The following is a 137,281-nucleotide window of genomic DNA, read 5'->3' as shown; positions in this document are numbered from 1 at the left end:
CTCCCAGTCTGACGCGTAGAATGAGGAGGCCCCGGGCAGGTCCATGTCGGGCACGGAGCGAGAGGCCTCCCGTGGCCCCGTGGAGAAAAGCAGCTCATCGAAGGGCTCAGCCTTGAGCTCCAGCCCGCCGCCGCCGGTCTCCTTGGGCGGCACGGCCGGCGGCGCCTCAGCCATCAGCGGCAGGGCAAAGGCAGCTTCCTCGGTCACCGTGGGGCTGGGGGTGCCCAGGTCCAGCGCAGTGGCAGCCGCCAGCTCCTCGGAGAAGCGCAGCTCCTCGGGCATCTTGCAGGCAGGCCGGTGCGCCGCCAGGATGAACTCCAGCTTCTCCTTCTCCTTCAGCAGGTTTGCTATCTCTGCCTGCAGTGCAGACTTCTCCTCCTCCAGCTGGTCGGTCTCCTGCAGAGAGAGCGGGGCTGTCAGCCAGGGCCAGTATCACCCCCGGCTGGACTCCCCCTCCCCTCCTGCCACCCCCGCCCCCGGGTATCCCCCCCGCCTCCCGGGCAGCACTTACCGCCTGCAGGGTGTCAGTGAGCTCCCGCCGCCGGTTGCGGCACTTGGCCGCTGCCATCTTGTTCCTTTCCCGGCGGATCCTTCTCTTCTCCTCCTCCTCCGGGGACAGCTACGGGCAGAGAGAGGCTGCTCAGTCCCACCACCAGCCCGGTGTCCCCCCGGCCGGGGCAGCCCGCCGGCTGCACCCCCGCCAATTCCCGCCCCCCCCATTAACCCCGGTCCCCGCTCACCTGCTCGACTTTGCCCCTGCGGCCGATGCTCTGCCCGCGGCCGCCCGGCGCCTTCAGCACTGCGGGGCGGGAGTAGGCGGCGGGGGCGGGCGCCGACACGCCGTAGGGGTGCCCGCGGCTCTGGGAGGGGGCCACCGACGAGCTGAGGGTGGGCTGCACCAGCCACTGCAGGTCGGGGCTGGTGGAGATGGCCGTCACCGTGGGCACGAAGCTGGCGCTGGAGACGGCCAGGTCCGTGCAGAAGTCCTGCGGGACAGAGGAAGGGGGGGGCTGCCGTCAGCGGGGCGCCCGGACCGCTCCCCGCCGCCCCCGCGGCCGCGCCGGCCGCGGCGCCGCGCTGTCAGCGCCGGCTCCACACGAGAGCGGCCTGTTATAAATATCTCTGACGTCCGCGCTGACGCAGACGCTGCTCCGGAGTCTCCTCAATGAACTCGCGTTTTATCAATGAAGCCGCTTTACACACCCGCCGCAGAGCGCGGCCCGGGCCACGGCTCCCCCCTCCCGCCCCGCCGCGGCACCGGGGCCGCTCTCCCCGCCCAGCCCCCGGTCCGAGGGCAGCCCGCTACGGCCTGCCTGCTCCAGGGGCACCGCCGGGCCCCGCGCCACCCGCTACCGTCCCGCGGTCCCGTCCCGTCCCCCCCCGGGCGCTCCCGTCCACAGCGAGGGCGCAGCCGGCGTGCCCGGTGCCTCACCTGCGGGTTGACGGGCGAGCCCATGCTAGAGAAGGAGTCCGCCGGGGAGGGATAGTAGGTGAGGCTGTCCCCGGCCGGGGAAGCGCTGCTGCAGCGAGAGGAGGGCGCCTCGTACTCTCCGGCGAAGCCCTGGTACATCATGTCGGCTCGGTGCGCGAAAAGCCGGCGGTGCGGGGCGGTGGTAGCGGAGCGACCTCGGGGAGGAGTCGAGGAGGGGGCCGGCTGCGTGCGTCCCTCTGTCCGGTCCGCGCCGCGCGTCTCTCCGCTCCGCCGCCGGGGCTGTCTCTGCTGCTGGAGTACCGCGCCGCGCCTCCCTTTTATACCCTCCCGGGGACGTCACTAGGGACGCGCCACCCGCGCCCGCGGGGGGGTAGCCCGGCCTGCTCCGGCCCCGCACCGCCCCCGGGGCCGCCCCGCACGCCGCCCGCCGCCACCTCCCGCGGAAGAGAGACGTGATGACGGGCGGGAGGCGGCCGCCGGGAGCGGGGCGAGCCCCATGGGCTGCATGGGGGAGGCGGTGGCGGTGTTCCCCCCCCCCGCGCGGAGTGGTACGGCCGGGCTCGGGAACCCACTGACGCAGATATCCTTATATGGGATACATCCTGTGCGAGGGGGCGTGACTGACGGGAAGCGCTCCAGGCTGCAGCCAAGTGCGGCGGGACGGGGCGGACGGGACGGGAAGGGACGGGACGGGGCGGCCCCTCCCCGCCCCCCCCCACGCGTGGCGAGACCCCGCCGAGGGCCCCGGCGCACCAGCGTTACCCCCGCGGGCGCCGTCCCGCCGCAGGTGACCCCCTCCCCGGAGCAGGGGGGCGATGGCACGGATGCTCGGCGGGGCCCCCGCGCAGCCCCGCCGCGGAGCGAGGGGCTCCGAGTGAGGCGGCGAAGCAGGGCCGGGGGCCGCAGCGGGCCGGCTGGGGTGGCGTGCGGTTTGCGCTGCAAGTAAAACCCCGTCCCCGGCATGCAGCAGGGTCTGCCCGTAGCTGGGCAGGGGGACGCGGCGGGCCCTACGTGCTGAACGCTGGACGCACCCCGTTCCCTGCAGCGGGGAAGGCGTCACGTGGCACTGTTTACTTGTCTATTACACATGCAGAGTAACAGTGGAGAGCGGGGGTAATGGCACGGGGTGCTGGGAAGCCCTGCCAGGGAAGCCTGGGGGGCCGCAGCCCCCCAGGAAGGTTGGGAGAGCTTGGGAGCAGCGCCCAAGTGCTGGGACACCCGCCAAGGGCACGGGCAGGGGGCCACCGGGAAACCACCGGCGAGGAGCAAGGGGTGAGGCTCATCCTTTCCTCCAGTTTGGGTTTTGTTTTGATCCTCGTTGCAGCGAAGCCCGGAGACACCCACCCACGACGGGGATGTCAGGCAGCCCTGGCTCAGGTCAGGCGAAGCTGGGAGCCAGACCGCAGACTCGCCTTGCACGGGAGCCAAGAGATCGCGGCTATAGATAGTAACAGGGAAGCTGCAGCAGCGAGTGTGTTTACAGCAACAAACAGAGCCTGCAGCGCAGTCTCCAAGCAGGAGCGTCACCCAGCCAGGCTGGGATCCTGCTGGCAGCCTCTCCCGCTGTTTGAGCTCATGGGCTAAATGCAGCGCCTGATGCTGCTGCTGCTGCTGTTGCTGTCGCTGCGCGAGCAGCCTCCATTCTTAGAGATCTGGGCCACGGGGGCGGGAGAACTGGGCCAGATGCTATTTCTGAGCTGCCCGTCAGAGCGGAGGGGACAGCCAAGGACTGCCGCAGCTCACGGCCTCCACCGGTCCCTGGGAAAGGACCTGCAGGGGCCAGCACTGCCTCTTGCCAGCTCAGCACTGGCCTGTGGGCCAGCCCCTCTCGGGGCAGGCATCAGCCACCCCTGGTCCCTGTGCTGCCGGGGGCTCCTCGCCCCGGCCAGCATGCCCCCTATGCTGCTGCCGAAGCAGTGGGGCGAGCGTGGTCCCTTTGGCAGCCCCAGGCTGCAGGCAAGGAGGTCCCCCCTCAGCATTGTCCAGAGGAGGGATGTGCCAGCAAATCAGCAAAGCCACGACTCTGCCGTCCCTGCCAGCGGCCGAGTGGCAGGCCAAACCTCTGCGACACGTCCCCAGCAGGTCCTGGGTTGACGCACTGGTGCCCAGCATGGGCGAGAGCCTCCAACACAGTTTCAAGTCTCGGACATTTGCCAAGCACATTTCAGAAAATCCCTGCTTAGTCCTGCTGCTGTCTACAAACTGCCCCAGGGTTCCTCCAGCCAAACACCCCCCTGAAAGAAGCATCTGGAAATCAGGAAGGGGGACCCGCTTCACCGAAGCCCAAAATATTTTTGTGGCGCTCATGCAAACCGGCTGTTGCCATCTCCGCTCTGTTTGTACCAAATGGAAAGTGCACAGACGCTGCACATCTCTAACACGTGGAGGCAAGGAAACAGAGAAAGCGAAAACACATGACGTGGGTTTGTTGTTTGCTCCAAACGTGGGGTGCACACGGTTTTACCGCAGCGTGTGTGAGAAAAAAAAAAGGAAGCAAGCGGTACCACAGGGACAAAACAGAGTCAGAGCATGAACCCTCCTGCCCGGGTGACGGGGTTGCCCTCATGAGTGTGCCACCAGAGCTTGATGAAGGCTCCTCGCTCCCTCTCGCCAGCCAGGAACAGGCAGAAGCATTCAGCCCTTCCAAAACAACCCGATCTGAGGAACGGACCACGAGTCCATCAAGCACTACAACACTGTTAAACCTGTACAACCAGGGCCAGCAGGGTTTTGCCAGGCTCTGGCGGTGCTCAGCTGGGCCTCAGCTGTAGGTATGTAGGGACTGGGATTCTCCCCAGCCCAGGGGTAGGGGTCCCCCATCCCAGCACAACCCTTTTCCCCTGCTCTGGACAAGCCCACGGCATGGCTGGGCCCTGTGCAGGTGAGGAGGAGGTGGCTGCTGACCACCACCAGCAGAGAGGTGGCTCTACCCAGGTGCCTGGCCAGACAGAAGAAGCCACGGCCACTGCACTGCTTGGGCATCGCAACGGTGCTGGCAGGGCAGAAGGAGAGCACCCACCCAACGAGGATCTTGTCCTGGGTACCAAGGAGACCCCTCCACCTGCCTGGCCCCTGCTTTTCCTCCCGTGAAGCAGGGAGGTGGGAAAGCTTGCAGTTCCTGGGCTTACAAGGGAGCAGCGGGCTCCCCAGCCCCAGGGCGCAGCATGGGATCTTGGCCCTCCTTACACACCCCTCCTTCAGCTGAGCTTGCGACTGAGCCTGGGCTTGGAAAACCACAGCAGAGAAGTGCCTGAGCTGTGTGGGCCGGTGCAACCCGCACAGGCAAAACCCACTTTGGGGACAGGAGATGTCTGTGCCTAAATTTGGCCGCTCACCAGGGGAAAGTTCATGCCAGCAGCATGCCCCTTTGGCGGCTGCATGACAGCCCCAATGCACCCTCTGTCAGCAACACTGACCGCAGCGTGGTTCCACGTCTCCTCTCCGGATGCACACTGTGACGGACGTCTGCCTCCAGCTAACCAGGGACTGTTGGGGTGGGTAGGAAGGAGACCTGGGGGCCAGAGTCAAGCAGCAGGGCTGGCACGCAGGGGACACCACTGTGGGCACCAAAAAATAGCTCCTCGCTGTAAAATACCCCTCTGCACTGAGAAGCCACCACTGCCTGGCCAAGCGCCCTGCCCATACCATCAGAGGATCCATGCAATAGCCTGAATACCCGTTGCGGTACCCACTTCATGGGCAGGCTCCAGGGGCATCAGTGCAATTCCCCCTGCACACACTCGCACACCCACTGTTCCCTGCCGCATGCATGCCCAGCACGGCACGAGGGAACCCTCCCATCTGCCTGGGCCCAGGGAGACCCTCAGAGCCTGGCAGGGGCTGCAGGGCTCAGGAGCAAACAGGATGGAAAAGCAGGAAAGGGGGCTGATAAACCGGTGGTGGGGGCCTGCCCCCTCTCTTGATGTGGCCAGGGAGCAGGGGATAGAGGAAGGGCCCCCTTAGCACGTTATCCAGGGGGCCTGAGCTCCCTCCAAGACACACTGTCGCCCTCCCACCTAGCCTGGGAGCCTCCAGGAGGGCAGGGTTCCCACCTCTGCTGGTCTTTAAAATGCAGCGCATACCCAAAGCAAAGTATAAATAGTAATTAATAATCACAGCAGCTGGGTGTGTGACAGGGACATCCTAAAGAATAAACACTGTGAGCAGAGACATCCCGGCATCTCGTGGTCGCACAGCTGCATGCCACGGGCCACCAATTACTGCGGATGACGCCATCGAGCCCTCCCACCCGTTCCCACCGCTCTGCCTGCTGCTTTCACCTGCACCGTGGTGGATGCTAGCTCGCCAGGCACGGCTGGACCTTGCTCCACACGCTGATGAAACTGCGCGCCACTCACAGCTGGCAGGTCCGAAAGGCGGCTTCACCCATGGCGGTGCTTCCTCCACACCCCATTGCCCCAAGGCCGGGCTGGCAGCTGTCACCCCACGAGCGAGGGTTCATAACCCAGAGCAATTCAAGCACAAAGTTCTCCATCCGCAGCTCCTGCTGCTGCCAGCGCTGTCGCTTTGTGTGCCGTGGCAGTGCGACAGTGCCGGAGCACCATGGCCAAGCTGGCCTCTTATCTCCCCGCCGGCTCCGGCGCCATGGGCCCGTCCCAGGGTGTTGTGTGTGCTCATGGTTATAACCCCAGGGCAGTGACCAGCCAGGAGGAGAGGAAAAAACCTGAAACAAAATGACCTGCACATTTATGGAACCGCTGGATATTTAGAAGTGAAATCTCAGAAATGAAAGGCAATAAGCTCGCGCTCGGTGAGAGGCAGCACGTTCAAACCCAGCAACAGACAGGCTGATGCAGGTCTTTTCTGCTAATCAAACGAGATCCAAACGAGGCAAGCACAGCTGCGCTTTCCTCGCTGGAACCCCGCAAGGAGCCTGCAACAAAACCTCACACAATCGACAGAAAGCCTGGGCTTCTCGTTGCGTCCAAGAGCTTTCTGGAGGTGGTGGCTGGATGGTCCCGTCGCACAAGCTGCCTCTTCCCCCGTGGGGCTGGACAGCTGCAGTGATGCTTATGCCATGGGCTGGGGTCTGGGTAAAGGGGTACTGCTCCTCTGTCAGTGCAGTGGCCCTCGAAGAAAATGGGCCAAGGGTAGCAAAGGAGGAAGTGCTGAGACGAAGGAGGAAAAGGCCACTGTGCTTAGCTAAGGAGATTTTGTTGTGGGCGGAGAACAAAGCAGCCGAAGTGAAGGGAAGGGACAGGATGTTGAAGATTGTTTGGCTCAGGACAGAAAGAAACCCTCTAATTGTTGTGACTGGGGAGTGCTCTGGGGAAAGGCTCAAGGTGACTCAGGACAAACAAAGGATCACAAAGCTGAAGATAGCCTGGGAGGGAGGGGGACAGTCTGAGGCTTTGCCACTGCCTGAAGAAACAGCCCTGCTTCACTGGAGCTAGTCCCCAGATCACCTTCCTCCTGTGCCACTCGGTGTCAGAGACAAGCACACCAGGCAGGCTGCCCCGGAGGACAGCCATTAACACAAGCAAAGTCTTTCTTTTTGAGTCCTTGGCTCTTGTAGCGATGGGGCTGTTGCAGGGACTCACAGAGACTGAGCCTGCCTTGGCCCGTGGGGAGTCACATTTAGTTGCTGCTGCTGAAAGAAATGGTAAGATTTAAAAGCAAGGTGTTTGCTCCCAGCTCTGGCTGAGCTGTACCTCGGGCTGGACGGTCAGGCTGCACACGAGGCAGAGCCAAAGGACGCTGTCAGCTCTGTGGAAAGATGCTGCCACTGCAGGAATAGAGACCCCAGTAACACAGCAAGAGACTAAATGATGAGGCATGGCTACGTGGAGAGTTGGCCTTCTCTGCCCTAGGAACAAACATTGGGAATACCCCAGGAAACTGAGGTTCCCCAGATGGTATTTAAGAAATGTAATAAATATGAAATTCAATATTATTAAATGGTCTGGGATTAACAGTGCTATGAATATACATACATGTAAACAGCGTGGAGTGCTGCCAGCCCAGCCCCAAGGCTTTGATCCTCCCCAAAGATCCAGATCTGCCAAGCAATTTGGTTTGGCTGGGGGGAATTGCTGGGAGGGGGAAACATCTTTTGTGTTAACTCATCCCTAAGTATCTGCGCAACTGCAACAAGAGCTAAGCATGTGCTTGCGCAGGGAGCCCTGGGAGGAGTATGAGATTTGCACACCATCTGGGGTGCTCTGCTCCATCTCTGCACGGTGATCAGGCTCTGGAGGGCAGTCTCTGTTGCTCACTGCTACCAGCCCGCAACTCATCTCAAGTCGAGGAAAGCACTTGCCATTATCCAGGCCCATACCAGTACAGGAAGAGATCGGCCATTTCCTTCCCCATCGAGGCCAGAGAGAAAACATGTAGACGACACACAGGCCAGAGAGTACAGGCCTGGAAACTCCAGTACCTGCCCCCACAGAAAAGGCACAGCAATCCACTTTGGGACAGAGTTTGGCTGGTGATTCCACATGTCCTCTGTACTCCCCTCCCAGGAGCCTGGCTGCCAGGAGCACAACTGCCAGCCAGGGGGAACAGGTTAACTTGTTTTCTCCCTGCTTATTTTAGGATCTCAACACAGCTCAGTGGCCTGCAAAACTGGCACCTCTTGCCTGCGTGAGATACCCCTTGACCGTGCTGGCCTCCCTGGGCACCAACAGCGCCAGCGCGGGTGTGGGCAGGCACCGACGTGGAGAAAGGGCGCCCTGTGCTCCAGCACAAAGCCCCAGTCAGTCCGCCTGGAGAGCCTCCCGCTGCCACCCACCCCCGGTTCCTGTAAACAGGGATACCCTCCTGCCTTCCCCAGGCAAACCCTGCCTCTCCCAGGGGCCTGGAGGCAGCCTGGAGTGACCCAGCCCTGGTGAGGAAGTGGAGGACAAAGCACTGGGCACAAGGGTGACGCTCGGCCTCTCACAGCGTGGGCCAGCGGCCTACCCGCTTCCCTCCTGCCCAGCAGTGGGCCTGCCCGGGACCCCTCTGGCCCACCCACAGTGGCCACTGGAGTTTTGGGGTGCTCGCAGAGGCCAATACCCTGGCCAGGCCTCGGAGGTATTGGCCAGGCCTCTGACACCCCTCGCCCCAGCAGCCTGCACCGGGCTCCTGCCGGGCCCTGCTCGCCCCCTCAGGCCTGGGGTAGGGGCCAGCGTGGGGGCCGTGGGCCTGGCGGCCACCCAAGGACATAACCCCCTCGGCTGGGCGCTCCGTGGGGCCGCCACACGCCGTGCCCGAGGCGCGGGCCCGGACACCTCACGCACCGGTGACCCCGCACCGGCCGCCGGTGGGGCAGGGGGGGACCCGGGGCAGCCCCAGTCCCGCCGCCCCGAGCCGGCCGCGGGGAGGGGGAGGAGCCGGCGCGGCGCAGGCCCCGCCCCTCGCCCCTCCCGGCCAATCCCGGCGCTGTTGCTGGGGCCGGGCCGACCGCCTGACGTTGCCCGGGAGACGGCGGGACGTTGAAAACACACAAACCTGTTGACGTCGGTGCGTGGTTTCCGTAGAAACGGGCCGGCAACGTCATCGCACTCCCCCCTCCCCCTCCCTCCTCTGCCCGCCGGAGCTCGCTGGCGACGCAGGCGGCGGCGTCAGCCGCGGCGGGAGGGGCGGAGCCCCGTCGCCATGGCAGCGGCGGAGGGTGGGGCTCGGTCGCCACGGCAGCGGGAGCGGCTGTTGTTTGTTTGGGGGGCGGTGGCGGCGGCCGCGGTCGGACGGGAGCCCGCGGCGGCCCCGGCCCCGGCCCCCCTCGGGACGTCCTGCCCACGCGGCTGCCGGCACGGCACGGCAAGGCCCGGCCCCGCCGGCGGGACACCCCTGCCCGGCCTGCCCCTCCGCCGCCGCCCCTCCTGCCCGCCCGGCCGGGGGAGCCCCGAAGCCCGGGGGGAGCCCCCACGGGCAGAAGGCAGCGGTCCGGGACATGGGTTAGCCGAGGTGCCCACGGCCGGCAGACCCAGGCGAAGCGGCCACCCCTCAGGCCGGCGGCGGCTGTGGGACACCCCAGCCCGGCGCGCCTGGAGGGTGCGGGTTTGGCAACCTGAGGAGGGAAACAGGCCCGGGGTTAAAAATAATCCCGCTGAAAAGGAGCACTTATTTTTAACCCGGATCAGCTGTGCAGCTTGCTGCACTGGGGAGCCTGGCCGGTGGGGGCAACAGCCCAGCTGGAGGAAGAGCCCGGGGCTGGGATGGGACAGGGGGGACGGACAGACGGATGGATGGATGGACAGACGGATGGACAGCTGGATGGACAGCTGCAGAAGGCCACACTGCAGGCACCGCTCTGAAAGGTTCAGCATGAGCTCTTGCTCGCTGCAGGCGCAGGCTGAGCACCCACAGGCACATGCGCTGGGGTTTGCTGTGCTTGTCACCTGGGGTGCTGAGCGGGGTGCATGTGTGAAGTGGACATCCAGGCAAACCTCAGAAATGTGGCCTCAAAATAAAAAGAAAGAAACTGAAAAGTGAACCACAGCTGCTGCAGGGTTTTCTGGTCCATCTCTTGAAGAGTGGCCAGGTCCATCCCCTTCCATCCCAGCGCCATGCTCTGCAAACCCTGCTCTGCCAAAACCGCCGGCAGACTTTGCCCGGTGCCAGCGTGTGCTCCCGTGACCAGCGGCAGCAGTGCCCGGCGGAGGCCAGACAGACCAAACACTCCTCCCTGTGCGCCAGGGTGGCACGGGCTGCTCCGGAGAGCCCTGCTCCCGGTGCCCTGCCTCCTCCCCGGCTGCTGGCCTTTGGGTGTGCTTTGGGTGTCTTTCCGTCTGACATCAGCTTCCTCCCCTACAGCGCACAGTGGCCAAAACCCTTGTAGGTGAAACGCCTGGCGAGGAGAGCTGGCTGGCTGGCAGGGGAACCCACCCACAGGCATTTTCCCCAGCACTGGGGCTAGGCAGGTGGGTCATACCGGCTGGGGGCTCCTCTGACACCCCAAAGGCTGTCGTCGCATCGGGGGTTGCACAAGCGCCGCCGGCAGATGGGAGCGGAGGGAACCTTGGGGCCGCCCCGGCCTCGGACGCTGTCGGGCGCCTGCGGGGTGGGAACTCCCAGTGCCTGTTCCCGCCGCCGCTGCCATCTGCTGAGGCCAGCAAACTGGAAACCAGCTGCTTGCCCAACCCTCGCCAGCAGCCAGGCTGTTGTCATTGCTGTTTGCTTTACATCAGCTCTGTTTGGTTTGGCAGGCTGAGGGCAGCAGGTTCAACCCAGGCGATTTTACAAGGGCTGGTTCCTGTCCCACACCCCTCTTCGGTGAACACAGCATACATTGAGGATACCCTCGCCCCGCAGCCACGGGGCAGGAAAGGGTGCGGCTGAAATTAGTGTTTGCTTCTCAAGGGCAAGCCTGAAGTGCTGGTATTTAGGAAGGTAATCACCGGGCGTGAGAAAAGGCCTTCTGCATGGTCACGGCAGCTCCCCGCGTGCCACCAGTGCCCCGTCACCTGCACTCGGGGACCGCTGACCACGTGGGAAAGTGTGGGTAGGTGGCCAAAGGCAGGGATCGTGTCCGGGATCTGGCCGGCTGCAATGCAGAGCATGTCCAGAGTCACCTGCCAGGGCGACTGAGGCCACAGAAGGGATGTCCTACTGGGATGGGTACCCTGCCGCAGCTATTGCCCCAGGCAGCTCCTGCTATGGACGCCCGGCACACGGTGGGTGCTCCATCTCCAGCTGAGATGCATCTTGTCCAGGCAGCTGATACCTGTGTTAAGGGAGATGATTAAGGGAGTGGAACACCTCCCTTATGAGGAGGGGCCGAGGGAGCTGGGTCTCTTTAGCTTGGAGAAGAGGACACTGAGGGGTGACCTCGTTAATGTTTATAAATACATAAAGGGCAAGTGTCATGAGGATGGAGCCAGGCTCTTCTCAGTGACATCCATTGACAAGACAAGGGGCAACGGGTGCAAGCTGGAACACAGGAGATTCCACACAAATATGAGGAAAAACTTCTTTACAGTGAGGGTAACTGAACACTGGAACAGGCTGCCCGGAGAGGTAGTGAAGTCGTCTCTGGAGACATTCAAAACCTGCCTGGACGCATTCCTGTGTGACATGATCTAGGTAATCCTGCTCTGGCAGGGGGATTGGGCTAGATGATCTTTCAAGGTCCCTTCCAATCCCGAACATTCTGTGATTCTATGAGGTGGTTTCTCTTCCACATTTCACACTGAAGTGAGAAAGGAAAAACACCACTAGTTATGCCCACTCTCCCCGTTTCCCAGGACAGGCTGTCTGCCCTCTGGCCCCGGCTCATCCCAGGGCGCAGGCAACAGGGTTGCCGGCACCGGCGCTCACTGCTTCTGGGCTGCAGGAAGCCACAGAGGCAAATTAGCCCAGTGTCCTCCTCGTTAGTTCCTGTCTCATCTCATTTAGCCAGGCCACCCCATGCCCCATCCTGCTGGTCAGTGACCCTGCCAGGGCTGGGGTGCCTGCCCCATTTGCTGCAGGACCTCACCCACGGGGAAGGAGCAGTGAAGCAGAGGACGGGGAAGGAGAAGCGGGGCAGAGGACAAGAGTTCAACACGCAGCAGCAGTTCAAGTCACCTCTGCCCAGCCCTGCTGCGGCTGCTCCTTCCCAAACCCACCCTGCCCCACAGCGTGCCAGCTGAGCTGTGGTGTGGGGTGAGAGCAAGTGGCTGGAGATTTGGGGTGTGTGTGGGGGCACAACCACGCAGCCCTGTGTCACTCCTGGTCCCTTTCTGCCTGAGCCACATATTTCTTACCCTTGCGCTGGCCGTAGGGGCAGGCAGTCATGTGGCAAGCCAGTTCGGAGAGCTGACATGGCTGGAAATGGAGCACTTTATTTCAGCAGATTGGAGGTCAGCTTGGGCCACTAGCTGCTCAGGTTTGCCATGGGCTGAGCTGCTGCCAGGGTCCCCTCCCCACTGGGGGACCCCATTCCCACTCCTTGCCGGGTCCAGCTCTCGGCTGTGGGGTGAAGAGCCACCGTCTTGTGCTACCCCAGCAGAAACCCCTTTGCTGCCTTTTGTCAATCAGTCCTCCGCTGGTTTAGCAAGATGAAATGGCTGGGAGCAAAGTCAGGAGTCAGCAACTGGTGCAGGGAGAAGGCTGGATCCAGTGCCAGGAGGAGTTGGAAAAACCAGCCTACAGCAGCCAGGCTCAGACTGCTGCGGAGCTGCAACCTGGGCGGCCAGGTACTCGGCTGCGCGGGCATGACACAGGGTGCAGTGCCTGCAGCTGCCCCACATCAGCTGATCCAAATCTGGGAGGAACAGCTGGCACCTCCCAAGCTGAGCTGGGGTGCACGGCTCTGCTCTGGAGCCTTGCCGTGAGCTGTGCTGACAGATGACCCACCCCTGGTGAACAGAAGATGATGGTTTTTCTACCAGAGCAACTCCTGGATCTGGTTTGCCAAGGAGCTGCATATAGTGCTGCGCTCGCACAACAGAGAGGATGCGAGAGAGTGCAGAGGAGTTGGGATTGCTTAGACCACTTCAAACAGCCCTGGCACCAAAAAACTGTAACCATGGCCACACAGATGACCCCAAGCTAATAGGATGCCAGTTATCTGCAGAGTCTTTGTGAGTCTAAGCCTGGGACAAGTCTTCACTGAATTGCCTCACTAGGGCAAGCTTTAATGAGTGCTGGATCTGAGCTCTAGCAGGAGGGCTTGGGGGGGGGTCCGCCTGCCCTTTTGCATAATATTTTAATGCATTCACATGTCCCTGCAGAACTGAGGGGTGGGTGGTTGGCTGTTCTCCCATTCCAGTTTATCCCAAGTCCATAACATCATCACTCCCTGAAGCATTTTAGTTTCTTTGTGCATTTCTTGGTTGCTCTGGTGCCAGTTCTGGTGGTTTTAGTGGCCTCTGCCCGCCGGGGCAGCATTCACAGCAAGGTGCATCCGCAGCACTGTTCTAGGGGGCTGTGTAATAGCACCGCTCCTCTCCTCTCGCTTCACCCCAAGCGTGCGCTGCCTGGCCAGCGCTACAGAGGCTTACAGAGCTGCTGGGCTCTCCGTGCAAATCCTCTCCCTCCGCACTCACTGAATATGTCTGCGTAATCTTCAGGGTGCTCCCCTGTATCCCAGGCTGGGCTGCGCTCATTCTCTCGGTGCTGATTGTCCTCTCTCTCCCCAGCAAGCAGGATCACTCTGCAGCGAGCTGCGAGCTGCAATCGTGACTGTTGTGAAACAGTTTAACTTCCTACGGGAGCAGCAGCCCTCGCCCGTCAGCCCGCGCCTGGCGCTCACAACGCCTCCAGCACTCGCAGCCCTGCTTCCAGCTCCCTGACGTGCGCACATGCACGCTCCTGCACGCACGCCCGGCCCTCCTCTGGCATGCCTTCTGCGCCCGCTGGTTTCCCAAGGGCCAGGACCAGCCCTGGGGAGCGTGCTGGCAGAGGGGACACAGTGGCATGCTAAGGGGGACCATGGCTCCCAACACTGATTTGACTTGCCAGTGTTAGGTTAATGTTTGGACTCGATGATCTTAAAGGTCCTTTCCAACCAAGACGATTCTATGATTCTATGCATGAGGAAGATGGATACGGGTCCTGCCAGGAGGTCCCTGAGGAGGCAGCCCTATCACCCCAGCCAGCAGCTCTTGGGTGGGTGGGTGGTGGTTATGTGTGGACCACAGCCCCCTTGCCCTGCAGGTTATCTCGCGCCTAGCAGTGCCTCCTCAGGAGCGGCCGGGCGGCGGGCACGGGCATTCAGGCAGGCACACGGCTCGGGGGGACGTTGGATGCCGTGGCCACCGCAGAGGCTCGGCAGTGTTCCCAGGAGGTGACTCTTTAGGAAGTGGGTGCATCCTGCTGGTCCCGCCACGGGAGGCCCAGCAGGAACTGCGTGGGAGCAAGGAGAGCCATGGAGCAGGCTGGGCCCCAGCCTGACCCCCTGGTCATTAGGGAGAAGGCGGCTTTGACGTGAGTCAGCAGCAGAGCTGGGCGCAGGGCAAGCAGTGCTTGGCGAGCAGAGGAACAGGGAGGTGCCAGTCGGCATCGTGACACGTCCTAATTACTTTAGCTTCCAAATACACATTGCACTATTAAATTTGCTTGCTTGCATGAGAAACAAAAGCAAGAGGCATTCCCCAAAACTCCCTCCAGGCAGTGGACTCCAGCGCCTAACCCAGACGTTGGCAGACCCTGCCTATGCAAGACAGAGGAGGAGGGATTCCTGGTCACACCACCTCCTGCCAAAAATTCCTGAACCAGCAAGCCCAAGGCTTGCTGCCCTGCCTCACCAGCCTGGGACCAGGCACCAGAGCATCGCTGATGAAGCCACTGCCCAGGAGGGCCAGGCGCGGAGGAGCCACAGCCCTCGCGGGCGAGGAGCCCTGCGTAATGCCTCCGCTCCCCGCAGTTGGGAAATAGCTATTGCGTGGAGGCTGGGCGCTGTGGTCAGTTAGCACGGGACAGGATCACCGCCGACGGCTTTTACTACGTCGTGTTTTACGTGCGGGAGATCAGCCCAGGGAGCAGCCCCTGGGATTTCACAGGAGCTCAGCCATGGTGCCTGAGCACAGTACCTCAGAGCACCAGAAAGCACAGGCAGCAAGGGCAGCAGCCCCCCACATCCCCTCTGCCCCATGGGGTCCCCCAGCATGCTGCCCGTCTCCCAGCACCGGGTGTTGGTCTGGCCCTGCCAGGATCCTCCGTGGCCCCACGGGCTTCCTGCACACCCTCAGAGGTCCCACAGGGAGAGCAGCCTCCTGCTGCTGCTCCTCCTGCTGCTGCTGCTCCTGCTGTGGCTGCCGCTGCTGCTGTGGCTGCTGCTGCTGCTGCCACCTAACGGAGCCGCTCCTCGGCCCGGGTGAGATGAAAGCATCAGTACTCTGCACTGGCAGGCCACAGCTTGCACACCCCCGGCAGCCGGCCGCCCGGCTGTGCCCGTGCCCACGCTGGCAGAGAACATGTGTGACACATAGATGCTGGAACGGGTGAAACCCTTGAGCACACATCACATCACACGGCAAGGGTGCGCCCCGGTCTCCCCCTATAGATGGTCGCCCTTGAATCTTGCTGACATGCTCTCTCTTTGTACGCACGCACCTGCGGCACACCTGGCCCACGTGGCCGCCGCATGCATGGAGGTCTCGGCTGCCGGGAGCGAGCATCCGAGCCACCGTTTCGTGGTGGCTGAGAAGGGGAAAGCAAAGCAGCTCCCGAGCGATGCAGGTCATGGCAGGATGCTTTATATAACCCGTAGCCACAGAGAAAACCAAAATAGCTGCCTCCCTGCTGCTCAGTTCGTCTCTTCCATCAAACATGGATAAAATTAGAGCAGGCAGTGACGTGCACCTACGTCTGTGCAGGGACTCCAGGGAGACAGAGGGAGCCGGCTCAGGGCTCTGCCATTAGCGGCACAACCTGCCAGAGCTTTCAGGTAAAATCCGTCAGCGAGGCTGGTGTGTGGCTGCAGGGGATAGATGTGTGGAAGAGGAGGAGGTGGGGGGGGGCACAGTATCGAAGGCACTTGGGGACCCCTCCATGCCTCGTTGCTGCCTTTTGGGAACGCGGGAAGAGCACTCTCGTGCAAGCTGGGCTTCGGTGCTGCGCTGACCCTCGCCTTGCTGGCACAGACAGCGTGGGGGTCAGAGCAGGGCTCCTCCAAAGGCTGAGCCCTGGACTGATGCATCTGAGGGCCGAGACCCCGAGCGGGGGAGTGCCAGAGCAGGAATACTTCTGCCAGAGCTTTCGAGCACACGTGCCTCCATGGGCTGGGACCCAGAGCTGCTGCTGTCCCCTGGGAGCTGACCCGCAGAGCTGACCAGCCCCGCTCCACTCTGTCTCTGCTGACTTTGCAACCTGGTGGAGCCTCAGGCTATGTATACTGGAGGGTGGTGAAAAGCTGATTCAGAAAACACTGCGTGGAGACTCAAACCCCTTTAAGAAATAAATGAACAGGAAAAAAGAGCCAGGACAAAAGCCTAGGCTAAAAGCTGAAAAACAGTCACTTACATCCCTGCATAGACACCCAGATAAGGTCTGAGCCTTTTCCTGATGACATGAGAAACTGCAGTTGCTCAAAGCCTCTGAATACTAGGTAAAAATAATAGTGTCATTGTCCAAAGCACATGCAGATGGAGGTGTCTAACTTCAGCTCTCTCTTTTGGATGCATTGACTTTGATTTTTATTGTCTGGTTTACTGGTCTGAACAGAGGAGAGGGAGCCAGGAATTCAGTTATCTGCTATGCTCTGACATTTCTCCAGTCTGTGACCTTGGGTACATCTTTCCCTGGTGTCCACATGTCTACGTGGGTGCTTTGCTGTCCCGACCTCTTCTCTGGGGCTGGCATTCTCCATCCTCATTCAGCTGACAGGATAAGGATTCAGGAAGGTGAGTGAGTTAGTATTTGTCAAACACGGAAGATGACAAGAGCCCTTGAGAAAATCTCTATATTAATCTTTATTTATGGAAAAGCAACCAAAAAAAAAAAAAAGGACAAAAGGTTTAAAACTGCTTTCCTGACCTGAGAGACATGTGCCCACTCGTGAAGGTAATTTATGCCCTGTCCCCTGGAGCTCTGCCACCTTCCCCCTCTGCCTCTGTCACACAACAATGCTGGATACCTCTGCCCTTGGAGAGATGGCTCAGATCCCAGCCAGCTCCTGGAGGCAGGAATTGCAGATGCACATAGCAGCACGGCAAGAGGTGAGCTAGGCAGCCACAGCAGCCGCTTCTCACGCTGGGCTCGAAAAAAGCCCAAAACCACACACAGCAAATGAAATCTGTTCATCTCCCCCATGAGTTCCTGGAGTCGAATAGCTCATCAGGGGAGAAGTGTCCAGACAAGAGGAGGGATACTTGTGTCACGGCACGGGGTCCCACCTCACTCAGTCCTGCCCTCAGCCTGCCGAGTCTACCTGGAAGTTGCTCGCATTTCCTTGGGGACATTGTTTGCTGAGTATCCATCACTGCCTGTTATCTCACTGATTTCTGAGGAATTGCCCTGCAATCCAAATGTCAGCCATATGGTACAGAACAACCGGCGTGTCCCTGTGTCCCCTGTTTTCTTCTTCTCCTGTGGCCCATGACAATGCGGGACGTGTGCGCACACACAGCACAGCGGAGTGCCTGACGTGGCACAGGTTGGTTTTCCGTATTCAGTGAGGCAGTTCAGAAAGGGTGTTTGGGAATCAAAGGGCTTCATGTGACTGTACAGCAAAATCCAGCTTCTCTGCATTGGTACTGAAGTCCATGTGACTCCTCCCAGACACAAAGAGCTGCATCTGCATCCCCACGAGCCAGCGCAGCCTCGCGCCCCTGCAGTGCTGCTCCGAGCAGGCTCCTGCCTGGTGCTGCCCACGCCGCTGACTCCACGTGCAGACAGAACTCCAGGTGCTGCCTGCCACCTGGGCAGGGGGCATTCACCTCGTGGTTGCCCAGGTTACCAGGTTCCTTCATTTCACTGAAATCGCTGGTTTATTAGTAGCAGAAAGCCTCTGAGAGAGCAGAGAAGACAGAGGTGGAAAGGACCAGCAAGGATGGGACAGGCCAGAAGGGTCCACAAAACATGACCTTTCCCCACAAGCCACAAATCACTCCTCCTCAGACCATGCTGGCTGTTGCTGAAGAGTTACTAGACACCAAAGGCAGATGAGGCAGCCATGGGCCAGCTGCTGGGAAAGCAGAGAGAGGGTCACGCAGCTCAACGGCACAAAGTACAGGAAGACTTTGGTGCTTCCACTGCACTCATACCTCATCTGCGCCCTCTCCTGCGCACCAGCTCTCGAGGGATGAAAGAAGTAACACATGAACGTGGATTATCAGGCGTATTTGTTGCAGGCAAGGGCAGGAGAGCACTATGATACAGTCTGGGATTCCCTTGGGGCTGTTGGAGGACTGGATTTTACAAACGGGATCTCTGCCGGGATGTGATGAATGGGGAGCAGGATTAATTTGCAGTCCCTTTTACGTCACTTGATGGAAGATTTAATGACTGGGATTTCCCTCCAGTTATCCTGGGGGAATTGGAGCTCATTTTACAAGCTCTCGCCCAGTATCAGGCAAGGAGCCACTCACAGGCTGTTTGAGTCTCTTTAGAAAATGTCAGAAATAAAAATTGTTTCCCATGAGCAGTAGCAAGGAGCAGCTTGGCACAACAACTGTGTTCTGAAATGGATATTTAGAACAGGAGCATCTTTTTCCTCAAACCCTTAGCACATTGCTCTTTCATAACTGTTCTGTAGCCCAAAATAACCTGTCCTGGCAGCTGGTGTTACTCGCATAAAGAGGAAGCTGTGGCCCTCAGTGAGGTCAAAGGGAAGAGCACCCTGTCTAGACTAACATCCCTGGGGATTTCAGCCCCAGCCTCCTGGAAACCCCCTTGATCCAAAATTGCGCTGGTGAGTCAGAGCCACTTGCATAAAGCTAGCACCGAGACAAACTCCAGAGCTATCCCACCACTCTGACACCTCTCCTGTGACCTGCTCCTCTTGGGAAAGATTCTGCAGGACAAAGGAAATTTCCACATTGCTCTCACCCCTCAATCCTTATCAGCTCTTCCTAGCCATGCTGCAGGATGGATGCGAACCTGCGATTGCACATCCTATCCATCTTTCTTGCCTTGGTTTCCCTTCTTTCCAGCCCCTTCTCGTGCTACTCACCAAAAGGCCTCTCTGCTAACACTCTCCATATCAGATGTTGCATACAATGATCAGCTATGTCTTTGGTGCTCACTAAGCCCAGTGCACCGGCAAGGCTCGCAAGGCCCACTGGTCTTTGGTACGATGCTTGGGGGTGACTTCTTGCCTGTGGCCAGCAGTGAGAAATACAGTATCCCCAAGGTACCTCTTACCTGGGTTTTGGGGTGCCTCCTGCACCCCCACCCAGCCTGGCAGCTCTGTTTGCCCTTGCAGAAGGAACTCTGCAATGCAGAAGTTGCCCATCTGCACCGAGTGGCCACGAAGGCTGTGGTTTGGGTGAGCCATCCTGCTCCGCAGAAGTCTTGCTGTAGAGGAGTTATTAATATTCCTGTTGCCCACGTGCCATGCTGACTAGCTTCCAGGGATAAGTGCTCTCCTCATGTGCCTGTGGAGAGAGGGGACTTCCCAGGCCTAATTCAATGCTTCCCATTCCTGCTTTCTTACACACCAATCTCTGCCGAGGCTATGAATATGTCCTGCTGAATCAGTGTTCATCCAGCCAACTTCCCCTTTTCACAAGGGGAAATATTTATAATCTAACACTCAAACCACTTCAGAGTGCAGCTGGTGGAAGACATCCAATAAACATCCCATCTATCTTCTGCCTTTGCTGCCAAGCCTTCTCCCAAGAGTTGGCGACTTGAGTAGCATTCAACTGCGCTGTTGTTGATATATACGTGGTAATATCCATTAAGCCATTCGTTAGATGCTGACCACTCTGACGAGCTGCATGAAGGAATGTTCTTAATGTAAATCTTCAAATAATCAGCAAGGCTGTTCTGAGCTGAAAAAAAACTTGTCAATCTGGAAGAATTCATTAAAGGTTGTCTTCAGTGGAGAACCTGGCTTGGTACTCTCCATTGCATCTAGCTTGAAGATATCTTTAAAATATATAGTGTCCCTGTGCATAAATGTTCTCCGTTTATTATTATCAGGCAACATGAGGATAATATAATTCAGAAATAGTGGCTCCATAGCTACAGCTGAGATTAATTTTGTGTTTAAAATAGGGATTTGAGCTCTCACTTGTCTTGGTGTTCCCTCCCCAGTGTTCTTGCACTTACTTGCTATGTATAAGAAGGAAAGATCTGAGAAAACACAGATACAAATGTTAAATAGCTGAGAAGTTAAAAATAATTAAACTTAGCCCTTGAAGAAATACAGCCTCTGGTAACAAACCTTTTTGACGTTTAATCATCACCATAGTAGAATAATAAAGACTTCAGGCTTCCTACACAGTAAAAGCTTACTGCTATCATGTGCAAAGCCTACAGAAGAATATTAATTAATTCCTGGGTATTTTTCACATTACTTCTGACATGTGAAAGTCTCTCTGGATGGTTACGTTAAGAATTCAGTTCAGAATTTTTCTTTTAAAAATGTGACTGAAGTCACAACTTGTCTTAACTGGGGATCGTTTGGAAGAGTTGCTCTTAAAGACACTCATACACAAGCCTTTCCTCATACCTACTCATGTATTTCTCTCAGTTGGTGTCTCCCCACAGCTTGGGCAGCCATCTTCCTTGACAGCGGACTTGGCTACATTCCCATCAGGTACAAATGGAGGATGAGTTTTGTGACAGATAAGCTTTCAGTACCTTCACAGACATTGGACAGCGAGTCTGGAAAGCATTTAAGTCAGGAATTCAGCAATGTTAAAAAGCATTGAAATTTATATGGCTGGTAGAAACATCCCGATTTTTAAAAGTCAGTGTATGTTTTAAACAGGATAGTGAGTCTTCTTCTGAGGTCCTCTGACTAGCTCTAACTAGTAAAGATTTGATGCTGGAGTATGTCCTGTCTTTCTACTGTGAGCTTCTCCATTCTCCTATGTCGTGTCTATCACTCGCTGTTATCAGAGTCAGGACAGTGGAGGAGCTGGTCTGGGGGGTCTGGGAGCTGGTCTGGGCATCCCGAGCAGTTGACAGGTATGAAGTGAGTGAGGACTACACCTGATCTGCAGGGAGGTGGACCTAATATGGCCAACCACCTCTTATTTAAGGTGCTGTTCATTATAAATTGGCTTTATCTCTCTGTTTCACTCATTTGTTTTGTGGGTGAGGAGGTTGCTCAGACTTGTACAGAGCAGCAATACGTGCCGTAACTGCTGATTAGTCCTTGATTTCAGCATAAATCCAATTTGAAGAAACCTGAGGTGGGATTTCTCTCACCAGATTTAGGAGTCTGGTTCAGGACAAGATGGCCTTCTCTCTATTATAACCTCTTTCTCTCCATTGCTTGGAAAGGGGATGCAGCCCCTGCGCCCCATCAGATGCAGAGATGGGCGTTCGATCAGATGGATCTCAGCTCTCGTCTTTTAAGAAAAAGTAACCATGAAGTTATGCCCCAAACCTTGACACATACTTTCTTTTGTGTTGTCCTGAGCCTGCACTGCGTTTCACAACTGAAAGAAAAATAATGGTATGACTTAGCATCACAAAGTTTGCCTGTTAAGACATGACAATACCCCAAGCCTCTATTTTTTTTTTTTAGAGTTGTAGCTTAGGTAACAGAATTGCATGCAACCTTTTGTAGAGCTTCTTGAAAGCCTATGTAAACAGCAATTTCTTAACCTCCCCGAGTAGAGGCATGTTCATCACAGAGGTCAGGGGAGGACAGGACAGGGGCTGGAGGGTTGAGAGGAGGTATCAAGCCAGCTGCTTCTTGCAGAGGGTGGAGGTTACTAGGTGGACTCTTTATCGGTGTTTGCTGGGAAAGTTCATCCCGAAGGAGCTGCCGGTGAGCAGGCGAGGCCAGTGGGCTGTGCCAGCTGGGGAGCTTGTGTGGTGCACGCTGCCAGGACTGTGGGAGAAACAGGACTTCGGCTGGAGCCACCTATTGGGAATGGAAAGGGGAACTGGCTCCCATTGAGCTCCAGAAGGGCAGTAGGTGAAAGTTGCTGGGAAGTGAAGTGGGAGACTTCCTCAAAGAGCTAGGAGGGAGCCTTGCGAGCCTGCCAGGCTATTGCTTGAAAGCCAAAAACCTGCCTGGCAGCAGGCAAAGCGCTGGGGAGAGGTGAGAGAAGTATTGTGAGCGCTCGCTTCCTCATAGTAGTTTGTGTGTGATTGAACCTGGGCTATCTTTGATGAGGGATGTTTCATTTCCCCAAATGAACTCATGTTTTAGATCGAGCCCCCCACACTTGATTTCAAGCAAAACCAATTCATATTTATGCAGGATTTTTAACTACTTTAGGTAGAAATCACCTCAGTGACTGGGTGAAACGGAAACAGATATGTATAAATATATTGTAACAATAGTTTGTCTCCTCAAAGGAATTACCTCATATGCTTCTTGATGTCTAAAGGTTATTTTGTTCCATGCCTCTTATCCAAAAGCATGTATTTTTGCTGTATAGCCAGCTCACAGTACCTGGGGCCTATGGGACAGATTACAGGGGAGGCAGAGAAGCGCAATGTGTTTTATGGCTGTTCAGCCACTGATTTATTTTTAGTTGATTGAATAACATCCCTATCTGGATTGTGATCATGATGGTGACTGTGATGGTTATATCCCAGCAATGAGTTCAAATATAGCCCCTTAAAAGAAGAGGCCTTGCACTTTCCAGAAGAAGCGGATGAATAATTTTGCATGGTTAGTAAAAACAGCGATTAGCATCGTAAAGCACATGTAGTTTTTATAGAAGTTTCTCAGTAGCTTGTAGTTTTGGCAGGTGCAAAGCAGAATGCAAAAGGATTAGAGCATAAAAGTAAGTCTAGAATATTTTTAAGAAGAAAATTGTTTCAATGGTTTATTGTCTAAAAGAAGAAAATGCAGAAATGCCACAGCAGCTGATGCAGAAACAGAAAAAAAGAAGTCTAATTACATCATTCACACACATTCATACACGTTGTTTCATGGAGACAGCAAATTAGTGTTGTTTTCTGCCATTTACCACGGATAAAAGAGAAATTTTGGTATGGCAAAAATTGACTACTGCCAACACTCTGTGAACTTCTTTGTCAGTTGGGAAAAAATTATAAATTTGGTGGGAAAGGGCGTATGTTCCTCAGTGGCCATTGCACCCTCAAACTACAGAGACACCCAAAGGTTTCCAGTGCTCCATTGATGACACAGGGTCGTTGAAAGCTGAATAATTCATTGCTCTCTTCATTATTTTCAAGACAGCAGTGAAACGGCATTAGGGATATTTGGAAATATAAAAAGTGTAGATGATCAAAATGGTTTAAATTTTGACAATGTATCATGATTGGCAGATGACCAGTTAATATTTACTTTGCGGACACACCCATTTGCCCAGGGATTAGCAGCAGTGAGAATGAATACCTGCTCCCAGCTAATCGCCAAGCTGCCACAATGTGTAACACAGCAGATCAGGCTTTAATAGGTCATGGCTTCATCTCGAGGGTTGTGTAACAAGTTATCAATCTCTTCTTCTCCTCTGTTAAGTGTTTCAGAATTACAGGAAGCGTTTCATTTTGTCAGCCTCCACTATGTGCAAACGTTAAGGCATGTCCCTGCAAGACTGTTATTTCTAAACCTGCAGCTGAAAGGATCTTAAAATGCTTTCCCTCTGCTAGAAGTTACTTTGCACACTCGAGGAAGATTGCCCCATTGCATGTTTAAGTGCTTTAAGGAGTGAAAAGCTGGGGATTGCAAAGAGACTGGCAGCAGCTCCGTACTACTTTCTTTCGCAGCACGATGAAGCACTAATGCATCTCTGATGGGGTTTTATAATTAGATCTCAAGTTGCCTGCGCGGCAGTTTCTAGCATAATGCATCCACACGAGAGTGGCTACGACAGAAACAGCGGGATAAATTTGTTCATCATAAATGTAACTCATCTAAAAATGTACCGTGACAAAACGGCCGCACTAGGAAGGGATTGTAGTCAGTTATATATTTGCTCTTCGATGGTTGACTTCACACTTTGATTTTAGAAAATGAGGCTACCTTATAATGAATGAGCCACTTTCTCTGATATTTGCCCCAGAAAATAAGGCACTACTGAATGTTTTCAACGTGCTAGAAGGCTGGGTATATATCGTTGGTATTAGGAATGTTCTGCACAGAGAGATTTGTCGTGCTGTGCATGTTTCATCAGGAATTTTGTGGGACAACATTACAACATTTCATATCTTCAGATTCTAGGAATCTAGGTTTCTTAAAGCTTGTGAAATAATATCTATTTCTGCCTTAAGTGCTGCAATGGAAAGAAAGTTTTCATTGTGCAAATATACTTTGACATATTGCAGACAAAGCTAAATATTTATTTTTTTAAGGTTAAGCTTCCAAATAATTTCATTGTCCAAGTAAGGAAAGGTTTGTGAACCAATTAGAAAAATAAAGATGTATTGAAATGTGCAACAAGTGACCATAAATCCAATTTCAAACAATAAACTGGAGCTTTAAGTAAAGTTATTGACTGGATATTTGAGCACAGTCGACCTTCACTTTAAAGATACTTGCTCTGCTAAGGAAAATTGTGGTTCCCTAAAATGCCATTTAAATGAAGGGCAAAGGGCTAGTGTCAGGAGGTTTTTTCTGTGAGGGTTCTCTTTATTTCCCTCCAAGCAAGGAGGTCACTCCATCACTATACAGTTGGGCTTAGTTTCTGTTCCTTCATGCAGCGGGCTTCATCCTATTGTCTCGGTAAATACAAGCACAAGGATGTGAAAGCATGGAGCTGTTCTTTGAAATGCTCTGGCCATGGCGTGGCCTGTCTTGATCTCCACATGAACATCCAGGCATTCAGTTTGCTGGTATAAGTCTCTTAAGATTGGAGTTTGTACCGATCCCTGATTACTGCTTGTCATTAAAGACATGCTTTGCTCAACGAGAGAGGACCGGTGATGTTTAAGAAATAGAAGTGAAACAATGGTGTAATTTCTTTTTTTTTTTTAACTAAGCTAATAGAAATAAAAGAGCTTTTTTACTTTCTAGCAATGTTACTATGCATTTCTTTCTCCCCACCTTTCCTTACATCTCAACACACCCAAGCAAGTTGCTTCTCCCACTCATGCACATTCTCCCCAGCAGTGCCGCTCCCGGCAGTCCTGGCGGCAGGCTGAGAAGGGAGGGAAGCCGGTGGTGTGTTGCCAGGGGAAGCAACAGTCCAAAGCTGGTTGGTGGGTTATTTAATGGTATTTTCCTAAAGAGTAAAAAAAAGCAAGATGAAAAAAAGTAGATCTGAGCATATGCTGGAAAGGAAGAGGAAAAAATAATCATAGAATCACAAAATGGTTTGGGTTGGAAGGGACCTTAAAGATCATCTAGTTCCAACTCCCCTGCCATAGGCAGGGACACCTTCCACGAGACCAGGTTGCTCAGAGTCCCAGTCCTCCGAGTATCTTTAAAAATCATCATAATTTTATTTGCTGCCAAAACCACTCACATACCTCTGCCGCTATCGTATTTGCGGAATGCTGACCCACAGAAGTGAGACATCTGATAAAACTAAATTTTCTTGGCTGAAGACGACAGGAGGGAAATCACACAGAAATTTAAAAAATAATAATAATTAAACAGCAAGTGCATCCGCCAGAGAAGGGTGTGGGAGGCGCCCAGCTGTGCAGAAGGCTCCAGGAAATTCAGACTGCTTGTCGCCCTCAGTATGCTCCTCGGCATTGGAGCACGGTTTGATTTGGTTTTTAATTTTGGATGAAATTACTATTAACCATTATCACTCATTATTAATGAATTAACGTCGTTAATCATTTATTTAACATTTAAAGAGACGAGTGGAAGGGACAAGCCTCAGCACCTGAGCCCAGCGGATCTGCACCGCGAGAAGGATGCGGGCAGGGGGACACCGAACCCCCCGTGGATGCGAGGTCCCGGGGACGACGCTCCCGCCCGCCCCGCGTCCCCCCGCGCCCGCCGGGCGCCCCCGCCCCGCCCCCGGCCCCGCCCCCGCCGTGACGCAGGCGGTGGCGTTGGTCACGTGTGGCGGAGGCGGAGGCTCGGCCCGCCGCACCCGGAGCCGCCGCCATGCCGCTGCTGCTGCCCGGCCGCCCCCGCCTCGGGCCGGCCCCGCTCCTGGCGCTGCTGCTGTTGCTGCTGGTGAGCCCGGCGCGGCCCATCTCCTTCCAGCTGCCGGGCAAGGCGCGGAAGTGCTTGCGGGAGGAGATCCACCGCGACACGCTGGTCACGGGCGAGTACGAGATCGTCGCGCCGCAGGGCACCTCCGCCAAACCCTCCGCCAACCTCAAGGTGCGACCGCGGCGGCGGCACCCCCACAGGCCGGGGCCTGGGGCTGGGGGTTAGGCCGGGGCGGGCAGCGTGGCCCCGCCTCCCGGAGCGTGCGGGGGCGTGGCGTGGGGGATGGCAGGGGGTGGGGTGACGTTTTCCACGCGGGACGCCAGCCCACGCGTGGGTTTACAGCCAGCCGGTGGCTCATCGCGGGAGGGGCGGGGCAGGACTCGCTTAGCGTTCGGGGCGCTGCCAGCTGGCCCAGGGGCTTTGCCATCTGGGTATTGGGTAGCTAGGCAGCGGGGCAGGCGTTTGGCTTGAGCCAAATACGAGCTTTTTCACCCCAAAGATCTCATCGCAGCGGCCCGTCCCGTGTGGATTATACAGCGGTCAACGGGACGGGCCGCTGCGATAAGGCTGCCCTAAGCCTGCTGACACGGTGTAAGAAGGAAAGAGTTATGGTGACGTGGCTTTCCCAGGGCTCCCTCCCCACGTGTGGCCTGGCACGGCGGGATGGAGCACCAGGCCGCAGTGAAAGGGTGAAGTGAGGGCTTAGAAAGGTTTTGGTACACAAAACGGCTCTTCCCATCTTTCTGTGTCGTGGCTCGCGTGGGTTTTAAGGAGGCGGGTATTTGCTGCGGGGAAGAAAATGATCCTACAGGATATTTAGGGAGTCTAGGGGAAAGGTCAGCAGAATATATGTGACTAATACACCTATGTGACAAGCAGCTATTAAAACTTCAACAGCTTCACTTCAGTTCTGTCGACAGTCTGCCCTCCCTAGGCTTTCTTCAAATTTCCCACCTACCTGAGTAAGGTCTATTGCTACATAATCAGTTTGTAACAGCTTTCTGTCTGGTTTTTTTAATTTCTTTCTAAGCTCCCAAAGGCTTCAAAAGTAAGCACGCAAACAAGCAGGATGGTCTGCTCAGGAGTCTCTGAGCTCAGTGTTACTCAGTGAGTATTTGAGATCTCCTGAAATCAAGTTGCCCTTCCAGCATCTGCCAACAGATGCCAAAGGCCTTGGGTTATTTGCAGTTGTGCTTGGTTATGGCTAGAGAAGGCTGTTTCTGGGTCTTGCTTTTTAAAAAAATCTTATTCTGCTGTTCTTACATCATTTATAAGAGGAAACTTGCCCGGGTATAGGCAGACCCAAGCAGCTTTAGTGCTTTAAAATGTTGCTATCGTATTTGTCTGGCGAGGTGCACGTATTTCAGATCGAGTGCCTTGTTCCTGTCTGTCTGTTACCATGTGGTGATCAAGAGTCCTGGTTCTCTGGTTGCCCAGTCTTAGATCAACTGACCCCACAGTTCTTTCCAAAACTGACTCTTCTGACAGAGGACTTGCCTAGAGAAGCGGTGAAGCAATGAATCCCACACTTGGGTCTTAGTCTGGCTTTGCTGCTGAAGCTGGTATCCAGGTAGGCCTGCTCGTAGAAGCTCTATTTTACTGGAATTGTGAAATAAAAATAAAATAAACTCCTGTACTAGTTTGAAAAGCTACAAAGGAGAAACAATAATCTGTGTGGTTCTTGCTTTCCCTCTTATTGTTCAGGTGTGGCCTCACAACGTGCTGGGCCTGTTGTAAGTGCTGTCACCCCTCTGTTAGGTGTATACTTCTTTTTGTGTCTAAGTTTGTGTGGGAAAGGTTAGTTCAGGACATCACGTCTGCAGGTGGTCTCGCTCTTTCTGTGCTGGATGGCCTGCTTTGGTCCTCTGGATCAAGCCACTGAATGTAGGAGGTTGGTAGTTGATCCTGGCCGGGCTCAGCAGGGTTCCTGCCAGTGAGCTAAGTTGTGTGTGTTTGTGATAGCCCAGCACTAACAGTGGCACCCTCTGTTTTGGAGGAATCCACGGACTCTGCCAGCTGGCTGCCGAGGGGCGGCGTCGGGGCGGCTGAAGTCTTGCTTGGGCCCAGCCACGTGCCTCTGCCCCATTGTTGAGGCTGGGGTCTGGGGAGCCCTTGGGCTGTTCGTCAAGGGCGAACAATGCCCTGTCTGTAGGGGATTGCGTTACTGTTACCGTAAATAACGTTAGAATAGCGTGAAAAAACTCCTTCAGGTCAACTCCCCCACAAGTGTTCTGGCTGGGCTATTAGCAGCTCCTCCTGCCCCCGCACGCCCGGCTGAATGGGCAGTGTCTTTGGCCGGTTTGGGTAATTCTATTCAGTTTTTATGAAAGCGGATAGCAGAGCTTTCACTGTCCAGAATCCTGTTCATGAGCAGTCTATTGCTAGAGCTGCAAAGGGCAAAAATGGATCAAGCTGCATAATATCCTCCAGCTAAAGATTAGCTCCAGTGTCTACAAAGCCCTAAGGGAATAGTACTCAAAATAACAGGGACATTTGAGAGCTTTCTTTACTGTGTTCTTGTGACCGCTTCTTGGGATGGAGAACCCGGTGTGCAGATTATATGGTATCATGCTGATGGCTTCCAGGTAGCTTGTGTTTGGTGGCTTGTGGCAGGGGGATGATGACACGGCTGCCTGTGCCAGCCTGCGCAGGCGTGCTTTTATCTGCTCGTCGCTTGAATACAGGTAGAGCTAGAGCTCTGAGCAGGAACTGCAGCGCGGGAGGAGAGCGGTGCTCCTCAATGTTATCGGACGCTGACAAATACCATATGGTGCAGGGGCAGCTACAACAAATCCCGTAACACACAGTTACAGGATAATCTGTATGTAGAGGAAGCTTGTTCCTAAAGTCTTGCCTGCTATGGTTTATATCCTATGCGTGAGGATCTATATACTTTAATATTTTTCCTGCTTAATGCAGCACCTCTCGTTATCCATGTGAAGGTCCCCGCCTGTTCCGAGTCCAGCAGGCTGCTGGCATCAGTGGTATCCCGTGACAAGGAGTTGATTAGGTGTTCTAATAAGAATAAAGAAGAGTGTTTCCTTAGAATAGTTTTGAGTACATAGCCCTTCTGTATGGCCTTTGTACAGGGAAACGAGGCTGTTTTTCTGTTGTAAGATGGAGTAAAGGAGAATGTCTGACTTACCTTCTCCATACCACAAATTATTTTGTGTACTTCTGTCTTATATACCTTTAAAATTATGCCCAAGCTTTTTAGTCTCTTCACCTCTAAGAGTTTCAAAGACCCCTAGTAACTTTAGCACCCATCCTTTTCAGATGTACCTGTTGAAGGACAGAGTTGATGGAAACTGGGAAGTGTTCCAGTGGAACACACGCTGTTGATTTTCACGCAGTATTGTAACGCATTCAGGTTTTTACACCCCTCTCCATGGTCAGAGTATTTCAACTGGACGGAGCGTTTAATTGAGCACAATGATTCTCAAGTCTGCGTCATGAAATGTGCGGCCTTTTTTTTACTCTTTGTTGAAGCATTTTTGTAGACCTTCTACAGTTTTTGCCTGTTCTTAGTAATTTCATAGACTTAGCGCAAAGCAGTCATTATTGTCTGTGTATTCTGAATTGTCCTCTGAAGTGGCCACTTTTATGGATGTTGGCACCCAAACCTTGCATAACTCAGGGCCACACTGATGGCTCATGTCTAGAGGAATAGATGTGCCCTTCTCCATTCCGTCTTCTGGGGAACGAGCCTTTTTGTCCCGTAAGGCTTCTCCGTGTCTCTGTTGCTATGGGTATTTATGAATTTTGCTTGCAAAAAGAAGGCAATGAATAACACTTTGGTTCAGCTAGAGTTCCTAAAGGTAGTCTATATACAGAGGTTATAGGAGGAAGAGGAATCAGTGTGGTTTGGTGTTGGTTGGTTGGTTGTTTTTTGGTGGAGTTCTTTTTTGTTTAATCTCAGAGTCAATAATTACCTTAGAGGCACTCTGACTTTGTCAGCCCCTGGAGTAGGGATGAGGAGGAGAGGAATTGATATAGTTGCAAGGAAGGAGGGAAGCTGTTGAAAGGAGAAAGCAGCAGATCCGAAGGGAATGCTATGAGAGCTCTTCCTGCGTAGCACAGTCAGCATGAGCCTGTGGCAGCGAAACACTGTGTTCCTCACCCTTGTTGTCACTTTTACAGATAACTGACTCAGCTGGGAACATCCTGTATGCCAAGGAGGACGCCACTAAAGGCAAGTTTGCCTTCACCACTGAAGACTATGATATGTTTGAGGCCTGCTTTGAGAGCAAGCTTCCTGTGGGTAAGTGAAGTGAAAGGTCTGTTCTTCTATCTTCTGAACAAGCTCATGTAGGCATGTGGATTAGGGTAAGGGTAAAGTGATCTTGAGTGTAGTCCGCAGAACACTGTTTGACTTTTAAAGCCAATCTTCAGGAGGTTGTGGGCAGTCTCACTGCAGAATATCTGCTGTCGGTGTTGCATTTGAAGTTAAGTAATCCTCTGTGGCTATCGTGTAGAGCGCTTGGGTTTCCTCTGAAAGGGGAATCACATGTTCCTCCTGCAGAGGTCACCACAGTTGCAATGAGTGGCAGTACCAGGGAGCAAACCACACCCCTTTTACCCTTTTCATGCTTCTCCCCATCTTGCAGTCAAGCCAGGACAGAGCAGGATGCCATCATCTCCAGGACCCTGTCTTTCTCCCCAGCTGACCATCTCTCCCCATTTGGTGGAGTGTGATCTCTCCACGATGCGTACTTGGCAGCAATCCTGCGTTAGGTTAGCAGCCATTTTCTGGGGTTGGGGTGTGGATGTATAGAGAACGTGGCCTTGGTTTGCTCCTGCAACCACTCTCTAAGCGGTCAATAAAGGGAAGGGGAAATTAGCAGGACGTCAGCCTTGCATTTGTGCTGCAGGGGTGGTTGCCTAACGAGCGCTGAGGCTCGTTTCCTGTGAGCATGACGCATGTGCTGCTTTGAGTGGCGGGGCTCAAGTTCAGGACAAGCATACTGAAAACAGCCGACACGTGGGCTCCAGTCTCATTTGCGGTGGTGCGGGCGCGTGCAAGTTTGTAGGCGCTCACATGTTTTCACAGTCACTGTCAGAGTTCTGCTCACTGGACCTGAGTCTTCTTAGGTCTTGTCCTAAAAGATCCCAGAGCATTTCCCAGAGCAGTCGCTAGCAGCATTCCTCATATCTGTTGAAAGGCAGCCTCTGTTCTGCTCTTCTGCTCCATGTATAAGATACAAATAGTTTGCAAGTTGAAGAGAACTTTCCAGAAAGAGAAGGCTATCTTCTTTGCTGGGATTCGGAGGGATCTGGCTTGTAACACCTCTTCTATAGTATTTTGCAGATAAGACAGTGACCCAAAATGCTCAGGATTTTGCTTTTATTTCACTCCAAAAGTAGGGATTCCAAATGCTCCTTAACACATCGAGACATGCAGGCACTAGTGACTCATTTGGGAGTCACTCATGCTATTTACTGTCCAACACCTGAGTATTTGGGAGGTCTCCAGACAGTCCCACAAATCCTTTCATAACTTCCATGTGATCACACACTGAAGTGGGAAAAGCTTCTTTCTTTAATTGTGTCTAGACTCTTATTTCAGTGCTTGTGACCAGAGGTTTCTTGCCTCGACTGAGCCCCTTATAGCTCTTTTGATTGTAGCAAATGTTTGTTCCCTGGCTCCCTTGTATTGTTTTCAGTAATGATGAGAATAAAATATTTCAAAGTGCAGCTTCTACTTGGTGACCATTAGGGTGTTGAGGTGCCAAAATCTAGAGCTGTTCAATTGAGCAGCTGAATCCTCTTCTGGAGGCTTTCTCTTTGGGGACCTCCAAGCTGCCATTTTCTTTTTGGACCCAGACACCCCAAATTCCTTGCTAAAGAGTGATGCTGCATGATGAATATCTCCAGATTTCCCATGCCTGTGCTGGTAATCAAGGAAGTATTAAAGTAAGGGAGGTGGCACTGCGAGGCTTGATCATCTGCAGGACTTGGTTAAGGTAATGAGGAAGAAGTAACCACATCACAAGAAAGTGCCTTCTTTCCTCTATAAGGTCAGCATGGGATTGGGGGAACTGACCAAGTGCTATTTTATCCCCATGTTTCTCTTTAAAAGGGTGGTTGTTTTTTTTTTTCACACTCTCATCAAGTAGGTGGTCAGAACTTGTGGTGCAGCAGCCCAGGACGGTGTTGATGGAGTACTGGAAGAGAAAAACTGTTGGTAGAGGAAGCTGAGAGCCGTTGGGACCTGAGGGGCCTAAGCAACTGGGATTTCTCAATCCTTAACCACAGAAATGAGGAAGAGGAAGTGGGAAGGAGATCCTGTTTAGAAGGTCACCTTATCAGAGTGGAGGAGTTCTTAGGGTGCTTGTTGAAGCTATGGGTGTTTGCATGACAGGCTTTTCTTCCCTCTTCCAGGGTGGAAGGCTCCTGTTTTCCTGACAGTGCTCTGTTCCTGGGCATACTTACTCTCGCACCATATGCTAATCTCTGAGAAGAACAACCTGGCCTGCACTACGTGCTCCACTGTAGAGCTCTTCCTACGTGCTGATCTTTACCTCTTTGCTCCTTCTGTAATCCTTCTCTTCCCAAATTTTCTTAGAGTGTTTTGGCTCATTTTTTCTGGAATTCCTGTGGGAAAATTGTTTGACATCCAGTTCAATCATCCTGTTTTTCCATTGACTTTGCAAATTAGGAGCTCCTAGGGGACTCCCATGGAACAGTTGTGTGCTCATGTGAGATGACCTCTTGAAGACCTCCTGGGGATGTAGGTATCAGTTTAGTTCAAGATCTCTGGGACTTAACTGTTTTTCTCTTTGCTGTTGATCCAGTCTGCTCTGGTGAGCCCTTGTTGCAGGAAGAACAGGGAGTTGCTGAGGATCTGATGAGTGTGAAGGGAGCTGCCTAGTGCCTTGGGCTCAGTAAACTTGTAGAAGAGCAGCTTGGGTTTTTCCAGACCAGTCCCTGACAATGTTAACCTCTTGCAGAATGTCTGCTTTCCATCCCTTTGCACCCAGCAGCTCTAAGTTTTCTACTTTCTTACTGCCTCTTGGCAGCTCTCCCTTCCAGCCTGACAAATTAATCCTTCCAGTTCTGTTCTCTTGTTCACTGGCCTTTTCATCTTTCTCATCTCTTCCTGGAAGCTCCAGCTCTCCACCCAAGTTGCTGCAATTTAAACAACGTTAAAAACCCTCTCACGGAACTGTGTGCTTTGAATTTTTTCTGCGGCTACCATTGGCTGTCCTACCTGCCAGTCTCCAGGCGTGCTGGTATATGTATGGCATAAGCAGTCAAAACCTGTGGTTGGAGAAAGGAGCACTGGGTGGTTGTATACAGCCTGTCTGTTACAGAACAGTGCTGGCTGAGATTTGAGTTTGTTTTTACAGTAACCAGTCTTCTATAAGAAAGCCAAAAAATTCCATCCTAATCCTAATTTATCCATTGGGCTCTTACATAGCTGGGTTTGAATTTTTAGCTCCTGTATCCCTCAGGAAACTTAAGAAACAGTTTGTAGCTGATACGGACCATCTTGTCAGTAGGTTATTCCATGTTCTGCTAGCAGTAGAAGGTGAAGGTGTTGAAGAGCTTTTCAGTGGGTACAAAGAAAATTTGGGGATGTTGTATTGAAGATCTGGAGTATCTTCCTAGCTCTTACTGGAGTGACCCAAGTGTAACCTGTACATTGAATTTGTTTGTGGATTGAGGGAATGTCCACCTGGCAGCCTCCTAAGGCAAAGTGTGAGTATTGGACATGCTCCTGGAATAACAACTCTGAAATTCATAGTATAAGTGAATTCAGACCTTGTGTTTTGCTGGCAGCTAGGTGACGACAACTGTATGCCCCAAAGTGCTGGGATTTGGGAACGTGTTATGTACAGACATTTTCTTGGTGGGTGGTATAGTGGAATACGATGCTCAGGTCAGTTGATGTGCTGCATTTTTTAGGGTATCTTATATGCCTATCCTATTTATTTCTTTTGTCCTCTTGTGGATGTTCTCAGACGTGACAGTTTGTAGCAGATTAAAGAAGCTGTTAGCCGTAGGTGTCCCTAGCTTGGGCGCTACAGCATTAAAAGATACCTACTGTGCTGTTGACTGCAGCCTTATCCTACTCGCTGTTTGGCTGTGTGGCTCCAGCTGGCAGTTCTCTGAAGTGGCATTTTCCTGGCTTCAGAAGCCCCCTGCCATCTTGGGGTTTGCATTAGCAGTGTGGGTTTCAGACATGTGAGCTGTTCTTTCCCTGAAAAGATGTGTTTGTAAAGGGATTGCCTTAGTTTCTGCAGATACTGCAGCATGCAAGGGTCAGTAGTCCCTGTATGCCATATTCCTCAATTTGAGCAGTATACCTTCTGCTCTTTTGAATGCAAAATCATTTACAACCCCAGTAACCTTGACAAGTTGTCGGTGTGCTTCCTGCTAGGAGGAACGTGGGCTTCCCAGTTGAATATTTGTCCCTCTGGTGACTTGTCATTTGCCAGGCTGTCTCATAGCAGCTGGTATTCATCTTCTAATCCTCTGCAGTTTTTACAGTGATTTGCATCCTACACACACTTAGCACTTTTAGTTACAGCTTGTTCCCATTATCTTTGGGAGGCTCTCCTTCAGCCAGGGTTTATTGTGAAGTCTCTGTATTTTTAGGCTGGACTGCGCTGCCTCCGCAGTTAGCTGCAGACATGGAGGGAGGGGAGGGATGTTGTGAGTTCTTCCTCAGTGGTGGGGAGAGTTGATGATTTCCTGGCAGGCTGAATGTTTCACACAATGAATCCTTTCATTACGCTTCCAGGAACAGGGAGGATGCCGGACCAGCTTGTGATTCTGGATATGAAGCATGGAGTTGAAGCAAAGAACTACGAGGAGGTATGTCCCCTGGCTGCCTGCACTGCAGGCTCCCCTTTCCCAGCACTCACGTGATGCCATTTGTAGATCTGTGGCTCGTGATGGGAAGCTGTTTTCCCAGCGGTGATGAAAGCCTGTCTGCAGCCTACAATTCCAGTGAAGCTTTTGTGTTAGGGGAGGGGAAAAAAAAAAGACAAACATCAACTAAAATTAATTCTGTACTCTGAGAACTGGAGCCTGATGTGTGAATTTCTTTGCTAGGACAGCATGACCCAGCTTCTGGGCATAGGCATTAGAGGCAACAAGAGACTGAGATGCGAAGTTTCCCCAGCCCCACAGTGGAGGGCATTTTAGGTTAATATCAGATCCTCCTAAAGGTCAAGTTGTGTTGTCACTGTTCTTACCTTCCTGACTGTAAGATGTACTTGCTCAACAGCCCTGAAATGGCGCCTGTGCATTTCTAAGAACTGGCAGCGTATCAATGTAAAGGTGTGTGGCAGAGTAGTAGCTGGTGTGAAATGGGTATTTGGTTTGAAGGCGTGGTGTTGCAAATAGGCATAAAGCCTAAAAGTTTCCATCTTAGGAGGACATAGCTTCCTTAGACCCAAGAGCCAGCTGTGTGGAATAGCAGTTACTGTGTGGCTGGGACAGTCCTGGCTGGTTTGGATGCTGAATTTTGATGGCTGCTACAATGCTTTTGATTCACTAGAATTTGGGGTCAGTCAGCCCCCAGCACAGAACCCGTGCCTGAGAAAATGAGAGTTGTTGTTGGAGGAAGATTCCTGCAAATGATTGCTGTGTCCACTGCGCACAACAGCGTGGGAGATGCCTTAGGGAGGAGAGTGGCTAGCAGAGGAGGCTGTGTATGGTGCCAGTTAGAAAACGAACAAAGTTCTGAGATGGGCATGCTGGAGTTTTTATACCCTTTTGAGCTTTGGGCTAGCTGGTCCTGTGTGGCTTAAGTCAGTCTAGAGCACATCCTACACGGAGAGTAAGAAAGTGTTTGGCGTCAGGGAAGAGCAGGGCAATCATTGCTTAAGTCAGTCTAGAGCACATCCTACATGGGAAGTAAAAAAGCGCTTGGGGTCAGGGAAGAGCAGAGCAATCATTGGGCCAGCTGTCTGGCAACCGGCTACTGAAGGATTACAAGTTGTTGAAATCTTATGGGATGACCCCTGAGAGTGTAACTGGGAGGATTATGGTGATTACATTTACAGAATCTCTTTAAATACAACCCTGCAGCATACTTTTGAGTTACATTACTGTGGTGCTACCTAGAAGCATTGTCCCTATGCAGAAAGGTTCTCTTATGCCCATATATCTACGTACTCACTGGTTGTACTGATACAACTGTCTTGGAATAAAAGTAAGTTTCCATAATGCTTGTCAGTGTTGTTAGATTGATGGAAAAGGTCCATGGACAAACACGGGAAAAGAAGAATTTAGACTTGCGGTCCCACCTGACACCAAATGCAGATCTTGGCAGTGCTGGCAAGCGTCCTTGACTTGTGAGGACCTCTCAAAGTGGCAGACTGTGTCGAGCCTTGTTGAGCAGCATGTCTGCAAAGGACTCAAACTGGTCTACTGTTTGTACAGCTGCTACGGATGTTTAGCCACACCGCTTTGCAGAGTGTTTTCTTTTTTTCATCCTCTCTCTCCCCAGGGTGCTATAGCACATGTGGGTTTTGACTTGACAGGTTGCTGTAAGGCCTCAGAGGGGAGGACTGTTGCTCAGGTTTCTCTCCTGGAATTGCTGCCTTTTTGCGCCTTTTGCTTGCGGTGTTCATCTGCTGTAAGGTACCAGTGACCTGTCTTCCCCCTCAGTTCTTGTTGAATTGCTGCAAGGAGACTTGATGCAGGGAGTTCAACAAGGGTCACTGACACTGTCCTGCTTGTGTGTGGATGTATGCAGTGAGAGCGGGGGTGATGTCCAAGTCTGGCTTCATAAGCTTTCATAGATCCAGATATTCTTGTAGCAAAGCAACTGGGAGAGTGAGCTGGGTTCAAAAACATAACTGCATGACAGTGTCATACCTTAGTTCTCTGGGGTAGGGGAAATAACTTTCTTCATTCAGTAAGTAGAAACGAAGGTAGTGAAAAGACTTTTCAGAGGGCACCAAGAAGGCTTGGTGATCTACGTTCCTTTCCAGATCAGCTACTCCTTGTCGATTCTTGGCTATAGCATGTCTCTTCCTATGCTAGGAGTAGAGTTAGGCTGGAAGAGAGTTAGGCTTTGACAAATCTTTGGCCCCTGAGAAGTTTAGTGGAGTAGTCTCAGTTGTTCTGGTGGTCCACATGTTCCTTCTAGGATGACGGTGTTCCACCATCACAGATGTTTGGTGGGCTTTTTACAGAATCCCTTGGAGCAGCTATGCATATTGGCTTCACTAGGGATCAAAGAGGTTCTAGGATGTGTGTCTCGGAGTACATGCAGGAGTAAAACTAGCTATCAGATGTTTCTAGCTACACCTATTAAAAGCAGCTGAAGGGGTGCAGGATGGAGCAGACAAGCCTTGGCTTTTCCCAGTGGAACCTTTGTAGCCTTCTGTGAATGAGGAAAAGTGCCCTCCAGGAACATAATAGAGCCAGTCAACATGGGATTAGCTTGTCAGTAGAGCTGCCCGAGACCTTGCGTGTGTTACAGACCTGCTGCTCCAGCTGTGTCAGCAGAGTCTGGGCAATAGGCACGTTTACACTGGTGCCAGTTTTTCAGTAAAGCTCTGCTGGCAGATAAGTGTCCAGGCTACAGGGTTTTGTCAGTACAACCTATTGGCTAGAAAGCAGGAGCAGTTTAACCTCCCGCTTCCTACCCCTCCTCACAAACGCACTCCAAATTGACACTGCTGTGCTGGCAGAGCTGTGAGATACAGCTCACCTCAGCATAAAAATCCTCAGATGACTGCTTGATGGCCTGCAGCTTGCCAGGATACACGTGTCATGTGAAGACCCTTCAGTGAAATGGCTGATTAGCTAGCACTGGCCTGGTCACTTGCATGTCTTCAGATGGGCTCTGACGCCCAGGCAGCTGCCTCTGGAAGCGGCGTTTCAGGGATGCCTGCGCCCTGCTGCCTGCCTGTTGTCACCTGGACCACTGAGGGATGCTGTCCTGCGGCTTACGTCTGCGTAATCCTGTGTGGTGGTTAGACTGGTGGTGAGCTGCAGGTGTTCCATGTGCTTTATGTGGTTTTCTGTAGTGCATCTTTCTTCTGCTTCATTACTTGGGGGCACGGCATCTGGCCTTCAAGGCGGGGGCCTGTCACTCATTGGTCATAGTGACAAATTCTACACAAGAACCAGAGTTACCCAAACCCTACGCTGTAGCAGTGGCAGGAATTGCAGTTAGCTTCCTTTGAGTAATGTCCTTGTGTCACAGATTTTACATAACATGTAGTCAGGTTACAGCCAGGGCTGGAGGAGGGATACGTGTTTACAGATTCGACTTCAAATAGTTGCTGTTGTGGACTGTGCTTTCTAATGAATTTCCTGTGGGTTTTTCTTTTTGGATACAAGTCTGTGACTCGTAGGACTGTGGGTTGCATGTTCTGCACAAAAATGATGTCCTATAAAAACAGCTTTTATGAGGGAAGTGTTAATTTTTCTTTCGAACTGGCTCAACTGCAGCCTGTCCCGTCGGTGTTCCAGCAGCGTCACCTGGTGGCTGAGGCAGATGGAGCACTTGGGAGCTGCGTGGTCCCTACCAAGAGCATACGCTGCCCTTGAGGGCATCGATCTAAATGATAAAAGCCCTGAGCCCTTGTGGGTGTAATCAAACCTTTACTACTGGGAATCAGGCTGCCTGGGCTTTCTGGGGCGTGTGGCAACAGTTAGCAAAGTAAGTCTCGGTGGTAATATCCTGTGTGCCTATAGAACACTATCGTATGCGTATGTAAGTTAGTCACCTGTATCTCAGTCTGTGACTTCTGTTCACCGGAGGTTTAGTCATGTGGCAAGCTCTTCTACCCACTCCTCAGAAGCCAACTGTGAATAAGCTAACATTAGGCTGAATAAGGAAGAAACGTGCTTGTATGCATACTGTGCTCCTCCGTTGTGTAGGAGGGGTAGTAGGAAAGTGTGTTTCAGAGAACAGGCGGGAGAAGTGATAGTGTTTTATGCTATGGTAGTTTCTGGCTTGTAGAGGTGTTTCCCTAGGGGAAGGATGCCCCAGATCTGTAGTATGTGCGGAGGAGTGGTTCAAACTGGCAGTAAAAACCCACGTGGGAGCTTTTGGTTTTGGCTCAGTGATTGCCTGACTCTTCTGTTTTCTAGATTGCGAAAGTGGAGAAGTTGAAGCCTCTGGAAGTAGAACTGAGGCGCCTGGAAGATCTTTCAGAGTCCATCGTTAACGACTTTGCCTATATGAAGAAACGAGAAGAGGAGATGAGGGACACGAATGGTAAGAGCCTGTGTTCTCCTTCAGAAGGATGGAGCTCTAAGACCCCTTACTTTTGCTGAACGTGTTAGTAGGACAGCATTTGGAGATCAAGCAATTATAGTGGTCTCTGCCTGTTCTGTTCCGAGTCAGGGAAACCTGCTGATATTTCTGTCCCTCTGAAGCAGTCACTGAGTTTTGTGTGTCCCGTCTCTAGAAATAATTTCTTTCTGTCTCCATTCCTAATGTGAATTACACTGTACAATTTAATGTTGCCCATTAACCACAGTTTCACCTTGTTCCCTCTCATTATCTTTCTTGTTGTTTCCTCTGCTTTTATTCTCAAGTAGTGCTGGTGCTTGGGTGCCCTTGCCTACATGCTGTATGATCTCTTGCCTTTGAAGTTCTGCAGGGGTGGGGAGAGAAAATCCTGGGAACTTTTCCCTCTTGAGGCACATCCTGTGATGTCAGATTCCTGTGCAACGGTTTGTTATCTGTTTCAGAGTCGACAAACACCCGAGTTCTGTACTTCAGCATTTTCTCCATGTGCTGTCTTATTGGACTGGCCACCTGGCAGGTTTTCTACCTGCGTCGCTTCTTCAAGGCCAAGAAACTGATTGAGTAAAGGAGCGAGTCCTCCTCCCCCTCCTCTCAGACCCAGCTGGACACCGCTGGGACCCAGCCATGGCCCCCTGGAGCCATCTCACTGATGATATCCACTGACTGAAGCTCTTCTGCAGGAACTTGGACCCTAAAGGGGGAGGGGAACCTAAACATCGGAGGCAATGGGGGACTTGTGAAACCCTGTCGGATGTTGAGGGTGGGGGAGGTTGTGATGGGTTTGGGGATTCCTGGGGCAGCGATTAAATAATAAAAAAAAAGATGTTTCCGTGACAGCTGCAGCGAGTTTTTGAGCTGTCTGTTCTTCTCTTGTAATCTTGGCTTGATGATGTCTCCCATCTGTCTGTGACTATAGTGTTACTCTGAGCCACTTGACCCTCCTGAGCTCTTTAGGTGCCGTGCAGCTAGCACCGGGGCAGAGCAGGGGATTCCCTGTTCTGACCAGCTGGGATTTAAGCCTCATGCAAATGGAGGTGAGTGCAAAGCAATAGAATAGGATTCAGCATTCCAACAGGGCCTGAGGATAGAGGGGAGGTCCAAGGTTTGGTCCCTGTTGTGGACCTCTGTGTTTCTCCCTGTGGGAGCCGGTGTCTTTGTGCTGACGGGTCAGGGCACGTGAGCATATGGTGGTTCAGCCTGGAGGAAGGGGAGCCTTGGAAGAAGGGCTTGGGAACATGTTTGAGCTTGGAAAGGAGAAGCCTGCTGTGCTCAAATAAGCTGTCCAGCTTTGGTCCCACCCTTGCTCCACGTGTTTGTCTTGGATTTGCCTCTCTCGTTCTGAGAGGATGCAGCAGTTTTCCTGAAAGCCTTGGTCAGGGATGGCCTTTTGTGCAGACAGGAGGCCTCAGTCAGATACAGTCACAGAGCAAATAGGAGCAGGTTATGCTTGGAAACTTGGTCTTACATTAAGCAGGAGACTTTCCTCATCTAACAGTGTGGTGTTTATCCAGCAGGCAGCTGGCTGAATCTCGTTTTCTGAGACCTCGAAGCAAGGCAGGCTGCTGCTCATGTGAAGCATGAGGGCCCATGCCCTGCTTTGAGGTCTGAGGATGCAAGCGGTGCTTTGCAGGTTGGCAGAGGAGTTGTTGGAATAATGTGGATGAACTCAAAAAAGCAGTACAAGGCAGGAACATGGTAATACTACATCTAGAGGGGGTCTGAACTGTGCCCTCAACAGAATTGTTATTCTGTGAAGTACTACAGAGAGAGCAGGCAGATTCTCGTTTCTCAGCCATCCAGATGGCATGATGTTAAATAAACCATGCTCAGAAAAAACAGGCAGGTTAACTTCCTGGACTTACCTGCTGCAGTCTTTAGGCGGTGATTAAAATTCTTTCACCTTCTCTGCATTCCTTCAGAGCAAATGGTTCAGCAGCACAGCATTCTGGTGTCATGTGCCTAAACACTTCTGGCTAGGGAAGGGGTTGTCATGGCCCTGGGCCTGGCCTACCATTTTGAAAAAAGAATGGTTTTATAATTTCTGACCTGAATCTGATCTATTGCTGGGAAGGAAATAGTTGTCCAGGGTGAGGCAATGGGAAAGAGGATGAAAAGATGACCTCCTGTCATCTAAATACATCAGTACTTTGCCTCCCCTTTGCCATTGCCACGTTCCTGGAGTTGTTAGTTCCACTGGCAAGTGCTTAGATTGCTTTTAATTTGTTTCTTTTTTGATAAAGCCATATTAAGAAACCTCTGCCCTTGCATCAATTTTATCCTTGTATGTTTTTGAAAGCTGTTACGGTGCAGAACAGCAGCGATGCCACAGGACTGAATTACAGAAGTCATTCGAAGGTAGTTTTAGGTCCTACAGTTTGAAGCCTGTAGATCTGTTAAGGTTTTGCTTTTGTTTTTATATAACTTGAAAAGACAGTACAAGAAAGGGGCTTTTCCCTTCTTGTCTGTTTTGATATCCTCTCCCCGTCCTTATTGGAGTACAAAGTTATCTTTATCTTAAAAATGGTGGCGAGGCCTTAAGTTCCCTAGGTGACTGTTACAGTATCATCATTCTGGTGTTGCGTTTTGATCTTCACTGTACTGGTATGGTTACTGGGGAACAGGTGTGGGGGGCTGGTGTGGATTTACCTGTAATGACTGGTTGGGGGATTTTGTCAACTTTCTCAAATAAAACTTTGGGGAAAAACAACCCACCTCAGTTGTCCGTGTGAGTCTTGTCCTCTCTGTGCACGTTCCTGCTGACTTCTGTTTCCTGCAGGCTGACCTGTCATAGGAAGCAGCAAATACACAGACCCCCTGCAAGCCCTTGGGTTTCTCTAGTGAAAGTTCATTTATGAAGGATTTGGGAATTCTGGACTTTGGAAGGGTACCGGCTGCACAGGCTTCTCTGCAGACTGGGACCAGCACAGTGAGGTGTCTAATACAGGTTACCACTTGTTGCCTTTCTTCCTCCTTCCTTCCTGATTATATCCCTCTCTCTGTAGGAATTTTGAGGCTCATAGTGAAACAGGGCTGGTGCTCTAGAGCACAAGATTCAGTTTTTCACCATCGGTTCCCAAGTAAAATTAAGTTCATTGAGACAAATGGAATTGCTCTCAGTTTTGTGCTTTGGAGGAAATCTTAAATTGTCGCAGAGTTTAGTTGGTCCTATGTGAGTGACAGATGCTTACTGAGGGGTGGTTAGGTGTTTACCGAACTGCTGTCAGATCTCTGCTGAGCCTGTGAGCCTTTTGTAATGCGGTAGCCCAAGTGAGATATGCCACGTAAACAGGACTGGAGGCACATAAGTGCTACATAACTAGTTAGTATTATCAGGCAGAATTTCAAGAAGGGAAATTCCCAGACCTTTGGATAAGGATTAGCCTCTGCAAGTTCTTGCCCAGATGAATAGTTGAGTATGTGAAATCGTACAGCTGTTCTCATGCGATAGGTTGGCGGTGGGTCTGGGCTGTTTCAGAGTACCGTGGATGCAGAGCTGGTGTCTTCGCTCCATTCTGCTTCTGGGAAATGGGCTAAAGTTGAGCTGTTGCAGATACTTGGGTCTGATCCCATCTTAGTGTGTGACATGCATCGCTGGTAAATTTATAATTGCCTGTAGCAAACTGCATCAGACGTTTCCAGCCTCTTCCACCCACTTGTCAACGTGACTAATGATTTAATTATCACGCTACTTAACACAGCGCGTGAGCATTCCTAAGTAAGGTATTATGTTCGTGTATTCCCTCTCCTGCTATGCCAACGTAGGTTGCACCCTGTACGAAGTGCCTGCTGCAGCTGCTGTGTGCGTGCACGCGTGAGGGAATGAGCATTTTACACACTCTTGTTGCTCTTTTCTTACAAGGTGCTCAGGTATGTGGGAAATAACCCAAGTGTACACCTCCTGTGTTGTCTCCTAACTGGCAGATCAGGGACTTTCGACTCAAACAAGTTTGGCAACTGCTAGGCGAGATCATTAGAAGATTCCCACCTGTGTGTTTCACTGGGTCTTGCAGCAGGGGTTTGGGAAAGTAGCGTGGCCTCTCTTCACCTCTGTCAGTTCATGCGATGTATTTCTGTTTCTCTCATATCTTTGGTTGTGTCCCTCCACTATCCTTGTCTTTCAGATGCCTGAGATGGCCTTGCCCTTAATGAACAGTCTCTAGGACATGAACTTCCCATATATTCAATGTTGGCATTTCTTGGACCTTTCTGTAAACCTGAAACAGGGGAGCCCAAGCTTTTGCTGCAGCACTAAAATACTTGTATTTGCTCAGCAGTGTTTGTAGAAAGCCTGTTTTGCTTTGCACTGGAAGTCTGTTGCCCTGGCAGGAGCTAGGAGTTGGCTCTGTTTCAGCTGCAACTGAAGTGACTTAAATTTTCTGCAAAATGGCAATAATGGATGCCTGATAACTCTTTCTGTTGCCAGAGGCCCGTGTGGTTTATCATCTTAAATGCAATGCATTAGCTTCTGCACTTCCAGCTTGCTAACACAGCCTGACAGAGGACCGGTGGTCTCCAGGTGTCTGTCTCAGCGATCTTTGCTATGAGGATCATTTGTTTAGCTCATGTTTGGAGAAAGCTTCTGTGTCCTGAAGGACCCATCTGACTGGCTGTATTTCAGTTTTTGCAATAAAATGTACATGTTGAATAACTTCCTTTGGGGGCATGTTACTCAAAAAAGGCAATGACAGAACCCTGCTCACATCGCTCAGTCTCACTTCTGCAGTTCCCTGTCACTTAATTTCCTTTCATAGCTGATATTCCTGAGGTACCTTTTCCCTGAGCTTTTCAATCGGTTGCATTATGTGATCCTTGTATAAGCTGCACCAGGAGGTTCTGTAATGGAATTGTAATGAGATGAACTTGGTTTTTCTTGGTGATGTGGGGGATGCTGTTCCTACAGCCGCCACACAGCCGAGGCAGGCAGAGAGGAGGGTGTGCTTTTGTTTTCCAGCTATAACCCATTGCAGGTCTGGTCTGATCTGCTGCAGAGCTTTACCCTCTCGGGGTTTCTCACCCATACCAGCTGTTTGGTCTTTTTTTTCCCCCTGAATATACTTTGTTTGGATAATCTTCCCCCAGGTGTAAGATATTTGCTACACATATGTAACTGGAATCTCAAGGTGTTGTCTTCTTAATTACAATTAACCATGTAGATGCCTTGTTATTTCTTCCTTCTCAGTGTGGGCTGCTTTTTCCATGTGTTAGTAACACAATCAATGTATACTGTCTTGGCTCTGAAAACCAGGAATGAAACCTTTGAACTGAGGCTGATATTTGCTATGATTTGGTTTAAATGACAGTGTTCCTACCCTTACCCAAATTCATCCTTCAATAATGATTTTGCAAGAGGCAGAATGATACATTGCCTCTAGGTGGTGGGGTTTCTTTAAATGCTTGAGTGAAAAATTCAGTGTGAAGTCGAGTGTATATTCTTCAGTCACATTCCAATAAACCTGAGCGGGCAGTGGCTGCTACTTCCCTTAGGGGCATTTTGCTGTGAGAATTACTGCCCCGCTTTTTAAAGCGTAGTAAAGACAACGCTGTGGGGTGGCTAAACCTGATTGTAGCTACTACTGTGATCACTTTATGGAAGAATTTGTATGATAGATAATAATGGGCAAGATAACTCTACTTTTCAAATCAGAAAAATTAAGATTGACTTTTTCAATTAAATCTTCTGGTTTTCTACAGCTGTTCCAGATTCCTTAATCCCATTTCTGTGAGATTTTGCCATCTAGATTTTTTAAAAATTATTATTATTTGCCAGATGACATTTTGCCGGGTACTCCCCTTGCAGTGGAGGGAGTGAAGGATCCTGAGCAGAACATGCCTGAGCTTTTTCATGCGTTCCTGCAAGCCCCTTTATTCTAAAACTGACATGCTGTCTTTGCTGCTTGGAAGAACATCTTTGTATGGAAAGTTACAATGCAGAGCAAATAAACTTTGATAGGTAAGTTACTGACTTTTCAAATAGGTGTGTATAACGCTGAACAGCTCTTTAACCCTCACCACATTGCAATGAACCCCGCTCGTTATTTCATGCTCTGAGCAATAAAGCATCTTCCCAAGGTAGTGGTGTAAGAGCTAACCAGGTTTTAGTGTACCTAGTTTTAGGGATTTGTGCTTTGGCTCCTGACGTCTCCTGTAAGTGTAGGATCACTTGTCCCGAAGTGAACATGCCCTGTCGTTCAACTCTGCTTTCCCATCTGTGGTTGTGACTGCTGAACTTTGAAAACAAAATACTGAAACGATGGTGTGCATTATCTATGAAGAAAATAAATCCCTTACCTAAGATTAAGGTTGCTAATACTTCCTTATGATAGAGGTTATTGCAGCTCCAGATCTAAAATATTATTTATGAAGCTTTCGGTTTATTTCATCTGGGTTAGAGAGAGAGGTCAAGAATCATGAGTGGCACGGTAAGGGACACTGCTATGTTTTATTAATGGTGTGAAATGTGCATCCACTGCAGGTGCCCTCATCTTCCCAGCAGACCTTTGAGCCTGGGATACAGCTGTGGAGTTCGTTGGTGTGTTCTCCCTTCTAGCAGTTACTTTTCAATAATGTGTGCTACATGTAGTACAGTTAAGCAAAAAGAAAAGTTAACATCTTTATGGTAAGAAACAGTAATGACTTTTTTTTTTTTATAAATTGGTTACTTCAGACACGTTTTTATTACCAAAATGTAATTTGGAAGCTTTTTAGGAAAATAACCTTGAACTCTTGACTTCTTGGGAAGTAAAATAACTTCTCTGTCAAGAGCTGAGGCACCTTCTGCTCATGCAGGTTGTGTGAGAGAGGCAGCGGCTTGGCGGAAGATGGCTCCGGCAGCCTGTGCTTCATTCCTAGCGCCGATGGTCTCCCAGACCAGCTGTGGCACCGGCACCCCAGGTCTCACCGCGCCTGAAGCGCTGCCTTTAACCCATCCCGAACCTGGTTTGGGCCGGAGCCTGGGGGCGGCGGCCACGGCCGGGCCGGGCGCAAGCGGCGGCGCGGGCCCCGCTGGGAGGCGGGAGCGTGGAGGTCGCGGCGGCGGCAGCAGGAAGCGGTTCCGGGTCGTCGTCGGGAGCCAACATGGAGCCCGTGGGGCTCGAGGGGCCGCGCTGAGGGAGAGCCGGGCCGCAGCGGGGCCTCGCCGCCGCCATGTCGCTGGGCGAGTACGAGCGGCACTGCGACTCCATCAGCTCCGACTTCGGCAGCGAGTCCTCGGGCAGGGGCGGCTCCCGCGGCGGCGGCAGCCTGCCCGGCGAGCAGGAGGAGCTGCACTACATCCCCATCCGCACCCTGGGCCGCGGCGCCTTCGGCGAGGCCACCCTCTACCGCCGTACCGAGGTAGGCTGCCGCGGCGGTGGGGCGGGCTGGGCCCCGCCGGGCTTCTCTCCTCCTCCGCCTCCTCCGAGGAAGGGGGTCCCGGGGGCTGCTCCGAGGGGGGCCGGGGGCCGCTGTCAGGGCGAGCGGGGCGAGTGCCGGGGACTCGGTGCTTGGAGCCCCCGCCGCCCGGAGAGCCGCAGCGGCCCCCGGGGTGACAACAGTCCCTGGCGGGACCAGCCCGGGTGCGAAGCGGCGGCTTCGGCCCATGGTGTCGAGGCACACAGAGTTTGAATTTCGGCACGTTTGAGCGCCGCCAGTCTCCTCGTCCCCTAAAGTCCCCTAAAGTTTCGCGGGGAGGTGTGGAGACTCTCCTGACACTAGTAGGTTTTTCTGGTTTATTGCAGTCACAGAGGACGTGGGGGTATCTCATACAGGTGACTCTCTCCTGTGAGCAGCATTTCAGCATAACTGGGGGAAACTGGCTGAAAAGTCAGTCCTCCCATTGCTCGCAAGTCATTTAATCCCATCCAGTTCGATTGTAGTTGTGCTTTTTAGCAGCTGTCAAAGAAGAGTGCTTGCCTTGGTTCCCAAGGGAAGTTCTTCATGTTTTTTCTCGGGGAAGGTCACCCTGCAGCATCACGGCCCAAACAGTTGTAAGTGAACAGTGTTCACTTAACAGATCACTCATAGCGTGTCTGACAACATGGGTGAGCCTAACAAGGGCAAACTAAAGTTGTTCTTGTTTCCTTTATTTTTTTTTTCGGGAATATCTGGGTATTTGTAATGGCTTATGGTCTTGTACCATATCCTGCAGTTATGGGATTGGAAATACACTGTTCTCCCTTTATTGAACTGGAGTACGTTTAGTCTTTATTGAAACAAAACAAAGTCTGTCTCTCTCCCTGGAAACCTTGCAGTATGGGGTTTTTTTTGTTTGTGTTTTTTTTAAAGTGAGTGCTGGCCAGCTAGAAAGGTGGCTTCAGGCCATTGCTCTTCCTAGTGACAAACAGAAAACCTCAAAACATTGTTGTGAAGAATCTTTGTTTGAAATCTGTAAGAGGCAGGAAAGTCCTTTTACCTTTCCTGAAATTTTCATTTCCTGCTGTAAAGGCACATATTGTTCTCTTCATAGTAGTGTGTTTTTAATTAAAAGATGTTTTTGTGTTTCAGGATGACTCACTTGTAGTGTGGAAGGAGGTGGACCTGACCCGGCTGTCAGAAAAGGAGCGTCGTGATGCTTTGAATGAAATTGTTATCCTTGCCCTGCTGCAGCATGAGAACATCATCGCGTACTACAATCACTTCATGGATAACACCACGCTGCTGATTGAGCTGGAGTACTGTAATGGTGAGATCCCTACTCCCACTTACAAACAGGTGGTTGCCGTGTTGCTGAGTCACCCTCCTGCAGAACCTGCAGGGAGTATTCCTGGGGTGTCCTCTGGGGAGCGGAGGAGTGGAGGTGAATTCTGCTGCGTAGCTCCTGAAGAAGAGGTTGGGAACCCTTCTGATTCATTTGTGTCTCAGGTGCCAAAGAAAGAAGCCCATTAGTTAGTTCAGCCAGTAGATCATTTCTCAAGTCTTCTGAGTAGCTGGTGCAGTGGAAGAAGTGGATTATTGGTAATGTACACTTCTAATGCACCTCGCTGTGTTCTTTTAGGAGGACAGTGGGAAAAGACCATAAGGATATTCGGGCCTCTCTGCCAGTACAGAGTGGGGCTGTTTTTCAGTAGCGTCCCTTAAATAGACCCCTCCATTTGGCAATTATAAATCAAAACCTAAAAGTCTACTGGCACACTGCAATCAGGACTTTTTCCTGCCTTGTGCTATCAGCTTCTACATTTACTATTTAAAAAAAAAAATACAGTCCTTCCGGTGCTGGAGAAAACTTTAAAATTCCTCCCAAGAGTAGATCAGATGGTATTGTTTGGAGTTTGCAGGGGAAACAGTCCCAGCTAGGATGGAGAGGCAGAAGGATTTGATATAAGGGTCTGAGTTGCAGCTGCTCTTAGACAGCTGGAAGAGGAGGATATACACAGCTAATACAGCTGGAACAGGTTACCTGCCTAGAACAGCAGTGTGGTTCCTATTTGGATAAGTGGGACAGCTCCCCTGGCTAGGTATCCTGGGTGCATTTGGGGGTTATGTTAAGCCTTGGCTCATCAGCAGAAACTGTTTTTCGTGAAAAAGGCTATCATCGTGTTGTTATAATCTTAGATTGCTTTCACTGGGACAGGCTGGGGACAACAACAGAGTTGTACAAAGTATTTTTGAAGGGTGTCAAACACCCTGGTTGGCAGTTTGGCCAGAGCTGATTTTGCTTCACTGCTCTTTGTTCTTATGCAGGGTGAAGTCCAGTGCAAGAGTAGGGGAATGCTAGCTCTTTGATGCACCGTTTATTTTGTGAGTTATTTAGCTGCCCTGAAAAGACTGCCTGCTTGGGGCCATTATAAATTCATTGGAGGGCATAGAGAGAAGCTGCATAGTACTGATGTCTGTACACGTTTGTTAATGTATTTAAACTGATTTACTTTGGGACAATAATCAAGAGATGAGTATATAGCCTGTGTTGCCTGAATATGTCTGAGTGGTACAGAACTAGGGACGTGAGAAAGAGGGGAATCTCATTTAGACATATTAGGATATTGGTTTTGCCAATGTGTTAATAGTTGTTTCTGTGGCTTTTTTTACAGTGTACAAGTCCAAGATAATTTGTGAGCAATTTTTAAAGTAAGGCTGGACTAGTTGCTCTGTCTCAGGAGCAGGATCCTCCTCAGGATCCAAAGTTTTTACTGTTTAATTATCATGTCTCTTCTGGAGATCTAGGAAAGACTTTCAAATTTGAGTAAATATTGTCCCCATTTTACAGGGGAGGAAGCGAAGTTATTGATTTATTTGCCTATAGTTCTGTATGTGTATTATGGCACCCTAAGACTTGGATTTATTGTGGGATAACATCGGTGAATACATCTGAAATAGATTTGGGAAGAAATATCCTATAAAATACATTTGTTGAGGAGAGAATAGAGTGTCAGAAGGTTAGATGTGAATAGATGAAACAAAGAAGAAAGTAATTTGGTTTTCTCTTTACTGTCTGTGCATAGAGGTATTGGTTATCTGAGTCAAGAGCTAATTTGTCTCCTTGTGTAGGATTTTGGTGATGTAGTACCTGTCATGCTGCTCTTTGGTTCAGAAAAGCTGCAAAAACGATGGCAAAAAATCAGAGATGAGGAACAGAATTCATGAAAAGCCTGCATAGTCTGAATTGCTAGGAAAGAGGCTCATAAGAAGAGGCAGAAGCGAATACTTTGGTTAAATTGTGACTGTGAAGAGTGATTTGTAGATAATTGGCAAATGTGAACATAAGGCAGAAAAAAAGAAATGTTCAGAGGTTATAGCAAGGCTGAATGAGAAGAAATTAAGCGAAGGGAGTCTTTATTTAGAATATCAGAAAAATCTTCATAAAATGGAAGTTTGAAATATGTCCCTCAAAGAGGCAAAGGAGCCATTGTAACCTGCTTTGGATGTCTACAACTTGACAGGCCCTTGGAAACCAGACAGCAGAAAGCTGTCTTGCAGCATATGCTGGGAATGGGAAAGGGCCAGCTGTTCTGTTACTATTAGGACATAATATATCCTAATTGGGAAATGCAATAGCAACAGGATATGATCAGAGATCTGGGGTTTACTGGTAGGATGCTAATCTGACAGGGAGTCTCACTGCCTGCAGCCCTCAGCATCATTTCTTTTAGCTCACCTTGATTTTCAGTCTGCCGTCTTGAAATTGCGAGGTGCCCTGAAGAGTCTGCTGATTTCAGGCTTCTGTTGGTGCTGCTGCTGTTGTCAGTGCTTTGTGAATTCTGCATCGATGTATTTGTCAGGGCAGATGGAGAGAGGCAGGTCAGAGCTGGGCAGTAAGTGAGGAAAGGCAGTAACTTGTGCTTTCAGGGACTACTCTGAACTTTGTTTTCTTTCTCTTTTTTTAATGTATTATTTATTTATATGTAACGCTGAGCAGGACAATCTCACGTGATTTAGTGTCCAGGTTATAAATGTTTACCTATCTCAAGAAGTGCTTACAGGTAAAAACGTAGGGACTGTTAGCCTATCTTACTGATTCACTTCTCAGAGAGTATTAAACGGTGATGTTAAAAGAGAATCATCCCTGCTTAAGCTTAGATATGCCAGTGAAGTTCTTAGATGGAAGAACAACTTAATTTTGTGAGTGCCTGACCAGTTTAAGTGAAGAGTGCTGAGGGATTCATCAGATCTCTTAGGGGATTTGAGTATTCCCGGTAGTGCCTGAGCAGAGTAACTGCTGCCATTAACTAAGATGAACCTCTCTGTCTTTCTCACCCACTTATAATTACAGGAGGGAACCTCTACGATAAGATTCTGCGGCAGAAAGACAAGTTATTTGAAGAAGAGGTAATTTGGACTGGTTTGAGGGAGCAGTGGGGCTGGCCTAGTGTTCTGGGGATCTGTCTGGTTATCTGATATTTATACAACATTTTTTCCGTAGTGCTGGTGGGGAATTTCTGTGTATATCTGGGGACTAGCATCCTTCCTCTCCTGTTGAATATTGGAACAATTTATGGACTGTCAGAAACTTCTTATTTTCCTTTTTGGCTGTCTATAAGCAATGTAAACTTCCAAGGGAGGAGTAATGATAGAGAGCACTCAGCTGGCTTTGGTCACCTTATCATCTTGGCTAACATTTAACTTTAAAAACCTCTTTCTGTGTTTCTTCCTGCTTGGTACTCAATTCCTCTCTCTTAACCATTTTGTAGAGTCTTTTCTGATTAATTACCTTGAATCTGTATCGCCATAGATTTATTTTCTTGTTCCTTTTTCTTTAATTTTTTTTTAAACTTATTTTCTGCTGTCTGCTTCCACCTCATGCTGAGGTGGTTAATGATTATGCTTATTTATCTTATATAGTGACTTTTAAGGCCTTCCAGCTCATGGTGGCTATTAAAAGTTCATATTCTGCAGAGCCCAACTGTAGATCTTTCCCAAGTGGTCTTTAGCTGTCATTCCTAAGTCCTTTCACTCATTGAATTCTCTGACACTTGTCAGCACAGACACTATGAACAGCACTAGAACAGTCTACCTTTTGGAATATCTTTTCAGAGATTTCCAAAACAGGAAATTCTAAATTTTCATGCTCCTGAAAGAGCATCTAAATGGTATGGTCAGGGCCTCTTGCTGTGCCTCTGTGTGACAGGGACTTATGGGGTTTTGGGGGGTGGTTTTTGAGCCTCACATAAGGTTTTTATTCCTACCTTTGCAGATGGTGATTTGGTATCTCTTTCAAATTGCGTCAGCTGTGAGCTGCATTCATCGAGCAGGAATTCTTCACAGGTAAGTGTGGCATGCAGTAAAGCTAAGGTAACCACTGAGGTTCATGGATGTGAGCGCGGAACTCCTTTGAGTAGCCTTTGCTTCTGTGTTTAAAGCAAGCAGTGAGCTGCTCTCCAAGTGTAGCTGGACTGCCTAGATGTTAAATGTCACTTCTGTAAAGAATTTTTATTGGGCTAGAAACCCTATTGTGATAAATGTGAAAGAAATTTTGTATATGAAAATGGAATTGCTGTCAGTGATGCTGCAACTTTGTGAACAAAGAGTTAATCCATGTAGGAAAGAAGTAAATTGTCCCTTTATTGCCATAGCACATAAGTGATATTTGCTGAAGTGGGTAGGAAGAGCAGTTACCGCAGGCCAAAGGTACTTCCTACCTGCTCCACAATTAATAGCTTCAAACCAACATGTACAACCTTCTGTAATTCCTGGAGGCTAATGGTGATGAAGACTTTGCATTGCTGTAATATAACCCATGCGAAGATTTGTCCTGTGCTGGGCTGAATCTCGTTTCTTCGGCCTGTTATTTAAGGAAGTAATATAGCTTGTTAGCTGGTAGTGGTAATTTTGACATTAACTCTGAGATTTTAATGAGTAGCTAATTACCTTTTTCTGTTGCCCTTTCCTGTTTGAGAGGGGTAAATTTCATGGCCTATGTGTGCTTCGAGGAGGCCATGATGTTCTGGGGAGTACCACACAGGTAGACAGCTGCTTCCAGCATGGTTGGATCATGTGCTGCACAACATCCTTCTCTAACTAATGAGCATAGTTGTGTGAGGATGTTTGCTGTGGGGTAGCATCTTGGTTGCTGCCATTCAAAATCTTTGGTAATTGGCAAGCCTTTCTAATGAAGGGTTGGTACCTTACACTCAACAAAGTAAGGCCCAAGTTCTTGACCTAAAGCAGATGTCATGTCTGTCCTGCTTTGCAGTGATGTCCTGCTTACCACCTCTGTTGCCCATCTTCACAGCAGGGTTCACAGTCTAGGAACATGTATGGCCCCAAAGCCTTCCATAATCATGAATTGAACAGTTATTTAAATGTTTGCAGTGATTTCCTTCTGCTGCAGACATTGTCAGAGTGACCCAGGACTTTGCGATGCCCCAAGTGGATGAATGCAAAGTGCTGCTTTACTTGATGTTGTCCTGATCTACACTGGGAAGTTGTTGATGGTACGTTAGGAAAAGGGGGTGTTATGAAGTGTTGGCCATGGTGAAGCATATCATACTGTGGGGGCTTCCTCTCTGTATTTAAAGCCTCTTATATTGATCTGTAAAACTACATATAAATTATTCTGTCTGGGAGAAAGTGTTTCCAATGAGTTTAGGAATTCAGCATTTTCGTGGCCGTCAACCTTTTCATCTTCTGGGCATCATGTGTCATATTATAAAGGGTTGTTCTTGAGGTGTAAGGCAGAGGGATGTTATGCTTAAGTTCTAGAGTGGCATCTGTTTCACACCCTCTGTGTGTGTGTTTATATTTGCGTACATACATATTCATGCTTACATTTATGTTTTTAGTGAGCTCAGTGACTCCTGACTTGGGTCTATTTATAAAACCAGGAAAAATAAGACCTGCTCAATGACCTTCATACAAGAAGAGACTGAGAGGGGGGGAAAGAACTACCTTTGATCTGTGGCCTTTACATAGGTGTCTGGAGCCTGAGCTTTTTAGACTGTGTTGTGTTTGTATGGGGATGTGATAAAACATGGATAACTGCAGTTACTGCCCCAGTACTTGGGGTCAAATTGCCTTTGGAGAGCTCTGTGTATGTGAGAGAACTGGCAGAGTAGCAAGTACCTCATTTGCGGGGGGGAGTATAGTAGTGTGTGGAAAACTGTGAAATCGGGAAATATATTTGAGTGTCTGCATTTCTTTTTCTCCTTTCAGAGATATAAAGACATTAAATATCTTTCTAACCAAGGCAAATCTGATTAAATTGGGAGACTATGGGTTGGCAAAGAAGCTGAACTCTGAGTACTCTATGGCTGAGACTGTGAGTACCTGCCTTCTTTGTGTGCAAACTGAGGTTTTTCTTTCATCTTCACATGCCTTACAGAAGACACAGGATGCTGCACATTCTTGCTGCTTGTTTTCTGTGGTTTTCTTTTCCCTCTCCCCTCAGCTTCCCTCAATGTTATCTCACTAACATTGGCATATTTGGTGGTGTGATGCAGCCTGCAGTTATCCTTGCTCTCAGATTACCTTTTGGAGGTCTGTCTCTCTGCAAAGCTGCAATAGACTAAAGTGCCACTGTGGGTGTGGAATTGTGCCAGAGCCACTATAGCTGTGCTAGAGAGCAGTGCTCTTCTTTCCCTGGTACTTAGGCATGGTGCTTCCAAAGGTGAATCTATGTAACACAAAGGTGGCACTGACTGAAGGTACAGAGTTGTACAACAGTATAGTCACATCAGTACAGCGCTCTCCCTCTGGGCTAGTTGAGCCCAGCTTAGCAAATTAAATTAATTTGGTCATGCTGCTGTGCTAACAGGGGCATTTTGCCTCAGCTGGATCTGAGATGGCTTGGATGTGCTTGCCTGACATTGCACCGTGTCATAGATATGTCTCCTATCTATTTAATACTCAGGCTCTGAACTGAATTACAAAGAAGCAAGAAAGGCATTTGTGCTTCTTATGGTAACCAGGTGTATGTTTTATTGGTAATGCTCTTGGAGGGGCACAAAGCTTTGTAGGAGAGATTAATTCTACCAGAAGGCTGTCAAGTTTGGCTTTGTTCCAGACCCTTCCAGAAAGCTGTTTCTCAGCCAGAGTTATGACACAGGGTAAGCTGTATTGCAGGCAGCTGAAAGGCTCAGCTTGGATTTCCCAGCTCTTAATTTCTGTGGTGAGCACTAGGCTTGGAAAGGGAGGCATTGTCTGGGACTCCTACCTGCTAAAGTCTTTGATTATAGTTTGGGATGCAAGCCAGCTTGCACTTCGCCTTACAAGGCCATATTATTAGATTTAATGCAAGCTATTGCTGTTCTGTTAGGAAGTGTAGTTAAATACTTGCCAACCTCCTTCCAGAACACGAGCGCAATTGTGCAGTTGCACAGTAAGTGGGAACTGAAGGCTACTGCATAAAGCCCTCACTAAGCTGGGCTGCAGCAAAACCACTTCTATTTCATTACATTTTTCACGGCCTTCTGGCTTTCAGAGAAAGTGCAGTCTGTGCTATGAATTTCCAGCTTTGTTTTTGCTGGTGGTGTGTGTGTTCATCTACACCTGTGAGCTTTTTTTTTTCCTTTCTCACTTCCGAAAAATTTTGAACTGCATACCTTCAACCATAGATCATTCTGTATATGCTGGCTGCGCTCCGGGCTAGTTGCTCAATTTGTGATCTAATGACCAGTGGTGGTCTGGAAGTAATTTTTTGTGAAATGAGTGCAAAACATGTTGCTGTCAGTATTTGTAATTGTAACAGTCAAATTACCGTTTTGTAAAATGTTTATGTCTTGCTTACTAAATGCCGATTTCTTAATTTATCATTCTTTTTCCCATTTACCAAGGAAGATATAGAAAATATGTCTGTGTCTTTCTTACAGAAAGCTTACGTTATCCTTTGCTTAAAAAAGGCTTAGGTGCAGTGTCCTAGTTCTCCATGTGATACTCCAACTAGGTGGGCTTCTAAACCTTCCTGGGGCTAGGACTCGCATAGCTCTGTAGCTGTCATGCTCTGTAACGGGAAATGGAAGGGAGATGGCAGATTCTGAATGTGCCCATTAGGTATCTAGTATACTAGCCGAGCCTAACGAAAGGCAAGCTTTGTAGTCCTTGGAGCTTTGCTGAGAGAGTTGAAAAGAGGGCAACTATAAATATTCCACCTTCTTCGAAATTCTTTTTCATTTTATTATGCTGTCTAGTTCCTTGCTAGGGAATGAGCTCCATTTGTCTGGCAGCTTCATTCTTATACCTTCTGTCATGTTCATTCTGTGTCTCCTTGTTGTGACTTTGATTTCTGCCACTATTTCTGTTGTAGCTGGGAGGGCTTCTGTATTTAAGTGTTGGGATTTGGGTTTTTGTGTGTGGTGGGGTGTGTTTGTTTTAAACCAATCGTTCAGGAAAGCCCACTTCTGAAGTGAAAGCTTTTCAGGTGGGACTCATGCCAGCTTTCTACTTAGTGACCCAAAAGTAACCCCTCTTTCATTGGACACAGAGTAGCCTTTGTCTTGGCAGTACCCTGTGATCAGATAGAGTGGCTCCATAGCAATGGGCTGGCATCTGTGTTCAGAAGCTTTGCTAGATCCCTTTTCCCTCAGCCTCTTAATGTGGGTTTCCATATGCTTGGTCAGTACATAAGCCCCTGATTACCTCTAAATGTAGTATATTTAAGAGAGGAGTAAGTCCTTGCTGCGTTCTCACTACTACGCTATTGAGAAGTACGTATCACATCAGGATCTGAGCAGAGAGATGTCTAGGATCTTCTAAGAAATGCAGGCACAGGCTTGTGGACAAGAAGGGAAGAAATGTGCTGCTTGTTCCCATCCCTCCAGCACATTGGTGGGGTGTGTCATCGGTGTCACTTCAGTGCTGTGTCAGAGCTGTGTCTAGCTCTGATGCTCGTGGGCCTTTGTGAACATGATGGATGCAGAGCTCCTGAATTGAAGGCTGCTGGATCACTTCTGATTTTTAAATGTTATTTTTCCTAGCTGGTGGGAACTCCATATTACATGTCTCCAGAACTCTGCCAGGGTGTGAAATACAACTTCAAATCAGATATTTGGGCTGTGGGCTGTGTGATCTTTGAGCTGCTTACTCTGAAGAGGACCTTTGATGCTACTGTAAGTCTGCAAACCAGGATGGACTGAGTAACCTTAATTTTTAGCACCCTGAGATTCTCACTTGGCTCATAGCTTTCTTAACTCATGTTTTTATTTCATTGTTGTTTAAATCTGCTGATTAAGAAAACAGTGGTCTGGGAGTGCCAGCTATAGCCGGAAAAAATGTCTGCATGATTTCCCCTACCCCGCACTGCAGACTTCTGCCAAACCAGCCCTTGCCTACAGCCCTGGGTTTACCAGATGCAGAATACAAGCTGTGCTAATTTATATCATGGTTGTGAATGAAACATCCTTTTCTATACAAGAAGGAAGCTTGTGATTGTGTAGTGTTTTTGTTTTTTTCAGCATTGCTAGCCATGAAGTTTCTGTGGAGCATTCTGTAGCGAAAACTTCCAGCCTTCAGATTTCATAGGATTGAATCCTGTTACCCTTTCTCAAAGTTTGGGTGCAAGAGAAGTGTGGTCAAGCTAGCATGGAGAGGGTGAAAGGGAGCGTTGCTGGCTGGCATATGTGATTTGCCAGCTTGTGCCATGAGATGGGAAAAGCTGCTAGCTGCCATGGTGCAAGATTTGTAACCCTTAAAGAGCTGATGTGAAAATACCATCTTTTCCTGACTTCCTGTCATCATGGCTACCCAGTCCCCGGTAACTTTGCTACTGTGCGGTGTTTCAATGGCAATATGCTGCGTAGGAGATTCCATGCAGAGAGAAACCTGTCCTCCCTCCACTGTTAGGGAGCTTGGTGAAAAGATGGATGTTGCCACCAAGTCCTAGCTATCAGAGGTACCATTTCTGCAGGAATTATTATTAGATTTCTGGAGAACCTACTAGGCAGGGAAAAAGAAGGATGTGTCCTGATCAGAGAAGGAGGAGGAAGAAAATAAGGGTGGCCTGTAGCATCTCTCCCCATTGGACACATTGTCGAGTTCAGTTCCCTTACAGCTGTTTTCTGCTTAGAACCCCCTGAACCTTTGTGTGAAGATTGTACAGGGAAATCGTGCCATGGAGGTTGATTCCACTGTCTACTCCCGGGAGCTGATCCAGATGGTGAATTCCTGCCTTGATCAGGTTGGTGAAATACTTTTTTAATTTTCAGACACCCCTTCCCAGCTGCCTGAGCCGTGGAATTCAGGGGTGAAGGGGAATGACATGCCTGTTTCAGCGTGAGAGCTGTTAATGCAAGGTAATTTCTGTGAGGCCTGAAGCATCACTAAGGCTGGGCTTCCTCCAGTCCTCTGAAAGCATTGTCTCAAGGTGCCATTCAGTCCTGCAGGCTCTGGAGAGGTGCTGGGTTTACTCTGACAACAATTATTTAATGAACTGGTAGAAGCAATTATTTTCTAATGCAGTGCTGCAAAGGTGGGAGCATCGTCTCAGTACAGTCTCTGAAGGTTCTGGCTTCCTGACTGTGACTCTGGCTTTCTGTAGGGAATTAATTTCCTGAAAGCAAACATAGTATTGATACCTTCAGAGTGTGAAAGTCCCTCCTGTACATCCCTAGCACTTATCCCTATTCATTCCAAATATTTGAATTAATTCCTTTCCCTTCTGACGGAGTCAAGGAAGGAGATCCATGCAGGCTTGAATGAGGTCTTCTGGCACATCATTGTAGATGATATTTCCCAGAGAATGTCTTGTTGCTTGCTTCTTTCAGGATCCAGAGAAGAGACCCACTGCAGATGAATTGCTTGAACATCCCCTCCTCAGCAAACGCAGGAGGTAATCAGATGATCTTGCCTGAAACTTGGACAGGTGTCAGGGAGAACAGGAGGGTTTGTGCAGAATAGTGGCATTTATGCTTTTGTAGCAAAGTCCTTAAGTTAATTTGGCCTGATGTGAGGCAGTTGTTGAAGTACATCTCATCCTCTTTAGGAGAGAAGTACATTCTTGTTGTCTTGTCTTCTGATCAATCCCTATGTTCCGTTGGTGCATGGGTATGGTGAGAAAGGTCTCTGCATCCTTTGTCTTAGAACCTGTTGTGTTGAGAACCTTGAAGCATCATTTTCTGAGGCTCCTTTGAGGAATGCTGGTTCCTGGTCTTCAAATCTCTGTGAACGAAGGGTCGCAGAGGTCCTCCTGTGGTCATTGGAAAAGGCCTTTCAAAATATGCATATCATGCAATATAGAGACCCTCGCTTTCTACCTTTGCCTCCCTCTTCTGGAGAGAGTTGCATTGAAAGTGGCCCATTTTAGCTTAGTTTGACCATCAGCCTCCACCACTGTCTTTTTATGAAAGGTGGACCGAAATTCTGGTCTGTTTGGATCCCACATTCGTTGTTTTGGGGACAGCAGACTTAGTCCTTTATACCAAGATTCTTTTACTTGGTGGTCAGCAAAGTTTGAGTTTTGTTTTCCTGTATGCACTGATAAAAGTCCAAATCCTGACAATATTTAGCCATTTAAGGTCATTCTTGTGCAATATGGGTATAGGTTGGCCGCATTCTGGTATATATGTAGTTGGTTGTCCTCAGCTTTCCTGGAAGTTTGTTAGCTATATGGTACATTACTTCTGCCCTACTTACTGTGTATTGCTTTGAGCTGGTAAACAGCTGCCCCATTTCTTGCAAGAGGCAGCAGCATTTTATTGGAAAGGAAAGCAGTCTGTGTGTGCTGCTTTGCTTTGGGCACTGTTACTGTGTTTCCTAAAATGCTTTTTCTCCTTTGTCAGGGAGATGGAAGAGAAAGTCACGCTGCTTAATGGGCCAAATAAGCGACCAAGGTAATTATTTGGGCATGTGTCTGAAAGGAAATCTGGAGAGAACAGCTCCCCAGGGAGGAATTTTGCTGGGAGTGTTAGTCTGTGACAACCTTAATGGAATAGTGTAGTTTAGAAGATCCCTAAATGCTGGGAATTTGACATAGTTGTTACATGGTTATTGTCCCACGTTTTACTCTGCCTTTTATATCCTGCTGGAGCCTTACCTCAGCAGGTCCCATACAGCTCTACTCTGTCCTACTGAGGATGTAGTCTTTATAGCCTACATATCCGAGGATGTAATCCTCCTTTCACACAGATGCCTTTGAGCAGGAAGAATGTGACTGAATGTTGAATACTAAATGAATGTAAATATCTTTCTCCACAGTCCCCAGTAAGCCTGTAAGCAGGGTTGCTCCGTGAAGCAGATAGCTTCCATGACACGTATAGCTGTTTTCTGTTGATTTGTCAGATAGAATTTGACCTTTCTTTCCTCATAAACTTGGAAGTATATCTGAGCACTTTATGTGGAGTTTTTCCTCTTCATGGCTTGCCTACAAACATGGGTTGCTTTGATTACAGCTTCCATTTTGCAGTCTGCTTGTGAATTGATTTTTACCTGCATCGAAGAGTTATATTTTTGCCCTCAGATGGAAGCCTGTAATTTAAATAAAGAGGAGACAGGGAAGCTAGAAGCTTTTGGATGCTTCTATATTTTGAGCAAGATTTCATGACTGTTTGTAAGGCTTTCATTTTTCACAAATGAGAACAGCTCCATGGCCAGTCAGTGAAAGCCCGATCTTTTAAAATGACATAAAATTGGGTCGTAGGCTTTTTAAAATGCTTTCTGGAGGCTACTTTCTCTGCTGCTCTGAGACGAGTTTGATCCTGAGTCTATAGCAGTTGAGGCCTCACAACCACTCAGCAAGGAGACCAGTTTGTGAAAATAAAAACCATGGATGGTTGTGAAGGGGAAACTGATAGACAACAGTAGGAAAATGAGTGATGACAGTGAATGCAAACTTGTTATTAAAAGCATGTGTGTTTTGTGGGGTGTCTTGTGCAGGTCAAGTACCATGAATGAGGCTCCCATTGCAGTGGTGACTTCACGCACTAGCGAGGTGTATGTTTGGGGGGGTGGGAAGTCTACCCCCCAGAAGCTGGATGCCATCAAAAGTGGCTGCAGTGCACGCCAGGTTTGTGCTGGCAACACTCACTTTGCTGTGGTGACAGTGGAGAAGGAGCTCTACACCTGGGTGGTAAGTGAGAGAAACTGCAGGAAGGGGTAAGTGTGGGAGAGGAGAGTCCTAATCCACTGCTGACCATTCATGAGCCTGGTAAAATCAGGTGGGCAAGCAGCTTGGAAAAGGAGAAATCTGATTGCAGTGGACACTGTGAGGCCATCTGCTTCGGGGCTGACCCAAGTCTCCCAAGGCAAGTGTGTTTTTGGGAGTTTTCTGTCGTGAAAGGAAGTGTATTGGAGACCTGCTGTGCACTTGAGCATTGTGGGTGGTGGACTTGTAGGCCCAGACACTGAGTCAAACATTTCTTCTTCACCTTATTGACTACTAGAGGCTTTGTGATGCTCTGTTGGCTTGTGTATTTTTGAGGAAGACTTTCTGAGATCAGAATGGATGGGATGAGTGACCTTGTAATACGGATGTCATCTGTGAGGCAACTTGTGGATGAAATCAGAGATGTCTTTTACTAAACAACTCTACTTTTTATGATGAGTGGAAATTCTGTAATAGTTTAAAGTGAATAAAGAAATGTTGGCATGTAATGCATTTAAAACAGTTGAATCTAGTCTTCTTGGGCTTAGCTGGTCAGTGACATGGAGGTATTCTGCATCTCCAGGCTTCCACAGGCTTTTGTATTGATGATACAGCATCTGTTAAGACAGATCAGAAAATACTGGTAGGTGGGTGAGAGAAGAAAGAGATGCAAATGGGAGGAGAGCAACTTGAAGTAATTTGCTGGATGTTCCTGCAAGAATGGCCACTGAAAACTTTCAGCTGGCTATTAATATTTTGGTTTTGGCTTCAACACTACTCAGAGTTGTTTTGTTTTTCCTGTAGAATTGGTAGGTTTGGCCACTTCAGTGACATTTTTTTTTCATGTTATGGGTTTCTTTGCAGCCATTAGGATTTAAAAAAGTAGGTCAAAAAGCTGAAGGATGAATTTCAGTCCTGCAGCAGGGGGTGGGTTCTGTAGTCTCACAGATGAGAAAGCAGGGACTCCTCACCAGCTGGTGGCCTGAGACCAGATCACTCCTTGTTAGTGCATACCTGCCAGAAGCCTGTGCTCCCATTTAGGGTGTTGCCTGCTGTTATGCCACATAGCAGACAGCCATCTCTTCCCTAAGGTAGCTAACACACTTTCTCTTGCTCTTTGCTGTCTTCTGTGGTTCATTTGAGGTGCTGTAATTATTGGCATTATCCCTGGAGTTGCTGATACATAACCTTACCAGATGTTTCTGTCTTGCAGAATATGCAAGGGGGCACCAAGTTGCACGGGCAGCTGGGACATGGCGACAGAGCGTCCTACCGTCAGCCAAAACATGTTGAGAAGCTTCAGGGAAAAGCAATTCGCCAGGTGTCCTGTGGAGATGATTTCACAGTGTGCATCACAGGTGAGAGCTGGAAGCAGACCACCATCCCCTCGCTTTGCTGTGCCGTGGAGATGTTTGCCTTCACAATAAGATTAGCAGAGCAGGTTTGTGCATAAGGAGAAAGTCCCATATGTTACTCACTGCTCAGTTTTGAAGATAGTAGGTGTGGTAGTGGAGACAGATCAACATTATTACACAGAGGAAGATACTGACTGCCAAGAAGGCTGGGTGTTTTGCTAAGGACATGCTCCTTTTTGGTGATGAAGCTGTGTGTTGAGCACAACTCCTTGTGGCTGTACAGCATCCTTGCTCTTACCAGTGCATGTGTTGCCTCCATACATGCCTGTATTAAAGGCAGAGCAGCCTGAAGTCAAGAATATAGACGTGTTTGAAACTCTTTTTGGACTGGGTGGGGAAAGAGTCACCCAATGATAAAAGAAGGTGTGTATCTGAGTTTTTCTATTTAATGCAGAAAGCTTGGGACCTGATAACTGTCTCTGGTTCTAACCCTGCTCATACTTTTAAAGATGTGTTAACTGTGGTGGTGTCTGTTTTGGAAGAATTTGAATCTTGCTTTACCTATGAAAACGTAATTCTCAACAAGGTAGTTTCCAGCTTATTTTACCAGTGCTGGAAAAGCAGAGGTTTGACAGAGATAAGCTCCGATGCTCAGTGTGCTGGAGGAGTGACTTAGGGAGCCACAGGATCAATTTGTGGGTTTCTGTTAAAGAAGGTGGCAGGTTCAACCCAAGGTTTTTTGACACTGGTGGCCTGAAAGAGCTGCAGGTTTTGGTGTAAGGTCATCCATCTTAATGTGAACAAGGAAGGACTCCATAGTCTCCTGAAGACATTCTTCTGCACTAAAGAATAGGATGATTACAGAAAAGAGGTAGCTCTGTCCATGTCCCAAGAGGTTAATATGCAGCCTAATATAATCTCTGTGTGCTGACCAAGCTTTCCTTGTGTCCTTCAGATGAGGGCCAGGTGTATGCCTTTGGCTCGGACTATTATGGATGCATTGGCGTTGACAAGACTTATGGCTCTGAAGTGCTTGAGCCCCTGCAGCTGGATTTCTTTCTTACCAACCCTGTGGAGCAGGTCTCATGTGGAGATAACCACGTGGCAGTGCTGACCAGGAACAGAGAAGTCTACACCTGGGGCTGTGGAGAGTACGGTAGGTAGAGTCTCCCTGGAACCTAAAGGCATTGGGGCATGCCCGCTCCAGAAAGTGGCTTGATGCGAGTATGTAATGCAGGGCCTGGATGAGGGCTGTCTGGTATGTCCTGGGGGGCAAAGAACATTGTTTCTTTGGGGCTTTCTTTCCTTGTAAGCATGGGGAAATGGAGACTGAGCCCTTGGGACTTTACTCTGGAAAGCTCTAGGGTGCTGCTTGGCTTCCTTGTGGATAGGGCAGTTGTTCTGTGAGTGGGGTTGGGTTACCTTGAGGATTGGCAGGCAATGATGCACATAGGGGAACAGGTTTCTAGTTCTGTAGGGAGATTCCTTTGGGACTATGAAGAGACAATACCATGTTTTAGGGATGGGCATCTTCTGAGGCCGTTTCTAACTTCAGTGTTTTGACTGATGCAGGGCGCTTGGGCTTGGATTCAGAAGAAGATCACTACATGCCTCAGAAGGTAGGGCTGTGACAACTACTTCTCAAAATCTACATGGGGTTAAATCCATATTAGTTGCTGTTTGGAAATATTAACTGTCTGAGGCTCAGGTGTTTTGTCTGAGGTACCACAGAGTTTGTGAGGGCTTTAACTTTGCTTACTCACTTCATTTTGCTTCATTTCTCTGTAGAGATCATGGCAGAGGGGCATACCACTCCCTAACCAGCCAGCATCATGACTTGGGGCTTCATTGCTCTGATCTCTGTGCTGGAACTGAAAATGCCAAACTTAACGTTGTAGAAATCATAGCAGGAAATACCAAATTACGTATTCCTCATGTCTGTAGAGGAAACTCGCAGCAGTGCAAACTGGATGTCTTTGACATATTGAGTTAAAGATGAGTTGAAAGTAAAACCCTCTTGAAATATGGTGCTAGGAGTAATTGAGGTAGAGTGACCCATTGGGGGTTAGAAAACAAAAAGGATGTGCCTGGAAGCCAAATATCTGCGATCACAGTATTACACCCACACAGCACAGACCCAGCCCTGTTCGGCTAACTGGGTCTGGTGCTTGTAGACCCCAGCTGGCCAGGGTGCCTGTGCACCATGTTTCTGGTTCCTGTGCTGGCTCACTGATGTCTGCACACAAGGTCTAGAATGCCTTGAATTTCTGCATTGTGACCAGAGTTTCAGTACGCTGTAGACTGTATGATATTCTTGCACCTTCATTCAAAATAACTGCACTGGGTATTGTCAGTGCCCAGACTAGCTGAACCACTGCTCTAACCCCGTGTGTTTTCTGTGTGCCAGCTTCTCTGTAGTAGGTGTTGGGATTTTGATTTTCTTGGGATACATTTCTTCCGCATAGGTGGATGTTCCGAAGACCTTAAACATTGTGTCTGTTCACTGTGGCTGTGATGGGACTTTCCTGCTCACCCAGACTGGCAAAGTGTTGGCATGTGGACTCAATGAGTTCAACAAGCTGGGCCTGAATCAGTGCACGTCAGGGATAATCAACCATGATGTAAGTGCATTTGGGTCCCTGGCTCAAGCTCCCAGCAGTCAGTAGTATATGGGGAAATGGAGGTCCCGTGACGGTGACAAAGCATTCATTAGCTTTGTGCCAATTTGTTCCAGTCTAAGACAATGGATACTGGGATTGTGGGAAGAGGCAGTTTGTTCCTCAGTTTCATGTCTGCCCTATGGGCTTATGTCAGATCTGAGGTAGCGAAACAGATAGCAAGCTGAGCCAGTGACATGGATTCTGGCAGTTCTTTACCATACCTGTGCGGGGACTGTCTGTGTTAATGTTGTGGTCTGCCAAGACCTGCTTGAGCAAGTCTTACTGATGAATGTGTGGTTTTTCACTTTGTGCGTACCCATGTCTTGTCTCAGACGTACTGTGAAGTGCCATACGCCACTTCCCTTACTTTGGCCAAGCAGCTGTCCTTCTACAAGATCCGTACCATTTCTCCAGGAAAGACACACACAGCTTCCATTGATGGTGAGCCCTATGTATTAAGAAGTGAATACTGGTTGCTAGATTACTTCACGTCAGCTTTGCCATTTCAGCCTGGCCCTTGACATTGAGGGTTGTGCTCTTGGTAGCAGGGCTCATACCTGCTTCAGGAACCCAGGATTCCTGTTCCTCAGCAGTGTTGCTTCCTGACCAGCTGAAGCAGCAGCATCAGCTTCTGGGGCAGCCTTCCTTTTTTTTTTAAAGGAAAAAAAAAGTTTGGGGAAGAATCATGCTCTGGGATAGTGGAGGAATCATTTATGACCAAATTAGGCTTTGCCCAAGTGACATCAGTCAGAGGGCTGTGAGGAGTCCTAGCCCCCAGCATTAGAAAAGAGGAGCAATGGGAGAAGGAACTGGGGAGGTGTTTCCAGGCTGAAGCCATACCTCTTGGCTGGCACTGTCCCCTCCCAGCCTGGCTAGCTTCTCAGCAGAGTCCTTCCTGGTCATGGGCTGTTGCTGCTAGTTCTCTGCATGCATGGCTGCTTCCAGAGTTGGGCCCTTGCTGTGACTGTCTCTTCGTTCCTCCTATTAGAGCGAGGCCGCCTGCTGACCTTCGGCTCCAACAAGTGCGGACAGCTTGGTGTTGGGGACTATAAGAAGCACCTGGGAATTAACCTGCTGGGAGGCCCCTTGGGGGGCAAGCAGGTGATCAGGGTTTCATGTGGAGATGAATTCACCATAGCAGCTACTGACGGTGAGTGGGTCTTTGACAAGTTGTGGCGGGTTCCTTTGAACTAAATCTGCAGGGTGGTTAACTGGCTCCCACTGAGCATTTCCTAGACCACACCTGCAGCACTGCACTGAAATAAAGAAATCCTCCTAGACTGGGGCTGTCTGGCCCTGTTAGTTGTCCCAGTGCAGCGCCAAGTATTTGCTGTCCCTGGCGCTGCAGAGTGCTAGCTTGGTGGCTGCCTGTTAGATTCGTTATCAGTTTGTTCTCCCACTGGCAAAATGGAACTGGTGGATTAGATACTTTGGGATCTAATCCCAAAGTTAGAGCAGGGAGGCTGTGATGCTTGTAGTAGTTACAGGCTGAGAGGGAGGGAGTGAACTGAGGCTCCTGAATCTCTCTTTCCTCAGACAACCATATCTTTGCCTGGGGTAACGGCGGAAATGGGCGTCTGGCAATGACATCGACCGAGAGAGCTCATGGCTCAGATATTTGTACCTCGTGGCCTCGGCCAATATTTGGATCGTTGCATCACGTTCCAGACCTGTCATGCCGTGGCTGGCACACCATCATCATTGTTGGTAAGTGTAAGTTCAGGATGAAATTTTGGGATCTTTGTTATGATGATGTATTGCTTGCCAGACTATAAATCCTGCCTGGGAACAGGCCAGGTTGCTGTGGAGGAATGCAGCAAGCTGCTCTGAGCTCTAGGCCTGCAACATTGGCTTTGTTGTGTGCTGTTGTAGGAGTTGTCTTGCTTTCCATGTGGCACTCTAACTGAAAGCATGTTTCTTTCCTTGCAGAAAAGGTGTTGAACTCTAAAACGATCCGATCCAACAGCAGTGGCCTGTCCATTGGTACCGGTGAGTAACCTGCCCTGGGGAGCTGTGGCTTAAGTCTGTTCAGTGGTTAGTTTGCGTGGGTGCAGTTTGGTCCTGCAGCATCATTTCTCTGTGTTTGAAAGGCCTCACAGAAGAGCTTAAGGGAAGGAAATGTAGTTGGTGCCCTGCATGGGAAGGGATGGCCCAAAGATGGGAAAGAGAGAACTGAAACACAAGAGGAAGAACATGGATACAGTGAGGCCTTTGTAGATGAGGAACTTCAATTTGACAAGGAAAAGCTGAGAGGAATTCACTGAAGGGAGCTGATAAGGCTGGGGGGAGGGCTATGTGGCAGCTGCTGGAGAGATGGAGTGCAGTTTCTTGGACCTTTGGGAGGGCTGGGGCCAAGAAGCTGCAAAAGGCTGCTGCACACAAGCCCTTTTGGGGAGGCCTGCAGGGAGTGTTAGGAGATAAGCTGTTGAAGGAGGTGCCACTAGCATGTGCTCTCACCGTGGCCATACAGCCCAAATTTCTGCACCTTCTCTGCTCCAGCTGGGGTTTGACAACAGGAATAGCAGAGGTGGGGAACGTATAAAGTTTTCACTCTTGTTTGCTAGTGGCTCAGAGCTGCACAACTGGAGGAACAGAGGAAGAGGATAATGAACAGGAAGCGGAGACCCCCGATCCCAGTGGAGGCTTTCGGGGAACAATGGAAGCAGATCGTGAGTTGGGGGGCTGGATCAGCACCACAGAACCTAAGGGAGGCAACAGCGCTGACAGCAGCTCCTGCCCTGGCTGGCTGCGGAAGGTAATGTGGCGTCTCAGAAATGCCTTAAATTGGGGATCTAGGCTGGGGAAAAGTGGGTGGCCCCTTCTACCTTTAAGGGATGCTCCGAAGCATTCTCAGAGCTATGCTGCGTGGGGAGCCCTTTAGGCCTCGCTGCCTTTTTTACCACAGGAGGGTGCTGGTGCATTGGTTGAGGAGATGAAGTCAGCTGCAGGAAGGCAGGCAGGCCTGACAGTGCTGCTTTTGTGTATCCAGGAGCTGGAGAACGCTGAATTCATCCCCATGCCTGACAGCCCCTTTCCTCTGAGTATGGCATCTTCAGAGCCCGAGAAGGAGACTCTCCCTTACCAAAAACTTCAAGGACTCAAAGTGGCCCCTGAGGAACCTGTTGGATTAAACAAGCCCAAAACGGAGCCTTGGGTAATGTTATCCAAGTGAATGCTTGGCCAAAAGCTCTTGGGGACCATAAATGGCAATGTTTGAATTATGGGGAGAACTGAAAAGAGGGTGTCGGATTGGCCTAATTCATCTGGATGAGGAAAAGGGACTGTTGATAATCAGAGATGATGCCGCAAAGAGAACAATTCACAGAGAATCTAGAACACAAAGCTGGGGCTTGGTCAGCTTGAAAATAATGAGATCAGTTCTGTGGAAAAATGCGGTTAATGCAGTTGGGGGAAAAAAAAAAAGAGAAGCCTAGGGCCCAAAAGCCTAGCAGAAGATAGAAATTTAGAAAGCAGAAATTGCTGTGAGATAGGAAGAAGAACTGATATAGGAAATCACTGAGAAATTACAACCTGTGAGACTACCTTATTCCAGGATTTTTCTGTCCCAAGAGGAGGCACAGATTCCAGGCTTAGGGAAAGGGGGGTAAACCAGATGGATTTTGGTGATAGGAGGACAGGAGCAGCTTTCCCAGAAAAAGGAGGAAGTTAGTGGCTTTGTCCTGAAGATGTAATGACCAGTAGCTTGCTAACCTTGGCTGCTAGAAGTTTGGGAAGTCAGGAAATGAGCTGGGGTGACACTTTCTGTGCATGGTTGCTTGTGGCATATAGAACTCCTGGCCTTGCACTCAAACCTGGCCTGCCTTCCCTCCATGTCTCTGCAGCCTGCTTGCCTGAGTCCAACCTTGCTGTGCGGCGAAGGGAAGGCTGTGTCTCCTGTTGCGGGCTGCATGTGCAGTGCTCTGCAAGCAGAGGTGACGCACCTCCGAGGCCTGGTTTTACAGTGTCTGGAAGATCATAAGAAGCTGCAGGAGGAAACTGTTCGTCTGAGTGCCCAACTCCAGCAGTTCTGCAGGGGGACAGAGAGAATACAGCAGGTGAGGACCCATCACCTGGGTGCACATCCATGCTCAGGGTTCAATACGCTGATCCTGTCTCCTGTGTAGCTTGTGGAGGCTGCGCAGAAGGAAGCAGCTCTTAACAGACATCTCTCAGAGCAGAATCAGGGGGCTGAGCATGGTGCCTGTCTCTTGGTTGAGCTGCTAATGCAGGCTCTGGTGGTAGCAACAGGAATGAAGCAAAGACGACAGTTTCCTGTGAGGACAGCCCAGTCCTTGAGGGACCTGGGATTCCCCTTTATTTCTCCTGGTGAGAAGGGATGGGCAGTCAGATGTCGCGGAGAGTCCCAAATGGCTGCGGAGAATAGGAACTGTGCCTTGTGCAGCTCCTAGCTTCTTTGCAGCTAGTCCTAGAGCTGTCTGGGTAACTGCTGTGTGTTTTGGCAGGTGGAGCTTCATTCCAAAGGAACACAGACAGCCAAAGAGGAGATGGAAGTGGATCCAAAACCTGACTTGGATTCAGATTCCTGGTGTCTTCTGGGAACGGACTCGTGCCGCTCCAGCCTCTAGTCTCCTGAGCCCACTGGGATCCATCTAACTTCACAGCACACTAACCGAATGCAGAGAGCGGCTTTCCTGGCTTCAGGTCACTCGCAGACAAGGAGCGAGGCCGGAGGCTCCAGAGCAGCACCCATGTACGTTTGATATGAACTAGGAGTGAGTTTGAGAGGGGAAGGGCCCCTGAGCTCTAGGCCAGCTCAGTGATTGAAGCAGCAGCAGCTCCTCTTTGTACTTTATCTGTCAATTCTGCACGTGAGGCAGAACGGCCCCATTACGGCGATGGCTCCAGTAGTGGCTTGTGGCCCTTTCATTGTTTCACTGCTCCTTGGGAGCTGCCTTTGGGACCCCAGTATTCATCACTGCATCTCTAGATGAGAGGAGGAGACATGTTTTGTACAGAAGCTGGCTGAACCCTAAGACTCGCCACCTTCACTTCAGAGGGGTGAAGGACTAGGATCCTTTCCCTACCACATGGTAAGGCCCAGCCGGTGAGGCTGCTCCCCTCTACTCAGGGGCAGAGGGAGCAGAGAATATGTCTCATTCTGGAGGCAGTGGAGGTCTTCCTGTTAGGGAGATAATGGTAGACAGCATGTTCCTGGCCTTGAGGCACAGCTTCTGGCCATATGGCAGTGTCCTGTGGCCTGTATAGACAGAGTTTAAAGGCTTTATTCTGGGTGCCTAGAGCTTTCCAACTTCCAGACAATGCACCAAGATGAGTGAATCAAGTGTCATTTCCAACAGCAGTAGCGGGGACTGTCTGAGATGGGATGTCTGGTTCTCAGTTTCAGACCACCTGCTTCCCAACCAGATGACAAGCATCTGGGCCTCAGACTAAGTCACCCATTTCTTGCTCCAGCTGTTCAACTGGGTTTGGGTGCCAGAGCTGCTGGTTTCTTGGCATAAGCCCATAGCTGCTCCCTGCTTGGCTTCTGTCTGTCTGGGTGTGGGAAGAATCAGTGTTTTTCTGCTCAGTGTTTTGATGAAGCTGGAATGCAGTTTCCTACCCAGAATAGGTCATTAATGCCGTGGTCACAGGATGCAGCCTTGCCCAGTGACCATGAGTGATCAAGTCTCTGTCCGGAATTCGCCTTCTTTCTAGAAGCGAGAGGCTTTCCCAAGAAAATTGGAGATGGGAAGACGTATGGTCTGATGCTCAAGATTTGCTCATTTCCTATTAGAGAATGAGGTTAATTTTATTCCCCTTAAATTTATTAGCAACCTGACTTTGAACTGAGCTTTTGGGATTGGTAGGATCCCTGAGAGCAGCTAGCCTCCCCTGCCTTACGTGAAGCCTCTAAGGAGTCCTGAGTCCCTCTCACCTTTTGCTGTGAGTGGGGTTGTGATTTCATTAGGCTTAAACCATCCCCATCAATGGCATGTCACTAGAACTGCCTTGGATCTATTAGCATTGGATATCCTATCACCTCTCCTATACTTCTTCTTTTGAGAGGCTGTTCCGGGCGAACCAGTATTCCCCATTTGTCTCTAGAGGTGGGTGCCAAACCATTCTGCTTGTAATTTATGCTCCTTAAATACTTCTTTGGTGCCTATTGCTAGTATCTTGGAGCTGAATCAAGTGCAGTCTCTCCTGTGCAGTGTCCAGGGCAAGGATCATACCGGTGTGCCTGTCCATCATTACCGAAGGAAGGCTAGGAGGACAGCAGGACAGCCCTCCTGGGAGGCGGTGAGCATCCGGCACCCTGGCGTGGCCACGTTGCTTGGTTGCCCTTGTGACTCTGCTCTCCTTTCCCCCATGTGTGTTGGAGCCAGTTCTCAGGTTAGGGTCCCGGCTTGAGGGTGGTTGTTGCGGTTGGAAATGGTTGAGTTGGTCACGTTGCGGCAATGCCTTTGAGGAGTGAAGAGTTGAGCCTGAGCCATGTCCAATAAGCAAGCACCAAGCTGATGGGAGTTGCTCTCCTGCAGTGCACTGCTATCCTCATTTCTCAATGCTCTGCAGTTGGGAAGCTAGGTGCACAGACTGGATTCCCCTTGGATCTAGTGGAGGATTAGGGTCCCTGACAGTGGATGCCCTGTGCTCCACAATCTCATATGTGCCTTAGAGGATTCACGCTACCCAGGTTGTGCCTGTTACAGACCACAGATTTCACACCAGCCGGCTATGCAACCAAAAAAGCAGTTTAAAGCCAGCACCTTCGTCTTGGGCTGAAAACGGAAGGGCAAGTGGGCAGAAGTGCCTTTGAGCAGTTTCAAACCCCTTGTTACTTCTCCCCTACTTGCAGTGCTAGCTCCATATGTGTTGGTCTCCTGCTAGTATTGCTACTGAGTTGTTATAGTGGAACACAACTTATGCCTGCTCTGACACTCTGGCTGAAAACTAGTTTGTCGTCATCTTTTTTTTGAAAGGTTAAAGGGTGTAGTGGTTTGGAGTTTCTGTTTAAATAAATGTTTAAACTCATTCTCCTGTTTTTGGAGTCTTTTTTTTTTTTTTTCCCCAAGAGAGAAAGGAGAAATATGCATGTAGTCAGCTGGCTTCATGGCATTCTGTTGTTTGATTTGATTTTTTTCTTTTTTCTTCTGGAAAGAGGGACAAGGGGATTGCAGGTTTTTGCTGTGGGGAAAAAAAATGTCAGGTTCTGTGTCCCTTTGTTAAAAAACAAACAAACAACAAAACAACTCTTTTCTGCTGCTGCTGCGTCTCCTCCTAGTGACGTCAGGGGGCTTTTGTGTGTGTGTGTTTATTTCAACAGCTGAGTGCCAAGTGGGAAATGAGTAACGGGAAGAAAGAGACTCAAAGGGAAGAAGTACCTCTTTCTCTTGGAACAGCTTCTACTGAGCATTGAGGCCTACAGAAGCGAGAACCTGCCTGACACCTGCTTAGCCAACTGTTTGTGCACACGGTGCTTAATGCCTGTCACTTCTAACTTTTTATCAGGGTTTTTAGTAAATTGTTAAATGTCTTGAGAGGCAGAGCTGGGTTAAAGACTTAAAATTCACCAGAGATTTAGATACTGCAAATGCAGCATGTCTCTGAGAGGGGGATTGTACTGCAGTGGCAGAAGAGGAAGCTGAGCTGGCGTGAATAACATAGCCTGAGTAGTGCCAGGGCAACGCTAACCATGATAGTGAAGCAGCAGGGTAAATCTCTGTGCTGAGCCAGATGCTTTGGCTAAACTCTTACTGAGTTTTAAACCAGCTATCAGAGACTTTCTGGATACTGCTGTCTGTCTTGACCTGAAACAACAGCTCAGCAAAGAGGGGTGAACTGCCCATGGTTAGCTCTGAAACAAAGATAACAAATGAAGCCTGATGATTTAGTTTCAGTAACTTTTGTTTAGTCTACAGTTTCAGTCTCAGTGTTAGCCGTTTGCCTGTCACTTAAGTGCCCAACAGATGGATTTATTTTACTGTATCAAAAGCTTTTCTGTGTGTATCTGCCCCAGTCACCATTTGCACTCTGCTGACTTTTAGGGTCCGCTAAACACAGTGAAACATAGTGCAAGGGAAATGGAGTTAATATTACAGGACAGGCAGTGGTACTGAATTTCTGAACTACTCTGTATTTAGTTCAGTTACACCTTTCATTAATTCAAGGAGGCTGGCATAAAGCTTCCAGTTTACCCCTTTCCTACCTCGTCACCTCTCACTATCCTATATTTCAAAACTCTGAAGTTAAAGCATTGGTCTTGCTTCTCCAGTCAATTTGGATACAGCAAATTGTTATTCCTTGTTTTGAGTCTCTTTTCTCTCCTTTCTAGGTCTGTACACTCTCATGCCTGGCTGGCACCATGCAGCACTGACCCTTTCTGGGACCTTCATATTTTTCTAGGGTGTGCCAAGGGATTGAGATTTCCGCCCACCTACCTATAGGGCAGCAGCTCTCCAGCATCTTCCAGGACTCTGGTCCACCCATTGAAGGCTGGAGTGTTTCTTCATGTTCAGCTTCTGACTAGTCCAGTTTAATCTAGTCGCTGTTTATCTTTTTTCTGGGTTCCCATGAGCTGCTGCTACGTTACTGAAGGACTTGCAAAAGGAGCTGCTGGAATTTATTTGTTCCTTGTTTGCTTCCTGTTGCAACTTTCTCATACACAGTAGTCATTCTTACTTTGAGAACACAAACCACTCTGTGACTATTTAAAACAACTTTTAGACAACAGAACTAGTTTAATATATTAAAAATCAGAATCTGGAAAAATAAATGCCTTTTCTATGGCCAAAAAAAAAAAAAAAAAGAGGAACCCCTCCCATTCCAGTCTTTTGTAGGTAGCTACACTCAGAATGCTGCGCCAGCCAGAACCATCGTCACTGTTAGCACGTTCAGGGGTGAACATCTGCACCTACAGACCACTAAAGCAAACAAGAGGCAGATGCTCTGTTTGGCCCAGCTCTTCTCATGAAGAGCACTACTCTTTGCTTTTGGAGAAGGAAAAAAACCTGAGTCTGCAGCCACTGATGAGCTAAAGGAGAGCAGTTCCCTTCACATCAGACACCACTAGTTTAAAAAAAGTAAAAAAAGGAAAAAAGCTCAAGCTTCCATAACCTACAGGCAAAATACAGTTCTGAAGAACAGCCCCTTTCTGATGGCTGGTTTGCTCCTCACTGCTGTCCTGCTGACAGCCTGTAGCAACAGCCTTTCTTCCCTGCTCAGCTGATTGAACAGCGACAGCCTTACATCTGCACTGAGACTCCATGTTGAGCTCACCAGATGGGAGAAGCGGCCCCCAGAGGGGCACCCTGCCTGGGGCAACTCAGGGCACAGCTCAAAGTACACAAGTTCTAGTATTCTGCTTGTACGTCCTGAGCTGTTCACTGGCTGTACCTACAGGCTTAACACTCGCAGCCAGTGTTGAGGCTGGCTCAGCTGAGACTGAGTTCTATGACTAGGGAAAGTGCAAGTGTCTGTGGCTGGAAACCTGGCAGAAAACAGGGAATCAGGACTCGCAGCAGCAGGAACAGTTGGACGCCACCTCAGCAGCGCCTCCTCGGAGGTGGGGGTGGGGGCCTGTTCTTGATGGTTTTGCATTTGGGAATGTGTCTCTCGGCTGCATGGGGAGCAAATCGGCGACTGCAGTAGGGGCAGGCAACGTAGTCTGGGTTTTCCATGGGAGGCGGCTGGGGCAGGTCAGACACCTTCCCTCCCTTGGAGAGGACTTGCTGCACCTGGCGGGCCTGGCACAGGGTCTGGATGAGAGCCTCATGCTTCTGTCTCCAGTTGTTCTTTCTGGGTGGCTTATTCTGCAGAAGAGAAAGGCAGTCAGAGCAACTGGCACCACCATCACCCTTCATTCTCAATCTTACACTCAGGGTCCAACTCAGGTCACCCATTCCAGGGCATTCCCTGTTGATGTAAAACCCTCCCTGAGAAGCTGAGCCCCACAAACAGGATCAAAAAGACCAGCACCAAGGAGGATTTGAAGGAAATACCAATACTTAGAAAGAGCTGGAGAATAACGAGAAAAGCAAGCAGTAGGGCCAAGGAACTGGAGAGGGTTGCTATAGCTGCTTTGCAGGAGCAGAGCTGCATGTTTCCACTGCCTTCATTTTAATAGCCTGTGTTATTACCTGGATTTTCAGTCAATTCCCTGCAGCCCCGAATGTCACAGAGCTTTACTGCAGCAGACCCAGTCTGCATCCTGACCAGCAGGCAGTGAGCTTTCTCCAGGAGTACACCCTTGACACGTTACAAAGACAAGTCAGTTAGGACCCCCGCCCCCCATCTATTAGATTTTAAATGGATCTTTTTACCTATTTGGCAAGAACCTTTCAGAGGCAATAGCTGGATTGTATCCCTTAGCCCCATGTGCACGTGAAGGCGCTTGCATCTCAGCCAGAATTAGATGTCAAGGTAGAAGGAATGTGAGCAGTAGATGTGGATCGAGGGAGGCAAAGGGACTGCACGTTACCTGAAGATTCTCTGAGGGATTCTGCTGCCGATACTGTTCCAGTGCTGTGCCCTTAGCTCTGGCCATTCTGGAGTTAAACACTTCCCTCTTGGAGCCTTGGCTCTTGCCACAGATACTCCTGTGCTTCTGAAGCCTGGTGCCGAGAAACTTACGTCCGCAGAAGCTGCACTGTCTGAGCGTGTCCTGCTCCGCAGCGCTGGAAGCCTGCATGTGCAGCACCTCTGTGGATGGGTGGTCACCAGCACCTCGCCCTGGGAGGGCAGAGGGTGGAGGCCTATGTTTTAGGACCAGCTCTGAACAAGAGGCTAAATGCTCCATGGGTATGCGGTCTTGAATTTTGCTGTTGCTGGCCACCAGCCGCTCCTTCTTGAGTTTTCCCATAGCCAGCTCTTGGGGGTAGAGGGTAGTGCCAGGCTTGGCGATAGTGGCCTCTGCAGACTGCGCCTCACTGAAGACCCCCCCCCCATCACCTGGGCTGACTGCAACTCTGAGAGTTTTCTCCTCAGGGTGCCTTGCGACCTTTTGCTCACGGGTGTCCTCTGCTTCTCTGTCTCTTCTCTCCTCTGCCTCGACAAGCGCCTTCTCTCTTTGAATCCTCCTAAGCACGTCCTGTGTTCTTCTCAGCTTCTTTCTGAGGAGGGCCTCTTTATGTCGAATTTTCTCTTCCAGGTTCTGTCCATCTGCCTCCAACTTTAGGATGCAGGCCAGCTGGCTCCTGTATATCTGGGAGGCTGGCTGTTTAGGCTCTGTTGTCCAAGGAGAGAGCACTGCAGCTGGCTGACACCTCCCTGCTGGAGGCTTCTTTTTTCTCATTGAGGTAGGCCTACTATTTGGAGCTTCCTCCATGTATGGGCAACTTCCGAGCTGTGCTGTGTTGACCACTGGAACACTCACACCGTTATGGTGATGAATTGGTTTCAAGGGGTATGCACGGTCCACTCCATCTTTCCACCTGGCTACTGATTTAGCTGGCAGAATCTTGGTCTGCCTGGTGAGATACTTGCTCTGCAGTCCAGCTGAACAGAAGCCTCCGTGTTGACTGTTTTCTGCAGCAAGAGAATATGAAACGCGTTGGCTCTTTCGGGCATAGAGATCCTTTAAACTTTCCTCTTTGTCAGATATGAGTTCATGCCGAAGGTTGTTCTTCTGGTATTCCAGCAGGGAACTGAGAACAAGCTGAGTAGCTGCCACCACAGAATCCACTGGTGGAAACAAAGCCATTCAGTGCCTGAGAAAGAGCCTGAGGTTAGAAGCAAAGTCATTACAGACTATCTTATTCAAAAGTGGACAAATTTTCTCCTAACAGTCTACACCTGAGGGCTACAATGAGAGGTTACAATAAATATTAGCAAAGGTTTTGTAACTTTTCTGGGTTCTTTCCTTCCATCTAGGGAGCTCCCATGCTGCCTCTTCCAGTCCCAATCATTTATGCAGCCAGAAATAAGATATGCTTTTATTTTGCTTTCTGTCTGAGCCCTGTCTTATCATGGTAGCAGCAGACTTATGCTGTACCACCAGATAAATTGTTACGCTCCCGCGGAGTGTTTCCCATAACGTGTCCCTTCACTTTTGGCATTGTAGATCCGCCAGTGCGGCACACAGGTCTGACACGCAGGCGCCCGGTAAAGCTCAGTACAATCTTCCCGTGGCTCATTCCGCCACATCCCCCGAAGCGAGTCAGGTGCCCAGGCCGTGGGCGGCGCGGGGCCAGCGGGGTTACCTGCGGGGCTGCGGCCGTCGCTCCGCCCGGCCTCCTCGGCAAGCTGCGTCGCCTCGCAGAGAGACCCGACAGCTCCGCCCGTCCCGGGGAGCGCGGAGCTCTGCCCGTTGCCCCGCACGCCCCGCTGACGGCTGTTGCCTGGAGACGGGCACGCCAAAGTCACTTCCTGCGCCGCTCTTGCCGGTGAGCGGCCTCTCGATGGTTTCTCCGCAACGCTCCCCTTCCACTCCGCTCGTTGGAGGACCTCACCTCTATGGCCAGGTAGGGGCGATTGACAGGCGGGCGAGTCGATATGCATTATTCATGAGGCGGTTAATGAGGGACCAGCCCCTTCCCGGTCCTGGCTCTTCATTGGCCCCCAGGGGTGGGCGAGCCCACGCCCCCAGGGCGCGCCGCGCAGGCGCAGCGGGGCTGTGCGGCGGCGGCCGCAGGAAGAGGAGGTGGCTGCGGTGGTGGTGGGCGGGCGGGTGCGCGCGGCGGCGCCATGGCGGAGGGCGAGGGCCTGGGCCTGCTCTCCGTGGACTACGAGGTGTCCGGCAGGGTGCAGGGCGTTTTCTTCCGCAAGTACACCCAGGTACGGGGCGTGGCGGGCGGGGCCCTGCGGCACACCCCTCCCTGCGGGACGGGCTGGGGTGTGTGGTGTGCCCCCTCCACGCTGCGGGGGCCTCTGTGGGCGCCGCGGTGGGGCTGAGCCACGGCCCGGGCTCTGGCTGCTTCGGAGTGGGGGCTGTCGGCTCTCAGTGTTGCTGGGGGTTTGTGCTGCGTTATTGTCCTGGTTTCATGGAGATAAAATTATAGAATCACTTTTCTGTTATGTTTGGTTCGGTGATCAAGGCCATGAGCAGTGAAAGCCAGGGCAGCTGACCCAGGCTGGCCCGCGGGTGTATTCTGTAACGTTAACGTAATGTTCAATATAAAAGGGAGGGCTTTCTGGGGATGAGGGTGGGGCTATTTTCTCTGCTCTCCTGATGCCTCCCTCCTCCTCAACGGTAACTATCCCTGGAGGGACTTGCCACCACTCTGTGGGCTAAGTATAATTTTGTGTCTTTTGTATTAGCATCGATATTGGTTTCTTTATTTTATTAAATCTGTTTATATTTCAGCCCATGAGTCTCCCTCCTTTTCCTAATTCCCTTTCTTGGTCAGCGAGGGGACAATGGGTGATAGAACAACTGGTTATTGTTTAGCCCTGGGTACGGGCTAAACGAAGACAGTTTAGTAAGCATGACTGAAAAGGGCAGTTCAGCCCCAGTTTTTCATGTGAAACAATATGATGAGTAGTCAGGTGAATCCTCTGCTGCTTCCATGCTGCCAGAGCTATAGGGGTTTCCTTGGAGGCCTGTGGCTCAACTATAAAATTGACTCCTGCGTGCGAGCGTCATTCTGTAGCTCTCTTACAGTTTGGATTAACCTCATTTTGCTCTGCATTGTCTTCTTAGGGGGAGGCTAAGAGGCTAGGGCTCGTTGGTTGGGTCCAAAATACTAGCCACGGCACTGTGCAAGGACAAATTCAGGGTCCGACTGCCAGGGTGCGGGAGCTGCAGGAATGGCTCAGGAAGGTGGGAAGTCCCCAGTCCCGCATCAGCCGCGCCGAATTCAGCAATGAGAAGAAGATCGCAGCGCTGGAGCACAAGGACTTCCAGATTTTGAAATAACTTTGGGAAGAAACAAAAGCTGGAGTGTGAGCTGCTTTTACAGAACATTTCCCCTCTTCGTTCAGTCGGCCAATATTCAGCTCTAGAGAACTTTATTTTATTACATTTCTAATTTATTGGTTTGTTGTACTGTTGGTCTAACTCTCAGCCTTTCACAAAATTTTGGCGTTGTGTGTGTTAAAGGGGCTGTTTGGGGCCTCAGCTTCTGCGTTTCTGTGTGTCCAGAGTGGGGTTCGAGTAGTTGCACGTGAGTAAAATTTGTCATATTTATAGTAGTGTGCTCACGTGATGGAAATCACAGAATCAGTGCCGATACTGAATATTGCTAAAAACGTTATTTCTGTGCTCTAAATGCCTCAGAAACAATTATTTTGTTCCAGAACTTTATTTTTTCATTAGAATAAAATTGCTTGGAGCTGGCCTCTTGTGTGGAATGCATGTGTCATGGGGGGGCTGAGGGGATCCCAGCCCTTCGGGTGTGATCCCGTTGCCAATGCCTGTCGCCGGGGGATGGTGCGGCGTACGAGCAGCCCCGGTGCCGCCGGCCCGGAGGGAAGAGGCCCGGAGGAAGGAAGGTGTGCGTCCCGCGGCCGATCCCGGCTCTGGCCGCCGTAGGCCCGGCCTGGGGCGGGAACTACAGCTCCCGGCACGCACTGCCCGCGGCCCCTGGGCCTGCTGGGAGCCGTAGTCCGCCTGCGCCTCCCCGCCCGCAGCCGCGCATGCGCATTGTGCGCGCTGCCCGGGACCCTCGCCGTTGCCTTCCGGCAGGAGCCGCGTGCGGGCCCGGTAGCCCGCTAGGGCTGGTCTCGCGCCGCGGCCGTTGTGGCGCCGCCCCGCCCTCAGGCCAGCGGGTACCGAGGGGGTGAGAGCGGGGGGGGGGACACGCAGCCCCGCGCTGCCGGGGGAGCGCGGCTGCCGCTTCTGTCAGCGCCGGGCGCTGCTTCTCTCCGGAGCGGGCCGGGGCCCAGGCGGTGAGGGGAGGGCGTGCCTGCCCGCTGCTCCCGCGCACCGCGGGGACGGCGTGTGGCGGCGAGCCCGGGCGCAGGGCCTGGGTCGCTGTCACACAGCGGGGCACCAGATCCCCAGAGAGGGCGAGCGGCTCTCGCGGAGCTACACGGGGAGCTCTGCAGTAGGGGTGCGGAGGGGTCCCCTCGTGTACCAGTAAGAAACCAGTAGTCGTCAAGGACAGGACTGGAAAATAGCGAGTTCTCTTTCACATAAACAGCTTCCTCAGTACCCCACACCGCTTCCCAAGTCTGCCTTATTCCTTTCTTGGACAAATTCCAGCAGATGCTCTTTGGCCAGAATGAGGCATTGTGAATTTTTGTGAGGAGATTGAGCTAAAAATGAGAGGAAAGCAGCTCTGTGCCCGCTTCTTGATGATACTTTCTATATATTTTTGATAGAAATGGAAGCAGAAGCCTTTTGCTTGCAAGTTATTCGAGTTTAGCCTTGTAATGGTTGGAGTTTGGTTAAGGTATATTAAGTTTGAGAATCACGTATGTTGTTAGTAAGGAGCATAGACTCAGATTCTGGCCATTTACCCTAAAGGCACCAAAGATGTGTAGTCAAAGCCTGAGCAGGAAACTAATCACAGAAAAAGCCTCTGAATACCAGGAAAAACTGACAAAAGTATATTTATGATGGTGAATGCAATAAATGAAAGATTTTTCAGGCCTTTAATTTATATTTCTTTTCTTCTTTTTATTTTCTCTCCACCCAGGGAGTTGTTTTAAGGAACATGGAGAAGTGAGCTCTTGAGTTTCTCATCTATCTGATTTTGACATGATCAAATGCTTGGTGGAAGATGTGCGAGCCAGGCTGCGTTCTGGAGTGACTATCAACTCACTGGGGCAGTGTGTTGAGGAGCTTGTCCTCAATAGCATTGATGCCAAAGCAACATGTATAGCTATCAGGGTGGATTTGGAAGCTTTTAAGATCCAGGTGGTAGACAATGGCTCCGGGATGGGGAGAGAGGACTTAAATGCAATGGGAAAGCGGTACTTCACCAGCAAGTGCAGCTCAGTGGGAGATCTGGAGAACCTGACGTTCTATGGCTTTAGAGGGGAGGCTTTGGCAAGCATAGCCAACATGGCCAGCGTAGTGGAAGTTTCATCTAAGACCAGCAAGACAGCAAAAACATTTGTGAAACTATTTCACAATGGTCAAGCACTGGAAGTCTGTGAAGCTGAATTGAGTAGACCAAGTGGAGGAACTACAGTGACTGTGTGTAATCTGTTCCATCAGTTACCAGTGAGGAGAAAGTGTGTGGATCCTGTGTTGGAATTTGAGAGAGTGAGACAGAAGGTAGAGGCTGTGTCGCTGATGCATCCCTCTATTTCACTTTCCTTAAGGAATGATGCTTCTTGTTCTATGGTGCTTCAGCTCCCTAAGACAAGAGATGTATACTCTCGGTTTTGTCAAATTTATGGACTGGGCAGATCGCAGAAGTTACGAGAAATAAATCATAAGTCTGGGGGGTTTGAGCTAAGTGGTTTTATCAGTATTGAAGGACATTACAACAAGAATTTGCAGTTCTTGTATGTGAATAGAAGGCTTGTTTTAAAGACAAGACTACATAAACTAATTGATTTTTTATTAAGAAAAGAAAGTGTCATTTGCAAGGCAAAAAGTGGCCCTGCGAGCAGACAGGCTAGTTCAAGTCCTGGTCGCCATCGTTGTAGCCCAGAGTTGTACGGGATCTTTATTCTCAATGTGGCCTGTGCATACAGTGACTATGATGTATGTCTGGAACCTGCAAAAACTCTAATTGAGTTCCAGAACTGGGATGTTCTTCTAACTTGCATAGAGGAAGGAGTGAAAATATTTTTGAAACAAGAACATCTATTTATTGAACCGTGTAGTGAGGACCTCAGAGAATTTAATGAAGATAATGACTTTTGTTTGTATAATGCTCCGGTTCTGAAGCCCTCACTCCCCGATGAGAAGAGCATCCAAGACAGTTTTAAGAAAGCCTGTGACGAATTTATGGATTCCTATGAAATGTGTAACTTGCAATCAAAAGATGTCAAAAGGAAATCCGTGGCTGGAAAAAAATCTTCGAATCTACAGGAAACTGAAATAGCTCCAAGTCAGAAGGTTGCTGAACCGTCTGATCCATGTAGAAACAACAAAGTAGAGATTCCACTGTCCGGCAAAGATGACACAGCTTCTGATTTTGTTATATCAGATATCTCAGAGCAGGAGCCAAAAGACGCCAACAGTTCCCAAAAAGCATCTGATACTCATCTGAAACCTTCAGAAAATCTTTATTCCTCTTTTAGTGGAGGGGCCAGATCAGAAACAAGAAAAATAGACAGTTGTGGTGACCTGCAGCATTGTGCAGAGAATTACATAAAAGACGTGGGAAGCCAGCAAGGCAAAGCAGCGCAGAAAAGCAGTATGGTCCATACCTTAAACAATGATGTTACTCAATCACTGTCTGAGAGAGAAGACCCTGTTGAAACAGCAGTGGGACCAGAAACTGTCTCTGGAAGTTCATTGATGAGACTGTGTAACACAAGAAGAGGAGACAGGGAAACGGCTGAAGTGACAGATGATGCTGGAAGAGGGGCTGTTAGTTCAATACCATTAAAATTGTGCTCTGCAGGCCTCATAACACATGTTACGCAAAATGATCCCCCACATGAATGTGAACAAACAGCAACAAATCTTGCATTAAACATGCAGTGTAGGCCTGGCCCTGTCAGTGCCAAGGATATTTTTGGCCACAAAGTGAATTTTCCAGTACAGTCTTTAAATGCTAAGGAGAGTTCCAGTAATGCAACTAAAGAATATACACCTCCTTACACCATCAGCATGGCTGATGTTAATGAGTGGTTAGAGAACAAAACTTTGTCCAATCAGGTGAGTGAGGGGATAGGTATGCCTACTGCCACCAGTAAAAGACATTATGAGACATCGAGTGCTGCAGAATTGCCACTGGCAACTTCTTCAGGTATGCCTCATAGTAAAGATATAAAAAGCACTAGAAGACAAATAGCTGTGCCAAGACCTCAGCCCTCTAAGAAGCTGAGCTTGTCCACACAGCTGGGTTCGTTAGAAAAGTTCAGGAGATACTATGGGAGACTCAAGTGTACACTACCAACACCGTTGTCAGAGCAGAGTGAATTTGGTCTCCAGGTTTTTAATTTGCAAGCTAATTGTGACTTTTCAAAGAATCAGAATGAGAACCATGGTAGTGTGAGCACTTGTGAAACTCCAGCTGTGGAAGATACAGATTCTAATAATAGTAGCCAAGTTTTTGGTTCTGTGGAAGAGACTTTATTCTGCAGTGGAGAAACTTCACGGGACAAACAAGCCCTTTGTCAGAGTCCTTTGACATTGTCTGATTACTCTCAGGTTAGTAAAAAAATTATAAGTTGTAAAAGATCTCCAGGATCATTATCATCCAAACTGTCCAGAATGAAAAGTGACCACAAAGAAGCAGAACAACTTGGTGAACAATTCCAAACAGATTCAAGTAGAAAAGAAGACTACTGTTCTGATCTTGAATCTTCAAGTAATGATTTTTTGTATGATGCTTGTCAAACATATAAATCCTCGGTGGAAAAAATGAGGGAATGTAATTACAGCATTTCTAAGGAGGATACATGCTTGCAATCAGGCGGTATGAAAGCAGAGTCCATGAAAAGTACTGTCAGCCCATCGCCACTCAGCAGCATGGAAGGGGAGTACATAGTCTCTTCAGGCGGGGTTTTATCATTACCTGATATAAGGGATTGTCCTAACATCATCTGTAAAGATAAAAGTATGTTAGATTTATCCTCAGAACAAAATTTGAAAGATACTGAGGTTCCCCATATGACCTTCCCAAGTAACTTGGAATTCTCTGCAGATAACACAAGCGCAGGCGATCCCAGGAATGATTTGTGGTCTTCTGACTGGCTGCAAGATTTTGATGTTTCGTCGGGTAAGACAATATACATCAATAAAGCAACTGGACTGAGCACCTACAGCACTCCTCCTGCTGAAGGATTTCAAGCTGCCTGCATTCAAGATATAACAACAATGGCTGTGAATGTTGTCTCAGAGAAAGGTAAGGGGGGGGGTGGTTGTGCAAGTGGGATGAGGAAAACTGTATCCTGCTAGGTGCATAAAATACGTTGCTGACAGCACCTGACAGTTCATACTGAAATATCCGCTGCCTTACTTGTAAGAGCTGTATGGAAAAAACAGGAAAGTGTTAGAGACTGTGGAGACAATAACACATCAACATTCAAGATATTAAAAGATAGTTTTTAATAAGACAGTAAAAAGAAATGTCAACACTTTGTCAATTAACAGGCAGCTAGGTGGTTAAGCTACTCCCTTTTACGTATAAGAATTGATGCCAGTAATTCTCAATATCTATTGTGCTCCACTGAAGTAAATTTGTTACAAGGAGGAGAACATCTCTGTTTTTATTAGGCAAAATGAATTGCAAGCACAAATGTACCCTCCTTGACTAACACTTTTGATTTCTGTGGTTTACCAATTTCAGTGGCCCCCAGTGCTGTTTAGTAGCCAGCCAAAGCACTGAAACGTGGAGCTTGACCTTCTGTCCAAAATATTTGGATAGTGCTTTCATGTTTATGAAGAGAATACCTTGCATACCCTTATGCTTTCAGATTATGTATAGTCTGTAGTCTTTGAAGGCGTATATTGTGTTGCATCTTCTTACCTCCAATGGCATTGTTCTTTCTTAGCCTTATAGTTGGTGTTACTCTCCATCGTATCAATGATGCCACTCTTTCTTATCTCTGTTCATGGTGTTATTCTTTGGTGAGATGTCTACTGCAGCTTTTTCGCTTTTCTTGTGTTGAAGGTTGGACCTCCCTAACCTTCACAAGGTGTTTGGACTCTGGCTAGACCCTATAGATCTTAGATTTTCAAAGTTCAACAAACATGTTCTTTCACAGTTTTTCAAGCAAAGGATATTCCTTCTTTTTAGTCACAGGAATAAACATAACTGTGTCCTAACACAGCATTCATGTCTCTTGATGTTGAGCACTGTTTTGGACTGCTGTTAAGATCCAGGAGTGGAATAATTTCTTCACTTGCTATGTATGCTTTCATTTTGCTTTTTAGAGTAGTGTCAGTAACCCCATGGTGTTGACTTAGAATTTCATAACCCTGTGATTTATTAAGAACAGCATCTCACACACAAATTCAGGGAAATTACACTGGTTGATGGCAGGTGGAAGGAGGTAAGAATAATCCATATCCTCTTTTCTGTGACAGCAGTGGCCATCTGGTGTTTTTTCCAGTCACGTGCCACGTGCACAACAGAAATGCTAGATTTTGTAGGTTAGACTCAGGCATCTTTGTGCTGATTAAACTGATTGCCGCAGAAAAATTTATCAAGCTTCATTTCACCATCCGATGCCTTTTTGAATAATCTAATGCTATGCATGTGTAGTAGGTTAACATCCCGGTTCGACTTGGTCTTTGTTGTTATGCCAGCCATGTTTGCATTTTTTGGTACTTTTATTACATTATTGGCTGATATGTCATTACACCAGTATATTCTGATGATCTAATTGAGGCAACTGAAAATTAATACTCAAGTATGGTGACTGTATGTGGTTTGCATGTATAAAGTAGATACATTATTACCCTATTGCTATTACATTAGCACCTTTTCTGATGTTACTTGTCAGAAAAATCATATTAATAATATCTCTGCCAGCTCTGAACTCTCACTGGCCTTGGGGCAAGAAAATCTTAGTTTTATGAAAAATGTATGTCCCAAACGAGGACTTTCCCTGCAGCAAGAAGCAGAGAAATACATCGTTGTTTACGATTCTATGTATAAAATGCTGGACTTCTGTTCACATAGTTGACAAGTGCTTCTGTGACCTTGAGGGATAATATCTTTCAACGATAATAGCTATAAAAGTTCTGTCAAAGTCTGAATTAGGTAGCATTTTTCAACTTGCCACATTTTACTAGGAACCACATCAGGCCACCTTGTCCTCTATTCTGGATTTTGTGACAATGGGATGCTGAGTTACTGTCCCATGCTGGGCTGCCAGTTTGCATTCTTGAAGGGATTCTCAGTCCCCAGGGTAGGACCATCACTGGTCCTTACTGGAATGGAGCCAACAGTCAGGAGTCTACGGACTGGCCTAGGATCTCATAGAGCCTTTTCATGCTGAGCTTATCAGCACGCAGCTGGTGTTCTTTGGCGTTATCACTCTGCCACTTTTCCTGAATGCACACCCTTAATTTCTTAGTAGAAAGGAACTTTATTAATTCATTATTATTTCACAAAGAATAGAAGTCTGAATTGTACCAAAGGAAGGGTGAAATGTTTACCACTGTGCTGGAAATCTGAGCCACTTTTCTTAATAATCTTGATAACAGTGCTGGTTTGTAATATCATTAAATCATTTCTGGGTGGGTAGGAACATGTTGTTAGGCTTTCTCTGATATCTCATGTGGTCTCACTGACTGACAACTGTATTAAGTATTGATAGGAGTGGTGATAGACTGACAGTGTTGCCACACCTTAACAGAGGGAAGTCAAAAGTGTTTTGATATCTGACAGACTTTACTATACGACTTCTCTTTCTTTTGGGGATGGCACTTCTGATTGCACTAATTCTGGAAATAATTCTTATGTGATTAAAGCAGCAGCCAATTTTTAAGAAGGACAGTCTTGCAGAATCCACGGTAATATTTTTAAATAATACATTTCCTGATACAAGTGTGTCTGATAATTCTCAGCTTTTTACATATGTGTTGTTATTTCTCAATATTAGATTGTAAAATCTGTGGGATACCGTAATTTGTACAGGGCTAAGCACACGCTCATAAATTTATGAGAATATAATAATTGTATAGCTTTTTGTAATTTTGCATGCTGATGAATCTGCAGCAGTAAATTTATATTGTGTTTAGGGATTCAGTTCAGGTGCCAGCCCTTTAGAAGTGAGATTGTGCTACCCTTCCTTCCTAGACCTCGAGAAGAGAAGACTCTAGCAAGCCAGGATCTGAGAGGTAGGGCCAGCTTTCCAGGACACAGTGTTCTGTGGTAAAAAAAAAAGATGTCCCAACAGGAACCCAGAATTACTCAAGGTCTGTTAACAATGGGACCGTATGAGTCATCTCAAATCTAGAACTGGAAAAAAAAATCTCTTAGGGTTGAAGGCAGGTTAGGGGATACTTATTTACAGGATGAAATACCCAGTTCTTTGTTGAATTATGTCAGTAGTTTAAAGAATAATTACCTACTCCCTTCTTTGTACTCGTTCCAACCTTGGAATGTAAAAAATAGCTTCAATCCTCACAATTTTTTTTGCAGTGGAAAGGATGAAATCATCTTTTTGGTATGTGGCTTTGTCCTGAGGGAGCGGGTAGCTAAACAGGTCTGTCTTTCCCTCCTCCCGCTCCCTGCCATTTCCAGGGCCTGATGAATTGTGCTGCAGCAGGTTTAGGAGTCAGAAAGCTGCACAGTGTCCTTCCTAGTTAAAGCAGACAATAGAGAAGCCCAGTCTCATGTTCCATTATTTATCTCTACATTCTTCCCTTTTTATGATGGAAAAAATAAAATAATATTTGTGTGAGGTAGAGGTACCCAAGGCACCTTCTACTGACAGATGGCGATAGTCCCTGTATTATGTTCTTTCCTAGGTGCTGAAGGGGAGTCTCTCCAGTCATTGCTTTCAGAATGGGATAATCCTGTTTTTGTTCCCTGCCCAGAGGTAAGTGTTATCTCTCATCTCATGCTAAAATAGGAGTCAGTTTAGCCCTCTGTTATTTTCTGACATGGGGACCAAAATTGGGAATATTGTAACTGTTGCATATAAGTTATTCAGAGATATATTAGACTGTAGACCTGGCAGTTATGTGTTTGTATAGACTATTTATATATAAGTCACTGTTGTGGATTTATTCAAAGTCAGAGAAGCAGGTATCAGGCTAATCTTTTGCCTTACGTCATTTCAAAAGCAAAACATTATTGTAAGCTCTCTTTCCCTCTACAGAGATAGTCATCTTAAAGTTAAAAGTTAAAGGATGGCAGAATTGTAATACAGTGTCTGTCCTCTTTGTGGACAGAGTTAAAATAACCCAGCTTTCTTCTCTGGGATGCAATGGGTCTTAAAAGTGTATTTTACGATACTTGTTTTTATAGCCTGGCAGGATTATAGCATGTGAGAGGGAAACAATGTTAAAGCTTTTAGAAAAACTTCCTTTGTTGTCATGAGGTAGCATTATCTTTAATCATCATGTTGTGTGTGTGTAAACATATGTATGTAACCATTTCCACCTGCGAACAATAGAGACGGAGTAGCAAACCACCTGCTGGTGAGTTTCTGGAAAGGAACAGTTCTGTTGCTGTGACGTGTGCTCTGACTCATTTCAGGGTAATACATCTTTTGTAATGCAATCCATTGAGAGCTCACGTAGGCTGATAATTATCTTCAGGTTTTCTGATAGGGACTTGAAATCAGCTGAATGCATTGAAGTTAGCAGGCAATATCCAGATGGGAAAGTATATGAGGATGGAAGCAAAGGGATTGCTGGATGGTATCTTTAGCCAGTGGTATTCTTGTGTAGAAAGCTTGGTTTGTCAAAATACAGAGTCATTTCCAGTTCTTCTTAAAGCTGGTTTGTTGGGGGTATTTTGTGTGTGTTTGAGTTTTTTGCCATATCCTTTATAGCCTGCTTCATCTGTAATTCTGTTTTTACAGATTGCTGTTGATGTGACCAGCAGTCAGGCTGACAATCTGGCTGTGAAAATTCACAATATATTATATCCTTACCGTTTCACCAAAGACATGGTTCATTCAGTGCAGGTACAATATGATCTATTACTAGTTTTCACCCCCAGATTCCTACTCAGCCAATGGGATTTGCTGATGTTTCTGCCTGGTGGGAAAGAAGTATCCAGGGAAATAGATCATATCCCTAATTTTCACAAGCACAAACAGTATTCTTGGTTGCTGTGTGATACCAGCAGACACGTATGTCATGCCAGATCTTAGTATCATCCCATGGTTATCAGCATCTGCAAGTGCCTCTAAAATTCCTTGACTGTATGGTTAAATAAAATCAAGAGCCCTGTTACTGCTGCTTAGAAACACTGTTAACCAAACGATATTTCAATGGGCAGGTTTTTGTATTTATTGTAGGCATTTGCTTAGTTCGTATTTCTCTGAAATCTATGTCCTGTATCTTCCATTTTTATTGACCGTAGAAATGTAATTCTTCAGCAGAGGAGTTTCAAAAGCAAATCCCAGATTTCATGGAAAGACTTGAAATTTTGGTTTAAGATTTATGTCTGCTCTGAAAAGTGATTATTAAAAATGGCATCGTAGCATCAAGTTTAACTGTTTTAGTGCTGCTTTATCAAATGTTTTGAATGTTAGCTTAAAAGCTGATGTAAATGTATGGCTTCAGCTTACATTCTTTGATGGTTTGCCTGGATAGAAATGCCAAAGGGGATTCTCTCCCTCTCTTGCATCCCAATGACAAAAGGCTTACAGGCCAGGTTAGCATTACTCTCATGCAATCAGGTTGCTGACTTTGAGATTTCAGGTTCTGACTGTGTGGTGCATGGTAACGTTGATCTCCAGGGAGGACAAGGATACAAATTATTCACTTACTTATGTTGTATATGCAAGAATAACAGGAGTAAATAAAGTTATTACAGTAAACAGATTATTTTTCAAAAAGACAGGACAGGAAAGCTGGAAAATGGAAGGTACCATTTTTCTGTTCACTCATAATAAGAACTGTTCTTTAAAACTTACTGAGTGGTTCTGTGATTAACTATACTTGCATAATGTTTTCCTTTGTATGCTTTTAAGAAGGTAAAGCTAGAAGAAATTACCACTTTCCATCTCTGAGGAAGCTAAGTACTGCCTTCAGTACCCTATAGCAATTTTGAGAATCTCTGTAGAAAAGATGAAAAGCACAAAATGTTGCGTGATGCCACAGGAAAAGAATAAAAAGAATCATTAATATCTTGCATCCCTGCAAAGAAATAGGATCATGTATTATTTTTTATCTAGGAGGTGAAAAATGCACATGTTGTGAGACAGAGAATTCAGAGTGAGCTCTACCTGTGTGACTTGGGGAGAAATTCCTCCCTAACACCACATCTGTTAATTTAAATCTAACAATAAGATACTGAAAGCATTGTGCATCCCTGCTCAGTATTCCCTGTAGTTCTGGTTGATTTATGATGCTTGAGGGGAAGGTGGAATCAAGTCACAGAGGCAAATTCTACATCAGAAATTAAGGAAAATAAAATGCTTCCTGGCTCCTACAGAGGATCAGCACAAGTCCTTAAACACAGGGCAGGTTAAAAAAGGTTGTTTACATTCTCTTTTGGTGATATCAGCAAATGAAATACTCAGAGTCGCTGTGTGCAGCTTTAATTCCCAACTCAAAGAGGCTTCTACGCAAGCATTTAATCCATTCTGTAAATTTCCAGCTCCACCTTAGAACAATTAGAGCTCTTGCCCTTAGGACTCTCTATGAAAAAAATTGATCCAGAATTATTTTCTTGGGTATTTTGAAACTTTCTCTCAATTCCAGACTAAACTGTTTCATGACTGATTTATGGTCATTTGACCTTCTGCCAGTATTGTCTTTTAGCTTAAATAATTGCTGCCTTTTCCATATTTAGCCCCCCTCTGTGTTTAAAAAGAATAATTATATATCTTCTCAGTTTCGCTAGGCCAAATTCTTTAAGCCTTTGGGATGAGAAAAGATGTGGTTTCTGCTCCCCTGATCATCCTACTAGCTATTTGTTGCGCTTGATCCATCTTGATTGTCGTCTTGTTTTGTTTACCTTCATTTTAAAAATAATTTTACCACTGGGTAATGATTTTTCTGAGTATCTTACAGGTTCTGCAGCAAGTGGACAATAAATTTATTGCTTGTTTAATCAACACTAGGAATGAAGTGGATAAAAAGGCAGGTAAGAGTGGTTATTACCATGAACTTGAGGTGGCTGTCAAGTGCAGTTAGACTGCAGAGGGAACACTATCCTGTTTGTATTCTCTTCTTGCCTTGGGATGATATTGTGAGTAGAGGAAAATGTTAGTCTTCACTTGAAATTTCCTGGATCTTCTTTATCTTTATTTTGGATGTTGTTGAATGTTCCTACTGCTTTCAGATTAGTGTTATAAAAATAGATTGTACTCAAATTACTAACATCTTTCAGACTCTGTTCACAGTGTCTGGACATATTCATTGTTGAAGCTTGCTGAAGCCGTACAAAAAAGGCATTCAAAACCAGTAGTTTTCGTAACATTTTTGAAGACTCTATTAAACAGAACACTTTGTGGGTGACCTCAGCTCTCATTCTGAAGTTAGACGAAGATGTCAATAGACAAGAGTTTCTGACTCAATCTAATTACCTTAATTTAAATGCCAATTTGGATCACTACATTTCTGTTCTGTAGTGACTTTATGTTCTGCCAACACAGCCTCCTCCTCACTTTATTTCTGTAAAACTGGCTGATGGTTATCTTCTAAATGTGGCCTCTAGAGAGTGGTCATTCTTCCCAACCTGAGCAGTTGTCTGGTACAAAGCTGTCTGTTTCTCATCTCTTGTGGTACATTTTTAGATGGAAACCTCTTGATTTTGGTGGACCAACATGCAGCTCATGAACGGGTCCGCTTGGAGCAGCTTATTGCAGGTGAGGATTCAGATGGTCTCAGGAAGAAAGATAATCAATGCACAGAAAAGTACAAACGAGCTGTCTGAAAGGGGAAGCTTGCTAACTAATTTATTGTAAGGATAAATCTGGGATGTATGGACCAATGGGATATTAATTTGTCATCTTTATCCTGATTCCTAGGAGAGTGCAGACATTCAGTATCTGTAGCAGTCATAGTATTGGCAGCTGAAAATTGTTACAGTGTTTCCAAAAATAGAAGATACACTCCCTACCCACAGAACTATCAAACTAAAATAGTCCTGACATAATGAAAGAGCAGGGAGACTGATAGGAAAAACAATGAAGAGGAAATAGAACAACATCAATAAGATTATGTTGTTGTGCTGTGAAGAATAAGACATGGGATGCAGAGTAAAGAGCATAGTTCATTTGGTTCCTTTTTAGCTGAATACTGTGCTTAAAGCCTAAAATTTCCACAATCTGAAACTGTTTGCAAAGGGATAATGGTCTTCTCTGTAAGCTCATTAGCCATTGGTTTCAGTGTTAAAAAGCACAATAGCCATCCATCAAGTACTTAAAAATCATTGACCTTCTCTTTCATCTATAAATACTGCACAGTTCCTGCAGAGAGGGTTCCAGGAACTCTGCTCCTTTTGGTCAGGTACTGAAAAAAGTTAAAGACTGAAGGGAGAAATGCTTAATGAATAGTATTTTAATGCCATTTATATCAGACTTTTCTGTGGAAAAATTGCTCTCTGTGAATTGGACTAAATATATCAGTATTTTTTTTTGCTATTTAGAGTGACTCTTTTTTGGAACTGGTGGGAAAAAACAAAGTGGCATTAACCAACCCTGCCCCAGAGACTAGATGTCTGGTTTGTGACATTCCCAGTCCTCCACAAGTTTCAGAAGAAGGCATTCTGTGGTCACTTTTTAATCCAAACAGAGGATTACATGCCAAACCATAGGGTCATTAAGGGTAATGCCTGCGTAAATATTCTAAGAGAGGATGCTTCTAAACGATTCATTCACAGATTCCTATGAGAAGGAAGCTGCAGCATGTGGCAAGAAGAAATTACTCTCCTCATCCATCTCTCCCCCTTTGGAGATTGAAGTTACAGAAGAACAAAGAAGATTTCTACGGTTAGTAATGGCCAATAGCTCTAAACTTTTTGGGGCGGCTCTGTTGACCAGGAAGATCTCTATATCTTGCTAGGTTACCATGAAGCTCAGGAAAGAATCAACAGCTTCTTTCCTGAAGAAAGCTGTCGATTCTTTCCTGAGCCGAGACCAATGGGCTGTATCAAGACAGGTGTGCTTCTCAGGCACGTCATTACAACATCTCAAGACAAAACCCCATGGCGTGCTATCTCTGTGCCTCTGCAATGTGCTCGTTTTCCATGGCAGAGTAAACCGTCACACGTGGGCCAGGAGAGTGCCAAAGCAGATCCTTCTGTCTGGGGCTCAGGACTTGGGAGTGCACACTGGAGTGCAGTGCCCGTAGTGTCGATCTAGTCACTGATTTAACAGGCGCTGTTTGAGAAGAGCAGGATGGGGTATGGAAAGTTTGTGTTGTGAATCCTTCAAAAATGCATTCCTTAATCCTAGGTGCCTGCCAAGAGTAACTAATGAACAGTTTCCTGAATGTTTCAGAATGGTGGCCTAGCTACTATTAGGATATTTAACTTTTGTACTGCAAGCGTTTAGATACAGATTTGTTGTTGGACTATTGAAGACCTATTGGACACTAATCAAACGTTTTTCCTAAAAATCCCTGTCTGTCACCTGCCACATGCATTTGTGGTTTTTTTCCCTGCATTCTTCTTCATTTTCAGGTGAAGTTCTGTCTTAACATTCACAGGACTACCTCATTATTCTCAAACTGGTTTTTTTTTGTGATGCCTGGGGCAAACTCCACAGCTTTTAAATCACTCCTTGTTAAGATTGTTGCCTACTATAGGGATACACTTGTTTGGTGTAAATCCTTTTTGGTGGCATTCCAATTGTAACAGTATCACTGCTGTATCCATTTGGTAACTCTTTCATGTGACAATGGCCAATACCAGAAATTCCAAAGGAAAGTGTAAAGCGCTATTATGTTCCACCTGCCTTAGGGGAAAAGTGTGAGAATGTAACCATTGCTGTTCATAGTTCAGTAATATTTGGATGCCTTTGTTGTTGCCACCTCTTAACGATGTTCTTGCTAACATCACAATATTTGTAATGCCTCCTGTTCAACTTTGAACTGTTTTTGCACTCATCTTTGAATGTCTTCCGTTTCTGATATATCTACTTTTGAGACAGGATGGCCAAAATTGAATAGAATATACCAAGTGAGGGTATCCCATTGATTTGTACAGTAGCTCGGCAGTTGTGCCCATATTTTCTCTGTTATATTCACAACTGATATTTTGTCTGCTTTTTTGGCTACTGCTGCTTGCATGAACTGCTTGTTTATTGAATGGTCATGACAAAGAAACATGGAATTGTGGATTTTTTTTTTTTTGCCATTTATGTAGAAGCCAACAAAATGTACAAATAGATCAAATTGTTTCTGATAATTTGCATTTATTTGTCTTTAGGAGCAATAAATTCAGTTCTTCTGTCCATTTTTCATTATACCTTTTTCACTCATCCTACTGATTTCATTCATCATTTTTCTACTTGTTTTAAGTTCTGATTGAGTTCAACATCATCTTTAGTCGCAGCTGACTTAAATGATTTCGTATTTTCTACAAATTTGCCTGCTTGACCATGCCCCTTCTTTTCCACATCATTAATAAACAGTTATGAAGATGCAGATCAGGGCTCATGTCATGTTGAAAACTGACCAACTGTTGCCAGCATACCTTTTTTCCGTAGCCTCTAAATCATGACAAATGTTACTTCTCTATCCATGACAACTTTTTGTATTTGCATTTGTAGCCACTTTTAAGAGACAGCAACAAAGGCTTTTTGAAAGACCAGATACATTCTGTGAGCTGCTTTTCTTCATCAGCTATATCACAAACACACTACAAAAATCAGTAAGATAAAGTAAATCAGAGAGGCATGGTGTTCTTTTAAGGACACTGGTTAAATTATTCAGCACAGTGGGATGCCAGTTGTGATTTTCAGTTATCATTTAAGATAATTGATTCAAGAAGTTTCCTGGTGCTGGCATATACTGGTGCTGGCTTACTGGTGCTTTTATTGTGTTGCTCTTTAATTTATCAGTATTTATTGGCAGTTTGTCTCTTTACAATCACTCTGTGAGACTTTCCTTACTAAAAAGTTATGAATTAAATGTACTATGTAAAAATCTAATTTCTGTTGTTATTGTTGCTGGCAGAGTATGACTGTATTCTGTGGTAAAGTTTGAGGTAATGAAATAAATTAACTTCCCTAAAAGACCTTTCTCTTCAGCTATGCTTGCTATTTAATAGTTCAGCTGGACCTCTGGTTCACCTGCAGCTTTGATTCTGTTATTTGTCTACTGAGCATTGTAGGAATGCATTGTTCTGTTGACTCTCTTGAACTTCCTTTTTTTTTTTTCTTTCCCCCTTAAAAAAAAAAAAAAGGCCTGATTGACTTCAATAGCTGCTTGGATTCTGTCATTCCAACACAATGGGCTTTTTCTGTCTTTCTCTGCTTTTGCTGAAGGCTATACACGTCTTCTTTTTTTGGGTAGAATTACACAAGTCATCTCCATATGGAGGCTAATAATTGTATTATTTTTGTGACTGATTTCAGTAAGTTTAGATTAGCGTCTCTTTTGTTCAAAGAATCTCTTTTCTAAAATAGACCTTCACCACCTTTGTTTTAAATGAATGTTCCCTGAGTTAATAAAATGAACTATATATTGTTACAGTTGTTTTCATTTTGAAGATAAGTTCTCATCTGACTGTGAAGTCCTGGTTTTGTGTGTATTTTTCCATCCACAGGGTGACATATATCAGATTAACTAGGGGTTGTTCTTTCCTGGGTTCTCTTTGCTTAATGGGATATAAAGTTCATTAAACCAGCATAAATTTCTTACAATATTTTTTTCCATTGTAAGTATTTGCTATTATGTGTCAATTGAAATCACAGTTTTTTAGGTTAGACTTAGAGGAGCCTTTATGCTGCATGATTTTAACATTTGGAGTGTTTGTGTGTTGAACCAGATACCTCATGCATCTTTAGAAAAGATAGATTTCTAAATTTAGACATATAGCTTCTCTCCACATAATACAGGAACTTTTAGATCTTGTGGTTGTGGAACATGAGATATGCACAGTTGACTGGAGTGAAAAAACATGCCTGAATGTAGGCTGAAAGGGCAAAATTACTTGGCATCTCATGATGCATGGATTTTGAGATTGGAAACTGTTGCAGGAAGAAGCATATATGGGGACTACAGAAATATTTATGTATGCTGTGGAGACATAGCTACTGTGGTTGATGTCTTATTTCTGGTATTTTTTGTTCCTCAGATGCTGCTACAAAAATTTGGAGGACTTGGGTCTTGAATTATCATTTCCTGAGGCCAACAGGTCCTTGATTCTAGTGAGGAAAGTGCCACTGTGTCTTATAGAAAGAGAAGCCAATGAATTACGACGGAAAAGACAACCTGTCACTAAAAGCATTGTGGAGGTCAGCTGTGGATATGGGTGAAATTGTGATACTGGGTCTTGTTCTGTGTTAATAGCCCAGGGTATTAGAGTGTCTCTGTTACGAGGGAGACGGTGAAGTCCCTTGGCAAATGTGGGTGCCATCCCTTTTAGTAGCTAAATAGTCCCACAACTGAAATCCCTGAACTGTAACAGAAACGATAGGAGACTCTTTTGGACTTGGACTAGTGGAGAAGCTAAGAAAAATAGTATATAGTGCAGATGTTTCAACAGTTTACTGCTCATGAAGGCTTGAATGAACAGTCAATGCTTGAATGAACAGTAAAATGATTAAGATTGCTGACACAGAAATATTACTTGTTAGGATTTAAAGTTGTTTTCATGAAATCTCTACATGGGCAGTGCAGCTTCCTAAAAGCTGCTGTTCCAGATGTTCTGCAGTTTGAGGAAGAAATTGCTGAACTGATTACTTGCAATTTCCATTGTAAACAATTCCCCACAATTGTAACTGCTTCAAGGACTCCTGGAGTACTATATTCAGCCACTAGGCTGAGCCATTGTGAATCAGACCAGTCTTGCTATACATCTCTTTTGATATTAAAGGAAGAAACAGAGAAGATGATTCATCTGATTAAATTTTCTTTTCCAACCTTGCTGTAATTGGGAAGAACTCAAAATAATATACTCTCCTGGTGTGATTTGGGGGCCAAGAGCACTAAAAGTGGCGGAGGAGGGGATCAGGTCTGTGCCTCACAAGCACTCATGCTTAGCTGACACCTCAAGATCTCATGAGCATTTTGGCAGATCTATTCTGCAGTCCTTTTAGTTAGGACTGGTAGCACCTATTCATGATTGATTATGAATTCATTGCATTTTAGACATCAGCAATGAAATCCACATGGACTATTATCCAAAGAAGAAAGGGCAGCTATTCAAAGATAACATGCATTCATTGCACTCTGAGGTATAAGAGTTCCATTATACCCATTCTACAGATAGGAAACTGATACAGAGAGAAACCAAGTGATTAGTCTAAAGTCTGATTAAGATACTCGTGAGACATCAGGACTTACACCTAGATCTTTCACACTGTGGTCAGTGTACTACTAGCAATGGCATCATTTTTCCTGGTTCTGGCAGTTACCCAGTAAAGTATAAACAGATATGGACAAAGCAAGCTATGGGCAATGAAAGGGAGAAATAGCTACTGATGATATTACCTTTTTCTTTCCAGAAGCTTATTCAAGAAGAAGTTGAGGTGAGTTGCTGTCTGCTTCTAAAGTTGACTATGCAAAGCTTACTGCATGAACCAAAGGGAGTAAGTGTGCTAAGCCTCATACGAGACAGGTGGACTAGATAATCCACTAGCTTTTCCTCATTTTTAGTTTCCTTTGTATTACAGTTCTTCCTTTTTCTCCTATTAAACAGAAAGTAAGATGATGTTCCCTTACTACTTTTAGCTAGTGCAGACCACAGGAGGAGCACGAGGGACACTGCCCCTGACGTTTCTGAAGGTGTTAGCTTCCCAGGCCTGTCATGGTAGGGAAACTCTACTTCTTTTCTTTCTTTCTTTTTTTTTTTTTTTAAACCTTTCTGTCTCTACACAACATCCCCCTTGGGACAGTGGTTTCAGAATGTGTTCGCAGGAATTCTGGGATTGCAGACTGTGTGTTTCATAGGGCTGAGGAGATAATGGTCTTTTCATGGACAGCACTATGAGGGACAAGCAATACTGCACTCGTATATTCATGTATGGGTCTAACATACTTCCCAACCCTAACATGAAACACAGAATACAGTTCTGAGATGCAGTCATGCAGTCACCTGGGTGAGCTCTAAACCATTCAAATAACAGCTCTGTGAAGGAGCAAGGGGAGGTGCTGGACTATGCTTGAAAGCAAGCAGGAAAGAAGACTTAGGACACTTCCCAAAAGGCATTTTTTCTTTCATAGAAGTATCAAAAGCGCTAGTTCACCTGTGCCTGTGACCTTTCAAGTATTTTTGGAAGGAGTGCAGTAGGAATTTACGTCTTCTAAGGGACTATGGCTTTCCAGCACCTGGAAATGAGCAGACCTTACAGGTGTAGACTGCAGTAGCTCTAGCCTCTTGTGGCAGTTCCTGTGCCATATACAGTAGCGACAAGATTATGCTGAAAGAGCAAACGTGAACCAAAAGCATCTGTTTTCATAGTGTCACTGCGTTCTGTAAATGGCAGACAGTATATTTCTTTTATATCTAAAAAAGTCCCGTGGCTGAAAGGCAGATTGCAGATGGTCTTGTGCATCTGTGAAGGCTAAAGATTGCAAACACCTCTGAAATGACTCCTTATTCTGCTTGGATTTCCTCTGGATGCCGTTAAGTACTCACTTCTGAGAAAGGACTTAGTGGCAGGGCTGGCATTTGGTCTTGGAACTGATGCCTGTCAGTGGCAGGCACATAGAACTGATTGATTGATAAAGCCTGTGGAACTGATATTAGCTGTCGTCTTGGTTTAATACTTTTTGATTTGCAAACTGGTTGCATCTTCAGCCGTCACACACACACACATATTTAAAAAAAAAGGCACCCCATTTGCTTCTTGCAACATCATCTGAAAAGCCAAAACCTAATAATCTTACTGTCCATCAGACTTGGGTTAGGTGAAAGTTTAGGCCGTGGAAAGCTGATCCTTATGCAGGAGGCTGGTTAATTGAGCTAAGCCCTAAATCTGCCATACTGCAGCCTTTGGGCTGCCTTTGCAGCCTCCCAGCTGATCTATGGGAGCCACCCTGTTTTCTGTGAAAACCACAGTTGTGGAGGGAAGTCTGTTGGGTGGTTTGAATTCTCTTTGGCAGCATGTGCAAGAACTTGTATCTTTTTTTCCAGGCGCTATTAAGTTTAACGAGCGTTTGACTTTGAAGGAGAGCTGCAGGCTCATTGAAGCTTTGTCATCTTGCCAGCTGCCCTTCCAGTGTGCTCATGGAAGACCTTCCATGATGCCTCTTGCAGATATAGACCATCTACAGCAGGAAAAGCAGGTACTGTGTGGGACACTGATGTGCCTTTGATAATCCACACTCTGGATTATCAAAGGCATGTCATGTATGTGTATGTTAGAACTAGAATGGACCAGCTTGAAACCATCACCACTGGCTGTACCTTACTTGAATTTTTACATAGCTGTTACCACTAAAACAAAACATTAGAACATTAAAACCTTCTCTCCTGCAAACACTTTAGCAAGGGTCTTACCATATTTCATTTGAATGGTCACATTGACTTGAATGGGGTCCATTAGTCCTTAAAGTTAAGCATACATTTAAAGTGTTTGCAGTTTTTAAGTGTAAAACTTGGAAAACATGTAAATTCTGATATTCTACTAGTGGTGAAGGTGCTAATTAAACAAATGCCTACTTCCCCAAAGTTTAAGATGCTATAAAATGGGGGGAAAAAGGCAAAGAAATAGCAACATTTAAATTTAAAAAGAATAAATCATTGCTCCTTCCCTTTTGCTATTACTGTGCTATATTAAGTTATGAAATTGGATTCTGTTGAAAGTCAGGCAGGACTTTGAATTAGATATTAAAAAAACTTGGGAATGACTGTATTAGGGCAAAGAGTATGGAGGTATTGAAGTTCATTTACTTAGTTATGATTTAGTGCTGCTTAATTTTTCTCCCTCCAGCCCAAACCTAATTTGGCCAGACTGCGGAAGATGGTACGAGCATGGCACTTATTTGGAAAAAAAAAGACCCTCATCAAAAAAAGTTAAGATTGCAAGCTGCAACTACTAGAAGTGTTGGTATGATGCAGGTCCCCCTGTTGTTAGACAGGAAGACCCTGTGTGGAGCCAAGTTTCTGAGCCAGTGCGGTAACTGAAGTTCTGCTGTGAGTACTGACCTAAGAAGCAGAGATCAGATAGGAGAACATGGCAGGAGGAGCCCACCCTTGTACCCTGGACAAGCATCTTCAACATTAAGGAATTAATTACACTGTAAGCCTGCGCCTTATGTTAGTGCTTAATTATTGGAGGCAAGAAGTTGCAGACACTCAGTTACTAAAGTGCTTTTTCTCTGCAAGCACAGCATGATTCTGTATAATAGAGAGGAGACTTTTAATTAATGTATTTTATAGTGCTTTGAAAATGGGGAGGTATTTATTAATAAAATTAACACTAAACTCTTTCCTTGGGCTCATGGCAGTGGTTGGAATGAGGACTGACCAACTTCATAGCATATATAGGCCAACTTGAGATCAAAAACTATTCTTTTTATTTAACTAGGCAATGAATGACACACCCAGCTGTTTTCTATAGCTCCCTGCACTTTGCATTCTTGAGTGAGAGATTTCTAAATCCTAGCGTAGCCTCACATTCTCAGGGTAAAGGAATTTACCCCCACAGAAATAAATAGCCCATGGCATTCTTACCATAGGCGGTTTTTTTTTTACAGGTTCCACTTCTATTTTATGTCTCAGTCTACGGTAGAGGAGTAGAGTTTATTTCAGAACGGTAAAAGAAGATGTCTTTGTTTAATCACAGACATCCAACTTAAAACGAATTCAGACAGACAGATAGACATCTGCTGAATCAAAAGCAAAACAAGGAGTGAAAACTACTCTCATTTGATGCCATTACTGTGGTGTAGTGTATATTGCCACACATTGATAAAAGGGACTAAGGAAAAGTGATCTGACTGACCTGCAAGAGCCAGAGATTTCTAAGACATTCCCTCACAAAAATCAAGAACTTTCCAAATAAGACAAGATGTCCACCCAAGAAGAATAATCACGGTCACTCAAGTAGTACAGGAGAGGAAAGACCCTCAGACTACAGTAAGCAAAGCAAGAACTTGAGCTCTGCCTTCTGACAGGGAGGTGGACAAGCTAGCTGATGGGACTTCTGATGGTCTGCCTTTCATCAAGAATGGAATTTCCATTCTAGCATTGTACAAAAAGCTGGTTTGTATTTCAGTAACTCACCAAAAATTGTCAGAAAGTTCTACCAAAAAAATCCATTTTGATGACAATTGCCAATGGCTTTCTATCACATTCATAGGTGAAAGCACGCTTTAAAGCCTGCTACTGCATCATAGGTGCAGGGAACTCACTACACTGGTAAAACTCCTGCTAAAGAAACAAATGAACTGTATACGGAAAACGTGCTTAACAGCGAGATCACTGTAAACAGCCTTTATTGCAGCACGCTTTGAAGTAACAGCTTAGCTGCCCCAGAGTTACACGCATGCCTTGCTCTTTCAAAATCAAAAAGTGGGTTAACAGCTCCACAGGGCTTGTAACACAGCACAGAGATCAATACCTGTACAAGAGCTCTGCCTTCTGTTGCTTTTGGGTAGGAAAGACACTGTGCTGAGCAAATTCCCCACTGATTCCCCACAGCAACCAGTCTTTGCAACATACACTTTAATTAGCTGCTGTATCTTTCTAAAGAGAAAGATAGGAAAAGCCTGGAGAGTGATGTGCTTCACGGTGTTAGAGTTCATAGTCATCTGGATGGTAGAGCTCACTCATGAGGCGGTAGATGTAGGAAGGCGCGTTACCCCCAATGTTAGAAATGAAGAGAGTAATGAGCTCTGGAGGGACGTAGTCAAACACTGGGCAGTGAACGTTGATCTTTGCCAGGATCTCCCCTGTAAAGTGAATAGCAGCAATATTAGACAAAGCAACTCAAAGAAAGTAAATTTAGCCTTCTGCACATCTTCCTGAGCCCCTGAAGAAACTGGCTTTGCACATGCCACCCTAAAGTCAGTACTGGGACATCCTGAATCCTTTACTGGGACATCCAACTTCCTCAATGATGTCGTTGAATTACAGGTACACAAGGATGAGTGGCAGCACTCTCTTTTGGTAGTTTTTACTGATAGTAACCCCAAATCCCCTCTGATGTAGATTTACTAATTGCCAGAAAACCTGCCAGTATGTAATTAGAATGCAAGAATCCTGATGCTGCCAAAGTTCAACAGAAGCTTGGAAGGCCAAAACCAAAAGCCTGTGCCAAACCTGGTATCTTCATTTCAAAAGTTTGTCACATAGAAATGGGGCTTTGAAAGAGACTTTACTATCTGAAAATGGGCTTGGGAGCTGATGCCTTTCTAAAGACGGTGCTTGTGTGGGAAGCCCACTGCAGAGATACTGGGTTTCAACAAGTGGATCACATAACGAAGCTTCAAGAAGTTAACATGAGTTGTAGGAAGGAAAGGAAGCTGCCCTCAGTGTTGGACATCTGCTCTGTCCCACAGGAAACTGCCACCTGCCTGGTGCCTTTATCACAATCCTATAACAAAACACTATTTCAGAGCAGAAGCAAAAGTACAGATATAGTGTTCAAAGGAAATCCTTTTTCTGTCTTTTTTGTAATAGAAAGTTAAGTATAAAATAGGATGGTTCCCAGCACTTTCTTCTGCTTAAGACAATAGGAAAGGAATTTTTGTCTTGGGTTACAGGACAGACCTACGTTTAAATTTTCTGTGAGCTATTAAAAAAAAAAAAAAAAATTTATAGCCTGAACCAGCGTGACCAGCCTGTATAAAGAAGAACCAGTACCTTCTGTGAACGGCAGCACTTCCTGTGGTGACACAAACTTGTGGAATGAATCTTCTTCGTTAGGGAACTGAATGAGAAAGAGTACAGGAAGGTCAGGAAAAAAAGAGACTGCCTCATTATCCTAGTGAAAACAGATCCGGGATGCTGGAAGAAACTAAAGCAGAGGAAGAAGACTAGCCAGGTGACACTACGTCTGTTTAATAGTGCTTGTGCCTAGACCCTCTGTAACATCTACAGGTGAAAGGTTTTTCCTCAGAGCTTTTAGAGTCTTCTGTGCCCTGGCTGCCCTTCTGCAAAGCCTAGAGAACTTGAGCAGAGAAGTGACTTCCTCAGTCTGCATTTTCATCTGACAATACTGAAAGAGTACTGAGTGTAAGAAACAGTTCAGAGCATCTCCATCTACCTCCTCTGTCAGTAGAGAGGGTCTTTCAACACTGAAGATATAAACTGAAATCGCTGCGGTTGCAGAAAAGTATGGTGATGTCAGTCTGTAGTAGGCAGTGGTCTACATCCTTATACCCAATGCACTGCTTACTCAGCAAACGTGGCAGAGGAGGGTGCTTCAAGGAGATCCTGAGGTGTGTCAGATTTGGGTGAGGATCTCCTATCTGAAGTAACAGCACTAGATGGGGGAGATGGCTCATGTCCCAACCTCGCCTTGGGACAGGGTGGTGGTCTCCACCCTAAGCTTCTGCAAGCATAAAATCAGCCCCCATCTCTGTGTAGAGCAGATGCAGTCCTGAGGAGCTGCTGTACTTACCTGTGGTGAAAGCTTGAACATGGGGGCACACACGATGAGCGGAGTGGAGTGGTGTTTCGCTGCCAGTGCCAGAGTGTGAGTCCCACTCACAGCAATCAGGGCGCCGTTGGCCAGGATTGTCTTTGTACCAATGATGACCTTAAAAGGCAAATCAGCATTAGATAGCATGTTCCATGGCAAACTGGGGAAGGAACGCTTCCTGGCTCGGACCCTGCCCAATGAGCTGGAGGAGGAGTTTGTCAGAACAGCCAGCCAGCCAAAGACTGGAGTTACAGGGCAGCTGGATGCCTCATCTGTTTCATCTGGCACTGGCTCTGCACTGAGACGTTCCTCTCTAGCAAGAGCATGACTCCAGCACGGTGAGGCCAGCACAGAGAACTTCACAGGACAAATGTATGTTCTGCTGCAGGGAACACTGGGCAGAAACTGGGCTGTGTTCCCTGCTGTTCTACAAGCCTGCAAAATAAGCTTTGTACAAGTAACTTGACTGCTGGCTGCAACAATTCCCTGCTGTAAAATGGGAATAATGTAAAGCAGCTTAAAATACAGTGGTGTGACTGGGTTTTATTATGTTACAAGCACGTTTTTGTTTTTGTTTTTGTTTTTTAGTTTGGGATGCCAAGTCTTCATCCCTAAAAGTACAGAAGAGGTCTGTTCTAAGACACACCTTGGTGATTCCCTTCACCACCCATCTTGTGTTCCACACAAGAGGAGTTTCTCCCCTTTGGAAATGCTGGTTTTTTGTTCCATCTTCTTTAAAAAACGTGAAGTTAATCCTTTGATGCTTTGCTGTCTTGCTTTCTTGTAAGTGTTCTGCCTGTTAGCCACTAAGGCAGAAAAACCTATCACCATGCAGTTAAGTCATTGTACTGCCTTGGGATTCCACACTGAATCTCCACCCCAGCTGTAAATAGGGTCTACTACAATTTCGAGTCTTCAGTGAAGAAACACATCCATCACTGCTGGGACCTGCAGCTGGTCTGGGAGGCCTAAGCTCCAAACCTGCCATGAACTCCCTCCTCCAGTGGAGCCCTCCTTACCTTGTTGACTCGAGACATGACAGCAAAAATAGCTGCATCACTCATGACAGTAGTTTCAATGTTCTCTTTAGACAGTCGGACAGCCATTTCATGACCCTAAAAAGAGGGAGAATCCAATTGGTCCCCTGGGACATAGCTCCTGCACTGCAGTTGTGGAGATAGTCGCACTCAATTCTTGTCTGAACCATAAAAATACTGAGCACAAATACAGCCCTCCAACTGAAGGACGTGGGGTAGGATAACAAGCTGTCTTCAGAGGAACTTCTGTAATGTTCAGCTTGCCTCCAGAGACAAGAGTTCAGTAAGGATCCGTGGGACAACATAGCGCCTGGAGAAGACAACTGGCCCAGGCCTTACCTGGCAGAATGGCGCACACTCCGCCACGATGACTTGGAACTTCCGCTTGCGGGCAGCTTCCTTCAGGAAGGCCTCAACGGTGCGCGAGTAGCCAATGGTCATGATCACCTCATTGGAGTGGATGTGCTCCAGCGCCTGCATGGCAATGTTATCAGTGGTGCCCTCTGTAAGAGATGGAAGCCGTGGGTGGAAAAGCAGCCAGGAAAAGCAACACTTGTGCTACCAGGGCCGACCTCCAACAAGACCATTTTTTACTAAAGCAATGCTATGAGCACTGGTGGAGCAGGAACAGCTTTTCTCCCTGTTCTTTTTACCAGTGGAGAGGGACCAAGAAGCTGGCCCTTGAACACCCTGTGCTCCCTAACTACTCATAGAAAGAGCTGTATTGAAAACTCCATCACAAGGGGAGTGGATTGTGTCAGCACTGCTCCACATAACCACCATGCCCACACAACAACTAGTGACAGAAATTCAATGGTTTTACAGTCCAACAGCACTAGAACTACATGGAAAGGAGAGGCAGGGCAACCTGGGCCTCAGAAGGAGAGTCAGGTGCCTGATTTGTCACAAGATCGCAAAAAAAGGAAAGTGTACCACAGCGCTTTGTGACAAGGGTCAGGTTATATGTGCATAAGGATTAAGCCCAACCTTAGCATATTTCTGATACTTTTCTTCAGAGGACTCAACTCAAGACTTCCCAGAAGACCAAGAGCACAGGCCAATAGCAACCCCCCCATACTGTTCCCGCCACAATGTTCCACCCATCTCCCTGTAAGCCAAACAGGACTTAAACTAAGTCCTGGGAGCAGCATGACTTCAGTTCCTTAGTTCCTTCAGATTAAACCTCCCAGATCCTTGTTGTTTTCTTTCCCCCTAAGAGGAAAGGGAAGCATCAGTCCCATCCCATAAGACGCTCCACTCATGCGGCAGTTCAGACCCATCCATACCTAGCTCTATTAGCAGCTCATTAATAGCTTCAATAACATTAGCTCTGAGAGGAGGATAAGGGGTGCTGAAATCCTCACTCAGTCCTCCGGAAGTCAGGAGTTTGTGCAGAGATTCTTGCTGGTCGCTTTCTTCACTGCGCCCGTGAAGCCTGCGGAGAGAAGCAGCCCTTCAGCCTCGGGAGAGAGCACAGGGGCACAGCCAGGCTGACTAGTGTCCCCACACCTGGATGTGAACAGAGAGGAAGGAAAAACACACGCAGGAGGTGCACCGCACCACGCCAAAGAGCTTCCCTAGCTCTCTCAGGCAGAAAGACACCCAAAGCTCTGCCAGGGAGCGCCTTCCTAAGTCATGTGCAAACACTGCAGCCCACAGACGAGGAGCAGGCTCAAGGCTACTGCTCCAGTAGGATGGACCCTCCTGGGAACACAAGGAGAGAACAGTCTGAGAGCAGGGCACAGACTGTTCTCATGCACCCACAACACATACGCCAAGCGGAGTTTCACTAGAGGAAATGTTATCAGCTATGCTGAAAATTACATTTGATGTCATTTTCCTTTGATGTTAAACGCACTGAATCTCTCTATAGGAGAGGTGGGAAAAGGAGGTGGTGGGAACTGAAGGGGTCTCACAGAAGCAGCAGCACACACTGCGTGGGAGGGCTGTTCAGGGCTTCGGGGAGGGGTACAGGCAGCAAGAGAGGGGCGCTTCACCTGCCATACTCCTCCCGAATGACCTTCAGCACTCGCCGCACCATGTTGCCCACGGTTGTCTCAGAGGGCTGGGCTGCCGTCATCCTCTGGCCCTCTGTCCGGATCAGATCCATGAGCTCCCCTGAAAGAGGGGAGGGCCTTGGTTACCGCTGCCCAGAGCAAACCCGTGCGAGCGTCGCACCGACGCACCCACCCCACAGCAGCCCTACGGCCAGAGGCTGGCTCTGGCACCAGGAACGCAGCACTGAGAAAGAGGACAAAGATGTGAGCAGAAAGCCACCGCAGAGCAGTTCCTTCCATACGGTTTTCTGCAGGATGAATCTCTCGGACGCGACTAGAACTAGAAACTTACGGGAGCCCACGAGCAGCAGGTTTAGTGAGCGAGGAAACTGCCCGCTGCCAGCACAGGCAGCGCTCGCACTGACGCCACGGAGGAAAGAGCGGGGCTGAAGCGGGGCACACTCGTGCAACCCCTCACGACACCCGTAAGCACAGCGGGCTGCCAGGGGCTGCGGTGCGGCAAGACAAGTGCTGCGAACCCAGACCCGCCGGCAGCCGCCAGCGAAGCTCCCGCTCCGCCGGGCCCCGGCGCCACCGGCGTTGCCCCGGCCCTGCCGCTCCCTCCGCACCCGATGGCCGTGACCGGAGCGCCGGGCCCAGCAGCAGCGCGGCCCCGAGGCGCCGCCGCCCCCGCCCTCCTGCAGCCCCCCCCGCCGCCAGGCCCTGCCGCCGCCGCCGCCCGGCCCTCACCGGCCCGGCTCCATCGCCCGTGCGCGATGATCTTCCGTAGCAGCGACAGCGTCTGCCGCGCCGTGTCCTCGGAGCGCGGCCGCTCCCCGCCGCCCCGCAGCCGCGCCACGAATGCCTCGATCTGCTCCGACAGCTCCGAGCCGCGCTCGGCGGCTCCCGGCATGATGGCGGCGGCGGCGGCGGCAGCGCTCCGCACCGGCTGGGCCCCGCACCGGCTCGGCCCGCAGCCACACGCTCCACTTCCACTTCCACTTCCACTTCCGCCGTCCCGCTTCCCCATTGGCGGAAGCTGCCAAAGCGCTCCCTCCGCCCAGCGGCCGAGCAGCCAATGAGAAGTGCGACTGGCGGGTGGGCGGGGGCTCGGGCTCTCTCGTAACTCGGGAGACGGGCAGTGACCCCTGACCCCGCTTGCCGCGCCGGACACCGCCCGCCGCGCGGGGTCTTGTGGGACGGCGGTGGGCCGTGCCCCGAGGGAAGGGTCGCGGAGGGGCGGTGGCGGCGGCCGGGCCTCGGTGCCGGCGTCTGGTGGGGGTGCGGAGGTGTTGGAGCCGGGCGGGCGGGAGGCAGGCAGAGGCAGCCTCTCCGGGGCGGTGCTCCTGAGGTGGGCACCGGGCCCGGCGTGGCCCTTCCCGGCGCAGCTCGGGCGGTGCGCGCTGGCCGCTCCCTCGAGCCGGCGCGGAGGGAGCAGCGAGGTTCTCTCCGCCTGGGGAGGCGCCCGGCCCGCACGCCGTCGTTGACGCCTCTGCCCAGGGGAATGGTGCGGGCCGGCGTCAGGGAGGGCCTGCGGGAGGGACGCGGCGTCTGTACCGCAGGGCGGGCGGGAGGGAGCTGGGTCTGGGCCGAGCAGCAGGGAGAGCCCATGTGCAGGGATTTACTTTGGACCGTGTGGTTGTTCTAGACGCAAAGAGCCAAAGCAAATGGGGTGGGAAAGGCGCAGTTCCTGGCAGTCCAATTGTTCTGGCTGGCAGAGCCAGAACCGGCCCTGGATAAGGCAGGAATGCAGCTCCTTTGTGTCTAGTTCCTGGAGCTCTGTGTCCAGGAGGCAGGCAGGAGCCGCGCTGTGACTCTCATGGCGGCACTGCTTTACGCCGTGACTCTGCTCTGTGTCCTGTTGTTTTAGATTAGGAAATCAAAGCAAACTGATTTATGCTGGAAGCTTTCAGCGAGTGCTTCCTGCAGGGGCCTGTAGGGCCTTGGGTGCTCATCGCATCCTTTTTGCACTTGTCTGATTCTTTAGGACTCACCCTACAGCCAGCTGACATCCAGGAGCTGTTGGGTCCCCAGCAAGGTACCAACAGTTGGTGCACTGGAGCTGGAGGACATATTGCAGGTGATTTGTCACCCAACACCTGGGCTGGGCTGAGAGTCCTTCCCCACCTCTCTCTTCCTGCTGCTTCCCCAAGTGCCTGCATGTGCCTGGAAGCCAGAGTGCCTGCCAGCCTGGGGAAGGAAGCTCACTGCATCCCTCGAACACCGGGTGAAAGGCCACATATCTGGGTTTGCCTGGATGTGCTTGGGGGGTACTGCTGCCCTGGCTGGAAGTCAGAGTTTCCCTCCTCGATGAGCTTGTCTCATCCGTTGCCCCTGGTGAGAGTCAGTAGAGGGTGATAGGGTTTGCCCTGCTGTTGGCTCGGCTGTGCTGGGCCCTGCTGTGCTGACCAGGCACGTCCTTGTTCCCTGCTGCCTTCTCTCCCCCTTCTCCCCAGCTTTAGGGGTCTGTTTTCTTCCATCTTGGGTAAGTTGGAGGCTCCCTGCAGCAACGCCCACCTGGCTTCACATTTGTGCAGGGTAATGCCGTTCCACCTTTTGCCCCTCCACGCAGCGATGTTGCAGGGGAGGGCTGCCCGCGCTCATCGGCTGCGTGCCTCTGCCGCTGCCACACGTTGCTGTGCACAGGCTGCCGTGTCGTGCAGAGACCGCTCCCACACGTGCACCCTGGAACTGGGGAATGCAGTGAATTGGCCAAAAAAGTCATTGCTTCGGAGCTTTCCTTTGTTTGTTTACTTATGTCACTAGTAAACAGAGCAGCTCTTGGAGATTAGGCAGGAGGGAGAAGAGGAAGGGAAACCGGACTCTGAGGTTATGACCTCCTTGTGGATGCTGGGCTGTTTACATTCCCTGCTCTGGTCCCAGTAACTATTCCAGGGCAGTTTCTTCTCAGTGCCTTGCCAGGCTGCAGAGGTTTTTCCCAGCTTGCGCTGTTCCTGCCCTGTTCCCTGTGGCACTTTCCACCAGGCATGGCTGCCACAGCAGGCCAAGGACAGCCAGCAGTCCAGTGTCCCTTGAGGGGCAGCATCCTGCGCTTGGTCTGCTGCCTCGTGTTTCATGAATGAAAGCCTCTGAATGGGGATTTCAGGAGCTATTAGCCCCGTGAAGCTGAGCTGAGCTGAGCCAGAACCTGTGGCTCTCTGCAGAGCTGAAAGGCAAACCCCGGGCTCTGGCTGCTCAGAGGGACCGTGGCTACGAGACATCTGGTCGTCATTAGCTGCCGCCGGGACCCAGTGAGTTAGGCAAGGAGTGCCCAGGGGGACTGAAAAGGAGGGAGTGGGGAAGAGGAGTGGCAGCGAGGGCAGTGCGGGCAGTGCAAGGAGCATGGGGCAAGAGGGGAAGGCAGCTGGAAAGATGCATGTTGGTGTCCTCGTGTACTCGGCTAAAATCTCGCTGCCTTGCAGGCTGCACTGGCAGAAGCAACGTGGTGGGGGGGGTGTGTGTGCGTCCCTGGGCAGCTGGAAGGAGGCTCACCTGGTGATTCACAGCTGCTGGGCATTATGGAGTGGGACCCTCCTGCCATGGCCACAGGCAGCTGCCTCTTGCACAGCAGACCCTCCTTCCCTTCCCAGGTGTATCCAGGTCCCCTGGGGCAAAGTTGGCCACTGCAGCTTCCCAGCTGGTGTGTGAGCAAGCAAGGAGGCTGACAGGACTGCAGACGGTGCTGGTGCTGTGGGCAAAAGAGCTGAGCAGGAGATGAGCTGGCCGGCTGACCAAGGCAGCACGTGTTCTGGGCCTGCAGAGGAGCTGAAATCTGGCTCCTCTCAGAGAGCTGCCAGCCTGCCCAAGACGGTTGCTGCTCTGTACTGTCAGGGATGGCTGCTGGAAACGCTGCTTCCCCTCCACCCAGTGAATTCTGCATCCCGGGGGCTGAATGCCATCCCCCAAGTGCTCGTGTAAGGGAGGAGAAGGCAGGACGGAGGCTGGGTAGAGCCCGGGAACATCGTGTGCTGGGAGGCTGTTTGGATTAGACACTCTCAGCAGATAAGTGGGCTGGATGAAATGCCAGGGAGGGGAATCAGAGTTTGCTGAACTCTAGTAATTGGACTCGTCTGCAACACCCGGGTAACCAAAGTGAGCGACTCATGCTCGGCGCAGGCTAAGGGAAGGAGCCAGCAGGCGAGAGCCAGCAGAGCCACGGCCCAGCAGGAACAGCAGGGCAGGCTGTAAGCGCAGCATGGACTGTGAAGACTGGGTAGGTGACATGGGAAGAAGCAGCGTAGGGTCATCGCTGGGTGCCTAAGCCACTCGCTGAGCATGAGTGACTGAGTTAAGGATGGCATGGTGCAGGGGAGTGGGGGGAACACGAAGCGTGGTCTAAGGAGACAGAGGCACCAAAGGTATTGTTGGTTTGACATGATTGCTCTTGGGAAGGTCCATGGTCAAAGGCCTGAGACAAAGATGGAGGGGACGACTCAAGCCCAAAGCTCTTACAGCCACAACTGTGGAGGCAGAGCGGTAAGGAGGAAGGAGTGAATCTGCTGAAGGGATGAGGGCACCCAAACCAGTGCTTTTTGTGTGCTACAGAGGAGAAAGGAGGTCACTTAGTAAGTGAAGGGGATGGAAATGATGGGCTGAACCGAGTGCTGAATGCACGTTTAAAACTCGAGCTTCCAAGGAATGAAGGCAAAAAACCCAAACAAACAGCCGGTGATCAAAAGCAGGTACGTGAATAGCTGGAAAGCTCAGCTCTGTGGGTCTGGCAGTGCACGCACACGTTGCCTGAGTCATCGTCAGTTTTAGCATGCTTGAAATTCGTGGTTGACGCTGCAGGTACCAGGGCACGTGTTCTGCTCGTCTTCGTGGATGACCCTGGTAACAACTGTCTCCTAAACTGGTCATCCTCAGGAAAGTGTGGCTGCTGTAACCGCCTGAGCGGCCAAGGAGAAACAGGCAGGGCTTGCTGAGGGGAGTAACAGGATGGGTTCAGCACCTCAGGTTAGTGAAGGATTTGCTGCAGCTCCTTACTCGGCAGCCCACGTGTACGTGCGCCTGGAAAACGGCTGCTGGCTCATCCTCACGTCAGCGCAGCACCTGCGGGCAGGCTGAGCCCGTAGCCAGACCCTTGCAGTACCGATGCAGTCTGCGATCCCTATGGGAAACGAGGAGGCGGTTCTGAATCCGGCCCAGGGATCGTCTCTCCTGCCAGCAAGTGCGCCATTTGCGCCCCCCTCCTTTTTAGAGCTTTAAAAATAGAGAGCGAGGCTGGGAAGCGGGAGGGTTTTTCTAGGGCTTGTTGTTGAAGCAGCCCAGCCTGGGATGCCCCTCACCCTTCCCGGCCCCCGGGAGAGGCAGGGGAAGCTGGTGTGCAAATACCTCCCCTGGATGCAGAGCCTCACTCGTCGGCTCGTTCATCTGTGGCAGTTCCCCAGCTCTGCTCTCGGGATGCAGGCAGCTGGAGGCAGCCGGTTCAAAGGCCGGGCTGGTCAGGAAGAGGCGAGGGAAGTGTGGGAAGTCACCGCGTGTCATGTAGGAAAACAAGCCCCGGCGAGGGTCCAGGGAGCGCAGTGCGAGGCTGGGCGGGAGGTCCTGGCCCCAGCATTGCTAATGCTGTGGCAGGCCTTCATACCCGGGAAAGGCGTTGGCTTTGCTCGGTGCCATCAGAGGCACAAGCAGCTCAGGAATCTCGGTGGCACTGCGCAGGTGATGGCCGCAGCCCTGTCCCTGCTAGGAGGGTGCATGGCAGGCTGGCTGGGCCAGGCAGGAGGCGATGCCGGTGGCCCATCCCTCCAGGCTGGCTTCGGAGATGCCCCCGAGCAAACCTGGCGCGGCTGCAGGAAGCCAGGCCCTCGGGGTGAGACAAAGCGTGGCCCGGCCGCTTTGTGGTCACCAAGGGGTCCGTGACACCAGCAGTCTGGGCTGCTTCCTGGTCACCGGCCAGCTCCCCGCCTGGGCTCGCTTCACTCATTGTCTGCTGTGGGTGATGGCAGCTATTCAGCAGCTGCCAGCTTTTAGGGAAAGGGAGAGATGAGCCACTCCCCCGCCCACGTTCTGGGAAAGCCTCCGGGACAAAGCCCTGCCGATGCACACGTTCACTCCCCAACGGGCAGAGCTGTAGAGCCTGTGTCCCCCCTCCACCCGCATCCCATGTCCCCCCGCCTTGTCAGCAGGCGCGATGCCGGGGAGCAGAGCTTGGAAGCAGCCCAGGCTGCTGCCCTAGCCCGCACAATAGCGGAGCCTGCTGCTCCCCAGCTCCTCGCCTGTTTGCCTTCCAGAGCCAGGCAGAGTCTCGCCATCACTATTATTTTGCTTTGTGTCAATATTATGACAGCTAAAAGCAGGAGAACTGCATCCACATGATAAGCAGCCAGAAGCTCTGGGCTGGGTGTGGATCGAGTTTGAGTTTGGCAGGGGAGACGAGGGTCTGGCAGCCCCTGCCCACCGGCTGGCTGGGCCGGGAGAGCGGGGAGGCGAGGGGTGGTGGGCGATTCATGCCTGTGCACCTCTCCTCTCCCGCTGCCCTTTTCCCAGGGGAGATAAAACATGATAGATGTACAGAATATGCTTGGTTCTCTGGAGGAAAAGTGAGCTCTGTCTCTTTCCTGGGGAGAGGGGCTGCTCCGCTCTTGCTGGGAGAGTCCTGTCCCTCCCAGGGCTGCCGTACCCCATCCCTCCCGCCCTGTAGGGGCATGGCGTGTTTTGTCTCTGCCGGTGGTGGAGGGCCACGCAGTCTGTCCTGGTCACAGCCTGTTTGGGCTTTCCCAAGTGCAGCGCTCTGCAGCTGCCAGAGAGAAATTCCCACAGGCTTTCTGGGGTTTGCGGGCTCTGCTTCCACCCAAGGCTTCAGGAGAGGGGCTCGGGCAGAGCAGGGTGAGCCGTGCCGTGCCGTGGGTGCTGCACCTCCACTTCCTGCTCCGGACTCTCAGCACCCTGTGTGCAAGGGGCTGTTGTTTTGGCGCAGTAACCGCATGCCCTGCGGAGGCTGCTGACGTGACGCTTACCTGTAGGCACCCACGTATGCTTGGGGCTGCGGTCAGGCTCTCCGGTGCCTCGCCCTGCTCCAGGGCTGCGCTCTCCTGCAAACACCTGTGGCCTGGCCAGTCCCTGCCGCGTGGGGCTGTCTGGCCAGCCGGCCACCGAGCGCTGTGCCGGGCGGCGTGTGCTCTCTTGTCACCTCCCCACCGGGTACAGCTGACTGATGGCTGGGCTGGGAGATGGCTGGTCGTCCTTAACCCTCCTGTCCACTGTCAGCATCGCCTTGCTGCCTGCCCTCAGCTTTGGCCTGATGGGAAGGTGGCATCGTCCATGCCCCCGTGGGGGATTTATGCCGTGCTGAGGAGCAGCAGCCAGGCTTGCCGCGGATTCCCCTCACCCGATTCTCCTGCCTTTAGTGCTCTCGAGCAGCCCTGGTGCCCGTCCCGTGCCCCTCTGAAACGTGTGTCTGACCTGGGCCAGCCCCTGTGCCTGCGACCCAGGGCGAACAGACCCTGCTCTGCCCAGGCACGGGGCCGGGCCATCAGGTGCCTGTGGTTTTGGTTGTGGGTCCCTGGGGAGGCTGAACTCCCCTCCTGAGGAACCAAAACAAACAGCAGAGTTCCTGCCACGTGCGGCCGGGGCTGACTAAGGCCGGACGCTTCCGCCTGCCACGGGCAGCACCGGCTGGGGCCATGAGCCACTGCCATCGGGGTTCACGGCACGGCCCATTTCCCCCTATTGTCAGCCTCCCACTCGGCAAACACATCCCCCTGTGCACCTGGGCTGGGAGGAGGCACGGATGCCGCAGCAACCAGCCGCCAGGAGCGAGGGATGTGCCGCAGCCAGCGTCCCTCATAGTCGGAGCCACCGTGGCATGGCTCTGGGGAGCCCTTCAGTGCCCAGGTGCCCAGGCAGGTTGTTTGTGGGTTGTTTCCTTGAGGAGCAATGCTGACCATCCGGGGGTCACTGGTGCAGCCCCGCTTGCCTGCGAGGGCACTGGAGAGCCCTGTGTTTCCCGAAGAAATCGGCAGCAATCTCCTTGTAGAGAGGCCTGGGTTTCCCCGTGCAGAGAGGCTGGTGCCCGGGAAGCCCCTGCCAGAGTGTGCCCATCCCTGTTCCCACTCTCACATGCAGGTACATGCAGATCCAACCAGCCAGTCTCCAACCTGCCTTTTGCCTTCCGTCCCCACTGTGGAGACACAACCTGCAGAAGATTGAGCTGGTTTATATCAGCGTTAGCTATGAACCACGTCCTCCACGCTCACTGACAAGGGAGCTTAGGAGAGTCTCAGGGATGGGGAGAGCAATCGAACGAAACACCGAGGATGAAACATGGGCACTCTGGGATGAAGGGCGGGCGCTAGGAGCCCAGCGCCTTACGTCTTCATGCTGCTTTGACCTTGGGAGTCCCAATCCAGTGCAGGACGTAGGTAGCTGCTGGGGAGACTCTTGCCCGCTGGGCAGGAGTGGCAGCAGCAGCCCAAGGGGTGGCTGTGCCAGGCGCTGGAGCACGGGGGGTTTGGTGCTTCCCCTGGCAGAAGCCTCCAGCCCTGATCAGACCAACTCCGGTGTCCTAAATAGCAGCAGCACAAAAATAATGCCCGGAGGATTTCAGGGGTGTTCTCCAAGGGCTTTGGGGGTGATGCAGGATGTCCTGGCTGCAGTTGGCTTAAGAGCAATGCAGGGTCGAGTTTTTGTTGGGCTCTTTTCATCTGAGATGCTGAAGGTGGGATTTTGCAGGGGAGAAGATGCCCACGATGGGATTTTGATGCTCAAATGGGGCTGTTTTATGGAAAACGGGACTTAGAGGGACCTCGCCTGCGGTGAGCAGGGTGAGGTTTCATGGAGGAGAGCGGCTGCCTGTGCTGGGCTCCTTCAGTGTTCACGAGCAGCCCGGGCCCCTGCTCTTGCCCCTTACTCAGAAGGTGTAAGAGGGACGGAGGCGAGCCTGCTCCTCATCAGGGCTGTGCTGCAGCATGCTTGCAGCTGGGTGCCGGGGCTGCCCATCCCCGCTGGAGTGCCAGGGCTCACCCGAAACAGGGATGCACCATCATTCCCCACCTGCCTCCCTCCCCAGCACTGCGAGTGGGGCAGGGAGGTGGCACAGGCAGGTGGTGGCATATTGGAGGCGATGCTCTCAGCCCGCGGCCACTGCATGGGGCTCACTGTGGGGGAGGCATCTGCCCTTTAAGGAAATGTCTCTATTTGCCTTATGTCCCTGGCTGGTCCCTTGGGCTTCCTCTGTCCCTTGTTCCCGAAGTGCATAGCTCTGCTCCCCAGAGCCCAGTGGGAGGTGGTGCGAGGGACAAGCCGGTGCATTTATAGCATCGGACTCCAGCCCTGTCCTGCAGCTGGGGAAGGGTAGGCTCAGCCCCTGGGGAAGGAGCGTGGCAGAGGGAAAAGCGAGCGGCCGTGGCCCCAACCAGCTGGATGTTTCTCCCATTTGCAGGAGGATGTTGCTGGTCACAGGTTACCAGTGTCCAAATATTATTTCTCTGCTCCTGTCTCTGCTCTGTGCTGCCTAGAAAGGGGATGCTCATCCCAGGAATGTAAACTCTGCCCAAAGGCCTCTGAGGAAATAGCTTCAGACCAGGAACAGGATTGCACTCAGCAATTAAGGGCTGGTCTCCCCAGCCACACGGCTCCTGGGGGAGAGCCCTTTGCTCCAGCGCCAGAGGCTGGCCTTGTGTCTGAGAGGTGGCCCCGAGGGACCTTCCTGCAAGGACAAGCGTGAGGCCCCATGTGGTCACGGTCTTCACAATAACAGGATTCTGTCTGTCCAGTGAGTTGGCAGTAGCTGCTGCTCAGGGCGGCCTCTGGTTGGGGCTCTTGGGTGGGAGGAAACGCTCCCTTCACCCCCCATCTCAAAACCATCCCTGGGGAGATGGAGGGGGACGTCTTGGCCCAGGAGGGTCCATGGGGTGGCAGAGGGAGAGCACAGGCATACTCCAGCCATCACAGTGGGGACGTTACCTGCTTCTTGCTGCCCATCCAGGGACGAGAGCGTGAACAGGCACTGAACACCACCGTGGCAGCCCCTGGCAGCCGCTGTGCTGTGCTGCTGAGTGATGAACTGCAGCGCACCCGACCCCCGGCAGGGCTGGGATTTCTGTGTGCGTATCTCTGCAGCATCGCCCTGCTAATTTGCCGGCCCCGCTCAGCAGCTTTCTCACACGCTCAGCGGTACCAATGCCTGGAAGCTCCAGCCAGAGCCCAGCTCTTGCTGATGCCTGAGCAGCTGCCACCTGCATGGCCCGATGGGGCTGGGGACAGGCGGCTGGTGTGTCCTGCATGCCCTGGGGACAGACCCCATAGGGCTGGTGACAAGCCACTGGTGTCCTCACGCTGCAGGGACGGACCTCACACAGAAGTGGGCAGGGAAGCCCTGGAGCTGCCTCCCCACTCTCCCAGGAGGACAGAAACGTGAATCCTGGCAGGGACACAGAGCCTGTTATTTCCCTGGGACCTGCGGCCCACAGGGGATCGTGTTGCTGGCTGGCATGTCTTCCCTTCCCACCTCCCATAGCTCCGGCTTCCCTGGCCGCTGGGGCTGAAAAATAGAACAGAAAAGACCACAGAGCTCCTTTGGGTTTACCCTTGGCAGAAGGGTTTGGCTCCAGACCTGCTCCAGGGAACCACTGTGCCCCTGGAGTTCCCTCTGAAGCTGGAGGGACCCCCCCATGGCGGACAGGACCGGGATGCTGTCCCTGGGACTGAGAGCGCTGGAAATCCCCTGCCAGGGCTCTGATGGCAGGGGCTGGCTGGGCAGGCACGGGGCAGCTTGGGGGGAACGGGGTGGGTGGACGGGCACGGGGTGTCTGGGTAGGGACGGGGCGACAGCAGGGGAACGGGGTGGATGGATGGGAAAGGGGCTGCTGGGTGGCCAGACGGGCACAGGGCAGTGCACACTGACCCTGGGAGAGGTGGACAGGACCCGGGAGAGCCCAGCAAGCTGAGGAGCCCCGACACAGCCCTGGTGCTTCCCACCCCCCCGGCACGGACCGGTCCCTAGAAACCCCGGGGCAGCCCCATGGGGAAACGGCCGGTGCCGGCGCGGGGGGCTCCGGGGGCACCGTCTGTCCCCGCGGCCGCCGGCGCCGGGCACCTGCTCCCGCCCCGCCCCGCCCCGCGGCGGGGCCGGGGCGGGCAGGGGCGGGGCGGGGCGGCGGCGGTGAAATACGGCGGCGGAGCGGGATGCGCTCCCATGGCCCGGCGGCGGCGGAGGCGGCACGGCGGTGCCGGTGGCCCGGCGGCAGGGCGGCATGCCGGGGGCGGCGGGGCGGTAGCGGCGGCACTGAGTCGGTGCCGGAGCGGCCATGCGGCTGCTCGGTGCCTTCCTGCGGCTGCTGGTGGCCGGGGCGCTGGGGGCGCCGCCTGCCCCGGTGAGAGCCGGCGGGCGGGAGGGGGGTCGGAGCGGGGGCAGCCGGGCCCCGCCGGTGCCGCTGCCCGGGGTGGCGGTGGCCGCCGGGGCAGCTCCTCCCTGCGCTGAGTGGGGGGGACGGTGGCGGGTCCCCCGTGTCGCTCCTGCCAGCGCCCGCTTTTCCCTCCCTGCAGGCCCCGGAGGCGCGGGGGACCGTCAGCGCGGAGCCGCCCGGTGAGTTGGTAGCGGGCGGCCGCTGGTGCCCCGGCTGGGAGGGGGCGGCAGCCCGGGAAGGGCTGCGCGCAGGACCGGAGTGGGGCTCGGTATCCCCCGGGGCTGTTGTCCCCCCGGAGCCCCGCGGCGATGCGCGGAGGGCAGCGGGGAGCTGTGCCGGGCTCGGAGCAGCCTGTCCCCCCCAGCTCGCCCCGGGCGCTTGCGGCACCGGTCACCGCTGCGGGCCGGAGTGGAGCGCAGCCCTGCCCGGGGCTTGTACCTCAGCCAGTGCCGGGGCGCGGGGTCCCGCGCAGGAACGCTCCGCTTCGGCTCCGCTCTGTTCTCCCCGCTGGGAAAGCCGAGGGGACGGTTGTCTGCCGCGCTGCGGGGCTGGGCTGGGCTTCCGCGCCCGCGGCGGGAGGGCAGGGAAGGCGGGGGGGCCCCGCCGCGGCGGGGTGCGGGGGGCAGCGGGGTGCCTGAAAAGGGGGCGACGGAGCTGGTGGGCAGGTGGAGAAAGAGTCCATCGGGGTGGATGCGGCGGCTGTGTGAGCCCCCGCACCAGTGCGGTGATGGACTTACCGGGGGCACAAGGGGGTCCTCTGCGTCCCTGTGCCCCGGGGATGGACGCAGGACCCCACCGCGGCTGCTGCACTTGCCCCGGCGGGGGGTCGGCTGCGCTCAGCCTCTCCGGGGTGCCTCCTGATAGCCCCCCACCCCGGTCTCTTGCAGTCCTGACCTTTCGGGAGATCTGGAATCGTAGTTTCTGCCGTCCTCTGGAGCAGCTGGTGGACGTCATTACCGAGTTCCCCAACGAGGTGGAGTACATTTTCAGACCCTCCTGCATCTCCCTGCAGCGCTGCGGAGGCTGCTGTGGGGACGAGGGTCTCCGCTGCGTCCCCGTGGAGACAAGCACGGTCACCATGCAGGTAAGCACTGCTGCTGTGGGGCCATGGCTGTGCCGGGGAGGTGGTGGGCTACTCGCCAAGCACCGGGAGGGTGAACTTGCAGCTTCACATCCTCCAGACATCGTAGCAGCATGGATAACAGGGGAGGGGGCTTACAATCGCTGAAATGCGTGCCAAACCAGGAGGGTCCCTCTGCCTGCTCTTTGGGCTTGTCCCTGAGGCCAGATGACACCCTTGGTGGTACTCCCTGCTTCCCTGCCCTCTCCTCTCTGAGTGGTCCATCGTGCTGACTGCCGTCACCTTTCCAGACCTTCCCTGCGCTGCAGCAGCACTGGGGGTGTCCCAGTTGCCCGTGACTCTGCCTGCAGGGGCAGAGCAGGCGCTGCCCCCAAATCGCAGGGAGAAGCAATGCTCCTGTGTGTCAGGAGATGCTGGTGGTGGTGCTGACAGCGAGTATGCGCTGAGGATGTGGTCAGCGTGAAGGGCTGCACCAGCCGTGTTTCCAGTCCCCGCTGTGGGAACTGTGCAGACAAGCTGCTGGTCGGCTCCTCCCTGTACACCAGGCAGCTGTGGTGCTCACACTGCAGCCCTTGCGCTGCGCTGCTGGAGATCAACCCGGTGCTGCTGCAGGGAGCAGCGAAAAGCTCTGCCTTGCTATGGGTGACGGACTAGAGAATGCCTGCAATAAATCACCAGTGATTTTGGTCCCTTGGGAATTGAAAGCACGTTGGAAAGCAGGGTGGGAGTCTCCAAAAAATCTTGACTGAGGTGAAGCAAGAGCCTGACATGAACAGGAGGCAACTCCCCAAGCACAGGCCTCCCTCCTGTGGGGCATCCCGCTGCTGTGTGCAGGGTGACAATGCCAGGCGCTTCTGTGGGGGCTAGTGTGGATCACACCAATGGTGAACATACCCTGTGAAGCCCCTGAATGTCCAACTTGAACTCCGGACTGGGCTGTGGACTGACACGTGACAGGGCAAGTCCTTCACCCCTGGGTTAGGGAGGCATCGTGGTACTGACTCCAAGCTCGGTGCTGTGGGAAAAGGGGCCAGGAGGAGGCAGCAGCAATGGCAATGGTCTGGAAAACATGACGAGGGGGATACTTCAATCAGAGAAGGGAGTTGTGCAAAGTGGTTAAATATGTGAAAGCTCCCCTCAAAGGCAGAGACAGAAAAATCTCCTCGAAGGCTGGGAAATCCCAAGACCATGGGACTTAAATTGCAGCCCTGAAGACACGGGGCAGCACTAGCGGAGCCTCCTGAGCTGCTGGGGCGGCCGGGCCTGGCCGGCACAGTCTGTGTGCAGAGGTGGAGGCTCCGCTGCTGGAGGTCCTGAGGAACAAGTTCAACACGCGTCTCCCCGAGAGGCTGGGGTTGAGAGGCAGTGCCGTGGGAGCCCTTCCAGCCCCCTCCTGCCGCTGGCTGGGAGGTAACCTTTGCTCCTCTTTCAGCTCCTGAAGATAAAGCCAAATGGGGAGGCACCCTACGTGGAGATGACGTTCACCGAGCACAAGCAGTGCGAGTGCAGGTAGGGACCCCTGGGCTTGTTTTGCACCCCTGTGCCCCTCCAGCAAGAGCGACCCTGCCACCTCACCCTACGTGTGGGACAAGGATGCCCTGGGGGCACCCCGGCTCTGCTGGGACACCCCCACTGTCTCCGTGCTGGGGTTTGCCAGTGCTCATGGCCCTTGCTCAGCTGCAGGCTGCACCGTGCCCCTGCAGGCTGCTCCCCGCAGCCGAGGGGGTGCGTAGCGTTGTGCGGCCAGCTCAGGCACCATGCGCTGCCTGCAGGGCTGGAGCTGCTGCAACACCCCGGCTCAGGGAGCAGGGATGTCTGTGCCCCCCATCCCTGCGGCTGCCTTGGCATGCCTGGCGTGTGCTCCTCTGCCTGTGGTCACGGAGCAAGGCTGGTGGCTCTGAGGCAGGTGTTGGGTGTTGGGCAGCATACCCAAGGTGGTGGTTCAGCAGGGAGCTCCATGGCTTGGCATACCTGGGCGTGATTGTAGCCCAAAGAGGAAGCTGAAGGGCTGGGCCTCGGGCCTCCATTTCAGGGAGGCTGCCCCATGAGGGCTGGGGAGCAGGGGCTACATCCAAGCTTAAAATGTGCAGCCCCAACCTGGCATGGGTATGCAGCGCTGGCCCGGGATGGATGCACAGCACCAACCTGCCACAGACTCGGGGCACATAGTTAACCCCTTGGGGTGCTCTCTGTGTCCCAGAAACGATGAGATCTTGTGCAGGACGGGGTCTCTGCCTGGGGGCTGCAGCGCTGTGGGAGCAGGGAGCGGTTCTGGTGCTGCCCGCAGCTGGTCCCCGCCCCAGAGCCTCCAGCACCGCCTGCATGGGGTCCTGGTGTCCACTCTCCATTGTGACCCCAGCGTGATTTAGTATTGCGAAAACTGGGGACTGAGCATCCTGCTGGGCAGTTGTTAGTCGTGATCCTTGCCTGGAAGAAGAGCCTGAGGATCCCTGGGTCGGTTTTCCCCTGCAGTTGTAAGAACGGCTGTGCTGGAGCAGACCCAAGGCCCGTCCAGCTCCACGCTGTCTCTGAAGCGTCTGTTGGTGGATGCAGAAGAGAGGGAGTGGGAAGAAGCACATGTGTTACTTCCTCCACTCTGCTTCCAGCTATTTTCCATGCAGGGAATTTCCTGAGTCTGTTGTGGTTTTCCTACCTGGGGTAACTCCCAGGGGATCTCCTACGAGTATGTGTGCAGGCTGCCTTTGAATCTGTGTAAACTTCTTGCTTCTGCAGCACCTTTCGGCTTCTCCCTAAGCCTCCTTCCACACCTTTACGTTGCTCCCCTTTGAAGTTTAGTGTAGGTGTGGTGGGTGTCCTGGCCTTGGCTCCTATTGGGGATGCTTAAGCCAGGTAAGTCATAGCTGTTGTATAAGAACTACTACTGAGACTTTGCACTAAATCCCATGTGTTACTCGGGACGTTGCATCTTGTTTAACCAGCTGAGCTGTGAAAGCTGTCACTGAGAGCAGCTGAAACTGAACCTGCACTTCCTGGCCTCATGGGCAAAATGTCACATCACTGGGGGAGTCACCAAAGCTGACCATCCCCTGCCCCTTTGAAGTCTCTGCCTTCTCTCTGCCTACTGCAGTCAGCTCCTGGATGAGGAGGTGATGATGTGGAGAGAAGTCACATTGGGTTGGTTTTAAGCATGAATGGTAACAGGTAGATTGTGCTGTGCACTGGGGCATCTATAAACCACCTCCAGCAGCTCAACAGACAGCATTGCCCGAGTAACCACTTCACTCTGTCCTTTTCCCACCCCACAGGCCCCGGCAGGACCTGATGAGGTTGGGAAGGTAAGTGACATCAGGGGTGGTGTTACCAGCTGGAGTTGTGGGTCTCATCTCCCACACATCAGCCTTTCTCGTGGTACTTTCCTTTCGAAGGAGGAGGTCCAAGGGCCGAGGTAAGAGAAGACAAGACAAGAAGAGACGTAAAGACTGTGAACTGTAAGTGAGCAGGGGCAAGTGTGGGTGGTGTCTTCTTGGCTTATCTCTTTGGGATGAGCAGCTTCGTTAAGCCTTTAGGCTGTTTAGACTGACACTGTGAGCAGTGAGGGCTTTGTGCAGAGCAGACATGGGAGAAAGGAGACAGAGGGGCCAGTGGGTGGCTGTGGGCAAATGAGCCTTTTACTGAAGGCTCAATAGCTGCCCGGTATGCTGAGTCTCCAGGCTCAGCTGCTCAAAGCTGGCCAGTCCCACTGAGGGTGGGGATGGATGGGCTGGGTGACTGGCTGGTGTGTAGCTCTGTCACCATCACAGACCACGCTGGGTTTCCTGGATCCGTGAATTTCCAGTTTCAGCCTCATCTTGCTGCCAGCTGTGTCCTTCCTGCAGTCCTTGGCTAGTCGTTGTTTGGGTTATTCTACCCTTTCTCTCCTCACATTTAGCTGACTGTCTCAAACCACTTGCTGTAACAGCATGGGCTGGGCTCTCACTGCAGATGCCTTTGGGGTATGGTGCCTGTGGCTGGCCCTTTCACGTTGTATTTCCCCGTTTTGTCTGAAGCTTGCTGCTCGGGGCTCAGCCAGCACTTACAGCCCCATCACCCTCGCTCCTCCCCGTGCAGAGGCTGCCTGTGGTCCCCACCCCACACTTTGGTGCTGGAGAGGCCAGGCACAGGAAGGGGGGACCCGAGGCAGAGTAGGTGAGCCTGGAGGTCCTGGTGTCCCCCCCATCCCGGCAGCACTCACCCCGTGCTGTGCTCTCTTTGCAGGTGTGGCACGCCGCGCAGGTAGCCTCCGTTCTGCCCCCGGCCTCACTCCTGCTGCCTGGGTTTGATCCGGCTGTGCTTCCCCCCAGCGCGGGGGACTTGTGGAGCCGTGCCACTCCAAGCAGTGGTGGGAAGCAGGACTCCGGCAGGGAAGAGCTGGCTGAACTCTTGCTTGGCCCTGGTGGGAGCGCAGCCTGGGACCAAGGACTCCCTTGCCCCATGTGCACCGTCAGCAGCAGGACAAAAGGACCCATGACAAGGCCTGGGGCTGAAGATGAGGAGCTCAAGCAGCGTGTTGGTGTTTGAGGGTATCCTGGGGGCAACAAGGAGCAGAGCTGATGGACATGCTGCTGGGGCAGCATTATGTGGGGGGGCGAGCAGAGACGGCTCAGAGGGCTGCAGCTGCAAAACTGCTCTGTCCTGCCAGCGCCCTGCAGCTGGGGAGGAAGGAAACCTGGGGCAGGCAAGGCTGTGGGGCTGTGTCTGTCCCAGCCTTGGCACGGGGCAGCCCAGGAGGGTGCCAGGGAGCTTGCCTGGGAAGCCCTCCTGGTGGGGAAGGGGAGGGAATTGGGGTTGCCAGGGCTCCTCATGTGCTCACAGCCACATCCCAGCCTTGCACTGCTCAATAAAACCTGGTGGTCAGATGCAGGAGCTGGCAGTGCGAGCGCTCCTGTCTGCTTTCCAGCAGCTGCAGGCAGGGCTTTTCCCCATGGGCGCCCACCCAGGATGGAGGAGGGCCATCCCATGGTGGCACAGGGCTTGTCCCCAGCACCGACTTCTGCAGCACCCAAGGGGCTGCCCTTGGTGTGATGCTGGAGATGGGCAACCAGCAGGTCAGGACCAAGCTGCTCCCCAGGCTGGGGGCTACCCATGTGCTGGAGCTCAGGTGGGTACTGGGAGACCCTGGGGGGAACTGCTTTTCTCCTCCACACCATGGTGTGGGGCTGGTACCTCTCCCTATTCACCATCCCCATCCCGTTCTCACCCCAGTCCCAATGTAGGGCTCAATGTCCTGTGGCTTTCCTTCTCCCTGGCTGGGCTGATGCAAGGTTAGGGCGGGGGGGCAGGCTGCCCATGGGCCCTCCCACCCAAGAAACACCCCACCAAGGCTCATTCACCTGGCATGGGGGCAGGCTGGCCTAGGGGCCCTGTCTCTTACTGGGAACACGCTGGGGTGTGTAGGGGGCTGGTGGTCCTCATCGAGGTGGCTGTGGGTGCTGCTGTTTCCTGCTGTCCCCACTCAGCCAGGTCCATGCCCAGATCCAGGGGGGCAGCCCCAGCCCTCGTTTCTGTGTGCCTTAAGCAGCGCCCATGGGGCTTTTCCTCTCCCCTTTCCTGCCCCCACTGCAGGGGGGCTGGGGCTGGCTGCCAAATGGATCTCATGCTGCTCTGTGCAAGCCGTACCCTGGAGCAGTGCACACAGCTGGAAACCCAAAGGGTGAGTTGGGCACCAGCATGCTCGTGGGGCACCCCTGGCATGGGGTTAAATCAAAATCAAGGGTTATTTTTGAAAGCTTCAAGCAAAAGGCTGGAGGGCAAGATGTGCAAAGGCTTCAATGTTACCATCGAATGAGCTGACCTGTGGTTTATCCTGCACAGAGGAACAAGAGTGGAGCCTAATGTAGCAGGTGTTGGGGTCCAAGGCAGCTCCTCCCCACATCTGACATGGCAGCCTGTAGCCTGAGGCAGACTCCCTCAGAGTGGTGCTGCCTGGGGCTGGCACAAGGACATGGGGACAGGGCAGGTCCTGTGGCAGTGGTACCTCGCCAGGGAAAGCCAACGGTGGGTGTTGAGGCAATGGGAACCTCCATGCTGCCACCATGTAGCATGGCATGGACTGGGTGAGTTGCACCCATGCAGCTGGGTGTATCCTCCAGGAGCTCACTGGATCCCGTTTGGACCCCATTTCTGCTTCTGGTATCCACACTGTCCTGGTGCACAGCTTACATGGGCTTTGCCTCAACAACAGCCCATGAAGCTCCTCCTTGGCTGCCTCATGTATGAGGGGGACTCGCTGGTCCCCTTCCCACACCCCTCAGGGCCTGCATGGGCCATGTGACACCCTAGCTCCAGTGGCCTGTCCTGGGCATGCAGGCTGTCCCCAGGCCCACCTGCCCCTTCAGCGTGGCTGGTTGCGCTTTGAGGCTAAGGAGAACTGTGTGCAGTGCTCGAGGGATGTACGTGATGGTTTCTGTATTGTTTTTAACAGTAAAAGTTTCACTGTGGTAGTATTAAGCCTTTAAAAAGGAAGTTACATAAACCCAAGGATGTTAATTAATAAAAATAAGTTTGTCAAGAGTGGTGATTAGGGTTAAAAAAAATTCAAACTCCTGCCCAGCAGCTTTTCCGAACCGTTCCTGGTGTCTGTTGTTACCTCTTTGGCTGCTGCTCTGAGAGTTTCCAGGCAGCTCTGCCCCAAGCCTTGCACGGCTACCCTGTGTCTCTTCTCCCCCTGCGTGGCCCCAGCGCCCCCTCACTGCTCCTCCCGTGGCAGAGTGGACAGCAAGGACACGGGTGCCTGGGAGGGATGTGTGGCTGTCCCACTGCGGCAGCCACCCGAGGAACAGCTGGGGCAGGGCAGGAGCAGGGGAAGCCACCACCAGCGCGGGAGGTTTGGGAGCTGCATCTCCAGGTGTCGGGTCTTCCTCTGGCTCCTGGGGGTGTTTCACTGAGGCGCCACTGGCAAGGGAAGCCCAATAAGCCCTAGCAGCTCCCTGACACTCCCGGGGCTGCCGCAGGCATCATGCACCCAGGGGAGGACTGGCTCCCTTGCCTGTCACTGCATGTTCCTGCCAGAGGGAGAGTCCTGGGACCCTCCTCATCCCAGGGTGGCAGGGACTTTCAGCAGGCCATCACCCCCAACAGTGATGTAAGGGTCAGGGTGGGAGCCTAGTGCCCTGAAGGGTAGGGCAGGACCTCTGGGCTCGCAGCCACCACCCTTGCTCCTTCCAAAGGGCTCCAGCTACCATCTGCCTGTCCCTGGTTTGTGTTGCTGCCAGTTGTGCCTTTTTTGGAGGCTTACACCAGTAGCTCCTGTCAGCCCTCCCTGGCCGCAGCGGATGTGTCCCCTGAGCACCCTGACAAGGTCGGCTACATCTACAGACCCCCAAGTGCTTCAGAGCGGGGCTATAGGAGGGGATCGGTTCCCTTGTAAAGGGACCAGGACAGACCCCAGCCCCAAAGCCAGCAGGGAGCAGAATAACCCCATGCTGGTCCTCCACGGACAGGCAGCAAATGTGCCCCAGCCCCAGTGCTCCCAAATCCCCCATCCTTCCCCTGCCTGTGTACCCCTTGCAGACAGACAGCTGTCTCACGGGAGGAGCACACCCCTGGGTTAACAGCATCCCTGGGCTCCCTGTGTCTTCCAGCCTTACACAGCAAACGTTTGTTTAGCAAGGCTTTAGGAGCCAGAGCTGCAGCAAGGTGGTTTAGAAGGAGTTATAGGGGAGACAAAACATAAACTGGCCTCCAGGCTGCACTGGGAACAAAACATCACATATTTTTTTGGGAAGTACCTGAAAAGGCAATGTGGAGATCAGCCCAGAGATGTAGCATTGTAGCTGAGGAGGCCCTGACATTAAAGCTTTGCTGGTAACCTCCAGCCTCTCCCGGATCCCAGGACGCCAGCAGAGCGCTGCCTCCCAGCAGCTTTCCCCTGCACACGCCAGCGCAGGTCTCTCGCGTGTCTCTGTGCAAAGGTGCACTGAGGTCCCAACCTCTCGCTTGTGACTTGTAAGATTTTGCATCCTCACAAAGTTGGGCATAATCTTTCTGCTTGTTGCAGCCAGCAATGTTTGCAGCCTCAGTGTGTTTTAAGCTTTTGCCAGCTCTCATGCATCTATTTTAGGCTGTGAGAAAAAGGGCAGCTCACACTCCCCTCCCTGTTATTTGTCGGTGCTGGTCTTGCTTTGGAAGGTCCCACTTCCTGACAAGGGCCACAAGCTCTTCAGCAGGTTAATCTAAAAATAATCCTTGAAATTTAACATCCTCCAGGCAGCACTGACATGGGAAATTGGAAGCCCCCAGGTAAGGGCCACTGTCTCTCAGGGCTGGTACACGTCTTCTCCCCTTGCAAGGCTCTTCCTCGCAGGCCAGTCCTTGGGGCACCTCTCCTTGCTGATGCCTTCGGCTCACTCTCTTCTGCTGTGCCCCTTGTCCCCTCCCCCTTGCTGGCCCCACAGCATGACTGCTCGGGGCTGAGCAACCCCAGCACTGCCCAAACTCAGCCCCGCTCATCTCTGCAAATCTCTGCTGTGGGCCCCCAAAAGAAGGTCAAACCACCATCTTCGAGCTCCTCCCTTCCCGTCCAGAGGGACCACAGCTTTACCTGTGCGAAGCAGTAAAATGCTTTAAATACAGCCCTGATGTGGCTTTGGGTAACAGCTGGTTTATCTCTGCGAGGACTAAAGGAGGTGTTTGGCAATGAACTCACCGGAGTTTTATTCTCCTCCCGGCGACTCCTCTTCACACATCTCTCTATCACCATCACCCCGATATCCAAACCCCTCTACAGGTACCTTATGCTGGGTTTTGTAGTTTTCCTGTGCTCTCTGTCCTCTCCAGGCCCATGGAGATCTGCTGAAGTCAGGCAGGTGAGTCGTGCTGGCAGAGTCCCTGCTCTCACCCTGGGCCCGGCTTCACTTCTTGCCTGCTCAGACTTTGCCCTTGAAGGAGGAGGCCCCTGGGGTCTGGTGGGAATTAAAAGGCCCTAGAGACTGGGGGGTATAAACAGGCTGGGCAGAAAAAATTGGTCTCTGTTAAGTAGAGATTGATGGGAAAAAAGAACCTGGAAGTGTTTTGAGAAGAAACCAAAGAATCAAGCACACGGATTGTGTTCGGGCAGCGGGTTGTCTTACAAAGTCGACCCCTTTGCATCCTACCAGACCTGCCCTCTGAGGCACGGTATCAGCCTTTCGCACCCCCAAGCAAATGGTCATTGTAAGAAAGAGAGCGTTTGGTTGTTGAATACTGAGCTGAGCTGCGGGCACGGGCTTTGCTTTTCCTGTTGTTAACAGACTGGGCTGTGCAAAAGAGCTGCCCAGGGGAGCTGAGCCAGGGGAGATCCCCTGGCATCAGTGTGAGCAGGGTACGAAGTCATGGGGCACCCTGGCCTGGTTCTGAGGTCTTCATGCTGCTCTGGGCTCAGATGCCATCTGGTCACTCTCTGGGAGAGACTGGGGCCAGCCCCACAGCATGTACCGGGGAGGCTGGGACCAGCCCCATAGCACATACCGGCTGCGGCAGGGGCTGAACGCAGAGACCATCTAGGCTGGTGTGGCTGCAATGGCACGGCACGGGGCCAGCTCCTGTCGAAGACAAACTGCCTCTTTAGAAACATTTCCTATTGCAGTGGAACATGCTCATAGGTTAGCAAGGGATGGACAAAGATGCAGGTGCCTCCCTCTTCCCAATCGATCTTAGCACAGTCTTTCTCAGGGTATCACTGGGATTTCGTTCCAGCTTTCCACCCTTTGCAGGTCCCCTGCCACCCCTCCAGAAAGAAAGTTATTTGGAGCTGGACCGACCATCCCACAGATGCAGCAAACCAACTAGCCTGAGCCATAACTGGTTGAGCACTCCTGATTCAGCAAATCTCCTTCGCTAATAACTGTGGTGATCTAGTGGGCCCTGCGGACCTGGCCTTCCAAGAAAAAGCCAGGCCAGGAGGCCAGGAACGCGTGCATCTACGTTAAGCCAAAGACTGATATTTTCCACGTACAAAGCATTTGTTAACTACCAGCTGGGATCTCGACTGCGCTGTCAGTTTGCCTCACCTTAATGCATTTGCGCTGATGTCCCCTGCTCTATATATCTGAAATCGATTTGTAAAACCAAATGGGTCTGCAAGGGTTGGTAAAAGGGCCAACCGAGAGCCCAGGGTTGGGGGGGCAACAAAACCCGCTTGCAAGATGCAAATCAGAAAGACCCGTCAGTGCCCTGGGACAGGGCCCTGCAGAAGAGGGCCCAGAAGGCCAATCATATCCTGGGCTGCATCACAAGCAGCGTGGCCAGCAGGTCAAGGGAGGGGATTCTGCCCCTCTACTCTGCTCTTGTGAGACCCCACCTGGAGTACTGCGTCCAGATCTGGGGCCCCCAATGTGAGAAGGACATGGAGCTGTTGGAGCGAGTCCAGAGGAGGCCACGAAGACCATCAGAGGGCTGGAGCACCTCTCCTATGAAGACAGGCTGAGAGAGTTGGGGCTGTTCAGCCTGAAGAAGAGAAGGCTCCAGGGAGACCTTATAGCAGCCTTCCAGTACCTGGAGGGGGCCTACAGGAAAGCGGGAGAGGGGCTTTTTACAAGGGCATGTAGTGATGGGATGAGGGGTAACGGTTTTAAACTGAAAGAGGGTAGATTTAGATTAGATATTAGGAAGAAATTCTTTAGTGTGAGGGTGGGGAGACACTGGAACAGGTTGCCCAGAGAAGCTGTGGCTGCCCCCTCCCTGGCAGTGTTTAAGGCCAGGTTGGATGGGGCTTTGAGCAGCCTGGTCTAGAGGAAAGGTGTCCCTGCCCATGGCAGGGGCGTTGGAACTAGATGATCTTTAAGGTCCTTTCCAACCCAAACCGTCCTGTGATTCTAAGAGGCAGGTCCCCCAGCAGCGTCGCCGCCGCCTGGAACGGGTCAGCAGGGAGCTGCTGGCACGGGGGCACCCTTCGAGAGGGCGGTAGAGACAAAGGCTGTTTAAAACACGGCTAATTCCGTGTCGGGGGAGGAAGGAAACAGGGCAGCGAAGGCAGGGCCTAATGAACGGGAGCTTCATTAATTAAGGACAATTAATGGTGACTAACGGTGACAGCGAAGCGAGCAGAGGTGGCGCCCACCGCGTGCTAACGGAGCGATGGGGAGCCGGCCTCGGGGCGGGGGCTGCGGCGGCAGCGGCGGGACCAGGCCGGGACCCCCGGCGGGGGGAGGGGAGGGGGGGGTGATCTCATCCGCAGCCAATCAGCGCCGCCCGCACCGCCCCAGGGGCGCGCGGCGGCGGCGGCACGCGGGCTCGGCCCCGCCTCGCCGCGTCTGGCGGCACCGGAGGGAGCTGCGGGCGGCGCCGGGCCGGTTGCGTGCCCGGGGGGGGCCGGGCCGGGCCGGGGGCCGGTGCTGGTCAGCATCCGGCCAGGGCGTGCGGCGCTCGCTGCTCCCTGTGGGCCGGCGGCGCGGGGCCATGAGCCGGGCGGAGGCCGAGCCCTGCTCCCGGGCGCTGGCGCAGGCCCGCGTCTACCTGGGGCAGCTGCGGAGCCGCGTCTCGCCGGCGGGGCCCGAGGGCGGCGGGCGGCGGGACTACCTCGTGGAGGCGGCGCGGCAGCTGCGGCTGGCGCTGGAGCGGGACGTCAGCGAGGACTACGAGGAGGCCTTCAACCACTACCAGAACGGCGTGGACGTGCTGCTCCGCGGCGTGCAGGGTGCGCGGGGCCGCCCCGGCGGGCGGGGGCCGGGGCATCCCTCCGGGGAGCGCGGCCAGGGGCCGGGGCATCCCTCCGGGGAGCAGGAACAGGGGCCGGGGCATCCCTCTGGGGAGCACAGCAGGGGAACCAGGGCATCCCTCTGAGGAGCATGGCCAGAGGACCGGAACATCCCTCTGGAGAGCATGGCCGGGGGCTGGGGCATCCCTCTGGAGAGCATGGCCAGGGGGCTGGGGCATCCCTCCGGTGAGCACGACCAAGGGACTAGGGCATTCATCCAGGGAAACCAGCGAGGGGGCCAGGGCATCCCTCCGGGGAGCACGGACAAGGGACCGGGGCATCCCTTCAGGGAGCGCGGCCCAGGGACCAGGACATCTGTCTGGCAAAACCAGCAAGGGGGCCAGGGCATCCCTCTGGGCAGTGTGGCCAGGTGACCAGGGCATCCCTTCAGGGAGCACAGCAGGCCCCTCATGCCCACCCTCTGCACCACCTGCAGTGGACCCCAACAAGGAGCGTCGGGAGGCTGTGAAGCGGAAGATCACACAGTACCTGAGGCGTGCAGAGGAAATCTTCAACTGCCACCTCCAGCGGGCTGCGGGGGGTGGCAACCCCACTGCCACGGTGAGGGGCTGGCGTGGGGCGGCACGGGTGGGATGGCAGTGGGTCTGTGGCATTGGGAAACATGGGGGGGGACACATAAAGCAGCCCCACTGAGCGTCCTCAACCGCCTCTGCTACATGTCACAGTAAGGTGGTGTAGAGAAAATGACAGACACATCAGCTGCAGAGTATGCTGGTGGCTGCGAGGGAGCTGGCAGCCCTTTGCCCTGCCTGGAGCAAAGAGCTGAGGTGGGCCCAGCTTGCCTGAGGCGCTCCCAGGACCGTCCCCCCACAAGGTGTGGAAGTTTTAGCTTGGGGCCATCGTAGTGAAAATGGCCATTTTTGGTGGGACTGAAGGCACCGGGGGGAACCACTTTGTCAGATGTTAAAAATGTCATCTTCCCTGTCATTGTGCCCATCTGGATGGAAACCAAAGATGATGGCTGCTTGCTGCATTGTGGGAAGGAGGTGGTTAATGAAGGGAGAAGGGAGTGAGGCAGGGCAGAGTCGGGGCCTGGTGAGAAGGATGAGAGGAGAACGGCAACTACCTTCCCTACAGATCCCCTTAGTGCTGAGGCAGTCCAGGCCCAGGTATAAATTTTGGAGTGATCTTACCTCTGCTGCAGGTGCCAGCTTTCCCTGAAAACTTCAGAAATCCAGGAGCTGGACAGGAAAACGGTCCAGCTGATGTCAGGAATCAACCATGGCAGTTGGAGAGCTGTCTCTGGATGTTGACCAGCCTGGCAGTATTGCTGCCCACTCTGGAGAATGCCGGGACTTCTCCCACCCACTCTTACGGACAGTAATGTCTCTAGGTCCCTTATCCTCTTCTTCACCACCTTGCAGGGTTACAGCAGCCTGCGCTTCCGGCCGATCAGGACGCTGAGCTCAGCAGTGGAGAACCTGAGACGGTGTAAGGTTGTGGGAGTGATCGATAAGGTAATGACTTGACCTGGAACTGGGGGGGTGAGGCTGGGGCTGGACCAAGGGGAGTGTAACCTGGAGGGTCCTGGCAGCTGGGATGTGGGTGCCGGCCCCCAGTGCACCCACCAAGGAACGTGAGGGTTACCATCTACACCATTCCCACCCAGGAAAATTTGCAGGCAAGGATGCAATACCCTTTAGGAGTTAGCTGGGAAATCTGTTAACGTCCTCATTCCTTTTGCTTACAAGATCTCCTAAGATATTTACAAGGACGTTGATGCATCTGGTTCTTTCCCATGCGTGGAATCGTGTTTGATGCCTGGGTACCATATGGATAATCTGAACTTCAGTGGAAGACAAGCTATATAGATGAATCAACTAATTAGTAGTTCATGATCTTGGAGTGAAGATGGCTTACCATCTCCATACTCACACTGACACGTTGCTCTCTGCCGTTTGCACATCTTGATTTGTCAGGACTGATGTGGTCCTTCTGTCCTGCCGAGGCGCAGGTGGGCAGCACAGTGCACCCCACAGAGCCCAGAGGGAGCAGTATGACACCCTTCATTGTGAAGGAAGCAAAAATGGTGTGGGAGTCACTTCTTTCTTTAATTAACTCTCTACTCCGTAGCTCCATGGCTATCTCATTGCTAATAGCCTAAGCTGTGTTTTGTTTTTTAAGAGTAGGGGTTTGAGCACCACCAAATTCTTCTAGTTGGGTGGGAGTTTGTTGTTCCAGAGTTGAGTCCCTGGGTCATTCCTGTAGGCTGTGTGTTGGGGTGGGAGCAGTCACTGCTTCTGACCAGTGCTGTATATACTGCTCCCAGGTGCAGATCGTCCAGGATCCGGCCACTGGTGGGACCTTTATACTTAAGGTGGGTGTTTTCAGTTTCATCTGCCTGCTTCACCCTGTCATGCTAGAGCTTTCTTGTCCCAGCAGATGGTTCGGCAGGTGAGAGGACCAAAAAATAGCAGATCACAGAAGTGTTAGAGGAAGTTCATTGTTCATAAAGCTTCTTTTGACTGCCTCAGCCATCTTCTGTGGTCGGAAGGGAAGTGGTTCTCCTCAGTCATCCATTCCTCTGCCTTGTAATGCTGGCTGGCCTCCTGCCCTGCCAGGTGCTAGGTTGCTGGGAGTCCAAGCTTATGCTGTGCTGTAACATCCATCTACCTGTACCTCCTCAGAGCCTCCCCAAATCCCATGTTGAGACTCGTGAGCGACAGACCATCATCCCTCATGGGGTCCCCTTCATGGTCAAGCTGCTGTGCTACTATGTGAGTGAGGACTCCATCTTCCTCCACCTGGAGCACGTGCAGGGTGAGTAGGGACAGCATTGCCTTCCATCTGTGGAGCATTCTGCTCTTATCCCCAGCCTCGCTTTCTTTAAAGTCTCAAATATGTTTCTTCTGCCGGTTTGGGACTCGTTTTTATAGTGACAGCACAAGCTGTCTTCTTCATAGGAGGGTGGTGGGTACTAGGGCTTGGAGACTTTGTGGAAGGAGCTGCTTAGCTGTGTTGGGGATTCTGGAGGTTTGGTAAGAACTGACTGGGGAAGTAACCTAGAAATAGGCCTGTGGAGACCTACAAGGAGAAAGAGATTGTGTGTGTAGGGATGTTATATGGAAACTAGCCTTACGGACCGCTGAGTCCCATGGGAGGGAATGGGCATGCCTTGAGGTAAAGAGGTTGATGTGGCCCAGTGTCTTGAAAAGAAAAACCTCTTCATTTTACTGGCATTATTTGTCCATGAAAGCGAAGTCATGGAAAAGGAGAACCAAGTGAGGTAGTTCACCTGGATGTTGTAGAACAAAACAAGCTTTTGATAAGACCTTTATAAAACATTTTTCAGTTACAAAAGAAGAGGCCACACTGCATTTTGAGATCAGACCAAAGAGAGGAGACGGAGAATGGGGGCATAAAGGGCAGGGAGCACATTGGCGTTCGGGTACAACAAGGAGGCAACCTTGGGGCCTGTCCCAGATCCTGGTGAAGAAGTGTGACAAGGTGGAGGCTTGTACCAAGGAGCTGCTTTGCTCTCTGCTGGTTGCATGGATGTGTAGGGAGCAGCAGCTGGAGTCTGGCAATGATAAACGAAGGCTGACGTATGTTGGAGAACAGCCTCAGCTCCTCATGCGTTGCTGTAGGATGAATTTGCAGAAAGCAGCCAGAAGCTAAATGTGGTGAGGCCGGGGAGCCCCACAGTGTGCTGTGGGTTCCAGGGCTCGCTGATCTGGCTCATTGCTTACTCCTCATGCTGTGGGAGCTCTCTAGCATTGCCGTCACATGGGGAGGAAAGGCTTTTGGGTGAAACTGGGTATGGAGGTGGTATCAGGGGCATGTGTGAAGATGTAGCCGGCCTGTGACATGGAAGTGGCAGAGCTGGGATCAAGGAGACTGTGCAGAAGGAGGAGCAGGGCTGCTAAAGGAGAGGGGAATGAGCCTTTGGTGTGCCAGGTCCTGGGGGAGGTGTGGTGTTGAGCATGGTGTGCTTATAGGACTGGGGAGTATTCTGCATGGACTTGTGTGGGGTTCCCACAGGACAATGGTGGGAACGAGGTACTGAAAGAGCTATGTCCAGGCATGTCCAGGGGGTGGTAATGGGGTGGTGATGAACTAGCCAATCATAATACAGAACAAGGGCCTTAGCTATGAGACCAACAAAATATGGGGGAAGTTGAGGACCTTGGCTATGAGAAATATAAGATATGGGGAAGCTGAAAAATAAGAAAGAATGCAGCACCTGCAAGATATAACTTTTTAGCATAAGCCAATCAGAACTAATATAGAGGCGTGTGAACAAACCATACTAACCAATCATAATAGAAATGACACATACACGGAGTGTACCCTCAATAGAATAGTATAAATGTACCCTCAGATACGAAAATAAACGAGATCTGCTTAACGATCATATTGGTCTGCGTGCATTTACTCCGTGCCCTCTCAAGTGGCGCCCGAACAGGGACTTTCCCCCGGACCAGGGGCCTTCGGCCGGAGACTGCGGAGAAGCAGCGGACAACGGCACGAAAGGAAAGGGTGAGAGGAAGCCAGCTGTAGAGTGCTGCCCCGGCACTGGATTTTCGCACCGGCAGGAACGGATGCGGTAAGCCCGAGTGTTGCTAGCAAAGGAAAACCTGGGTAGGGCTTCCCAGGCAGCTGGGGGAGGAATGGGGTCTACCCTGACCAAGACAGAAGTGGCAGTGGTGAAACTCCTCCAACATATACTCTCTGAGAGAGGAATTAAATACGATGAAGCTGCGTTAAAGCAGTTACTGTTTTGGGCAAAAGATAAAGGACATTTTACAACCTTTAATGATGTCTTTGAAGTGCCTTTATGGGAGAAGATTGGTGACTCTCTCTGGAATGTGGTGTCAAGTGGTGATAAGGAAGCCTTTAAATTGTCTGCTACATGGAGGCTGGTTAGCGAAGCGTTAAAAGGAATAAAAGCAGAGAGAGAAGTCACACATTCAGCTTTTATGGCTTTAGGACCGCAGACGTCTACTACCCCCTCACTGTTTGCGGGACCAACACCTCCCACGGCCCTGGTGGCTGTACCGGTGGCAGCTCCTTTACCGCCGTGGGTACAGACGGCTCCGAAAAAAGCCGAGGAGCGGGGAGCGAGAAAAATAGATACAGATCCATCAGAACCAAGAGTGCACCCTAAAACACGAACTCGATTTGGACTAATTGATTCAGACGCTGAACAGGAGACTTGGCCAAAACCCCCTCCGAAACCCCCTCCTCCTCTCATCGATTTCTCTACGGATGAGGCTGAGCAGGAGGACAAGAAGGAGGGTAAACATGCTTCGTATCCACCTTTACCGGATTCGCCGTTTCCTGAGTCTGTTGAACAAAGTTTACATTCCGGCGCGAAACGACCACCGTTAAAGTCGCCATTTACTGAGTCAGCAGTACCAGAATCACAAGGACTTAAAGGACTGTTACCATCACGAAATGGACACGAAATTGACATGACAGAGCTCGGTAGACCACTGGAAGAATTAAAGACGGAATTGCAGCAGCACCGTTCAGCCAACACCTCGAGACACGTGACTATGTCTCCCCCAAACCCCCCTCTGTGTTCGGGACAAGTATTAGGGCCACCTCAACCTCCTTTGCAATTCCCTACCCCACCTTTAGATAGGGGCGGGGGGGGAGGTTTGCGTCCATCTGGTAATGTGGGAGGTGAGGGAGAGGATCAGCGTCCGCCCGCGTATACGGGGAAAGGGGGGGGAGGAGTAAAATGGAAAGGGATCATTCGAGATGTGTTATTAGAAGGAGTTATAATTCCACAAGCATATCCGGTGATTGTGGATGCGGGTCCTGAGGGAAGAAATATTTGGCAACCGTTAGATTGGAAAATTGTAAAAGAAGCATTGTTACTACAGTTAGCAAGGGACAACAGAGATGAGGACTGCAGGAGAGTTGTTGCAGGGATGGCGAATCGTGGCCCCACCTTAACTGAGCTAATGGATGTTTGCGGGAAGGTAGGAACCACCACATTTCAGATGGAGCATTTAGCAAAAACTTTTGCGGCGGCAGTTAAGGTAGTTCATCGTTGTTATACATGCGAGCAAATTTGTACATCGTATTGATTTGAATCAGGAAATACAAATTATCACTTTGTTTGATAGGCAAATTCCGTATGCAATAATTGGTCAATGGAATTCAGAATAATCAAATTCGTTACATATATTGGAATGGCATGATTGCAGAGCTATTGGCACAGATTATCATCAAAGGTCGGATGCGATGTCGGGAGCTTGTGGCCAGAGATCCTGCATCACCTATTGCAGCTCAATATTTTGAGTGGTGTGTGGCTAATAGCTTTGCTTTGCAAACAGCCATGGAGAATTTCTCAGGACAGGTTGTTTACCACTTGCCCTCCCATCCTGTTATAAAATTGAGTGCGGAACTTCCAATTGCCACAGGAGTGTCTGCGCACCACACTCCTGTGGATGGAATTACCATTTTTACGGATGGATCTGGGAAAACAGGCAAGGTGGGCCTTGTAATTGCTGGCATTGTAAAGCAATTGGATAGATCTGTTATAGAGCATACATGTAATCAGCGTGTTTTTGAATTGCTGCGAGCTCTGTGGCAAGAAATTCAAATCTGAACTGCATTGTTTTATGTTTTACATGTAAGAAATCATACTAATTTGCCTGGGTTTATTGCAGAAGGCAATGCTCGACCAGACTAGACATTACCGGACTAGACATTACTGGACTAGACCCAGATTATATCTATTTACCTATCAAGAAGGAATATCTACAGTGGTTAACAAATCAGTCAACTATTTTTCAAGCGGCCTTACAGGACTTTACTGGACAATTGTTAACACATTTGCCAAAAGATAAAAAGTTACAGTTTATTTACAAACAGGATTGGGAGGAATAACCTATCAGATCAGAGATACCTGTGACTGGACTAACTGTTTTTACTGATGCAGGGAAGCGATCACATTCAGCAGTTATTACCTGGCAAGAGGATGGACAATGGAAACATTGCAAATTCTCAGGACAAACTGAGGACTCATTGCAGACACTTGAACTTTTTGCAATATACCAGGTCTTTATAAAATGGAAGGACTTACCTGTAAATATTGTAACAGACTCTCTTTATGCAGCAGGCATT

The 137,281-nt window shown here is 50.5% G+C and overlaps 9 protein-coding genes across 15 annotated transcripts in view; 6 read left to right on the top strand and 3 right to left on the bottom strand.

Moving 5' to 3' along the window:
- FOS (Fos proto-oncogene, AP-1 transcription factor subunit) overlaps positions 1-1,743 on the bottom strand; it is a 2,742-nt gene extending 999 nt beyond the window's left edge. Inside the window, exons 1-4 of the mRNA XM_068398607.1 lie at positions 1,433-1,743; positions 741-986; positions 512-619; positions 1-396 (exon numbers count right to left, since the gene is read on the bottom strand). The exon at positions 1-396 is cut by the window's left edge and continues 999 nt beyond it. Of these exons, the coding sequence (XP_068254708.1) occupies positions 1-396; positions 512-619; positions 741-986; positions 1,433-1,573 (891 nt within the window). The 5' untranslated portion in view covers positions 1,574-1,743. The remainder of the gene's footprint in view (positions 397-511; positions 620-740; positions 987-1,432) is intronic.
- A 24,191-nt stretch (positions 1,744-25,934) lies between these two features.
- TMED10 (transmembrane p24 trafficking protein 10) lies at positions 25,935-41,954 on the top strand. The gene is made up of 5 exons (XM_068399574.1): positions 25,935-26,186; positions 30,156-30,276; positions 34,762-34,835; positions 39,081-39,207; positions 39,687-41,954. Exons 1-5 carry the CDS (start codon positions 25,965-25,967, stop codon positions 39,806-39,808), a joined length of 666 nt encoding a protein of 221 aa, XP_068255675.1. The 5' UTR covers positions 25,935-25,964; the 3' UTR covers positions 39,809-41,954.
- A 4,349-nt stretch (positions 41,955-46,303) lies between these two features.
- Positions 46,304-71,672, top strand: NEK9 (NIMA related kinase 9). Its single transcript, XM_068400217.1, has 22 exons — positions 46,304-46,575; positions 47,725-47,902; positions 50,927-50,982; positions 51,848-51,918; positions 53,806-53,911; positions 56,565-56,696; positions 57,653-57,763; positions 58,350-58,414; positions 59,364-59,414; positions 60,457-60,649; positions 61,878-62,022; positions 62,975-63,175; positions 63,592-63,638; positions 64,485-64,640; positions 65,012-65,120; positions 65,668-65,829; positions 66,216-66,386; positions 66,609-66,668; positions 67,244-67,434; positions 67,669-67,833; positions 68,522-68,734; positions 69,143-71,672. The coding sequence occupies exons 1-22, from the start codon at positions 46,387-46,389 to the stop codon at positions 69,263-69,265; spliced, it is 2,895 nt and encodes a 964-aa protein (XP_068256318.1). The 5' UTR covers positions 46,304-46,386; the 3' UTR covers positions 69,266-71,672.
- A 2,510-nt stretch (positions 71,673-74,182) lies between these two features.
- Positions 74,183-76,338, bottom strand: ZC2HC1C (zinc finger C2HC-type containing 1C). Its single transcript, XM_068400038.1, has 2 exons — positions 75,118-76,338; positions 74,183-74,449 (listed from the first exon to the last, which is right to left on the bottom strand). The coding sequence occupies exons 1-2, from the start codon at positions 76,336-76,338 to the stop codon at positions 74,183-74,185; spliced, it is 1,488 nt and encodes a 495-aa protein (XP_068256139.1).
- A 926-nt stretch (positions 76,339-77,264) lies between these two features.
- On the top strand, positions 77,265-78,912 carry ACYP1 (acylphosphatase 1). The gene is made up of 2 exons (XM_068399327.1): positions 77,265-77,411; positions 78,277-78,912. The coding sequence occupies exons 1-2, from the start codon at positions 77,322-77,324 to the stop codon at positions 78,490-78,492; spliced, it is 306 nt and encodes a 101-aa protein (XP_068255428.1). The 5' UTR covers positions 77,265-77,321; the 3' UTR covers positions 78,493-78,912.
- Positions 78,913-79,240: 328 nt separating this feature from the next.
- Positions 79,241-99,888, top strand: MLH3 (mutL homolog 3). Of its 7 annotated transcripts, none has more exons than XM_068398129.1 (14): positions 79,241-79,343; positions 80,216-82,450; positions 83,351-83,551; positions 86,398-86,496; positions 87,130-87,200; positions 88,191-88,295; positions 90,355-90,427; positions 91,080-91,151; positions 92,168-92,276; positions 95,588-95,747; positions 96,960-96,983; positions 97,186-97,264; positions 98,591-98,742; positions 99,390-99,888. In XM_068398129.1, exons 2-14 carry the CDS (start codon positions 80,278-80,280, stop codon positions 99,474-99,476), a joined length of 3,405 nt encoding a protein of 1,134 aa, XP_068254230.1. In that variant the 5' UTR covers positions 79,241-79,343; positions 80,216-80,277; the 3' UTR covers positions 99,477-99,888. The 7 variants fall into 7 exon arrangements, with proteins under 7 accessions (XP_068254230.1, XP_068254226.1, XP_068254225.1 ...); XM_068398125.1 differs by having other exon boundaries at positions 80,216-83,263; XM_068398124.1 differs by having other exon boundaries at positions 80,216-83,551; positions 96,963-96,983.
- Positions 99,889-100,867: 979 nt separating this feature from the next.
- Positions 100,868-107,087, bottom strand: EIF2B2 (eukaryotic translation initiation factor 2B subunit beta). Its single transcript, XM_068398130.1, has 8 exons — positions 106,831-107,087; positions 106,081-106,201; positions 105,370-105,518; positions 104,423-104,586; positions 104,066-104,161; positions 103,026-103,163; positions 102,266-102,332; positions 100,868-101,352 (listed from the first exon to the last, which is right to left on the bottom strand). The coding sequence occupies exons 1-8, from the start codon at positions 106,991-106,993 to the stop codon at positions 101,195-101,197; spliced, it is 1,056 nt and encodes a 351-aa protein (XP_068254231.1). The 5' UTR covers positions 106,994-107,087; the 3' UTR covers positions 100,868-101,194.
- A 10,242-nt stretch (positions 107,088-117,329) lies between these two features.
- On the top strand, positions 117,330-123,121 carry PGF (placental growth factor). The gene is made up of 7 exons (XM_068399628.1): positions 117,330-117,395; positions 117,568-117,607; positions 118,316-118,512; positions 119,942-120,018; positions 121,776-121,805; positions 121,896-121,958; positions 122,725-123,121. The coding sequence occupies exons 1-7, from the start codon at positions 117,330-117,332 to the stop codon at positions 122,744-122,746; spliced, it is 495 nt and encodes a 164-aa protein (XP_068255729.1). The 3' UTR covers positions 122,747-123,121.
- Positions 123,122-129,882: 6,761 nt separating this feature from the next.
- The window catches only part of RPS6KL1 (ribosomal protein S6 kinase like 1), a 12,660-nt gene continuing 5,261 nt past the window's right edge, over positions 129,883-137,281 (top strand). The window contains exons 1-5 of the mRNA XM_068399889.1: positions 129,883-130,120; positions 130,617-130,741; positions 131,566-131,658; positions 132,471-132,518; positions 132,829-132,961. Coding sequence (XP_068255990.1) covers positions 129,883-130,120; positions 130,617-130,741; positions 131,566-131,658; positions 132,471-132,518; positions 132,829-132,961 — 637 coding nt within the window. The remainder of the gene's footprint in view (positions 130,121-130,616; positions 130,742-131,565; positions 131,659-132,470; positions 132,519-132,828; positions 132,962-137,281) is intronic.

Source organism: Nyctibius grandis, chromosome 4 (assembly GCF_013368605.1).
Source record: "Nyctibius grandis isolate bNycGra1 chromosome 4, bNycGra1.pri, whole genome shotgun sequence".
Taxonomy (NCBI): Eukaryota; Metazoa; Chordata; class Aves; order Nyctibiiformes; family Nyctibiidae; genus Nyctibius; species Nyctibius grandis.
Note: the sequence above shows the minus strand (reverse complement) of the source record. Positions and strands in the feature narration are given on the sequence as shown.

Excerpts from the sequence above, each read along its gene's own strand:
- TMED10 (XM_068399574.1), top strand. The coding sequence starts at position 25,965 with ATGCCGCTGCTGCTGCCCGGCCGCCCCCGCCTCGGGCCGGCCCCGCTC. Across the intron at positions 26,187-30,155 it reads AACCCTCCGCCAACCTCAAG|ATAACTGACTCAGCTGGGAA; the intron begins GTGCGACCGCGG and ends TCACTTTTACAG. Across the intron at positions 30,277-34,761 it reads TGAGAGCAAGCTTCCTGTGG|GAACAGGGAGGATGCCGGAC; the intron begins GTAAGTGAAGTG and ends TTACGCTTCCAG.
- NEK9 (XM_068400217.1), top strand. The coding sequence starts at position 46,387 with ATGTCGCTGGGCGAGTACGAGCGGCACTGCGACTCCATCAGCTCCGAC. Across the intron at positions 47,903-50,926 it reads TGAGCTGGAGTACTGTAATG|GAGGGAACCTCTACGATAAG; the intron begins GTGAGATCCCTA and ends TTATAATTACAG. Across the intron at positions 57,764-58,349 it reads TGAATTCCTGCCTTGATCAG|GATCCAGAGAAGAGACCCAC; the intron begins GTTGGTGAAATA and ends TGCTTCTTTCAG.
- ZC2HC1C (XM_068400038.1), bottom strand. The coding sequence starts at position 76,338 with ATGGCTTTGTTTCCACCAGTGGATTCTGTGGTGGCAGCTACTCAGCTT. Across the intron at positions 74,450-75,117 it reads ATCCCTCAGAGAATCTTCAG|AATAAGCCACCCAGAAAGAA; the intron begins GTAACGTGCAGT and ends TCTCTTCTGCAG.
- ACYP1 (XM_068399327.1), top strand. The coding sequence starts at position 77,322 with ATGGCGGAGGGCGAGGGCCTGGGCCTGCTCTCCGTGGACTACGAGGTG. Across the intron at positions 77,412-78,276 it reads TCTTCCGCAAGTACACCCAG|GGGGAGGCTAAGAGGCTAGG; the intron begins GTACGGGGCGTG and ends TTGTCTTCTTAG.
- MLH3 (XM_068398122.1), top strand. The coding sequence starts at position 80,278 with ATGATCAAATGCTTGGTGGAAGATGTGCGAGCCAGGCTGCGTTCTGGA. Across the intron at positions 83,552-86,397 it reads GAATGTTGTCTCAGAGAAAG|GGATTCAGTTCAGGTGCCAG; the intron begins GTAAGGGGGGGG and ends TATTGTGTTTAG. Across the intron at positions 88,296-90,354 it reads ACATGGTTCATTCAGTGCAG|GTTCTGCAGCAAGTGGACAA; the intron begins GTACAATATGAT and ends AGTATCTTACAG.
- EIF2B2 (XM_068398130.1), bottom strand. The coding sequence starts at position 106,993 with ATGCCGGGAGCCGCCGAGCGCGGCTCGGAGCTGTCGGAGCAGATCGAG. Across the intron at positions 102,333-103,025 it reads TGTTCAAGCTTTCACCACAG|TTCCCTAACGAAGAAGATTC; the intron begins GTAAGTACAGCA and ends TTTCTCATTCAG. Across the intron at positions 101,353-102,265 it reads AGTGCTGCCGTTCACAGAAG|GGGAGATCCTGGCAAAGATC; the intron begins GTACTGGTTCTT and ends TTCACTTTACAG.
- PGF (XM_068399628.1), top strand. The coding sequence starts at position 117,330 with ATGCGGCTGCTCGGTGCCTTCCTGCGGCTGCTGGTGGCCGGGGCGCTG. Across the intron at positions 118,513-119,941 it reads CAAGCACGGTCACCATGCAG|CTCCTGAAGATAAAGCCAAA; the intron begins GTAAGCACTGCT and ends CTCCTCTTTCAG. Across the intron at positions 121,959-122,724 it reads AGACGTAAAGACTGTGAACT|GTGTGGCACGCCGCGCAGGT; the intron begins GTAAGTGAGCAG and ends CTCTCTTTGCAG.